The 144,179-nt window shown below is 48.1% G+C and overlaps 1 protein-coding gene across 3 annotated transcripts; it reads left to right on the top strand.

Annotated features, from left to right (window-relative positions):
• Positions 1-33,193: 33,193 nt before the first annotated feature.
• Positions 33,194-91,561, top strand: UBE2D2 (ubiquitin conjugating enzyme E2 D2). Of its 3 annotated transcripts, none has more exons than XR_006581614.1 (8): positions 33,194-33,581; positions 49,244-49,307; positions 58,414-58,445; positions 58,527-58,604; positions 58,992-59,097; positions 85,941-86,034; positions 86,786-86,932; positions 88,191-91,561. XR_006581614.1 is itself a non-coding variant. In XM_045027316.1 (8 exons), the coding sequence occupies exons 1-7, from the start codon at positions 33,558-33,560 to the stop codon at positions 86,902-86,904; spliced, it is 447 nt and encodes a 148-aa protein (XP_044883251.1). In that variant the 5' UTR covers positions 33,208-33,557; the 3' UTR covers positions 86,905-86,932; positions 88,191-91,561. The 3 variants fall into 3 exon arrangements, 2 of the variants coding, with proteins under 2 accessions (XP_044883251.1, XP_044883252.1); XM_045027316.1 differs by having other exon boundaries at positions 33,208-33,581; positions 86,856-86,932; XM_045027317.1 differs by lacking the exon at positions 86,786-86,932 and having other exon boundaries at positions 33,256-33,581.
• Positions 91,562-144,179: the final 52,618 nt, after the last annotated feature.

The following is a 144,179-nucleotide window of genomic DNA, read 5'->3' as shown; positions in this document are numbered from 1 at the left end:
TTTTAAAAAAAAAAGTGTTTGTGTCTGGTTCTGCTTCGTCATAACATTTATGTTCATCCCTGTCTTCATGGACATCACCAATGAAAAAGAAGGCTAGGCAATCTGTTCAGTCTAGTTCCAAGAGCAGTTCCATCTGAAAAAATGGGACAAGATCAGATCAACAATTACCCCCCTGAGAAGGTGCCTGAGGACATTAGAATGCTCATGAAGGTGCTTATCTAGGGATGACCATGTCCTGCATAGGGATAGTGCCTTGGACAAGAATGCATATGGGACTCTCCAGAGTTTCCTGCTGTCTCTTCCCCACCATTTTCTGATTATTTTTTTTCTTTCCATACTGGATAGTGAATGTTCCATCACTTGTGTTGAGATCTCTGGTTTGGTGGATGGGTCCAGCGAAATTCCAGGGAGGGATGGCAATGGTGGAGCCAGAGAGGTCTGTTGGGAAACGTGGAGCATTTTCTGAGAAGTTGGTAGCCCAAGGAACATGGTCGTTCTCAGAATGAATTTTTTTTCTAGAGCTGAAGGCAATAAAGTATGTGTAGTGAGGAGGAGTGTCCTCTCACAGCCCCAGAGGAGGAGAGACCACTCACTGAGCCCTGGTAGGCGGAACCAGGCCACGTTCATCCCTCCCACTGGAAGTCAGTGGGTGGGACAGGAAGTATAAAAGGCGGGTCTGGGAGCTCAGTTGTGCTGCAGCTGCTGAAGGAGCCAGATGCCTCCTCCTGATCTGGGAGACTGCCGCAGCCCCTGCAGAGCTGAAGAATGGTCAAATCTGCTGGAGCCACCCGCTGACCAAGCCACAGAGGAGTTGTTGGGACTACCATGGGCCTTCTACCCTGACGACCCTCTAAGGATCTAGTTACACCCAGAGGGGGAGGTAGGAAGTAGCCCAGGGAAACTAGACACCCCACCTGTGGGGTGGCAGTACTCTCCCTCCTTAGGGCAGGAGGCCTGCATCAGCCTACAATCTGCCAAGCTAGGACACTAGGCTCTGTGAATCCTGCCTGAGCCTCCTTGACTGTATCTGGGTGCTCCACCCCTGCCTGAGGACTTGTTGCCCGCCCTGACAAAGGGCTTTGGCTCCAAACTGTTTGTTGCTCGACCCTAAATACAGGCCCTGAGCTAGAGACTTGTTACCCTGCCCCACTAAGGGCTTGGACTCCTAATGGTGTTTGCTACTCTGCCCTGACTGCAGGCCAGAGCCCCAGGCTGTGTGTTGCCATGCTAATTCCCCAACAGTGGGCCACACATAAGGTGGAGTGGCCACCCATGGACCATGGGCAGCGGGGACCACCACCACCAACCCACTATAGTATGCTAGCCAACAACTGGCCCCAGCATTGCCAAAATGGTTATGTTCTGATAATGACAGACAATACGTTGGCAATGACGTATGTAAACCTTTGGGATGGAAGGGAGGAGGAGGTTAAGGGATCTTAAAAAAAAAAAAAAGGAAGCAACATGTCTCCATCCACTACAATTTAGGGCCTGGCATATCAAGGGTACTGGCAATGCAAAGGCCAACTGTCTGAGCAAAAAAAAGTAAAAAAAAAAAAAAAAAATCAGGTGGAATGGACTCTTCAGGATGCATCCTTCCGAATGATCATCAAAAGTTTTGGAGCTCCAATTCTAGATCTTTTTGCATCCAAGGCAAACCTGGAAGATTCACGAATACTTTACAAGAAAAAGGGATCTGGGAGCCCTAGGCATAGATGCCCTATTGCTCAAGTGGCCAGAGGGCTTACTTTATGCTTTTCCTCCAATGCTCATCACCACCGGGATAATACAGAAGATCAGAAAGGAGGTCTGCCAAACTCATGAGCATGTCAGTGGATCCACTATTGTTCCCAAATCCAATGCCAGGTTTTTTATCCCAGTGGCTAGTTCTTCACAAAGATCCAAGCAAGTTAAATTTAGCAGCTTGGCATTTGAAAGGAGGTTTCTAGAATGAAAGGGTTACTCTTCTGGTCTCATTGAAATTTTGTTAGCATCTAGGAAAGAACAACAAAACAGGACTTACTCAAGGATCTGGTCTAAATTCAAAGTCTGGTGTCCAGACAGACACATTTAGCATCATGTAGCCAATATATCTCATGTTCTGGAGTTTACAAGATTGTTCGATATCAGGTTGCAGGCCAATACCTTCAAAGTTCACATTTCTGCATTGTTTTCAGTTTTGAGTATATGCAGAAAATCTTCCATTTCCTACCAAAAGGGCATATGTTGCTTCCTTAGAGCAGTTCAGCTATTCCGCCATTCTAACGGTACATAGAGCTTGGTTTTGGGATTTGAACGTTGTGCTCAATGCCTTCATGCACATGCCCTTTGAACCCATGAAATCAGTTTCATTGTATTACCTGACTATCCAAGTAATCTTGTTGAGTGCTATTAGTCTGGCAAAAAGGGTGTCAGAGTTGGAAGCTTTGTCAGTTGATCCATCCTACTGCATCTTTCACAAAGAAAAGGTGGTTTTGAGAATGGATTGCACCTTTATTCCCAAAAGTAAATTCAGTTTTTCGCTGAGCACGAGAGCTCATTGCCTTCTTTTTGTCTGCATCCTCCTCACCCAAAGCAGAAACCAGGGCATTTGTGGGGAGCAAGAAAAGCCTGAATGCTTTATTTGAAAGGAACAGAGCATGAGCAAAACAGCCTTCCTGATCTTATTTCATCTGAGGGACAAAAGAGGTTCTAAAGGCATCTATAGCATCAGTCTCACAGTGGATATGCTGGCGCATTGCTGAGGTGTATAGAGCAAAAAGGACTCAATCCTCCAGTGGGCACCAGAGCTCACTCAGTACAAGTGGCAGCAGCATCCTGGGCTGAGAATGGGCAGGGCCCTTATGATATCTGTAAAGCTGCAACTTGGTCATCCCTGAGTACATTTTCCAAGTTTCACAAGATAGTCTTTGGCTAATGCAAGCTTTGGCAGGCGGGTCCTGCATGCTGTGGTAGTGCCTTCAACTAAGGGAATCCTTTCTCTCTGGGTACATATAATGGTGTGGCACCCACTTCTCACAAGCGCTCCTTCTAGCCAGGTGTGTCTGCAGTCTTTAAACAGTCCCAGTATTGGGCCATACCCCCAAGGCTCTCTCCCTGAAGGCAATGGTTTCGCCTTCTCTGTGCCTCGCTCATCAGGAATGGCACTATGCGAGCCACCCAAGTCAACTCTTCCCATCCTGATGCCTTTGCCAACCGCTCAAAGGTCTGGAGGAAAGCCTTAGGTCATCATGTGGTCTGGCCTTTGCCAGGCCCAGAGGCAACCAACCACCAGTTCCAACACCAACTTAGTTCCCGGGTGTGGCATGAACCAACCACTCTGTATCCACACTGAGGATTTGTGGACCTAGCCCTGAGAGAGAATGGGAGAATTTGTGATCGTTTACCTGATTTTTTTCTCGTCTTTGAAGGGTTAATTCCATAGATCTGGCCCTACCTGAAACAGGGAGATCTGTTCAATTTATGGCTGAAGTCCTGAGGTAGTTAAATTTTTTTCTTGTTGCTCAGAATTTCTCTTGAGTATTTTTGCAGCATGAGGACACGAGATTTGGTTTTTCTTTCACAGTCTAGAGGGGCTAGCTTTGGAAGCATCTCAAAACAGACGGGATCTCCAGATGGTGGAGACTAGTCCCTTGTCAGCCATGCAATCAACTTTGATTATGCCAGTACAGGGGTGGCACTCACCTCTTGGGACCTCTCCTTGGTGGAGTGTGTATGTGGCCTTTCTCTCCCTGTAGCCTCCTTGGGCTCAGGTCCTTAATTAGTCCCGTAGTCTTCATATGGTCTCAGCCAGGGCCGGCTCCAGACCCCAGCGCGCCAAGCAGGCGCGTGGGGCGGCCCTTTCCCGGGGGGGCGGCATTTGGCTCCGGCGGACCTCCCGCAGTCATGCCTGCGGCGGGTGCGCTGGTCCCGCGGCTCGGACGGAGCTCCCGCAGTCATGCCTGCGGAAGCTCCACCGGAGCCGGGACCAGCGCACCCACCGCAGTCCCGGCTGCGGGACCGGGGAAGGGCGGCGAAGCGCGCCGCCCTGCTTGGGGCGCTCTAATTTATAGAGCCGCCCCTGGTCTCAGCCCTGGTATTGAGCCATACTCCAGGGTGCCCTCTCTGGAGGCAATGTCCTCACCCTCTCTAGGCCTTTCTGGTCCCAGCTCTCCTACTGGGCCACTAAAGAGTTCAGTTCCCCTTCTGGGGTGTATTAAAATCCTGGTCACTTCCCCAGTGGCGGTACCCAGGCTAACCCACTACTCTGGGTCCCAGCCCAGGGACCCTATAGATAGCAGCTGTCCACCATATCTCTTTATTTACACTGCTTCACTGCTATGAATCTCTAGGCCACTCCCCACAGCTCCAGCACATTCTTACCTCAGGGCCTTGTCCTGGTTGAATCCCAGCAGCCAGCCCAGAGTGCATTCTTGCTCCCAACAGTCTCTACCAGCACTGCTCTGTCTGAGGTCCTGCAGCTCCTTCAGCCAGCCAGGCACCCCATCCATGCTCCTCCAGCTCCAGCAAGGAACTAAACTTGTTCTGGCCCTGCAGCTCTTTTTATACTAGCCTGCTGGGCCCTGATAGGCTGCAGGGGAGGCAGCCACTCTAGGTCACTTGGAGGACTCCACTCTGTCTTTTTCTAGGACGGGGTGTGGTAAGACTGCCAAGCCCTCTGGAGGGCCTCAAAGGGTCTGGTACAGTCCATCACACTGTGCTATAGTAAAAACAGCTGAAATTGGACATGCAGGGGTATTTGAATTAGTACATTGAATATGCTCAGTAAAAATGTTGCTAAGTTGTAAGATGCATAACTCAGGAGAGAAATTTCTTACAGAATTTCAGTGCATGTGCATGTAATGACCTCTCCTTCTCCCATGGGTTATCATCAGCATTTGAACTCAGAGCATTCAGCACTAAAAAACAGATTTTTAAAGGTATTTAATCTTTTAATTGACTTTGAATGGGACTTAGGCTCCTACAAGTGGGATTCACAACAGAGACTTAGGCTGAGCATTGTAGCATCTCACTTTTGGTGCCCTACCACCCAATGAAATTCACAACTCCAACTTAGGTGACAAGGATTGGTGTACAATGCATTGAGAGAGTTAGGCACCTAATATACTGGCTTCTGTGAAGCCCTGTTTTAAGTGTGGAAGCTAGCCAATAGGAAATGCCAAAGAGAGGGGCGAGGCCTAAGCCCCACCCTTCAAAGGGGGTATTAAATATTTACTGGGCCAGAGAAAGATTGACTGACTTTATAGCCCAGTGGTTAGGGCCTGAAGCTGGGATGAGGGAGACCAAAGTTCCTACTCTACAGACAATTTAAGTACAGTATACTATACAAAATGGAACAGCTTCAACAAGAGAGAATGAGCGAGACCCATCCTACAGCTGGGAGACCAGAGTTCAAATCCTCTTTTCTTTTTTTTTCTTTACACACACACAGATTTGAACTCAGGTTTTCCAGATCCTTGATGATACCTCTAATCACTGGGCTATTGGGTATCATCCATTGGCTGTGTTTTGTGCACAGCCAGATCTGGTAGATATGCCCCAAGACAACCTCTGCGCACATCTACTGGATTAGTCCTTGCAGGAGAGAGAGGCAGGGAAATGCCTACTTTGTGAATCCCACTGGAGATAGGTGCCAAACAGCTGGGTGGTGTCAGGACCAAGGGGATGTGCACATCCCCACCAGCACAAAGGTAGGCACCAAGGGGACTTTACCAGTGGAAACTTAGGCCTTACTGAGTTTAGGTGCCTACAGCATTAGGCAGTAGCTGAGCACAGGATTTGAGGATTTGAATTTAGACGCCGTATGTGGAAATTAGGTGCCTATGTCCCTCTTGTGAATGACACCCCCTAAACACCTAAATCACTTCTGAATATGGGACTTAATGGTCTAAGTCACTTAGGGGCTGCATTGCCTAAATACTTTTTAAAAATATAGGCCCAGGGCCTCAATTCAACAAGGTACTTAAGCATGGGTCTAACTTGAAGCACATGACTGATCCCTCCCAGTGAAGTTACCAGGACTTGCTTAAAACTAGACATATGCTAAGCACCTTGCTGAACCAGGACCTACAAACATGGGTCTTGACCACTTGAGCTACAGGAATCACAGCTTTGGAGCTATGCTCCGGCTCTGCTCCAGCTCCAGGCAAAAACCTGCAGCTCCGCTGCTCCGGAGCTGCTCCGCAACAAAGCCCTGTCAGGAATAACTCCTCTAGCAGTTATCTTGCCATCTTATGTGGACCAACCACTAGAGGGGGATATGAAACACACTAAGTCAGTGTGTTAAATGTGCACTACGTGTGAATTACGCAGTTGAAGATGTGCTTAAGGTGACTTGCAAAAGAAATAAGAAATGAGTGTACGCCCCTTTTCCTTCATTTTGATTTGGAAAGAAGCTCTGAAGCTTTTATTTTTTTTGGCATGTTTTTACATCAGAAATTGAAATTTAATAATTAAAGATATACCAATCTCCTAAAACTGGAAGGGACCTTGAAAGGTCACCAAGTCCTGCCCCCTGCCTTCACTAGCAGAACCAATTTCTGCCCCAGATCCCCAAGTGGCCCCCTCAAGGATTGAACTCACAACCCTGGATTTAGCAGACCAATATTCAAACCACTGAACTATCCCTTGTCAATTTTGTCAAGCCTTTTTTTTTCTGGAAGACTCTAATCAAACTGGGCAACTAGCGGTTTTATGACAGAACAGATGCCAAGCAAGTGAAATGTAATGAAGTGAGAGATGAAATGATCAAGTCACTTGCTGAGCACCCCGGGGGTGCTCAGTACCTTTGAAAATCAAGCACTAAACCTCTTGTGCCTCACTCTCCTACCTGTGAAATGTAGATCACACTTCCCACAGCGGTGTTGTGGTGATACTTTTATTAATGTCTGAGAGTCACTCAGATACTATGAAGATGGGGGCCATATGATGACCGAGACAGAGGGTGATCTAGAGCAGTGGTTCTCAAACTAGGGCCACCGCTTGTTCAGGGAAAGCCCCTGCCGGGCCGGGCCGGTTTGTTTACCTGCCACATCCGCAGGTTCGGCTGATCGCAGCTCCTGAACAAGCGGCAGCCCTAGTTTGAGAACCACTGATCTAGAGACAGGGGAGTTGTCAAAAAATCCTGCCTCCTGAGATTTTGGGGCTGTGATTAGCCTTTGGCTCTGTCCATCAAGGAGATTCTAGGAGATAGTTGGGCACCTCAAAACATTATCTCCCCCTGCCTAGCTGCTACCCCCAGTCCTTCCCCACAGGGACTTTAATGGCTCCCCCTGTCTGGCTGCTTCTAGCAACTTCCCCCGCAGCTTGTGCCTTCTCTTCTCCCCGTTCTTCAGTCCTGGTAAGGAGAAGTTCACAAGCACTTTTCCACCAGGCAGGATCAGGTTGCAGCCACCACTGTGGGGCTGGCTGGGCAACCAATGAGAATGAGCTCTCCACAAAATGAGCACTTGAGACATTGGTGGTGGGTATAATAGGCTAGGGAAGGCTTGGCCTCCCCTGGTGCAGCCACCACCAGATGCCTGGGCCATGGTGGCCCTGCCTGCACTCTGCATCTTTCTGTCCCCGCTCTCAGGGCCGGCTCCAGAGCCCAGCGTGGCAAGCCCCTGCCTGGGGCGGCCCTTTCCCGGCGGGGCGGCAGGCTGGGCCGGCGGACCTGCCGCAGTCATGCCTGCGGGAGGTCCACCGGAGCCCCGGGAGCAGCGGACCTGCCGCAGGCATGACTGCGGAGGGGACGCTCGGCCAGCGGCTCCGGTGGACCTCCCGCAGGCCCGACTGCGGACGGTTCGCTGGTCCCGCGGCTCGGCTAGACCTCCCGCAGGCATGACTGCGGCAGCTCAACTGGAGCCGCCGGATCTGCGAACCGCCCGCAGCTGCGGGAGGTCCAGCCGAGCCGCGCGACCAGTGGACCCTCTGCAGTCATGCCCGCGGGAGGTCCGCTGCTCCCGCGGCTCGGGGGCGCCTCCCGGGCATGACTGCTTGGGGCGGCCAAAAACCTAGAGCCACCCCTGCCCGCTCTGCCTCTTCCTTGAGGCCCCCACGGGCACCTGGCTGAGTCCCTCCTCTCCTCCATTCCATCCCCCTTCTGCGGAGGTCCCCGCTGCTCACCACGTCCCTCCTCTGTGAGGTGCCCCCCACTTGCTACATGCTTGTGGGCCTCGCGGGGGAAGGGGGTATGGAGAAGAGAAGGGATGTGGTGGGCAGCAGCAAGTGGGGCTAGGGCTGAGGTAGAGCAGGGGTGGGGCCGCGGGTGGAAGAGGCGGGACAGGAAGCTAGCCTCTCCCAGGGGAAGCTTCACCTGCTGCCTATGACTTGAGAGTTCTTCCTCTGATGTGCCAGGGGTGGGATTAGCCTTTGGTTCGGTTCTGAACATCATGCCCTCCCCTCAGGGGACAGCTGAGACTCCTACCTGGCACTTGTGAACTTTCCCAGCTCCTGAACTCCTCCTTCTTGGAACAATGGAGAGCAGGGAGCATCAGGGAAGGAGAGCAGATACTCATGCCATCCCATGGGGCTGCAAGCTAGGGATGTGTGTGATACACGGAGAAGTCTGAGTGAGGCTGTCGTCTTCCTCTTTTGCAGGGAATAGGGTCCGTTCCTTAATGGCAACGTGAAGAGGAGGAAAAGGCTAGAGAACGGGGTGAAAAGATAGCAGCAAATAGCCATAAACTGAATCAGAGTAGCAGAAACATCCCAGGAAAGGGAAAAAAACCTTTTTTATGAGGTGGTGGGTTTTTTTGTTTTAAATCAAGTATCAGGGAAGTAAGGGAAGGCAAAACAGGGAATGAGAACAGGGTTTCCATAGGGAGAACCCAAATGCAGAACAAAAGCACAGGAATTAATTGGAAATTCACTCTAAACTTGACCATCTGAGAAGAATTTCTAGAACATTATTGTAGGAAGGATGGGACTTGAAGGCAGCAAGAGAACAGCTGACTACTACAGTTCAGCATTCAGCTCAGGTGACAGTTACCAAGCCCCAGTATTAGTTTAGCCACTACCTCCACCAGGACTAGCAGCTCCTTCTGTCACATTGGTGACAAGTGCTGTTAGAACATTACTTCACATTCTGAACTTGATAACCAGAAAAGCTGGGTGAGAAAAAAGTGATCTATTGTTTTGGGAAGGAAAAACATGATTTTATCTCTGAAGGCACCATGCCTGCAATATTATGGAGCTTACTGCCTTTACCAATTCCAATAGATGGGGCCAAATTCATCCCCAAATAACTCCATTGATTCCAGGAATTCATCTGGTCTGTTGTGTTAATTAACAGAATTTTAAAGGTGAAGTGTTGCAGAGGTTAATGGTATAAACTGATTAATTTTACAACTACATTGTTAGCAAACTCTCATTGCACAAATCCTAGGTTATATGCAATTCTAGAGCCTGTGTTTGGGGGTTAAAGTTAACAGTGGGTGCTTATTGTTTTAAAATTCAAATTTCCCTTCTCCAGTTTGGAGGGTCTTTTCTGGTTCCTGGCTTCTCCAAAGTGAGATAGTGATTGGGGTGCTTATAGCTGGGGCAAAGTTGGTTGGGGAGCTACCCTAGAAGCTGGGAAATCTGGGTTCAATTCCCTATGCTGTCACAGACTTCCTCAGTGATTTTAATTGATTTCAATGGTAGTTAGGTGCCTAAATACCTTTGAGCATCTGGACCTTCGTGTCTCTGTTTTCCATCTGTAATTTTTTCCATCTGCAAATTGGGGATAATAGCACTTGCTACCTCAAGGGTCATTGCGAGGAAAAATATATTAAAGGTTGTGAGGTGCTGAGATACTATGGTAATGGGGGGCCATATAAGTAAATTAGCATGCTTTATTCCTCTTAACATTTCCCATCTTCTCCACAATTCCAATCAAACTAAGTGAAAGCCCATGCTGTCGTACTGCTGTAATTTATAAAGTGTAAAAAAGCAGAAGATGGCTGAGAACTTAAAAATTGGATGGTGAGAGACTGCGAATCCCAGGGATGATCCCTGATGATATTCTTAACAAAAAGACCCCTCAACCATGCCTGTAGTTGTTTCCATCACTTCACAATGACTCAACAGACATTCTAGGCTTCAGAATGACACACAGACCGAATGACAACACTGGAATCTTATTAGATAGTGTGGCAAACCCAGGCCAAATGGCTACCAAGGGGGGGGTAGGAATTAGTCCCAGGGGGATTAAAAGGCTTCTCCCTATCCATTGAGGAGAGACAGCTGTGAGAAATTAGGTTCAGCTGGAACAGGGGTTATCAGGGAACTAATTTGGTTCAGCTGGTCACCTTTTTAAACCCTCCCTGGCAGGGAAACAGGTGGGGGGGGGGGGGGAGTGAGAGAAGCAGCCAGCAAATAGGTGCAGCAAGGCTCTGCTCTCTTCCAGCAAGGAAGACTGCACTCTGTCCCCAGAAGGGGAGTAAAACAGCAAGGGGCTGACTGAGAGGAGGATCAGCCAGACCCTGCGTGACTGGGAAAGCTTTTACTTTGCCCAAGCCTGTGTCTCCAAGGAAAAAAGGGACTGAGCCAGCTGAGAAGAAGCAGGTACTTTGCCACATGTGGTGTCAGGGGTGGGATGTGATAGCGAGTGTGGCTCTGTGGCAAGCCACCTCAGGGCAAGGTAAATCACACCAAAAAAAAAAAAAAAAGGAGGACGTAGTGAAGGCGCTGTTACAGGCCACTGCAGCCCAGCAAGAGGCTACCAGGGTACAGGCAGTGGCCCAGTACGTGTCCAACAGGAGACCAACCAGCTGCTGATGAAGCAGGTGGCCCAAGATCGAGCCACCCTGAATGAAGTAGTGAACCAGCTGAAAGCCCTGGCCACGCTGACGCACGGGGCCCAGGGGACCTGGCTGCTATGGGCTAGCAACTATTTACAGAAGATGACTACAGATGACGATATAGAGGCATATCTCCTCGCATTCGAGAGGACGGCACTGCGGGAGGCCTGGCCCCAAGACCAGTGGGCAGGCCTCCTGGCCCCATTCCTGTGTGGGGAGGCCCAGAAGGCCTACTTTGACTTGACCGCAGACGCAGCTATGGATTACCCCCAGCTGAAGGCGGAAATCCTGGCGAGGACAGGCGTGACGCCGGCCATAAGGGCCCAGCGCTTCCATGAGTGGAAATACCGGGATGACAAAGCACCAAGGTCCCAGCTATTTGACTTGATACACCTCGCCCGGAAGTGGCTTCACCCTGAGACCCATGGGCCAGAGAAGGTAGTGGAAATCCTGGTATTGGACAGGTACATGAGGGGGTTGCCGCCAGACATACGAGGGTGGGTCTGCCAAAATGATCCCTCCTCTTGTGATGAACTAGTTGCTCTCGTAGAGAGACACTTGGCAGCCCAAGAACTTTCTTGGACCACCGAGGAAGGGAGGCACCAGAACCGGAGACCAGTCTCTGCGCCGAGGCCCCAGTTTGCCCTAACGCCAGGCCGGACAATGGAGAGGAGGAAGGAGGCGGGAGAGCAGCCGGCAGTCCCGGAGGGGCTGGAGGACTGGGGGAGAAAGACTCGGGGGATAAATCCCAGCAGCCCGAAAAATAGGGGGCTGCCCCAAGCGGGGTACCGATGCTATGCCTGTGGCGAATTGGGGCATATTGCTGCCCAATGCCCAAATCTAGGAGAGCCTATGCAATGTGAACTGGGAGATATAGGGGGACTATGTGATCTAATAAGTCTGGTTGGGATTGTGATGGTCCCGCATAGATACACTAGACCCGTTAAGATGAACGGTGTAGAGACCACGGCATTAATTGACTCGGGAAGTGCAGTCACATTAGTCTCGGGGAAGCTGGTCAGGCAGGACCAACTATCCCGGGCCAAACGCTCAGGAATATCCTGTGTGCATGGGGATGTCAACTATTATCCAACCATCCCCGTAAGCATAGAAGTTCTCAGAAACCCCACTAAGTTGACGGTGGGAGTAGTTCTGAAACTCCCTTACCCTGTCCTTATCGGATGAGATTTCCCGGGGTTTGATGGCCTACTCCCCGGGGACGAGGTAGAAGAAAATAATGACCCTGGGACCCAAGGTGTAGTCCAGATAGATGACCCTTCCCCAGCCTTCCATGAGTTTAGCCAGGATTTGTTCTCCCCGCCGGGGAAGCCCAGGAAGACTCGGAGGGAACGGAGGGCGGATAAAAGGAGGGGGACAAGGATCCTGACCCAATACCAGAAGTCTACGCTGGCCGGGGAAAGAAGGGGCTCGGCTGACAGCGGGACTGGGTCGGCCATCAACAACCCTATCGTTGGGCCTGGTTCCCCAGGGGCTGTCCCCGAAGGGGAGACAGAGGTAGACCCCCCAGAATTTGGTCAAATGGGGACCGCACGTGGGAATTTTGGTCAGGATCAGGCCAATGATCCCATATACCACAATATTCATAAGGAAGTAGTCGAGGTAAATGGGGTCCCAGTGGAGGGGAGAGTTAAGGGCCCCGGGCCATATTATGTGATTAAAAAAGATCTGCTATATAGAGTAGTCCGGGTCCAAGAGCAAGTTATAGAACAACTCTTGGTCCCCCGAAAGCATCAGAGGGCGGTAATGGATCTGGCCCACAGTCATCTGTTTGGGGCCCATCTAGGGGTAGATAAGACCCTTGATCGGATCCTACAGAGGTTTTTTTGGCCTGGCATTTATGCGGCCGTCCGGCGATATTGTACCTCCTGTCCGGAATGCCAAATACATGGGCCCCGACCATACTTAAGGGCCCCTCTGGTACCTCTGCCAATTATCGAGGTTCCATTTGAGCGAATAGCTATGTACATTGTAGGGCCATTGGAGAAGTCAGCCCGGGGCCATCAGTACATTCTGGTAGTGCTAGATTATGCCACCCGGTACCCCGAGGCCGTACCCCTACGGAATACCATGTCCAAGACCATAGCCAAAGAATTGGTCCAAATTTTTTCCAGAGTAGGAATACCTAAGGAGATCCTGATGGACCAAGGGACCCCCTTTGTGTCTAAACTGATGAAGGACCTATGTACCATGCTCCATATACAAACCCTTAGAACATAGGTCTATCATCCCCAGACCGACGGCCTTGTTGAATGTTTTAATAGGACATTGAAAAACATGTTACGGAAAGTGATTAGTCGTGACGGGAAAGACTGGGACGCCCTGCTGCCTTATGTACTGTTTGCTGTACGGGAGGTTCCTCAGGCTTCCACTGGATTCTCCCTCTTCGAGCTGTTATATGGTCGCCACCCCAGGGGCATACTGGACCTGGCTAAAGAAGACTAGGAAGAACAGCCGAACCCGGGGAGAAACGTTGTGGAACATGTGCTGGAGATGAAAGACAGAATAGCCCGAGTCACTCCCCTTGTGCGCGAACACATGGAGAAGGCCCAAGGGGCACAACGGACGTACTACAATCGTCAAGCGAGGACCCGGAAGTTCCAGGTAGGGGACCAGGTGATGGTGCTCAGACCCACAGCAGAGAGCAAGCTCCTGGCCAGGTGGCAGGGGCCATATGAGGTAATAGAAGCTATAGGAGAAGTCGACTATAAGGTCCGACAGCCAGGTCGCCGGAAGCTGGAGCAGATCTACCATGTAAATCTGTTGAAACCGTGGAAGGATAGAGAAGCTCCGGTGGTTGCGCTGGGGACACCATCCCCTACAAGCAACCAGCCCGACCTGGTGGGAATATCCTTGGAGTTAACTCCGGAACAACAGTCAGAAGTGATCAGCCTGATAGAACGCAACCAGGACGTGTTCTTGGAAAAACCAGGCAGGATGACTGAGGTTCACCATCACATCTTCACAGAGCCCAGAGTGAAGGTGAACATCAAGCCATACCGGATCCCAGAGGCCAAAAGAGAAGAGATTAGGAGAGGTCAGGAAGATGCTGGCCTTAGGAGTCATTGAAGAATCTCATAGTCAATGGTCCAGTCCCGTGGTTTTAGTGCCTAAGCCAGACGGCAGTACGAGGTTCTGCAATGACTTCCGCAAGCTGAATGAGGTGTCCCGATTCGATGCATACCCTATACCCAAGATAGATGAGCTGATTGACCGATTGGGAAAGGCACGGTTTATGTCTACCCTTGACCTTACCAAGGGCTATTGGCAGATCCCCCTGGCCAAGGCCGACAAGGAGAAGACGGCCTTTGCAACTCCAGAAGGACTATATCAGTACACTGTTCTCCCCTTTGGGTTGCATGGGGCTCCCGCTACCTTCCAACGGCTAATGGACAAACTGTTACGACCCCATGGAAAGTACGCGGCAGCCTATCTCGACGACGTCATTATCTATAGCCCCGACTGGGAGACGCACGTGGAGAAGGTAGAAGCAGTCCTGGACACCCTAAGGAAGGCAGGACTGACTGCAAATCCGTCCAAATGTTCAATCGGGTTAGCTGAGGCCAAGTACCTTGGGTATATAGTGGGGAGGGGCGTAGTGAAGCCCCAACTCAACAAGTTAGAAGCTATACAGGAGTGGCCCCGACCACTCCAGAAAAAACAGGTCAGAGCATTCCTGGGACTAGTGGGGTACTATAGACGGTTCATTCCCCACTTCGCCACCAGGGCATGCCCATTAACAGACCTAACCAAAGCTCGGGGCCCAGACATAGTAAAATGGTCTGCTGCAGCAGAAGCCGCTTTTGCCGATCTGAGGACGGCCCTTTGCACAGACCCCGTACTAGTAGCCCCGGACTGGGGGAAGGAGTTTATCCTACAAACGGATGCCTCTGAAGTAGGGCTGGGGGCGGTGCTTTCACAAATGGTTGGAGATGACGAACACCCCATCCTCTTCCTCAGTAGGAAGCTCCTACCTAGGGAACGGAAATACGCCATAGTGGAGAAGGAATGCCTGGCAATAAAGTGGGCCATAGAAAGCCTCCGCTACTATCTACTTGGGCGGTGGTTTACCCTGGTGACGGACCATGCCCCTTTGCAGTGGATGCACCAAAACAAGGACAAAAATGCGAGGGTAACAAGATGGTTTCTGTCGCTTCAACCCTTCCACTTCAAAGTACGACATAGGTCTGGAACCCAACATGGCAATGCAGATGGCCTGTCGAGGGTGCACTGCTTTCCGACCCAAGTAGCCCAACCCCATAGTGTTGAGAGGGAGGGGGATATGTGGCAAACCCAGGCCAAATGGCTACAAAGGGGGGGGGGTAGGAATTAGTCCCAGGGGGATTAAAAGGCTTCTCCCTATCCATTGAGGAGAGACAGCTGTGAGAAATTAGGTTCAGCTGGAACAGGGGTTATCAGGGGGCCAGCTGAACCAAATTAGTTCCAATTGCTGGTGACCTTTTAAAACCCTCCCTGGCAGGGAAACAGGGGTGGGAGTGAGAGAAGCAGCCAGCAAATAGGTGCAGCAAGGCTCTGCCCTCTTCCAGCAAGGAAGACTGCACTCTGTCCCCAGAAGGGGAGTAAAACAGCAAGGGGCTGACTGAGAGGAGGATCAGCCAGACCCTGCGTGACTGGGAAGGCTTTTACTTTGCCCAAGCCTGTGTCTCCAAGGAAAAAAGGGACTGAGCCAGCTGAGGAGAAGCAGGTACTTTGCCACAATAGATAGGGGTGTATGGAGAGAGAGAGAGAGAGAGAGAGAGAGATGTGTATGGGGATTGTGATGGGGTGCTTCCAGCAGCACCCTGATCACTGACATTGCCTGCAGGCTCAGCTGAGGGCAGTTACACACTTTCTGGTGGGGGATTGTGAGTATCTGGGTGACAACCACCGGGCTAACAAGGATTGGGGAGAATTTCGGGGGAGATGGTTGGGAGAGGTCCAGGTACTCTCCACGCCAAATTTATACATTGGGAGTGAGAACAACAGGACAACAACAGATATAGACAGAGGGGGACGGTTAGGTATAAGGAAGAGGGGGGGGGGACAGATACTAGACCGACAGGTCATACTGGTAGTACTGTGTCCCTACCAAGTTGGGTGAAAAGGGTGAGAGGAGCCAATCAGCAAAAATTAGGATGTTTGTTCACCAATGCAAGAAGCTTAGGTAACAAAATGGAGGAACTGGAGCTCCTGGTCCAAGAATTGAAACCTGATATCGTAGGAATAACCGAAACATGGTGGAACGGTAGCCATGACTGGAGTACAGGTATGGAAGGGTATGTGCTGTTTAGGAAAGACCGATGCAAAGGTAAAGGTGGGGGAGTAGCATTGTATATCAATAATGAGGTGAAATGTAACGAAATAACTAGCAATGCAATGGATAATACGGAGTCTGTTTGGGCAATGGTGACATTGGGGAAGAAAACTACTAGAGCCTCCCCTGGGATAGTGATTGGGGTGTGCTATAGACCGCCGGGATCTAGCCTGGATATGGATAGAGAGTTCTTTAATGTTTTTAAGGAGGTAAATTCTAATAGGAACTGTTTGATCATGGGGGACTTTAACTTCCCGGATATAGATTGGGAAGCAAATGCTAGTAATAATAATAGGGCTCAGCTTTTCCTAGACGTGATAGCTGATGAATTCCTTCATCAAGTAGTTGCTGAACCGACGAGGGGCGATGCCATTTTAGATCTGATTTTGGTGAGTAACGAGGACCTTGTGGAGGAAATAGTTGTAGGGGACAACCTTGGCTCGAGTGATCATGAGCTAATTCGTTTCATAATAAATGGGAGGATAATCAAAATTGCATCTGAGATTAAGGTATACGATTTCAAAAGGGCTAACTTTACTAAATTAAGGCGACTAGTTAGGGAAGTGGATTGGACTAACATATTTAGGGATTTAAAGGCAGATGACGCCTGGGGTTACTTCAGGTTGAAGTTGCAGGAGTTGTCAGTGGCATGTATCCCGAGAAAGGGAAAACAGCTCGTAGGTAGCAGTTTTAGACCGAGCTGGATGAGCAAGCGTCTTAGAGGGGTGATTAAGAAAAAACAGAAAGCGTACAAGGAGTGGAAAATGGGAGGGATCAGCAAAGAAACCTACCTTATTGAGGTCAGAGGGTGTAGGGAAGCAGTGAGAAAGGCAAAGAGCCGGGTGGAGATGGACCTAGCGAAGGGGATTAAAACCAATAGCAAAAGGTTTTTTAGCCATATAAATAGGAAGAAAACCAAGAAGGAAGAAGTGGGACCGCTTAAAACTTTAAACGGAGTGGAGATTAGGGATAATCTTGGAATGGCACAATATCTGAACGAATATTTTGCCTCGGTCTTTAATGAGGCTAATGAAGAGCTAAGGAATAGTGGTAGAGGGACTGATGGGAATGAAGATATGGGGGTAGACATATCTTGGTATCTGAGGTAGAAGCCAAACTTGAACAGCTAAACAGAAGTAAATCGGGGGGCCCGGATAATCTTCATCCTAGAATATTAAGGGAATTGGCGAGTGAAATTGCAAGCCCGTTAGCGATGATTTTTAATAAATCTCTAAACTCGGGGGTTGTACCATTTGACTGGAGAATAGCTAATATAGTTCCTATATTCAAGAAGGGGAAAAAAAGTGACCCAGGTAACTACAGGCCTGTTAGTTTAACATCTGTAGTATGCAAAGTCATGGAAAAAATTTTAAAGGAGAGAGTGGTTACGGACCTTGAGGCCGATGGCAACTGGGACAAATTACAGCATGGTTTTACGAAAGGTAGATCGTGCCAAACCAACCTGATCTCCTTCTTTGAGAAAGTAACAGCTTTTTTAGACAAGGGAAATGCGGTGGATCTAATATATCTTGATTTCAGTAAGGCGTTTGATATGGTACCGCATGAGGAATTATTGGTTAAATTGGAAAAGATGGGGATCAAAATGAAAATCCAGAGGTGGATAAGGAGCTGGTTAAAGGGGAGATTGCAGAGGGTCGTATTGAAGGGTGAACTGTCGGGTTGGAGGGGGGTTACCAGTGGAGTTCCTCAAGGTTCGGTTTTGGGTCCGATTTTATTCAATCTATTTATCGCTGACCTCGGAACCAAAAGTAGGAGTGGGCTGATAAAGTTTGCAGATGACACGAAGTTGGGAGGTATTGCCAATTTGGAAAAGGATCAGGATATCCTTCAGGGAGATTTGGATGACCTTGTAAACTGGAGTATTAGTAACAGAATGAAATTCAATAGTGAGAAGTGTAAGGTTATGCATTTAGGGATGACTAACAAGAACTTTAGTTATAGGCTGGGGACGCACCAGTTGGAAGTAACGGAGGAGGAGAAGGACCTAGGAGTCCTGGTTGATCGTAGGATGACTATGAGTAGGCAATGTGATGTGGCCGTTAAAAAAGCTAATGCGGTCTTGGGATGCATTAGGCGAGGTATTTCTAGTAGAGATAAGGAGGTGCTAGTCCCGTTATATAAGGCGTTGGTGAGACCTCATTTGGAGTATTGTGTGCAGTTTTGGTCTCCCATGTTTAAGAAGGATGAACTCAAACTGGAACGGGTACAAAGAAGGGCCACTAGAATGATCCGAGGAATGGAAAGCCTGTCGTATGAAAGGAGACTTGAGGAGCTCAGTTTGTTTTCCTTAACCAAAAGAAGGATAAGAGGAGATATGATTGCACTCTTTAAATATATCAGAGGGATAAATACCAGGGAAGGAGAGGAATTACTTCAGCTCAGTGCTAATGTGGACACGAGGACAAACGGATACAAATTGTCAGTCAGGAAATTTAGGCTTGAAATTAGACGAAGGTTTCTAACCATCAGAGGAGTGCAATTCTGGAACAGCCTACCGAGGGATACAGTGGGGGCGAAGGACCTCCATGACTTTAAGATTAAGCTGGATAAGTTTATGGAGGAGATGGTATGATAGGATAACGGGCTTAGTCAATAGGTCAATTAAGTGCCACACTGGTAATTAGTACAATGGGTCAATGATAGGATATTGTTAGCCTTTTTCTAGAGGGTATAGCTGGAGAGTCTTGCCCGCATGCTCGGGGTTCAGCTGACCGCCATATTTGGGGTCGGGAAGGAATTTTCCTCCAGGGTAGATTGGCAGTGGCCCTGGAGGTTTTTCGCCTTCCTCCGAAGCATGGGGCAGGGGTCGCTTGCTTAAGGAGTGGGTGGATCGGCTTATGTGGCCTGCATCTTGCAGGAGGTCAGACTAGATGATCGTAATGGTCCCTTCTGATCTTGAATTCTATGATTCTATGATAAGGGGAGGAAACAGGAAGCAAGGCATAGCTCAGAAGGAGGCTCACAGGGTGAACCTGGGCTGGGGAGCGAGTGTTGCAGGGAAGCCTACCATAGGTGCTGGAACTAGAGGTGCAGGGGGTGTGGCAGCACCCTGTCATCTGAAGTGGTTTCCATCATATACAGGGTTTACAGTTTTGTTCAATGCTTTTCAGCACCCCCACTATAAAAATTGTTTCTAGTACCTATGAAGCCTATCCTTGGTGTACGCCTGTATTGCCTGGTATTCCTATGTAAGAGGGGAATAAATATACACCTTGGTGAAAGATAAACAGCCTGCGGTACATTTGTGACTGAAACCATCTGAACTAGTCAGGCACTGTGGATCACCAGGTGGTGATGGAGATGCCCTGTGATAGGGATGGATAGATAGCTGTGTTGGCTGCTTTTTGGTGTCTGCATGGAATTTAATATGTTGGTTTTCACCTATAAAGCCCTTACTGACTTGAGACTGGTCTTCTTGAGGGACCAACTTTCCCTCCGAGCCCTACTGCCACAGTTATAAGCAGAGATGCTAGAGCCCCCTTGGACTAAATAAGAGAGAATGATGCTGTCTAGGAGTTCTCTGTGAAGGGCCTTCAACATAGAATCTACTTCTGGTCTAAACTAGCCTTCATGGCCATCTGCAAGGAACATCTCTTTGCCCAGGCCTTTGGAGGAAAGAGATCATAATAAAGGCTCTTGTTTGTATGGGGATGGACAGTACTGTCAGGCTTGATTTTGCTGTGGTTGGTTATTTTTGGCTTGGGAGCAGACAGCAGCTGTGGTTCTGCTTTTGTTGATTGCATTCTTAAATATTGGCAGAAGCACCTAGAGCGTAGGATAGGTGCTTGTTTGAACATATATTGCTTTAAATCAAAATAAATTAAAAATGAATGGGCAGAATGTGATGCTGAACATCAGTAAACAGGACTGAGATGTTCTTTCCATTCAGTTGGCTAGACCCTCTAATCATGACTATGCTTAACGTTAAGTCCCACTGACTTCAAGTTAAGCACATGCAATTGGGACCTTCACTTCTTGCTCACAGGATCTTTTATTTTCTTTAGAACTGTTTATAGTTACAATGCCACTCATGCTTGACCTCCCATGCACACATGTAATGGAACAGACACAGATATCTTCTTTGGAGGGCTTAAGAGTTACAAAAATTAATATGAAACATTTTCAGCATTCAGAAAACAAAAGAATAATAGCTAAAAATTGAAAAACCTGCCTGCAGGGCTGGAAGCCCAACCACAACAGCATAAGAACCCAAAAGAAAATCTAACAGTGAGTTGCAACTGAACGGTCTCATTCCACAGTGCCAAGATGACCGAGGAGAAAGAAATATTATAAACAGTGAAAATGTTAGATTATTATAACTGAGAGATTTAAAAATGTCTATTTTAGTAACTCAGAGATTCAAGGAGAAGCATAGAGATTTGTAAGATTTAGAGGTTTTTAAGAGACTATAGACATGACTGTTTAAGGATTTTGTTTTTAATGTACTACTTATCTAGTCAGTGTCCATGTCACTATTTCTAGCCCTGGCTCTCTCTGTTTCTAGTTAGTCCAGCATAGGCTGCTCTTTTGTTTCTGATCTCACTCATGATGATCATCCATTCATGCCTTGATGTTGTAGCTATGCAACTAGGAAGAGATTATATGGCTCAGAAGATTGGTAGAAAGACAGCTCATGGTTACTGGTTTGACTCCATCCCTGAGTGGTAGGGATCAAAAGTTACTATCTGACTCTTTGATGAGAGCCTACATGAAATCAAACGCACAGGTGTCATGTGTATATCACTCACAACTACCACTAATCTTCACTGTTATTGGTGCTCTTGATGGAGAGGCCAACAAGTGAATGGAACTTTCCTTTCAGTGCTAAAAGTGGTAATCTTCAGGGTACAGTTGAGGAGCACTGGCAGGACACTCTAGGAGAATCTTGCATTACTGCTATATGCTGTAACTGCTCTGTGTATAGAAAACTTCATTCTCCAGGCCTCTCAAACAGACTAGTGCTTTTCACAAGCATTAAATTTGCTTAAATAATTTAATGATTGGTTTTCCTTACTACAACAATGCTTTATTGACAAGTTCAATAAGCTTGAGGCTTGACACATTAGGATTTTTTTAATACTGTAGGTAAAATATGGCTTGCTTGATATCTTTATAATAGCTGTAAAATGATCTGCTGGGTATGCTTTCATCTAAAACTAGTCACTTTGTGGTTAAAAAATGCAAGTCTACTATGAGTCACAGAATTTTGCCTCTTGAGCCTTGAAAGGCATAATTTAGCCCGTTAGAGCCATTTTAGCAGTTAAAACGAGTGGCCAGAAATATTTTTCCTGTCGTTTGACACACTTCTGGGGTATTTCCATTTTCTGTTATGGGCTGCTCTCACCGCTTTCTTGCAAAGTTCCATATCATCTCCACTCCCCACCATTTCTGAGTGTTGATGAATAAGGGCTTGACCCTGCTCTCATTGAAGTCAATGGCAGAACTCCCAATGAGTTCAGTGGTGAAGGATCAGCCCCCTAAATCCCTTGACAGGGCAGCTGTGTATTTGCACAGCTTAAAAATCCACCTGTCCACTCCAATGCCTATTTTTAGGTGTGCAGGTAGAACCCAATGTAAAAACTCTGGATCTATGTTCATATTCACACAAAAAGTAACTAATCAGCACTCAAGAACAACCCTATAACAAGAAGTTATAGTGCAGGTATAATAGAGAGTTAAAAACAGCAAAGGGCATTTGTTTCAAGCTACCAGGGTTTATAGACTGACTTTAACATCATGCTCATCTAGTCTAACCTCCTGCTCATTTATAATACAACAGTGATCATAACACTTCAAGATTGTCCTTTCCCATGACTCATTCTTTTTTCGGTAATGCGTAAGATGTGATGCAAAGACAAAGGGATAAAGACAACACTGGGGCAGATGGGAGCAATTTCTTTTGACAGAGCTGCCCCTGCTTATACCAGCAGCAAATTCAGGTTAACGGTTGTAAACTTTTTGGGGCAGATACACTGTCTTTCTATATGTCAGTATGGCACCTAGCATATGGCCCCCACGCTAACTGAAGTCTTTAAGAGCTATACAAATAATTAGTAATTGTGGTAAGTCTAAGCGGACATCAGCAAGTCCTCCCGCTGCTAGTTTAACCTGAACCTGAGGGCAGTGATGAGCTGCCAAAATCTTAACAGGTTCCCTATAAAAAGTTCTGATTTAAGGGATGTGCTACAGTAGGTATTTTTTGTACCTTTCTCCATAAGAAGTGGCAATGCATCAGGGCCAGCTCCAGAGCCCAGCGGGTCAAGCACCCGCCTGGGGCGGCCCTTTCCCGGGGGGGCGGCAGGCTGGGCCGGCGGACCTGCCGCAGTCATGCCTGCGGGAGGTCCACCGGAGCCCCGGGAGCAGCGGACTTGCCGCAGGCATGACTGCGGAGGGGGCGCTCCTCCCGCGGCTCCAGTGGACCTCCCGCAGGCATGACTGCGGACGGTTCGCTGGTCCCGCGGCTCGGCTGGACCTCCCGCAGGCATGCCTGCGGCAGCTCAACCAGAGCCGCCGGACCAGCGAACCGCCCGCAGCTGCGGGAGGTCCAGCCGAGCCGCGCGACCAGCGGACCCTCTGCAGTCATGCCCGCGGGAGGTCCGCTGCTCCCGCGGCTCGGGGGCCCCTCCCGGGCATGACTGCTTGGGGTGGCCAAATTTGTAGAGCCGCCCCTGCAATGCATTGAGTCATTGAGAGCCATACTTAACAATAAAAAATATGTCCGTATTTTCCCAGGAATTTTAAATTTTAAAATTTCCTCCCGGACGGCGATTTAAGAACTAAAAAGCCTGACATGGCCGGGAAAATATGGATGAATGTTAACCCCACCTAAAGTTTTTTTTTAAAAAAGATGGGCCTGAACTAGAAATGAGCTCCTTTTCACATGTGTGGGTCCCTGCCATTCCCTGGGGGTGTGCTAGGGTGACCAGATGTCCTGATTTTATAGGGACAGTTCTGATTTCTGGGTCTTTGTCTTATATAGGCTCCTATTACCCCCCTCCCCATCCCGTGCCGATTTTTCACACTTGCTGTCTGGTCACCGTAGGGTGTGCACATGTGTGAGTCCCAGCTGCTCCCTGTCCCCCTCATTGAAGCAGGTGTGCAGGGTTACTGCCCTGGGAACTGCAGGGTACCAGTGGACGTGGGGCCGGCTGCAGACAGGGGCGTGGGGCAGGGCTAGCTGGAGGCAGGGGGTTCAGGGCTGGCTGCAGACAGGGCAGGGCAGGGAGTGTGGAGCTGGCTGGAGACAGGGGTGTGTGGGGCTGGCTGGCTTTGGGCAGGGCCGTAGGGGTGTGTGTCAGGGGTTGGCTGGAGACAGGGCAGGGGGTGCAGGTAGGGGCTGGCTGCAGGCAGGGCAGGGGGTGCAGCAGGGGCTGGTGCGGGCAGGGCAGGGGGTGCAGCAGGGGCTGGCTGGAGACAGGGGCTGACTGCAGGCAGGGTGGCGGGTACTCACGGGGAGAGCAGCTTGGAGCAGCCTGAGCAGCAGGACACAGCCCAGGCCCAGCAGAGCAGCCGGGGACCCACCAGGCAGCAGTGGGAGCCTCAGGGCCAGGGTCGGGGTCGCACCAGCAGCAACAGGGCCCGTGCCCAGGGCCAGGCGGCAGCCCACATGGATTCTGCAGTGCAGCGCCCCTGGTGGCCAGAGGAGGAATTACATCTCTTCCCAGCCGGAGCCCATCAAAGCTGCAGTGCCCCCTCGCAGGGAAACAGGTTAACAACCGGTTCTAAAACTGCTTCAAAATTTAACAACCAGTTCGCATGAACCGGCACGAACTGGCTCCAGCTCACCACTGCCTGAGGGGAAGGAGAAACAGCAAACATTCCAGCATGTTACCTGGCAACCTGCCACTGGATTAGAAATGGGCATTAATCACAAATGGACATGTGGGATTAAACCCTAGAGACCCAACGTAAACCCTATCCTGGGTAAATCCTTGAAGCATTGTATCTGACTCAGACAGAGATCTGAAAGTTCTGTCCTTTTTAGAAGTTTGGCAACATTTGTATGGTGTGTCATACCCAAGTGGTCTGAATTTGATTTGATTCATAGGGTGTTTGTATGCAGTGTTGTTGTAGCCATATTGGTCCTGGGATATTAGAGAAACTGGGGTTCTAACAACTTTTATTGGACAAACTTCTGTTGGAGTGAGAGGGACAAGCTTTTGATCATGTGACAAAGTGGCCAGTGTTGGTATGGGGAGGAGTCCCATCATTTTCTTGGCAGGGGGATGAGAACACCACCCCTTGCTCTGCTTTTGGGGCACCAAGGGCCAGGGCTGGCTTTAGGAAGTGCGGGGCCCAATTTGAACAGTTTTGACAGGGCCCTGGCAAGGATGACTTTAAAAAAAGTAAAAAAACACATGGGGCTTGTACTCACCGGGTGGTGCTCCGAGTCTTCGGCGGCACTTCAGCGGCAGGTTCTTCACTCACTCCGGGTCTTTGGCGGCACTGAAGGACCTATTGCTGAAGTGCGGCCGAAGACCCAGAGTGAGTGAAGGACCCACCGCCGAAGTGCCGCTGAAGACCCGGAGCGCCGCTGGGTGAGTAAAAATTAAAGGCACCTCTAGCCAGGGAAGGGATTCTCACTGGGCGCGGGGCCCGATTCGGGGGAATTGGTGGAATAGGCCTAAAGCCAGCCCTGCCAAGGACCCCCACTAGGAGCCCAGGAAGGTGGTATAGGAGGGAAGGGGTCTGGGTTTGCTCCTCACTCTGAGCCCCAGCCCCTCAACCTCTGTGGATTTCTTACCCTCTTCCCCCTTGGTAGGATTCCTCTCCCAGTGTCAAGGACTGAGAGTGAATCACCCTGCTGTGCAAGGGCAGGGTCTCCCTTCCTCCATATCTCTAGTCTTTCAATTCTCAGCAACACACCTCCAAACTCCAATCCTCTCTTTCCTCACTCTACCCTGTCTAGCTGAAGCAGGGTTTTTTATTAGGTCCCTGAGAGGGCATTAATTGGCTACAGGTGCTCCAATTAACCTGTAGTAACCTTCCCTAGACTACAGGGAACCATGCCTTAATTACCTAGGGCTTATATATCTCCCCTGGACACTCTCCCACTGCTCTATCACAATGTACAGAAAGCTCTTCTTCAGGTCTGGAAAAGGTACAGTATCACAGCTAAATAGAAGATTAAATGGACAGTTTAGCAACAGTAGTTAGCACGTAAGAATGGCCACACTGGGTCAGACAAAAGGTCCATCTAGCTCAGTATCTTGTCTTCTGACAGTGGCCAATGCCAAGTGCCCCAGAGGAAATGAACAGAACAGGTAACCATCAAGTGATCCATACCCCTGTTGCCCATTCCCAGCTTCTGGCAAACAGCAGCTAGGAGACACCATCCCTGTCCATCCTGGCTAATTGCCATTGATAGACCTTCCTCCATGGACTTATCTAGTTCTTTTTTTAACCCTGGCATAGTCTTGGCCTACACAACATCCTCTGGCAAAGAGTTCCACAGGTGGACTGTGCACTGTATGAAAAAATACTTCCTTTTTTTGTTTTAAATCTGCTGCCTATTAATTTCATTTGGTGACCACTAATTCTTGCGTTATGAGGAGTAAATAACACTTTCTTATTTACTTTCTCCACATGATTTTATAGACCTCTATCATATCTCCCCTTAGTCATCCCTTTTCCAAGCTGAAAAATCCCAATCTTATTAATCTCTCCTCATATGGCAGCCGTTCCGTACAGCTAATAATTTTTGTTTCCCTTTTCTGAACCTTTTCCAATTCCAATATATCTTTTTTGAGATATACATCTGCATGTAGTATTCAAGATGTGGGTGTACCATGGACTTATATAGAGGCAATATGATATTTTCTGTCTTACTATCTATCCCTTTCTTAATGATTCTCAACATTTTGTTCACTTTTTTGAGTGCCGCTACACATTGACTGGATGTTTTCAGAGAACTATCCACAATGACTCCAAGATCTCTTTCTTGAGTGGTAGCAGCTAAGTTAGACCCCATCGTTTTATATGTATAGTTAGGATTATGTTTTCCAATGTGCATTAGTTTGCATTTATCAACATTAAATTTCATCTGCCATTTTGTTGCCAAGTCACCCAGTTTTGAGAGATCCTTTTGTAGCTCTTTGCAGTCTGCTTTGGACTTAACTATCTTGAGTAGTTTTGTATCATCGGCAAATTTTGCCACCTCACTGTTTACCCCTTCTTCCAGATAATTTATGAATATATTGAACTGGGCCCCATACAGACCCCTGGGGGACACCACTATTTACCTCTCTCCATTCTGAAAACTGACCATTTATTCCTACCCACTGTTTCCTATCTTTTAACTAGTTAACAGTCCATAAAAGGACCTTCCCTGTTATCCCACAACAGCTTACTTTGCTTAAGAGTCTTTGGTGAGGGACCTTGTCAAAGGCTTTCTGAAAATCTAAGTACACTATATCCACTGGATCCCCCTTGTCCACATGCTTGTTGACCCCCTCAAAGAATTCTAATAGATTGGTGAGGCATGATTTCCCTTTACAAAAAACATGTTGACTTCTCCCTAACAAATTATGTTCATCTATGTGTCTGACAATTTTGTTCTTTACTGTAGTTTCAACCAGTTTGCCTGGTACTGAAGTCAGGCTTACCTGCCTGTAATTGACAGGATCACCTCTAAAGCCCTTTTTAAAAATCAGCATCACATTAGCTACCCTCCAGTCATTTGGTACAGAAGCTGATTTAAATGATAGCTAATGGGCTACAGTTAGTAGTTCTGCAATTTAACATTTGAGTTCCTTCAAAACTCTTGGGTGAATACCATCTGGTCCTGGTGACTTATTACTGTTTAGTTTATCAATTTGTTCCAAAACCTCTTCTAATGACACCTCAATCCATAGGTGCTGACTCTGTGGGTGCTCTGTGGCTGGAGAACCACAGGGAAAAACCCACTGGCAGCTCCCCACCCCAGCTCCCCACCCCTTCCCCTGAGCATGCCGTGTCCCTGCTTCTCCCCCTAGCTCCCAGTGCTTGTCACTGCGAAACAGCTGTTTTGTGGAAGCATGCGCTGGGAGGGAGGGGGGCCGGAGGGGGATCGCAGCACGCTCGGGGAAGAGGTGGGGCTGGGGTGGGGACTTTGGGGAAGGGGTTGGAATGGGGGCAGGGCAGGGGCATGAAGGGGTGCGGCAGAGGTGGAGTCGGGGCAGGGTCAGGGGGGTCAAGCACCCACCAGCACTGAGAAAAGTTGGCGCTATGCTTCAATCTGGGACAGTTCCTCAGATTTGTCACCTAAAAAGAATGGCTCAGGCTTGGAAATCTCCCTCACAGCCTCAGCTGTGAAGACCAATGCAAAGAATTAATTTAGTTTCTCTGCAATGGCCTTATTGTCCTTGAGTGCTCCTTTAGTATCTCAATCATCCAGAGGCCGCACTGGTTGGTTAGCAGGGTTCCTGCTTCTGATGTACTTAAATTTTTTTTTGCTGTTACTTTTTGAGTCTTTGGCTAGGTGTTATTCAAATTCTTTTTTTTTTGCCTTCCTAATTATATTTTTACACTTCATTTGCCAGAGTTTATGCTCTTTTCTATTTTCCTCATTAAAGGATTTAACTTCCACTTTTTACAGGATGCCTTTTTGCCTCTCACTGCTTCTTTTACATTGTTGTTTAGCTACAGTGGCACTTTTTTGGTTCTCTTGTTTTTTAATTTGGGGTATTCATTTAAGTTGAGCCTCTATTATGGGGTCTTCAAAAAATTTCCATGCAGCTTGTAGGGATTTCACTTTTTCACTGTACCTTTTTAATTTCTGTTTAACTTCCTCATTTTTGTGTAGTCCCCCTTTTTTAAATTAAATGCTAGTGTTGGGCTGCTGTGGTGTTTTCCCTGCCACAGAGATGTTAAATTTAATTATATTGTGGTCACTATTACCAAGCAGTCCAACTATATTCACCTCTTGGATCTGATCCTGTGCTCCACTTAAGACTAAATTAAGAATTGCCTCTCCTCTTCTGGGTTCCAGGACTAGTTGCTCCAAGTAGTCATTTCACGTGTCAAAGAAACAACATCTCGTTCTGAGGTGACATGTACCCAGTCAATATGGGGATACTGAAATCCCCCATTATTATTTTTTATTTTAATAGCCTCTCTAATCTCCCTGCGCATTTCATAGTCACTATCAACATCCTGGTCAGGTGGGCAGTAAAATATCCCTACTATTGTATTTTTATTATTAGAGCATGGAATTACTATCCATAGAGATTCTATGGTACTGTTTGGTTCATTTAAGATTTTTACTTCATTTGATTCTAGACTTCCTTTCACATATAGTGCCACTCCCCCACCAGCACCACCAGTTCTATCCTTCTGATATATGTTGTACCCTGGTATTACTGTGTTCCATTGATTATCCTCATTCCACCAAGTTTCTGTGATGCCTATTATATCAATATCCTCATTTAATACAAGACACTCTAGTTCACCCATCTTATTTAGACTTCTAGCATTGGTATATAAGCATTTTAAAAACTTGTCACTTTTTAGCTGTCTGCCATTACATAATTTAATTGAAGGGGACTTTTTTCATTTGACTGTTTCTCATCAGATCCTACCTCTATTTTATCATTTTCTATCCTCTCCTCCTTACTAGAACATAGAGAATCTCCATTAATAGATCCTCCCCTAAGGGATGTCTCTGTCCGAAGCATGTGCTCCTCTGCACCTGTCAGTTCCACGCCCCCCCAGCCCTTAATTTAAAAACTGCTCTATAACCTTTTTAAGTGCCAGCAACCTGGTTCCATTTTGATTTAGGTAGAGCCCATCCTTGTTCTATAGGCTCCCCCTTTTTCCAAAAGTTCCCCCAGTTCCCAATAAATCTAAACCCCTCCTCCCTACATCATCTACATACACATATTCTAAGGGACCATTCAAGGTGAAGTGGCCTAACACTCCTGTAGTTATAGGACAAAAAAGAGGGTTAGTAGGTACAGATTGTTGTAATAAACCATAAACCCAGTATCTTTATTAAGACCATGATTTTAGGTGTCTAGCAAAGTTATGAATTTAAGATCCCAGGCTCATCTTTTAAAAGTGTTGTGCAGGTTTCCTTTAAGGATGAGGACTGATAGGTCAGACACAGCGTGATCACTTTGTGATAAGTGTTCACCCACATGTAATATGGTGGGTTTTCTCTTTTATAATTTTCCTGTGTGAGTTCATTCAAGAGCATAATGATTGGTTTCACCCACATAGTTGTTATAGAGGCATTTAATGCATTGGATGAGGTACACCACATGTTGAGATTGGCATGTGTAGGACCGATGGATCTTGAAAGGTGTGTTGACAGGGGTGTTGATTGTTCTAGCAGAGTATATATATATCTACAGGTTTTGCATCTGTTCTGGCAGGGTCTGTGGGGAGCTTGCTTCTGATGAGCTTGGAGATGGGAGGGAGGGGGTGGTTTGAAGGCCAGAAGAGGGGGTTCAGGATAGGGATGTAAATATTGTTTAAAAAGTTAACCATTTAAACAATTAAAATTGAATCAGTTAACCAATATAAGAGAAGGGCTGGGGCTGGCAGGCATGGCCGGGACTACTCTCAGAGGCACGGAGCTGGGGTTGCTCTAGCCAGCTGGCGCAGGGTTGGGGCCAGTCCAGCTGGCGGCTAACAGTTAGGGTGGGTTGTAGTTGTTATACCCCATCCTGCAAGGGTGCTGAATATTTAACCTGGATTGTATTAGGCAGAATGTGACTAAGGAAGTTTCCACATTGTTTTGTCCAACCCTCCCAATTTTGTGTCAGCAAGAGTAGATTACATGACAATGATTCATCTACCAGCTCACTTGAACTAATGAGCCATTTCCTCAGCTTTAGGTCTCCAGCTGGCTTGCAATTGTTACATAGGAGGAGAATCCTTACAAGGGAAGTGTCTTCCTCAGGAAGCACCCTGATGGCTCCCTTACAGAAGCACACCACTAGAGTAAGTAGTGATAGGATTGCATGTTCCTAACCAGAAATCATACAAAATCAAGTGATAAGATCAATAAAGCATTTTTTCTTTTCCTTATGCAAATGTAGTGACTCATATGTATTATACTTCAAATGGGTAATAAGTCATGAATTCCACTGTTGTTAGTGGTGGAAGTGCTGGGATCACAGAAAATAACTGTTGCTACACAATCAGTTAAAAAAAAAAATCAGATACTTCCAGCTAGGCAGCTGGCTAAATAGCTGGAATTGCTGTTTTTATTTCCACACAGCACATGACAAAGCTGAGAAAATGCCCAGTGGTAGCTATTCTTCTCTGAAGATGCTGTTGACAAATTGTCCATGCTATAATTTAAACTATAGCAGCACTTTCTACGCGACTTTCTCTGCCTTGCGTTAATTGGCTGTTTGCTCCCTATCCCTCACTCTTCACCTCAGCTCCACTCTCCCCTCACCTATCCCATTCCCCACCTGATTCCCCTTTCATTTAGCTTATCCCCTCTTAAGTAAACCCATGCCCCTCCAAAAATCATAGAACGTGACACTTGCTGCCATCACCTTGTTCACTCTCTCTGTGTGTCCTACCCCTTCCCTTCCCTCCTCTCCTCTCCCAGTGTATCTTCTCTATTTAGATTGTTAGCTCTGCAGGGGCAGGAATTGACTACTGTGTTTGTACAATACCACCAGCCCTAAGGCACTGCTGTAATAAACAAGATGAATTACTGTTCAAAAATACAGAAGAACAATGGTTGAAAACAATTTGCCAGAAGACTGTGTGCCACATGGCTTTGTCTGTGTATTTAACAGTTCAAACTCTGCTATGAACTGGTCCCTTCAGGTACTCACTTGCATTATTTTTCCAATGTTACATGGCACACTATGAACAAGGCACCAAATGTACATCAAAGAGGGCAAGCAACGGACAGGCAGGAAAAGGAGAGGCACAGAAAACAGGAGCAACCAAAAGATGCATTCTTCCAGATACTTCCACATTTTTGCAGCTGAGTGGCAAGAAATTATGCTATGTCAAAGAAAAGGTAGCTTCTCAGCCTGGTCTGTATGATGACAGGCTGCAGGATGCCCTATTCCTGCTTCTTCCACTGCAGGGTTATCTACAACCATGGGGAATAAAGAACAAGTATTATTACATTCTTTGGCACAGAAATTTAAAAGTGAACTTCCTCCCACCCCGTTCCCAACTACGCCTCAAGTCCTTTCAGTACTGCCTGTAGAGCAGAAAGTCTAGACTTTCACAGGACCAACCTTTGTGGAGAGGCCCATTACTCCTAGAGACCTCCAACTTCTCCTTTCAGAGAAAGTCCATGAGAGGATCTATTTCCCTTGTCACTGTCGAGGCTTAGATCATGTTGTGGGTCACCAAGCAGGAAAGCAGAACCGAAGGCTTACCATTCTGAGCCCTTAAGGCAGGGGTGGGCAAAATTTTTGGCCTGAGGACCATATCTGGGTATGGAAATTATATGGCAGGCCATGAATACTCACAAAATTGGGGGTTGGGATATGGGACTCCGGCTGGGAGTGTGGGCTCTGGGGATGAAGGAGTTGGGGTGGAGGAGGGTGCTCTGGACTAGGACTGAGGGGTTTGGAGGGTTGGAGAGGGATCAGGCTCCAGGCAACGCTTACCTCAAGCAGCTCCAAGAAACAGTGGCATGTCCTCCCTCCAGCTCCTACACAGAGGTAGGGTCAGATTGCCTTGGGCACTGCCCTGTCCACAGGCACCGTCACTACAGCTCCCACTGGCTGCAGTTCCCAGCCAATAGGAGCTGCAGGGGCAGCAATTGGGATGGGGGCAGTGTGCAGAGCCCCCTGGCTGCCCCTACAAGTAGGAGGCGGAACATACCGCCACTTCCAGGGGGCCAGGATGAGTGGGACAAGACCCTGACCCCGCTCCCCAGACTCTGCTTTCCAGTGGCAGCTTGAGGCCTGGAATAAAACATCTGGAGAACCAATGTGGCCCCCAGGCTGTAGTTTGCCCATCTCTGCCTCAAGGGGTAGGCCAAAGTGCACCTGACCTTGCGCACAGGTGCCTCCGGGCACAAACCCTGGCAGGAGCTGGGGAAGGCACCCTAGTGTGTGCAGGCACTTGCTCAGGGAGCTAGAACTGGGGCATGGCCTCCAACCCAAGAGTGAGGAGCACAGGGCCCCCTGAAGAGGAGAGCGGGGGCAGCACAGGGGAGGGCACGGAAGGCGGGGTGGGCACAGGCCTAGCCTGGAGAGGAGGGGATCCCCTGGAGGGGAAAGAGAGGCGGGGGAGCAGCATGGGTGGGCATAGCCCAGAGAGAGGCAGGGGAGGGGGTCCCCTGGAGGAGGAAAGGGAGGCGGGGGGGGGTCATGGGCCCAGGCCAGAGAGAGGCAGGGGAGGGGGCCCCCTGGAGGGGGAAAGGGAGGCGGGGGGGGGGTCCTGGGCCCAGGCTGGAGAGAGGTGGGGAGGGGGTCCCCTGGAGGGGGAAAGGGAGGCGGGGGGAGTATGGGCCCAGGCCGGAGAGAGGCGGGGAGGGGGTCCCCTGGAGGGGAAAGGGAGGCGGGGGGGGCCATGGGCCCAGGCCAGAGAGAGGCGGGGAGGGGGTCCCCTGGAGGGGAAAGGGAGGCGGGGGGGGCCATGGGCCCAGGCCGGAGAGAGGCGGGGAGGGGGTCCCCTGGAGGGGAAAGGGAGGCGGGGGAACAGCGAGGGGGGGCCATGGGCCCAGGCCGGAGAGAGGCGGGGAGGGGGTCCCCTGGAGGGGAAAGGGAGGCGGGGGGGGGGCCATGGGCCCAGGCCGGAGAGAGGCGGGGAGGGGGTCCCCTGGAGGGGAAAGGGAGGCGGGGGAACAGCGGGGGGGGGGGACATGGGCCCAGGCCGGAGAGAGGCGGGGACGTGTCCCGGGCGGGAAGGAGACAGGCTCTCCCCTTCCCCTGCAGCGCCAGGTCCCGATACGCACTTCAGCCGGAGCCTTCCTGCTCTAGGCCAGGCCCCCCCCGCACTGCGCAGCCGCTCCAGGTTTCCCTGCTACTCTGCCCCTCCACCGTCCGGAACCTCTTTCTTTCTCTTCTCGCGAGAAGTTATTTCACTCCATCGTCTTCTCTCCCCGATCGTATCCTTCCGCTTCTCCGAGCCCCTTTCTGGAGAGTTCTGTGTGAAAGGAGAGTGAGGAAATAGTCCCTGTGCCCGAGCGGGCCTCATCACCAGGTGCTGCTGCCCCTCCGCCCGGCTGCCCCGCTGGTGACTATTGGGATGGTGGCGGAGTGATACGGCCTCGGAGGCAGCAGCACATAAAGGCCCCGCGGAGTGATGCGGTAGCAGCTGCGGCAGCGAGCAAGAGCCCAGTGGCTGCCGGGGAACAGTGAGGCCCTTCCGCCGCACCGATACTCCCGCCGCTCCACCTCCCCCCTCCCAAGAGCGCCGCCACCGCCGCGCCCCTCCCCCCGCGAAATAATCCCGAGCGAGCTCCCCTCCCTCCCCCACGCCGCCCGAACCGCGCGCCCCCTCCCCGCACCGAGCCCCTCACACACACAATGGCGCTGAAGAGAATCCACAAGGTAAGGGCTCGCGGGCCGGGGCGTCGCGCGCAGGGAGGGCCCGGCCGGGCGGCTTCCTCCTGTTCCCGGCCGCCACCTCGGCCTCCGTGTCCGCACCCGGCCGAGCCCAGGCCGCAGCCAGGGCTCGGGCTCGGCTGTGCTGTAGGCCCCGTGAAGGGCCTGGCCTCGCCCCCCGGGTCCCGAGTACTGGGCGGGGGGCGGCTTAGTGGTGGGGGCGGCCGGGCGGGGGCAACCCGCCCCCCCCTTACGTAACCTCGCTGGCAGGGGCTCCCCGCGCAGGAGCTGGGCCTCCCCCGCTGCGAGGCGAGCCCCGAGCGGCTGCCCGCCGGCCCGTGTGCGCTCGGCCGAGAGGGAGCCTGCTCGGGCAGGGGCTTCCCGCAGCCCCAGAGCGGGGCTCCGCGCCGGCGGCTCTCAATCCGGCCCACTCGCGTGGCCGAGGTAGAGATGCTCCTTGTCGCTGTCAGCCCCGCGAGCTCTGGCCGCCCCAGGACTGTCACTTCTCAGCCGTCGCCGGGCGAGCCGAGCTGGCCTGAAGGGACCTCGCACGGGGCGGTTTGGGGCGATTGCATCTCTTTGTTGTTCTGAGGCTCGAAAATGGCCTGGCAGGTGTCTTTCAAAGACCCAGGTAGTCTCATGCGAGAGAAATGTAGGCTGGAGAGAGAAATTAGTGACATTGTAAGAGCAGAAAGTGAAAGCTGAAAAACTGATGGTGAGGGACTGTAACCAGACTCCTCAAACCTTCTGGGTTTTTATCAACACATATTTAAGGTCAATAACTTTTCTCGGCTAAAGAAAACCATTATTAAATCTTGAACACTTTGCCTTCTGTTGGGGGGTTAGTGCTCACAATATGCACCCACAGAAGCTGAAATTTGTAATGGTAAACAAGCAGAAAAACCTCTAGATCTTGTATGAATTGAAGGACCTAAATCAACTATTTTTTTTTAAAGCTGGGTGACAAAATCTGAGGCAGAAGAGAGTCCTGGTTGCTCACTTAGTTATATGGTCTCTGCATAATCCCCAAGAGTCAAAAGTGGTAAACTCATTTTGATTATCAAAGTTAAACAAATAAGACTCTAATACAGGGAGTAAGATCCTAACAAGCTTTCTGCGCAAACCCATCCAAAGTCTCCCTCTGCTATGGAGGACAAGTAAGGTGCTGCCCAGGAGTTTTCTTTTGTGGCTGGAGGTAATTCTTTTTGTAGGAGTTGCTATCTAACCCCAGACCCTGAAACTCAGGAAGTCCTTCCCAGGTGCAAGTTTGCTTTTGTTTAACTTCAGTATTGAGTGTGGCAACATTAATAGGCATATGTACTTGCTGTATGAGCTTGTATTTTTTTCCTCAGCTGGAAAATTTACCCAGTAAGCATTTTAAACCTTCTAGTGAAAGCCTTAATTGACCTTTGTAACTGCTGTATCTAATAGATTGTTATTCTGCCCAGTTTCAGATTTAATATTTGCTAATCGGAAGCTCCACTGTATCATATTCTTGTATTTTGGTAGGTGGTAGTGCCTACTAATTTTTCCTAATCTATTCCTCCCTTTTAATCCCCTCTACTACTACTGGTTGTCTGTTAGTGGAGGGTGAAGTGACCATAGTTGTCAAACTGATTAGCTGAATACATTCAGCGAGACATAATAGTACAGTGCCATTTATTGTATGCTACTGCTCATTTACAAGTGAGCAAATGCAGATAGGAAGGGATGCTCAGAATGGCATGGAGTTGACTGGACTCCAGGTGGTTGGGGGGTGGATGAGTATGGAACTGATGGGGTGGAGGGAAGGACAGTATGGAACTGATGAATCTCTTGGGGGATCAGTGTGGAATTGATGTTTTTCAAGGTGGACGCGAGGCAGAGTGCCCCTAGTTTATGGCTTATCCTTTGGGAGCGCAGATTTTATCCAGGGAACTTCGTGTGTCTCGCCAGCTGTGGTGGGAAGTATTTCAGGGAGCCCTTAGTTCCAATTTTGGGAGCGCCTCACTTAGTCCTGTCTCAGCTTCACCCAGGTCAGCCCAATGCCTACCAGTCAGAGCCCAAACAATATCCCCCCCATCTGCCAGCGAATCCACCCTGCCAGTGCCCACCTCTGCAACTGCAGGAAGCCCCTATTTGTGCCCTCAGCAAACAATACACACTAATTAGCCACACTCAGCGCACATCACTCATGTCACCTCTGTGACCAGCCAGTCTCCAATTCATTTACAAATTTTTTTATTTTATTTTTTTATTTATTGTATGCTACTGCTCATTTACAAGTAGCTTCATCAGAACATAGTTACTTAAAACACATCTGAAGGAAAATACACCTAAAAAACTTGTTCTTGTAGGTCAGAAAAGTCTCCAGACTCCTGTTTCCTAGTCTTTTTGTAGGAGACTGTCAGTTTCTCTTGTACTCTGGAAAGCATTATAAGAAATTCTAAAGTAGTCATCCCCGTAGTATCTAATAAATATCTGAAAAGGACAGCTGTCCAAGAGTAAACTGTTGAGGAATCTTTTGCTATCCTGCTTAGTCTGCCAAACAAATGGCATACTTCTCCAAAACAAGAACCAGCCCTGAACTTTGACTTTTAAGTACAAGCCCCATGTGTGCAACCTTCCTGTGTGTTTTCAAGTGTGGATTACGTGTTTTGATTCTAACTCAAAATTTGGATAAAATAAAAATGTATAGCTTCTGGCTGATGTGGGGATCTTTGAGGCCATTTCTGTTCTGATGCGCTCAGCAATGGACTTGCACCACACATGCAGACTAATTTTTTTCTGCTGTGATTGCATGGCATTTGTAAGTGTTCAGGAAGCTTTCTTTTAATGTTTTCCATTGATCAACTTAAAGTAGCTCATGGAGTGCCAAAAAATACCACTCTGAAAAAGCTTGTAAGCTTGAGATTTGTCTACACGGGGAAATTTATTGGCATAGTTATACCAGGTTACCTATAGCAATATAATTCCCCCATGTGGACCTGTACTTATGGAGTAAGAGTGCCTTTTTCTGGTGTAGCTTATGTTACTTTGGCAAACTTTTAAGTGTCTTTAGCTAACTTTGAAAAAGGCACTCTTCTTCTGGAATTAAACCACTATAGCTAGCTGGTAATTTCCCATGGTGAAAATATCTGTGATTTTACAGATATACTAAGGGTAGCACTGGGTCTACACACATTCACCAAATTGATATGCGTGTCAAATACCATTTGGCTTACCTTTGCTTTCAGCTGGGTTAAATTCCAGTTTAGTTGGTATCATTTCACTCTGCACCAGTCTAGCACCCCTGTAGACAGCATTAAAATGACAAGTGGTTCAGACAGTTCTCTCCCAGTGGCCTTTTCAAAGTCTCCTAGAGTCCATTGCCTCTGCAGGTTTGTGCCAGGAACTGAGAAATACCCAGAGGGAGTTGTAGCCAACTGTAGAACAGCACTAGTGTGAATATCATGCAGAACACTAGTAGGCATGGTTAGCATGGACTTTACCATTTGTACTAGGCACTTGTTTCAGTGCTCAAGTCTAGCCTGAAGTGGTTAGGTCATAACATGGCTTAATCACTCAGCCTTTAATTCTTTGTGTTTTAACAATGCAAGACTTGGAAGAAATTTCAGACCTTGTAACAGATGGAAGACCGAAACTGAATAACTGTTCTTTCATCTGTTCACAAGGGTGTTGGTATGGTGGCTGCCCTTGAATGCTAGTCCCATATTCAAAGATAATGATGATTTTGCAGAAGGATGGGGCACTTTAAAATCACCGTAATCCAAATGTTGGCTGTAGACAATTTATCTCAATATTTGAAAAATGGCTGTGGCATGTGCTATAGCAACTAAAACTACATATAGCCTTTTTATTCTAACATAGGAGGCATTCCAATAGAGTGAAAGTCATATTCTAAAATGCTAACTTTAAATAGGGTGGTGGTGGTGGAGAACCACATCCCTTTGTGTGGGAAGGGCTCCTAAGACATACATTTCTATAGATTTTAAGCTTTCATTGAAAAAGTTTCTAGCCCTTTAAAATATTTTGACAGGCCATGTCTATACTGCTTTGCAGTTTGGACTATGCAGAGTAAATAGCAGTGTGCGCTAAAGTGCTGTGCAGTAACTCCTGTGTTGATGCTGCAGACACTAACTTAAAGGTTTGTACTTTGCACTGAAGTAGTCCTGGAGAAGCAGCAGAATTCTTCATGGAGGAAGACCTCCCTTAAAAAACACCTCAGAAACTGGAATAGCAAATTCTCTCTCTCAGACTTTACTAGAGGAGAAAGTTGTGAGAAGTGGCTAAGGTAGCAACAGTCCAATAGACTTTGTAGAATGGGGTAGGGAAGATGAAAGTTCCCTAACGTAGCTAGGGAAATCAGTCTCTGGCCTATAGGAAGATGTTCATTGTGGGTAAGGCACTGTAAACTGGGATTTGAGATATCAAAGTTCAGTTCCTAGTTCTGCTACAGAATTTCTGTGTGACATTGAGGAAAGTCAGTTTGTCAATTTGTCCTCCCCTTGAAGGGAGCTGGGGGCGGGGGGGCTGGGTGATTAGCTCACTAATGATATATTCTGATACTGTGGGGATGGGAGTTACAGAAGTACTTACGTTTGTGATCCAAAAGTTGAAGCTACTGATCAATTTACAGGGACAGTACCCTGGTGGGGTTATGGTCTGAGATGGCCTCTTGGGAGTCAGGTCATTTCAGAAGCAAAGCAAAGTTGTTTGAAGTCTGACTGTCAAGAGCTGTAGATGCTCCTAGAGGGTCTTGTAAGAAGTATGAAATCTGATACAGTGGCCACATCTCATTCAGCAGGTATCCACAGGAGAGAGACTTGCTTTGGAGTTCTGTATTCTCTAGTCAAAGTGCTTTGAAGAAACTTTAGTCCTAAAACTGATGAGGTCTTGGATAAATGAAAGGCTATAAGATTAAACTGTCAGATCTCTTGGGTTGTGTTAGTCTGTTCCTTGCAGAAAATTTTCCTTCAGGTTGCACAAGGGGCAATCTCAGCAGACCTTATCTGTGTGTCTGCTGACTCTCATATCTAGAAAGTTTGTGAAGCACTTTCCTGTTGGAAGAAGCAGATCTTCAGACAAATCTGAGGATATGCATGACGACCTCAAACCGGTCAGGAGATCCAGAGTCTCCTCCTTCCTCTCCACTATCTGGGGAACACTTGTCCCAACTCTTTCAGGCAGGGGAAATCATTTCGCTTGATGTCCTATTCAAAGCTATATGCCAAATTCCAGCTCATCTGCTTTTTCATGGATTCCTTATGGGAAAGGTTGAGAAAAGATCTTAGTTCTGTTGAAAACAAACTGTAGAAGTGATGCCTGAGCCTTACAAAGGGAAAAGACTTTTATTCTAGTATTTCCTTATCCCTAAGAGGATCAGTAGTCTGTGGCCTGACTCTGGATCACTGCAAACATCTGAAGAAATCAAAATCTGTAGCTTCTTTGCAGAGTATAATACCTACACCCCACCTGAAGGACAGCTTTGGGGCATCTCTGCTTTGGAGATAACTTATCAACATGTGGAAGCAAGTAAAGGCTCAAGTACCAGTTCATATTCAAAGTGGACAACAGTAATTGGCAGGTGCTACCATCAGACCTTGTCATAATCAGAGAGTTTAATTACTGGTAACTGAATGGCTTATGTTTGAGTTAGCTATGCTGAATGAATTTAAATTTTGTCCTGTGTTCCCACTGTACTCAAACACTTTCATTTGTGATATCCTGTGTGTACTTATCCCACAACTCCAGCTCTGCTCCAGAAGCAGTGCATTTTGGGAGACTTGAGAAGGCCACTGATGTATTGTGGGACAATAGTGGAAGAACTAGGTGAACCATATCATATTTGAATCCACACTGACACCAGTTTAGTCTTTACTGGTTAAGCATTAACTGGTTATTTAGACTTCAGTTTTATTAAAATTTGACACCAAAGGGAGACTATATAAAGTTCTAGGCATTCTTGACATATATTGAGACCTTTACAAGCAGGTGATAAAATTTAAAAACTGACCAAAGCAGCAGTACTCATCAAAACAGGATGCCTGTATGGAAATAATCTGTTCTTCCCACTCCTCCATTCTGGAATCCAGGTCCAAAGGCATTTGCAGGTGTAGAGTAACTTGAGACAGTGGGAGGAGGTAGGATATTTGTTATAACCTCAACCTATAGAATGTAGGGCTTGTCCTGAACATGCCCATATACTGTCAATTAATAGTCAATGTTCTGTGGTCAGGCACATGAAATATAGTTTCTGTAGAAGTAATATAGCTGGTCTTCCCAGAGAATGTTTTTCTGGAAGTTGCTCTGACCAGTTTTAAGGTACAGGCAAGTGTCATTCACTATTCTGTTTGCCATACCAGCAACTTTGCCTAAACTTCACATACATGCCTAATATTAAATCCTTAATGAGAGCTACTCTTTACTAAGGCTGTGTGGGGAACAATTTAGTTCTTTTGGCTGCATAACTTTAAACTTTTGCACCTATTATCTTCATAGACCTAGTTTAAATTCTGTTAAAGTGAACAGTAGTTTATCTGCAGGACTGAAATTCAGTGAGACAAAACTACAGATGAGGGTGAAAAGAGAAACTTGCTTTATGTCCCATGAGGGAAGTTTCATGGTGCTTATGAGCTATGACATTAGACTGTAAATCTCCTGAGGTTTTATAGTACATAATATTTTACCAGCTTTGCCAGCAAAACTTTAGAATTTGAAAGTACACTGAGAAGTAGACAGGGTGGATTTGATTTAAATCACTAGTCAGGAAGGCTCGATTTAATCATGGTTTTCTAGATAAAAGTGTATTCTTGTTGGTTGTTATAACCTTAATACATATTCTTCACAACTCAGCAATAGATGCAGGTTTCATTTTTAGATGGTACACACTATACATTTTTAAACAGTGATTTAGTTTGAAAACTTTTCAGATTTAGTTTTGCAGCTATATTAGAAAATGAATGATCGGTTATTTCATTTACCAAAGGTAATTGAAACAGATATTTATGAAATTGGGAGGTGAACAATCTCCAATTCAACAGGTCAGTCATTAATATTTGGAGGATTTTGTTGCCATGCTGTATTAGGAGGAGAACATCACCAGACAGACATTAAAATTTTTAACTAAAACAACGTTAAGTATTCTGGATTTTTTTCTTCAATGGCAAACGTATAGTATTTTAACAAAACACGCTACTCACATTTATCTTCCAGACTTCTTCTCCTTGTCTTGATCTATTCTGCCCCCAGCACTCTTCTATTCATTGAACTTCTTGAAACTTTGTACTTTTAGGGCATGGCTACACTTGCAGATGTAGAGTGCTTTAAGTTAAACCAGCCTTCATAGAGCGCAGTAGGGAAAGCGCTGCAATCTGTCCACATTGACAGCTTCAAGCACATAGGCATGGCCACATTTGCGGCACTTGCAACTGCATTGGGAGTGGTGCATTATGGGCAGCTATCCCAGCATGCAAGTGACTGCAATGTGCTTTGGAAATGGGAGGGGTGGAGTGCGACAGGGAGTGTATTCTGTGTATGTGGGGGGGGGGAGTGGGTTTTTGGGGGGCTGAGAGCATGTCAGCATGCTGTCTTGTAAATTCAGACAGCAGCAGACCTCCCCTTTCCCCTGCCTCTCTCTCTCACCGCATTCCACAGTAACGACTTGCATGCCGACTCAGAAACGGAGCTTTGAAAGGGCATTTCCGCATTCCTACAGGAGTTCAAAACAGTGATGAGTGGCCACTTGACTTAAAGTGATTATAGGACACTTCCGGAGGCTGATCAGAGCACAGTAATGCAACACCTCATTCCCACTGATGCCCGGGTGTTGTAGCCAAGGCGCAGCAAACGTTATTCCTCTTGCCGAGGTGGAGTACCAGCCGTGCTGTAGCTGCGGAGTCAGCACGCGCTATGAGCCTTGCCAGTGTGGACAGGTAGTGAGCTAGTGCTGTAAGTCACAAGTGTAGCCAAGCCCTTAGAGAGAGGTAAAGGATTGACTCTGTGTACACAAATTTGCAGAGGGACAATAGAGCTGAGGTCTGTTGTTTCTCACCTCTCTATATTTATTTAATATTTTTGCTGTTAACAAGCATGTTACCCCTGGAGACACAAATCTACAGTTTGAGAACTGCAAAATGAAGCATCTCTGATGGTATCTTCTAGACCAGGGATTGGCACATGGCCCGTCAGGGTAAGCCCCTGGCAGGCCGGGATGGCTTGTTTGCCTGCAGCGCCTGCAGGTTTGGCCCATCACAGCTCCCACTGGCTGCGGTTCGCTGTCCCAGGCTAATGAGGGCTGTGGAAAGCGGCAGCCAGCACATCCCTCGGCCCGCGCCGCTTCCCGCAGCTCCCATTGGCCTGGAATGGTGAACTGCGGCCAGTGGGAGCTGCGATCAGATGAACCTGTGGACACTGCAGGTAAACAAGCAGTCCCGGCCCACCAGGGGCTTACCCTGATGGGCCGCGTGCCAAAGGTTGCCGATCCCTGTTCTAGACTGAACACTGAGTCCCATTGGGTAAATAAAAAGATTAATCCTAATATATACAGAAGGCTGTGGAACCCCGTAAGGTTGGGTCCCTAGTCTATGAACTATTGGAACTCATTTACAAAACTTTTCTTAAACATTACATGAATATATTGTCTCCTACTATAGAATTAGAATTTATAATCCCTATTCCATGATGAGATACATTATAGCTCAAAGATATCTTAATTAAAACCATCTTTAGATAGGTGTGTTTTCCTCAACAGCATTTCATTTAAAAAAAAAAAACCTGATTTTTTTTTAAATTGATTTTTCTCCACCCTGGAAGTAGATATGATTAACCACTGCTAGGCACATGCAGAGCTTATAACTGCTGTGAGAAATAAATGTGGTTCATAACTCTTACAAATAATATGCTGGCAAAGCCAAGAAGCTCATATCTCCAGCCGATGGCATATGTCGTTTTAGCAGCAAAACTGGTAGACCCTGGGACTTGCATAAAAATGGCCATATTGGGTCAGAATAAAGGTCTATATAGGCCAGTATCCTATCTTCTGACAGTGGCCAATGCCAGGTGCCCCAGAGGGAATGAACAAAACAGGTATCAAGTGATCCATTCCCTGTCGCTCATTCCCAGCTTCTGGCAAACAGAGGCTAGGGACACCATCCCTGCCCATCCTGGTTAATAGCCATTGATGGACCTATCCTCCATGAATCTATCTAGTTCTTCTTTGAACCTTGTTATAGTTGTGGCCTTCACAACATTCTCTGGCCAAGAGTTCCATAGGTTGACTGTGTATTGTTTTTAAACCTGCTGCCTATTAATTACATTTGGTGACCCCTAGTTCTTGTATTATGAGAAGGAGTAAATAACACTTCCTTATTTACTTTCTCCACACCAGTCATGATTTTATAGACCTCAATCATATCCCTCCTTAGTCATCTCTTTTCCAAGCTGAAAGGTCCAAGTTTTATTAATCTCTCCTCATATGGAAGCCGTTCCATACCCCTAATAATTTTTGTTGCCCTTTTCTGAATCTTTTCCAATTCCAGTATATCACTTTTGAGATAGGGCGACCACATCTGCATGCAGTATTCAAGATGTGGGCATATTGTGGATTAATATAGAGGCAATATATTATTTTCTGGCTTACTATCTATCCCTTTCTTAATGAGTCCCAACATTTTGTTCGCTTTCTTGACTGCCACTGTACATTGAGTGGATGTTTTCAGAGAACTAGCCACAATGACTCCAAGATCTTTCTTGAGTAGTAACAGCTAATTTAGACCTCATCATTTTATATGTATAGTTGGGATTGTTTTCCAATGTGCATTACTTTGCATTTATCAACATTGGGCAACAAAATGGCAGATGAAATTCAGTCACTTAGTTTTGAGAGATCCTTTTGTAGCTGTTTGCAGTCTGCCTGGGACTTAACCATCTTGAGTAGTTTTGTATCATCTCCAAATTTTGCCACCTCACTGTTTACCTCTTTTTTTTTTTTCCAGATCATTTATGAATATGTTGAATAGGACTGGGCCCCGTACAGATCCCTGGGAGACACCACTATTTATCTCTCTCTGTTCTGAAAACTAACCATTTATTCCTAACCTTTGTTTCCTATCCTTTAACCAGTTACCAATCCACGAGAGGACCGTCCCTCGTATCCCATGACTGCTTACTTTGCTTAAGAGCCTTTGGTGAGGGACCGTATCACCTTAGTTTGAGGAGGAACATCACTGTTCTATTTTTGGGGCTTGGGATAGGACTGTACGACGGTGGGTTAAGTTGCAGAATACATCTAGTCTTTTTACATTCATTCTAGATATAGACATTAACCTTGATCATGCTCTTGATGTTTTGCAGAAGCTATGAGGATTTAATTTAGGACTAGTGATTCATGGAATCTCTTGTAGGTGAGCTGGAGGCTCCTCCTGGAGCCTATAGGGTTCTTAAAAGGTGTTATAAAGATGAACTTGATCTCCATCAGCCCTTCATCTGAGGGTTTATTACACATAGTGCAGGTAAACTGGTAGAGCTAAAACAACGAGGTGTCCAGTGGCACCTTAAAGACTAACAGATTTATTTGGGCATAAGCTTCCGTGGGTAAAAAAACACTTCTTCACAAAAGCTTATGCTCAAATAAATCTTGTTAGTCTGTATCCACAAAAACAAGGAGTCTGGTGGCACCTTAAAGACTAACACAGCTACCACTCCGGTAGAGCTAGTAACCCTCAGGAATTAGTTTTAAAAGCAGTGTCAGCAAGATGGCAGACTTAATTATTCATTCATCTTGGATCAAGGAGCTTAGAAACTGCTGGAGGCTTTAGTGGATCTTATCTCATGGAAGTCTCTGGCATACATGGTGACAATTTTTGTACCAACTAAGTACTTTGTGCATCTCAAGACCATGTTTTCAAAAGGCAGACAACCGCTTGGTGGGTGCACATATTTTTGGCACACACTTAAGAAATGAGTCTGCCCCAATACTGGTTTCATGTGCAATTGTAACTGCATGGGGAAATGATTAGTGGAAATCAAACTGCCAGCATGCTAGTACAAACACAGGGGCACATAAAGATTACTAGTGCCTCTGCTTTGCCAGCAGATCTTGTAATCTTAGTCTCGTCAGGATTCAAAGTCAATCATTTGCTTACTGAAGTTACTATGACCAGAGCTCTAAAGAGAATGTTTTGTGGACGATAATTCCTCATATTTGTCATTCTAAAGCTTCAAGAAGTGTGATGCTACTTCTTGCTGAAACAATGTCTGAAATAAAGGACTTGGGTTACTTACAGCTACCAGTTTCAGTGAATTTATGCATCAGATTCCACTCAACTGCCATCTTGTTGACACGGATTTTAAAACTAATTCCTGACAAATGATTCTTGAGGGTTACTAGCTCTACCAGTTTACCTGCACTGTGTGTAATAAACCCTCAGATGAAGGGCTGATGGAGATCAAGTTCATCTTTATAAAACCAAACCTGAATTTGCAGCTTAGAGTAGGAGTTGCATCATTAACATGACTACATACATATGACTTGATCTGATGAATCGTGGCTTTCCTAGGGAAACTACTATGCACAACTTCATTAATTGTGAGATTAATTAGAGGCAAGAGGAAATAGCATCATTGTGGTAATAGCTCAGTTTCTAATGACAGCCATTACTCTACCCTGTATTCTCATCTACCATAGTAGCAGACTCTCTTATATATGGTGTCTAATGAGTTCTGTAGTGAAACTCATGACAGCAGCACTGCAAGATGATATAACATAGTTTGGAAAAGTAATGTGGCACCTCTATATATAATGCATTGGGTGAATTGGCTTTATGCTAAAACTACAGTTTGTATGTGGAACTTATTGCCTCCGCTTTATAGTGAAGAGGCTGTACAATGGGTTCTTAGGCCTATAGTAGGGTGGTGGACTGGAAGTTTGTCCTGTATGTGAAAACTCAAAGCATTGTAGCTTGTGAGGGAGGTGTAGTAGTCTTGATCCCGAGTGTAGTAGTGGTCCAACTATACAAGTATATAGCTAAGATGGAGTGGGTGGGTTGAAGAGTGGTAAGAGGGAGGTCTAGGCTGGGGGGCTTGAATTTTGAGTACTATCAGTCCTAGATTGGTTTAGTTACCTCACTCAAATAGTGACACCATCGTGATATAGATCCCCTGTCATTTTAAAGGTATCTCAGTCTTTATTTAGTCTTTGGAGTTAATATCTATTTCAAAGTGAGATAGTCAGTATTGTATTGACCCCTAGGGTCCTCTCTGGGACTGGGATCATGGGGTATCATCACATACAGCCTGAGTGGTGTGGACAGAGCCCAGTGCTTGCATCAGAGCAGTCTGCAGTGCAGGAGGCCTGGGTGGCTCAGACACTCAGCTAACCACTTGAAACTTTGAGGGCTGCTGCTATAGTTAAAGTGGCTGGGGCAGAGTTGGGTGACACTGCTTCTGTTAGGGTGGCAGGGGCATGCAGCCACTAATGCTTATAGGGTTTGATTTGAGGGCTGTCAACACTATATCATTCAAGCATTGATTCTTCTGCTGTAGTGGTGCATAAAGGGGGCCTCTCTTGCACAGGACAACAGGCAGTGGGTTTTCCACCACTTGTCTTCAGGCTGGTTGGAGCCCTTGCTGCTCCCTGTTCAGTCCAGTCAAGGAGATAGAGGGGCAGGGAAGGGACCTCAGCCCCATGAGGTGTGCAAGTCCTTTTGCTGGGGTGGACTGGGGCTGAAGCATTGCTCTTCCTGAATGGGCACAAGTTCACTTGATGAGCAGCACATCTTGGAGACCCCTCAGCCTGGCATGAGGAGTGGTTGTAGGCACCCCAGCAGATGGTAAAGATCGTCTTTGCAAGCTACCACTGCCCCAAGCACAAGTGGAGCCATGGGGCTTCCTGTGTAGGGATGTACATACAGCCTAGGATTGTCTTAATTCAATTTTGGAAGCACTTAAACTGCGGAATACTTGAGAACAAAATCTGATCTAAAAGCCTTTAGTTGTCCATTTTGTCTAGCTCAAGACGATATCCTTGTGGTGAAAAGTCACAGTACAGAAATGAAACAGCAAGTAAATCTAAATAAAACTTCACTTCCTTTTGTTAAGGAGTATATTTGACCCTTAATTAGATGTACATTGCAAACTTTCCTCCCATAACAGCTAACTATCTTGATCCTTGCTCTTCAATACCACTGTTTCCCCATAAGCCTCAAACACTGTCAGTGATCTAACTATAGATATTCAAATGTGGGTTAGTCCTACTAAGAACCAGAATGGCTCCGCTAAAACTTTCACTTTTGATTCAAGGCCTCTTTTTAAGGCTTGTGTATTAACCCTAGCATGCTGTGCTATGGGAGGTAGAAGTTAAGTCATAAAGGATTTATTTTAGAGACCTATTCTAATGACATTTACAGAGAAAACGTGCATAAACAGGTTACTGTAATTAAATCTGAGACTGTTTAATGCAAATATTTATTAATTTATTAGATGACTGGTTTCAGTTCATTTGTAGCTAAACATTTAATCCAGTGTCAAAATATGGATTAGATTAAAAACCCAAAATGCTTATAGATTTGCCAGAAACTTGCAAACAGTAGAAGGCTCTTAGAGCTGAGATTCCATGTGAATGCTCCCTGGGTGTTGCTTCTTTCCCACTCATTCTTGGGTGTTACAACCTGAACAATACTTCAGCAAAAGATTATTTATATTCTGTAAATTTCATGGAAAATTGTAAGCAGTAGAGGTATAACTGAACTGGTGGGGGAGGCATAAAAACCTGAATGTGAGGAGGAAAGGAAGCGCTGTCCCTCTCCCCAAATTTGTTGATCAGCCAGAAAGCAATATGAGAGTCAGATGCTGCATTTTTCTCAGCAGTAGGGGCTTGGACGCTCTGAATTTTCCAGACTTGGGTACAAGAAGGAGCAGAAGTTTCAAGTGTGGTAGATGTTCCAAATGGAAAATAACTTCATGATGTTCATGTAGCATTCTAGGCAATGAATCATTGCTGCCAAAAGTTAACTAAAGCACAATACCCTAACCTAAAATTCTCAAACCCACCTTAATGCTTTCATCAAAACAGCTAATTTATAACACCTTGAAAGTAAGGAGTTCAATAAATGCAGGGAAACTCATAACAAGAACTCCTGTTGGCACTAAACCTCTCCAGTCTACCTAACACTTAACTCATAGCACCTTTCTTCAGTGGATCTGAGTGCTTGACAAAGGCAGTCAGTATCTATCCCCATTTCACAGGTGGGGAAGCTGAGTCACAGAGGCAGCATGAGTGGCCCAAGGTCACCTAGCATGTCAGTGGCAGAGTCAGAAATCGAACCCACATCTGAGTTCCAGTCAGTAGCTCTATCTACTGGGCAACACTGCTTCCTGCTTAAATCCCCAGTACCCTGAACTGTAAGAGAAAGTGTCTCAAACACAGTAAGATGTCTGGGAAAAACTAGTGGGACCAACTTGTTAACATTTGGATTATCAGGGATAATCTATTACTTACATAAAATATAAATCTCTAATAGTCATTTTTGGAAATCTTCATGAAGCTTGTAGGATTTTTGTGTGTGTGTGTGTTCTGGACTGAAGTTCAAAATTCTGTGGCTACTTAAAACTGGATTGAAATTTCCTCAGAAATGTTCTGAACCATGAAACACTGACTCCAGTGCCCATAGGAGTATGAGACTTCCAAAATGAGATTCTTCAGTCTAACTTGACCATTGGTTGGGCACTTAGTACACACTCTCTACTTTCTTTTAGTTTGAGTGCTACATGCTCCTCAGCAACTCCATGCATAACAAGTTCAAATTCTGATAACATTCTTTCCCTAGTCTGTGGGAGTGGAGGAGGATAGGCCAGCAAAAAGGTGGTATAGAATATTCAAGGTTGGAAGGGACCTCAGGAGGTCTAGTCCAACCCCTGCTCAAAGCAGGACCAGTTCCCAAATTGCCCCCTCAAGGATTGAACTCACAACCTTGAGTTTAGCAGGCCAATGCTACTTTCTACACTGAACTAATAGCTGCTGGTCACTGCAGCAGAAGCATGCAGGTAACTTGCATTTCCCTATTCATAGGCCATTTTTACCTTTGGGTAAAGGACTGATTTTTGGGAGTTCTGGTATGGATTAAGGCTATATTCCTAACTTCATCTTTGTTACATGGCCCAGGCTTAAAAAGTGGGATTTAATGTCACTTATCTTAATTTTGTGAACATTTAATAATGCCTTACTATAAAAGCACAAATAGCTAAATGGAAATAACTTGAAGCAGGATAATAGACTTTTCAGACCTGATTAGTTTCTCTGTTGTCTGAGATCCTATCCCTAATTTATTAATATGGTCGAGAACAGTCTAAAGGGAAGTAACTGAAGATGCAAGTGCAAGGAATTTAAGGCTAAGATGGAACATGGGGTTTTCTGGGTATGTTGGCTGAAAGCGAAGCTAGTTCAGCACTGCTTACAGGGGGCAAAAGATTGATGTCATAAGTGCAGGTTTTGATTAAACTTCAAAACTAACTTCACATAGTAAGAAATGATCCTCACCAGATAAATGAAGTTCCATTTGAGATTTAGGAATACACCACTGAGGGAAAAGTGCCGCTGAAGTACTACTGTCAGTCTTTTGTGAGAGAGGCAAAATGTGATTTGATTTTTGGATTAAGTGAAACATCAACTGTCTGTCCATTCTTTCTTTTAGGAGTTGAATGACCTGGCACGTGATCCCCCAGCGCAGTGTTCAGCAGGGCCTGTTGGAGATGACAGTAAGTACTGCCTGAGTAATAAGGCATCTAGCATTCACATTCATAGGCAATACTGGCACTGGCCTCCACTTTCTTATCTCTAAAATGGGAATACCTAACTCACAGGAGTCTCCAGCTTCAGGAAATACTTGTAAAGTCTTATCTGAATGGAAGATCCTAAATAAGTGCTAGATGTTACTCCATGTACATAAGAACATAAGAAAGGCCGTACCGGGTCAGACCAAAGGTCCATCTAGCCCAGTATCTGTCTACCGACAGTGGCCAATGCCAGGTGCCCCTGAGGGAGTGAACCTAACAGGCAATGATCAAGTGATCTCTCTCCTGCCATCCATCTCCATCCTCTGACGAACAGAGGCTAGGGACACCATTCTTACCCATCCTGGCTAATAGCCATTTATGGACTTAGCCACCATGAATTTATCCAGTCCCCTTTTAAACATTGTTATAGTCCTAGCCTTCACAACCTCCTCAGGTAAGGAGTTCTACAAGTTGACTGTGCGCTGCGTGAAGAAGAACTTCCTTTTATTTGTTTTAAACCTGCTGCCTATTAATTTCATTTGGTGACCCCTAGTTCTTGTATTATGGGAATAAGTAAATAACTTTTCCTTATCCACTTTCTCAACATCACTCATGATTTTATATACCTCTATCATGTCCCCCCTTAGTCTTCTCTTTTCCAAACTGAAGAGTCCTAGCCTCTTTAATCTTTCCTCATATGGGACCCTCTCTAAACCCCTAATCATTTTAGTTGCTCTTTTCTGAACCTTTTCTAGTGCTAGAATATCTTTTTTGAGGTGAGGAGACCACATCTGTACACAGTATTCGAGATGTGGGCGTACCATGGATTTATATAATGGCAATAATATATTCTCAGTCTTATTCTCTATACCCTTTTTAATGATTCCTAACATCCTGTTTGCTTTTTTGACCGCCTCTGCACACTGCGTGGACATCTTCAGAGAACTATCCACGATAACTCCAAGATCTTTTTCCTGACTCGTTGTAGCTAAATTAGCCCCCATCATGTTGTATGTATAGTTGGGGTTATTTTTTCCAATGTGCATTACTTTACATTTATCCACATTAAATTTCATTTGCCATTTTGTTGCCCAATCACTTAGTTTTGTGAGATCTTTTTGAAGTTCTTCACAATCTGCTTTGGTCTTAACTATCTTGAGTAGTTTAGTATCATCTGCAAACTTTGCCACCTCACTGTTTACCCCTTTCTCCAGATCATTTATGAATAAATTGAATAGGATTGGTCCTAGGACTGACCCTTGGGGAACACCACTAGTTACCCCTCTCCATTCTGAGAATTTACCATTAATTCCTACCCTTTGTTCCCTGTCCATTAACCAGTTCTCAATCCATGAAAGGACCTTTCCTTTTATCCCAATGTACACTTCCAGATGCTACCCCAACACCTTAATATTTTCCTCCTGGTAGTGGAGATCTTCCAGTCACTCTCAATTATTGCAGACATCTTAAACTCTCTTTACCTTCTGTTACATATTCATATTCTCTTGTATGAACAATGGTACACATGGCTTGCTGCTACAACAGCAGGTAAAATGCTGGGGTGTAACTGTCAGAGTTCCTGTCTAAACCAGCAAGATACCTAGGCTTAACATATCTTGTGATTCATTATCTGCCTTTATACAGAGGATGCCATCAGGACTACAGTGCATACAGGAGCAGGTTTGAAATAAGGTTGTCACATTAAATATAACCCTTACATAAAATAATATACCCTTTGCACAAAAGGTACATAAAAACCCCTAAAGCATTAATAACAGAAATTAATTGTTGTAGTCTGATATAAACTGCACAATCCAATTATTTCTACTTTAGCCTTGAAGAGGGCTCCATATCATCCTCTCTTAGGAAGAATATGGGGGCACATTCTTACTATGCTTACACAATTTAGACACCGAAAGAATCTCTATCCTCAATCTCAGCATCAGTATGGTTGTATTAAGGGGAGATCTGGGTCATACTTGTGGGTCTTTGTTTTTAAAGTAGGGAAGAAAAATTGGGGATCCACCATATGTATCAAAACAGGGTGTTAACATCTAGGAGTCTTACTTCTTCTAGGGCAGTGGTTCTCAACTAGGGGTATGTGTACCCCTGGTGGGATGCAGAGGTCTTCCAAGGTCAACTCATCTAGTTATTTGCCTACTTTTACAACAGGCTACAGAAAAAGCACTAGCAGTCAGTACAAACTAAAATTTCATATAGACAATGACTTGTTTATACTACTCTATATACTGAGGGTCTTCTGCGCCAAAAAAATTAAAATTCTGCACACTACTTTAAAATTCAGCAAATTTTATTGGTTGGTAAATAAATGTGGAGGCTCCAGCATGGCAGTGGGGAGCACAGGCCACTGACTGCACACAGGTAGATCACCCTGTGTGCTGGGGCACTGCCCTCCTCCCCTGCCAACATGGGCTCAACAGTAAAGTTGCACTCGACTCTGACACAGTGCAAGGACCAGGACTGTCCCAGAAACACCCCGAGGTCCTGCCCCTCTGTGCCAAGCACACTAGATATAGGCAGGCAGGCTCAGCCCAGCAGGATCCAAGTATGGAGGGGGTTAGTGAAGGGAGATCCAGGTGTGGGGTGATAGGGTTCTGTGTGGGGAGCTTGGTGATGGTGGGGATCTGGGTGTGAGGGAGATCTGGATGAACAGGGGCTTGCGGGGGGAGCGGTCTGAGTGCAGACACAAAGGGGCGCTGCGGGAGGGTCCAGGTGAAGGTGGTTGGGGCTCGTTGGGGGGTGGTGTCTGGGTGTGGAGGGCTCAGCTGGGGGGGTCCAGGCGCTGGCTTGCTCTGGGTGCTGGCTTGGTGTGGTTCAGTGGGGTGGGAGTCTGCGTGTGGGGAGCTAGTCATAGTGGTCCAGGTGCATGTGGGATGGGACTTGTTGGAGTGGGGGTTTAAGTGCAGAGTGAAGTCCAGATGCAGGAAGGTGGGGATTGGGGGCTCCAGATGCAGAGGATGAGGCTTGTTGCGGTGAGAGTTTGTCAGTGGTGGTTCTGGGTGCAGGGCTTGAGGCTTGGCAGCGCAATCTGGGTATGAGGTGGGTCCAGATGCACAGGGGTTGGGTGGATGGGGGAGCAGCGCCCCATATAGTGACTCCTCTCATCCCGCTCTGGCAGAGGAGCAATGGGGGCAGGACAGACTCCTGGACATATTCCTTTCCACACAAATGTACACATTCATAGGAAGGTAGGATATCGGACTAGTGGTGGTCTAGTCCAGTGTCCTGTCTTGAACTCTGACTAACATCAGATCTTGCAGAGGAAGCAAGAAACCCCAAAGTGAATATTTTATTAAATCTCCTGTGTAGGAGAAACTTCTTCCTAACCCCACAAAGTTTTTTGCCTGTCCTGCAGCATGAGGTCTTATATTCCTTATATAGCAGGGTTTCTCAATCTGAGGCACCAGAATGCATCAAAGGGTCTCAGAACCAGCTGGTCTCCCTACTCTGAGCATTGTGACCTGTTGCATGTAGTTGCAGCAGTGCTCGGGTTTGGCCAAGCTGCCTCTCTGGCTCTGCATCATTATGACAATCAGGCCAAGTTTGTGTGAGTGGTGCTCTGACCCCCTTTGCCAGGTCACAATGCCACTCACCAATCCAGGCCTGGCCAGCTCTTGTCAGGGGGTCTGGGCCAAACCTGAGTGGCGCTGTGATCTCAAAGGTTGTGATACCTGAAGCAGGGAGCTGAGCCCACCCAGACCCATTGGACAAGAGGAAGGAGAGGGCGGTTGGGAAATAGTGGCCCCCAATGTAACCCCTGCCCTGCAACCCAGGCCGTCTTCCATACTTTCTTCCTGCCCCCATCCCAAGTCCCTGAGGTGGTTCTCCCTCCTAGTTGGATGATTCTTTCTGTCGTACCACCCCTTTACCCTCTTCCCTCCATGGGCCTTATGTGGGGGCTGTATTTTTTGGGGAGCTATTGACTCGCCACCTCTTTGCCCCCAGTTCCTTCCTCAAACCCACAACTCCTTCCACACTATACCACAATCTCCCCACTTTACCTCCAGGTCCCCAAGTCTCACCTGCCCCATAATGCCATTTGCCTCCCTGGGCTATGGGGGAGAGGCTGTTTTGGGGGTATCTCAGCTTGCCACTCCCAGTTGCCACTGTATGAGGTCCTCAGCTGTTCACATCTGGCCAGAGCATCTGGAATCTTAGCTCTGAGCACCCTGATGGACCCCTGTGTGGAGGGGGGGAGGGCAGTCAGGTCTGGGGAAGCATGGGCAGGGGAGAAATCTCTGGGTTGTGACAAGCCATTAAGGTTTACCAATGTATTTTGAGCCCAAAGATTGAGACTTGCTGACTTTTTAGCACTCTTTTATCCTGGGTAATTCTAGACCAAGGGTTGGCAACCTTTCAGCAGTGAAGTACCAAGTCTTCATTTATACACTCTAATTTAAGGCTTCACGTGCCAGTAATACATTTTAATGTTTTTTAGAAGGTCTCTCTATAGGTCTGTAATATATAACCAAACTACTGTTATATGTAAAGTAAACAAGGTTTTCAAAATGTTTCGGAAGCTTTATTTAAAATTAAATTAAAATGCAGATCTTATCAGTTTAGTGTGATCCTTGCCCTTGCTTTTCCTTGCTGAGTTTTCCAATGTCTGGCACGTATTTGGATACTTTCAGCTGCACACAGGCTTCTGAGTGATCACTTGTTAACTGGCTCCGAAAGGGACAGAGGACAGATTTCATGTGTGAAAATGCCTGTTCACACAGGTATGTGGATCCAAATGCTGAAAGCATTGCAAACGCAGTTTTCTCCAAACAGTTAAATTTCACTGGCAGGGATGTCCAGCAGGTCAGAATAGAGGCCCCATGATCTCTCTCAGTAGCTCAAGTGCGCTCCGCAGATCCACAAACTTTGATGTCCACAATTCTGAGCTTTTTAACTGAATGAGTTGCATTTTGAAATTTTCAACACCCATCCACTGAAATACAGATAAATCCAAGTCACTTCCGTTGAACTTTTCAGGTTTAATTAGAAAAGAAAGCATTGGGCCAAATTGCTGGAAATCTTGAAATCGGCCAGAAAATTCTGATTCCAGTTCTTGCATGTATTTTCCAATCTCATCGACATTGACAGTGCAATGTGTCAATAGCTCTTTTATGAGTTGGAAGTAGCGGAAGGTAGAAGTTTGAATATCCCTGGAAAAAACTGCTAGTTTCACAACAAATGCTTTCCAGGGCTTCATAAAGATCCAGAACTGTTTTCCCTGCACCCTGGAGACAGAGGTTGAGTTGGTTTAGGTGAGCGGTGATATCAGTTAGAAACATGAGCTTACACAGCCATGTGTCATCATCCAGTTCGGGATAGCTTTGTTTTTTTTCCGACAAAAAGGCCTTGATTGCATCAAAACAGTTTACAAAGCGCACTAAAACCTTGCCACGACTTAGCCACCGAATGTTGCTTGAAGTGGGATGTCGTTATAAGCACTGTCCATCTCCTCTAGCAGTGCTTGAAATTGTCTGAGAGTCAAAGCAGATCGAGCAACAAGGAAATTCACAATTCGCACCACTGTATTCATCACATTATTAAGCTCTGAATTAGAAATTTTAGCACACAGGTTTTCTCGATGGATGATACGGTGAAATTTGACTGTCGGATGGCCAATTTGATCGTCAAATAACTTTACAAATCCCTTCTGTTTTCCGACCATGGCAGGAGCACCATCTGTTGTCACACAAAATATTTTTCTTATGTCAACTCCTCGTTCTTCAAAATGGTTTACAAAACTTTCCACTATATCTTCCCCTTTTGTTGTGCCATGCAACAAAGTTCCTCTTGGATTTCATCGGAAGCACAATATCTTGCGACAACTGCCAAACGTGGAACGTCGTTTATATCCACACTCTCATCAACTGCAACACTAAACACTGCTGTGTCTTTTAGTGCAGTCGTCTGCTTTTCCTTAATGTTTTCTGCCATTTCACTTATGCGTCTCTCAACTGTTCTGGCAGAGATGGGCAGTCCTAACAATCATATCTAGAATGAATCTTTATATGGCAAATCATTGAACAAAATCTCCGAACTGCTGAGAAAAACTTTTTATATATTCCTCATCTGTAAATGGCTTTCCGTTTTTTGCAATGCACTATGCAGTCTTGTAACTTCCTTCTATAGCTTGATTTTTACTTACACTTAAGCTTTTAAAAACACTGCTTTGCTTCTCATAGGCTGCTACTGCCTTTTTGATTGATTCAGTCTTATCTGCTTCGTCAAGAAAAGTTTTTCCTCAGGCTTCGTTTCAAAATGTCATCTAACACTTGATGTGCGACAAACAACACTTTCATAACAGAAAGCACAGATAGCATAGTCCTTCTTTTCAATAAATCCAAATGAGTCTGTCCAAGCAGGCTGAAATGATTGGACATCTAGCTTCGCTTTCTTAGGAGCTGCCATTTTGTCAAATATTCCCCTCAACTCTCAGTGGGGGAAAAAGTGGCAATAGAAGGCAGGCACAAGGTCAAATGTGGTGTGGTCTGATATAAGCAATTTTAAGATGGAGGTGCTGAGCTGCACCCCCTCTTGCCTTGTGTGCAACCCTCACTGTCCCAGGCTGGGGACAGGGGGCCACAGCGGGGTGGCTGCAGAGCAGTGATCCAAGGCCAGGAGCAGAGCCCAGGGTGGCCTGCTGGGACTCCAGGCCAGAAAGCAGGTTGAGCAAGGCTAGAGATCCAGACCCTGGCTGGCAGGAGGTCAGTGGCTGGAACCCCAGATCGGCAGCGGAGGTGAGTGGAGGTGGCGGATGGTAGGGCTGAGCAGGGCTGGAGGCCTGGACCCTGTCTGGCAAGGGGCCTGCACAAGGTGAGTGGGGCTGCGGCCAGGGGGACCAGCAGCTGGAACCCCAGAGCAGCTCAGCCTGCCGCACTCTGGGGTTTCGGACGCTGGCTCCTGCCAGCTGGGGTCTCAGCCCCATTCCAGCCTGGGGTTCCTTCCCCCAGGCCAGCAGCGGGTGCTGAGTGGGGCTGCAGCAGGGGGTACCCCAGCTGGCAAGGGGCCAGCAGCGGGAACCCCAGAGTGGCAGCGGGCTGAGCGGCTCAGCCCGCCCCGCGTGCCATCAAAAATCAGCTCGCATGTCACCTTTGGCACGCGTGCCGTAGGTTGCCGACCCTTGCTTTAGACCAGGGGTTCTCAAACTGGGGGTCGGGACCCCTCAGGTGGTCACGAGCTTGTCAACCTCCATCCCAAACCCCGCTTTGCCTTCAGCATTTATAATGGTGTTATACATTAAAAACACTTTATATATTTAAGGGGAGGTTGCACTCGGAGGCTTGCTGTGTAAAAGGGGTCACCAGTACAAAAGTCTGAGAACCCCTGCTCTAGACACTACATACTGTACAGCCAGTTTGTCAAGTGCATAACCGTAACTATATACATTATTTGATCTACAGCCAACTTACAATTTCTCTGAAATATCACTCTTCATGTTTGTGGCCATTGTCTTAAAACTAAACATAAACCTAGATCTTGCAAATAGACCCATGCAGGCAGACCCTTATGCCTGCATGGACTCCCATGGCTGCTGTGCAGGTAGTGTGTTCCCACATTCCTCCCTACACATCAAGAATTGGTCTAGTTTTACAATTAGGGCCTTATTTGCTTCATATTAAATATATATTTTGTTTCTCCTCTCCTAGTTTAAAGCAGACATTTATGAAAGTCAGAATTCTTCTAAAAATCCAAGTATGTCAAAGTAGGAATTAGAGAGGTAGTACATATCACAATTACATCTGTCTAAATCTTGTATTCTAAGTTGTTACTTGTACTTATACTGTGGTACTAGAATTAATACCTCAGTATCACTATAACTGAAAAGCTAGCAAAAAGCACTAACTTTTAACTTTGTGCAGTTGATAACTTGTATAGTCAGTTTCACTCTTTGCCTGTATACTTGGTCAGGCTTTTTTCTTGCTCAAATGTTTCCTTAGATTTTTTTTTAAAGATTATAAACTCTTGTAGCTTACAAGAAGTTTTTAAAAACTAGTTTAAAAAAATCTGTCAACTGTCCCTATGTAGTTGAGTATTTGTGGCAGTGTAGATTTGTACTGTAGCATAATGTACTGTATGGTATCTTATAGGATGGGAGTATGGATAGATGGTATGTGAATGGTTTGATTTAGGCTTCTAGGGATAGTGGTGTTGGTGTGGTACTACGTATTTCAGATCATGTAAGTGTGGAGTCTTGGGCCTTCATGTAAGAGTTTCCTGGCTCACTACACTCTACCCTGGGGTGGGCAAACTACGGCCCATGGGACATTTTAAGCCGGCTCTCAAGCTTCCACTGGGGAGCGGGGTCTGGCACTTGCCCTGCTCCAGCGCTCTGCTGCTCCAGCGAGGGAGCAGGGTCTGGGGCCATCCCACGCCACTCCCGGAAGTAGCGGCATGGCCCTGTTCCAGCTCCTATGTGTAGGTGCAGCCAGGGGGCTCCACTCTGCACGCTGTCCCCGCCGCAAGTGTTGCCCCCCCAGCTCCCATTTGCCGGGAACTGCGGGGAAGTGTGCAGAGCTGCCTGGCCACGGCTCCACGTAGGAGCCGGAGTGGGGACATGCCTTGAGCAGCTCCTGGAAGCAGCGGCCAAGTGCTTCCTGGAGCCTGCACCTCTGAGCTTCTCCCCGTGCCCCAACTCCCCTACCCCAGCCATGTTTCCCTTCCAAACCCCTTGGTACCAGCCCTGAGCACCCTCCTGAACTCCAAACGCCTCATCCCCAACCCCACCCAGGACCTGCACCCCCGCTGGAATCCTCCCCCTACACTCTATTCTCGAGCCCCCTCCCGCATCCTGAACTCCTCATTTCTGACCCCTCCCTGGAACCTGCGCCCATACCCCCTCCTACACCCCGACCCCAATTTTGTGAGCATTCATGGCCCACCATACAACTTCTATTCCCAGATGTGGCCCTGGGGCCAAAAAGTTTGCCCACCCCTGCTCTACCCCTTCTTCAAAGGGTTGTTTTACGTATGTATACAGTTTACTGACCAGTGCTTTGGTGATAACTGCAAATACTTTTGGACTTTTCAGATTGGAAATTATAGTAAGTAACTTGTGTTTTCCTCTTTTCAGTGTTCCATTGGCAAGCTACAATAATGGGACCAGTAAGTATATGAATTTCACATCTCCGTGTAAAGAACCCTTGAAGTTGATTCTCTTCTAATAATGATTCTTTATGTTAACAGAATGACAGTCCCTATCAGGGTGGAGTATTTTTCCTGACAATTCACTTCCCAACAGATTACCCCTTCAAACCACCTAAGGTGAGTGGCTTGTATAAATGTATATAGTGTTGTGTTGTATAACCTACATCAGAGGTTGGCAACCTTTCAGAAGTGGTGTGCCAAGTCTTCATTTATTCACTCTGATTTAAGGTTTTGCATGCCAGTAATACATTTTAATCTTTTTAGAAGGTCTCTTTCTATAAGTCTATAATATATAACTAAACTGTTGTTGTATGTAAAGTAAAAAAGGTTTTTAAAACGTTTAAGAAGCTTCATTTAAAATTAAATTAAAATGCAGAGCCCCCTGGACCGGTGGCCAGGACCCGGGCAGTGTGAGTGCCACTGAAAATCAGCTTTTGTGCCGCAGGTTGCCTACCCCTGGCCTACCTTGATGAGCCTAAACTGAAATTTTCCCCTCTTCTGCAGGTTGCATTTACAACAAGAATCTATCATCCAAATATTAACAGTAATGGCAGCATTTGTCTTGATATTCTACGGTCACAGTGGTCTCCAGCACTAACTATTTCAAAAGGTAACTAAATGAGCATTGGAGGTAATCAATAATTTAACAAAAGAAAGATTTGGATTTATTAATGTGAAAAACTGTTGCCTGCCTATTACTGATTACTCAGTACAGTGGTCAAAACTTCTAGCTCAATGTCTAATTCCATGAGTGCTGCATATATTTTTCATCTAGAATCTTAAACGCTGTCCCTATGGTCCAGTTATACCAATGTGTCCTTGCTTTATTCCAGTGACATAAGCAGAGGTAACTCCTATCTCATTACCCAGTCTTGCTGGTCTCTACCTTCGTTCAAATGCATTTGAACAATGAACTTACATTTAGGAGTTTAAGAACATGGGGTAGGAAAGTGCCTGTAGTGATGAATTTTCATACCACACTCATGACTGTAGTAAAGCACTTTCCAGTAGTGTGCTTAGCAGTGTGACTATGCATCAGGCATGTGACTTTTATTCTCATCTTTTCTCCATGGGGAGATGCATGTGCATTGGAGAGTCTTGTTTTGGTAGGTTTTGTACTTGGAAGGGAATAATTCATGGTGTATAGGTGCTATTCTAGAATAATAACAAAACAAGCTGTTAAAATCAGACTAAGTCAATTTACACAAGTAAAACATCTTAAAGCAGACTTCCTTTATTCAGAGGAAAATAGTCATAGGGACAAACTCATATATCTTTTTGTGGGACTGAATGATAAAACCATGGAGGCATGGATTTGCTAAGATCACATTGTTCCAAAACAAATTGTCTTGCAATATCCTCAACTACTGCACTACATGCCCTGAAAAATCAACTTGGTATGTCCTGTTTTTATGACTAATTCTATGCCATTGTGTGGGATACATTTTACTTTTTCTCAAACTAGAGGATCATAATTTGGGAAGTATTGGACAAGCAATATATCCCATGTGTAGTGGGGCAGCTGCCCCACTCCTTGAGAGTGTAGGCTGCGGCAGGCCAGTGGGCCTGCATAGACCAATAGCCAATAAGAAAAGGGCTTACAGGGGGCCAGTCGAAGCCAAGATTGGAGACAGCCAATCAGGGCTCAGCTTGGCCCTATATAAAGGCTGCCCAGGCCTGGGACAGACCTACTGCTCCCTTTCTTCGACAGGGGAAGGTCTGTCTCCAGAGCTGGGAGACTAGCACCATGGACAATGTAGGGCTGGCCAGGCTCGGGAAGCAGAAGGGAGCTCTAGCCTGTAGCCTGCCAGGCTGCAGGCCCTGAAGGGAAGGGCCTAGCGGGTGCAAGGGGCCGTAGGGGAAGCGGACCAGGGAAGTGGACAAACAAGGCGAGAGAAGGACAGCGAGGCTGCTGCCAGAGGGTCCCTGTGCCAGGACCCAGAGTAGAGGGAAGGACGAATGAAGACCTCTTATTTTGGACAAATTTAATGCAACTTATTCTTTCCCTGGACCCCCCCCCCCCTCTACCCTTGCAGTACACCCAGCCATCAGCCGTGGGGAGTGGCCATCATAGACTATGCCAGATGATAAGAGGGATTAGACTTCGGGGATGTGGTTGAACATGGTGGCTGGGGCGTAGGAAGACTGCTGATCACACGCCCCCCTCCACACACACACACACACACACACACACACACACCCCGGAAGGGGGTGTGGATGGACTAAGGGGCACTGCCGAAGGGCAGTGGTCCTGAAGAGGACGCCACGAGCTGCAGAGTGATATGGGCTCAGATGCCAACCAAGGGCGAGACTGTGGGTGGGACATCATGAGGAGAGGGCACTCCATTGGACTGAGCTAATTCCCAGAGACAACCAGTAGGAGGTGCTATGGTGGTGAGTCCCAACCGTGTCTCACCATGTTAAAGGGCCATTCATGTCCAATTTGACATAATCTTTCTTTCCCATGCCACTACATGGGTTTCCAGGTTTATTCTTCCCTTCTCACTAGATGTTCACCTAATGCTGGTGGTTTTCCACGAAGGCAGCTCCTGCTACCTCCTCTCTTGTGTACTAAAGCTCCTAATGGGGGCAGTTAGGCTGGCTCACTTCCAGATACTCTATAATCCTTGTATGACCATTTGGGGAATCTGTGTAAATTTATGAATTCCAGTTTGGGAGGATGAGCTCTTTATCAAACAACTCAATTTTGACTGTGAGGCTGAATGTTTTGTTGTATTTTTACTTCCATGCTAGGCTGAATTTCCAAGGGATAGTGACAGGGCTAACAAGGGAGGGCCACTAAACATTGATGACCTCTAGTCACATGGAAGGCCTCTTGGACCAAAAAAAAAAAAAGGCTACTACTCAGCAAACCCCAGTTTAAGTCCAGACTCCAGGAGAACATAACTAAACAATGGATCCGGGGGCGGGGAAACAGACTCATGAGACTGATCAGGAATCCTCTGACAAAGGGGACTGGAAGTTATCAAAGAAAGGATCTCACTGGCAATATTGGAAGGAGATGGAAAAGAGACCAGAGAAATTCCATGTTCCAGAGAAGAAGCCATCTACAGGAGGGCAGGGGTGTAGATTTCAATTACAATAGAACCTTAGTTACGAGAATCTTGGGAATGGAGGTTAGTAACTCTGAAATGTTCGTGATTCTTAACAAACATGGTTCTTTCAAAAGTTTGACTCAATACAGCTCTTAAACTTTACTATGCAGAAGAAAAATGCTGCTTTTAACCATTTTAATTTTAGTGAAACAAGCATGGAAAGTTTCCTTGTCAAATATATTTTTTTAAACTTTCCCTTTACACAGTTTACATTTAACACAGTGCTGTATTGCATTTGCCTTTTTGTCTCTGCTGATGCCTGATTGCATACTTCTGGTTTCGTGTGTGTGTGTGGTTGACCTGTCAGTTCGTAGCTTTGGTGTTCGTAACTGTGAGGTTCTACTGTATAAGTGAACCCCTATGGTGAAAGGAATTGCTAATAAGAAATGATATAAGGGAAGGATGAATGAAGACCTCTTATTTTGGACAAATTTAATGCAACTTATTCTTTCCACACTTCTGGATTGTGGCTTTTGCTTGCATGTGGTATGTGCAATGACTTCACTTGCAAAATTACATATAGATTACATTCTTTTAATATATGGGTTTTTTATTAAGGCAAATGTCAGTGAATGTTGCCCATGCGATCTTAATTCAGTCCCCTTGTGCGTATGTATTATGCTAGTCTTTAACTACCATGATCACGTACTGTCCCACAGGACCCTTGCCTAATGCAGTGCACAGTGTGGACTATGCCCACTGAATGGGTAGCTATTCAATATTTCTCTTTAACCTCATTCAGTGTGGCTCTGCACATTACTTCACACCATTTAAAACCTGCACTGAATACTAAGTTCTGCGTCTTAGTATCTTAATGAATTATCTTCACACAACCCATGTGAAGTGAGACAGCCTCATTTTACAACATGGGGAACTGAGGCATGAAGATGAAAGCCAAAATTATTAATGCCCACTAGTTTTGGGTGCTCCATTTGAGAAACCTAGGATTTTCAGAATATTTGACATTTTATGGTTTTACTAATAGTTGAAAGCCTGTGCTGTGTCACAGGTATAATTTGTAAATTTAAAATGTCTGAGAATTTAAAAATTGGATGGTAACAGATCGTGAATCCCACTGATTGAACCTGGAAACAAAGAGCTTTCAGCCATGCTTGTAGCTCAGTGGTTCTCAGTTTTGTACTGGTGACCCCTTTCACGTAGCAAGCCACTGAGTGTGACATCCCCCGCCCCCAATAAATTAAAAACACTTTTTGTTATATATTTAGAACTGTTATAAATGTTGGAAGCAAAGTTGGGCTTGGGGTGGAGGCTGACAGCTTGCAACTCTCATGTAATAACCTCATGACCCCCCCCAGGGGTCCCGACCCCCAGTTTGAGAACCCCTGTTGTAGCTGTTTCCATTGCTTCGTGCTGACTCACCAGTCAGTCTAGGCTTCAGAGTGACGATCCTGGAATTTTTATATATAGATATGTTCATAGCTTCCATTGATGCCAATGGGAGTTGCAATTGAGTGCTCACTCAGCACTTTTGCAATTCAAATCTCAGATTGGGCACCCAAAAAATGAACACACAATTATTGGCCACCTGTAAAGCACCAAAACTTTCTCTTGCCCAGCATCACAAGACCTCTGTGGCAGATTCAGGAATAGAAACCAATTCCTCAAGGTAACATTCAACTGCCTTAACCAGGAGATCATCCTCTCTGCCTTCAATATCCTGCCAAATTCACTACACATTTTCCAGTTTCTTCATCAAAAGAATGAGGGGGTCCTACAGTCTCCTTCACTACACAACCCTGATTCATTCCCAGAGGACAGTGCCTGTGCACTGAATTAGGCAGGGGTCATGGGGAGAGATACTTTGTGATCATGTAATAAAGACTCTAGCATAATGCATATGTGCAAGGGGGCTGAACTAAGATTGCATGGGCAACTTTAAAACTCTGGCATTTCTTAATTTTTGAGTTGCTTGATTAGCAACCTTAATGGTTTCATTGTAATTTTTGTGTGTAATTTCCTAAGTATGAAACTTAACTTGAAAAGAAAATTGATTTTCTTTAACTGCGTAGAATCTTATTGACCTCTCCTTTACATGAGTAATCATTGGTGTTGGGATCTTTATTTCTTCAGCACAGCATTCTACCATTTGAGCTAATTAAAGTAACTGATAGCAAGAGAAAACTGTCTTCTGCATTGAGCCTGTGCGTGTGCGTGCTCTCGCTTCGCCAGTGGGTTTCACAGCTATTTGCTTGATAGCAGCAGAGGAATGTTTAAACTGGGAAGTGATGGGTTTGGTTGCAAATTCTGGAAGGGAGTGGGCTCTCGTGGGATGTAGAGTCCCTTCTGCCCCAATCCTCCTCTGTATTAGAGTCAGGTGCTGCCTGTGTACCAGCAGGCATGGGAAGCATTGAAAGCATTGCACATTCTTGTGCACAGTGCCCCTAGTGGTTTGGAGGAGCAGTTGTGGGGAGTATCCCATCCCTGGGCTGAAGCATAATCAATTATTCTAGGACAGTGGTTTTTGAACTTTTTTTTCCTGGGGACCCAGTTGAAGAAAATTGTTGATGCCTGCGACCCAGTGGAGCTGGGGATGAGGGGTTTGGGATGTGGGATGGGCTCAGGGCTGGGGCGAGGGTTGTGGTGCAGGGGTGAGGGCTGCAGGGTGGGGCCGGTAATAAGGGGTTCGGGGTGTGGGAGGGTGCTCATGGCTGGGGCAGGGGGTTGGGGTGCAGGAGGGGGTCAGGGCTCTTGGCTGGGGATGCATGCTCTGGGGTGGGGCTGGGGAAGAGGGGTTTGGGGTGCAGGAGGGGCTCCAGGTTTGGGGGAGGGGGTTCATGGCTGGGGCAGGGGCCTGGAGTGTGGGAGGGGGTGCAGGCTCTGGGGTGGGGATGGGGATGGGGGGGCTCTGCATTGGGGTGTGGGAGGAGGTCAAGGCTCTGGGCTGGGGATGCAGGCTTTGGGGGGATGGGTTTGGGGTGCAGGAAGGGGATTGGGGGGGCTCAGGGCTGAGGCAGGAGATTGGGGCGCAGGGTTGGGGTACAGACTTACCTCTGGCAGTGCAGCTGGGGTACAGGTTTCCCACCAGTCCTGGCCCCACGCTGCACCGGAAGCAGCCAGCAGCAGGTCCAGCTCCTAGGCGGAGGCATGCAAGCAGCTCTGCGTGGCTCTCACCCACAGATACTCTTCCCCCTCCCCCCCCACAGTTCCCATTGGTCGGGAACCGGAATGTGGTGCTCAGGCTGGGTGCAGTGCACAGAGCCCTGTGGCCCCCCTGCCTAGAAGTCGAACCTGCTGCTGACCGCTTCCGGGGTGCAGCGCGATGTCAGAACAGGTAGGTACCTAGCCTGCCTTAGCTGGGCAGCACTGCCAATGGGACTTTTAACGTCCCGGTCGATGGTGCTGACCAGAACAACCCGGTGCCTTATATGCTGTGACCCAGTACTGGGTCGTGACCCGAACTTTGAAAAAGCTGATCTAGGGAATGTGCATGCTCACTGAAGATAAATCTTTGAAGAATTTAGTTGCCATACTCATAACAAGTTTCTACTGAGCATGTGTGAGCTGAGGTTTTTCAGAGGCTTATAATTCAGCCAAATTTGGGAAGATTTTTATAGGAATGGTGAAAGGTGTTTCTCTGACATTACAGTGACCCCTTGCCAAATTTCAGTATGGAGACACTGGCAGTTCTCAGTGAGGTAGCTGTAATGTTTTTAAGCACAGGCAAAACTTCCCCTAATCTCATTCTCATAAATAGCTGAACTGTTAGCTGGAGATCTCACATTCTCACTGAAAATACGTTCAGATCTTGAGGCAGATACCTGTCATGGAAAAACTTCAGCCTAAATGGTTGGTTTAACAAACTTAAGACCCTGTTTTCCATTTCTGATACTGAAAGTGCTGGGCAACCTTTACTATAGGCATTACTATCTGCGCCACCTATAACAGAATTTCAGTAATGATCTAAGCTTTTATTCACTTTTTCTTTGGCTTGAGTTATCGGGGGCATTAATTCATGAGGGTTTTTTTTGTTTTGTTTCATCATTCTGTTACGAATTTGGCTAAGGCTCTCAATTAGAGTTCCGTGAAGTTGAGGGCCTTCAGGAAAACGCTCTCACTATCTCCTGAAACTTTCACCCTTGTACCCTGATTGCTACAGCATTTGCAGTGGGTGCAGCTGTCACAGTAGGGAATGAATGTAACGGTGGTCTGACATTGAAATTCAGAGCCCACTGAGGCCCTCAAGAATAGGATCTAGTTTTTTTAATTATATCAAGAAACTAATGGGAAGCCTCTGGGGGAGGTGGGAGGTATGGAGCACTTGTAAGATAATCTTAGCAGCTCTCCTCTAAAGTGGAAAAAGCTGCTGCATTGTACAAACTGGAGCTTGTATGTTGTCTTTTAGCCCCAGGCAGAGTGTATTACAATAGTCTAACTGGGGGCTTGATGGACACACACTTAAGAGGCTAGATACTCACCTTAGACAAATGGCATAGTATGCCAGCAACCATAAAAAACCTATTCCCCTTAAATTCCAAGACCCTGAATCCAGGATTGTTATCTTTGATTGCAAGTCCTTTTAATTCATACCATGGTCGGTAAACCTGTTCACTTTCAGAATGTAACTTGGAGATGGCCAGAATGGCACAAATGTATCTTAACTGGGTGTGGGAGTATTTGGAAATATAGCTAAAAATCTAATTGCAAGGGAAGCCTTTATATCATGCAACCGTTTGGCTGGGATGTGGGGATGGAATCTGTAAGCTTATAACTGATATTGGAGGTTGAACAAATGGTGAGAGACCATAGCCAGATTCAAGAGGACTTGGATGTTTTTAAGTGACTGTTGTGATAGACCCAGGCCAGTTGAGTACAGCAGAATAGCAGAAGGTGGATATACTGGCCACTGGATTAACAGTTTTCTGTTCCCTGACTGACCAGAGCAGGGGCTGCTCCAGGCTAATGAGAACACTTGACTCTAATTAACCTGTAAAGAGTCAGGTGAGGCCATTCAGTTAATGTGACCATCTGACTCTAAGGCCCTGCTGATACTATACAAAGGGCTCACTCCAGTCAGGCGGGGGAGTCAGGGAGCCAGAGGAGAGGAAGTGTGGCTGAAGGGCTGGTTACTGAAGACACCCTCAAACCATCGTTAAAGGAGCCCTAGGGTAAGGGTGAAGAAGGGAGAAGCAGGAGAGCTGTAGGGAAGTGGCCCAGGGAAATGTAGCAACTCTGGCAGTGAAAGGTTGGCTGCCAACAACTGCTACCATTAGGGTCCTGGGCTGGAACCCGGAGTAGAGGGCGGGCCCGGGTTCCCCCCAACCCACCACTACAGGAACATCTCCTGGAAGGGGAAGTCAGGTCCCTGTCAGGACAGGAGGCTGAACAGAGACTGTGGGAGTTCTCTCACCAACCTCCTTGCAGGCCTATGATGAAAAGGGCTCAGTAGACTGTAACCCTGGCCCTAGAGAGAGAAGGGCTATGTGGAGGGTCACAGTGAGCCACTGAGGCTAGCATAAACCACCTAGAAGCGCAGGACCCACGGGAGCAAGGTCAGAGCTCTGCCACACTGTCAATAGCAGGCAAGTGTAATTCTGTGTAGACAGAATAAAAATAGCTTGTCCTGAGAAGAGCTGATGAATGTAATAGAGTGCTCTGCTACGTTATCACCATACTTCTCTGTATTGGGGAAACTTGTTTCCAGTCTCTCTAGCGGACAGCAGCAGGAAAAGGGCTTTAATAGGATGGGTGATGGCAGCTTTAAAAACCCCTTTAGACAATTTGAGACTCATCTGTTTTTTAAACTGATACAGCAGAACCTCAGAGTTCACCAGAGTTACAAACTGACCGGTCAACCACACACTTCATTTAGAACCAGAAGTATGCAATCATGCATCAGAGACAAACAACAAGGAGCAAATACTGTACAGTATTGTGTTAAATGTAAACTACTAAAAAAGGGGGGAAGTTTTTAAAACAAAAATTGACAAGGTAAGGAAACTTTCTGTGCTTGTTTAATTTAAATTTAGATGGTTAAAAGCAGCATTTTTCTTCTGTATAGTAAGCTTTCAAAGCTGTATTAAGTAAATGTTCAGTTGTAAACTTTTTAAAGAACAATCATAATGTTTTGTCAGAGTTATAGCCAGCCTCCATTCCTGAGTGTTAGTAACTCTGAGGTTCTACTGTATGTTAAATGAGGGAGAAGGCACATGGATCTCCTCACCAAGGGGGGCTTTGGAGCCTGTAGGGGTACTGCAGAAACACTTTGCCCCTTGAAAACTTCTTAGGTTCCTCAGGGAGGCTAAAGCTTCCAATCTGTTCAGGGAAGTCCTCTTTCCTAGCTCCGGGAAACAAAAAGTACCAAAAAAACTGAATGTTTGGAAAAGGCTAGTCAGTTCAGTTTATAAGGTCAAAGCTGTCAGGCCTCTTTTCCTGGCCAAACTGTCTTGGACAGGTGATAGTCCAAAAAATACAGGATATTAATCCTAGTAATCATGAAGGAAGGCCAAGAGGTATCAAGACACTTCTTAGGATGTCTATGATACAGATGTCAGAATGGCTAGACTAGCATTGGTAAAACATTCTTGGATATGGAACTCTGGATTGGCAAGCAGCAGTTCAATTTTAGGTGGTTGTTCTGCTGTTTTGAGGAGTAATTTCTTCAGGAGCTGGAAATAGTTCTCATCTATGCTAAAGGTATCTGCTTTGGCACCTGTTCCTACAAAAGTGTGACCTGGAAAATTCATTGGAGGACCTCAGATCATTTGGTTATCACTCCATTTTTTTCCTGGCATAAATTTATCTCCAGTTTGATGGATCTTGATGTGGTTACACCGTGCAGTTTGTTATGCCAAAACTCATTATCCCCACTTTGCTAACCTTCAGAAAAGTTTCTACACAGGAAGTCAGTGCTCCGATATGGATTATAGAATGAGTGGCAGTACCTTGCAGGGGAAGATTTTGCTTAATTTCTTGTACCTTCCTAGTCCAGTTAAGAAATTAGCGTCCAATTCCAGAACTTCCAGAGCAGTTAAAAGTATCCAAAAAGTTCTGTAGTTTCTCTGGAGGACAGATTGTATCCTTAAACTCTTCGGATTGGTTTGAGCACTCATTGAAATGTTAAGTATCAGAGGGGTAGCCGTGTTAGTCTGGATCTGTAAAAGCAGCAAAGAATCCTGTGGCACCTTATAGACTAACAGACGTTTTGGAACGTGAGCTTTCGTGGGTGAATACCCACTTCGTCGGATGAAATGTTGATGGCCTAGCCCCAAGAATAAGCAAACACATTGTGGAAATTCCTCTGGCTCAGAGTGGGAAACAATCACTCCGTATACTACCACCATTGGGAGTTGCTAGCAACTTTGTCTATACCATATAATTGGCAGAGACTGTTCCACCTTCCTTGTCTAAATACACCTACAGTTATTAGCAAGGCATGAAACTCTAAAAATAGGGCTTGAGCCAAGGTGACTTGCTACTTGGTCTGCTTCCGAATAAAAGTCTAAATTAAAGCCCGTGCCAATTTAGACAACTAGGGTTGTCTTCAGATTCCAGGAGGGTGTCTTCTGTGAATTCAAACTCTCCGGGAGTCTCGTCAATCGGAAAGGAAGGTCAGTGTTGCAAGGTGGAAGTGCTGAATTGGGACTTGAAAGGTCTGTGTTCATTTCCTACTTCTGTCAGACTTGTTACTATGGTCACATGACTTAATCTCTGCTGGAGTTTGTCTGGTAAAATGTGGCTAATACTCCCTTCGTTTTTTCTGTTTGGCCTAACAGCTCTTTGGGGGCAAGGACTGCTACTTCTATGTGTTTATACAGTGCCTGGTGTGACTTAAGGGGGAAATATTGATTGAGGTTTCTGTGCCACCAGAATAGAAATAAACACACACAGGACTGGAAGGGACCTCAAGAGGTCATCTAGTCCAGTCCTCTGCACTCATGGCAGGACTAAGTATTATCTAGACCATTCCTGAGAAGTATTTGTCTAACCTGCTCTTAAAAATCTCCAATGATGAAGATTCCGCAATCTCTCTGGGCAATTTATTCCAGTGCTTAACTACCCTGACAGTTAGGAAGTTTTTCCTAATGTCCAACCTAAACCTCTCTTGCTGCAATTTAAGCCCATTGCTTCTTGTCCTGTCCTCAGAGGTTAAGAAAAACAATTCTTTTCCCTCCTCCTTGTAACAACTTTCTATATACTTGAAAACTGTTGTCATGTTCCCTCTGTCTTCTCTTCTCCAGACTAAACAAACCCATTTTTTTAATCTTACCTCATTGGTCATGGTTTTATAGACCTTTAATCATTTTTGTCACTTTTCTCTGGACTTTCTCTAATTTGTCCGCATCGTTCCTGAAATGTGGCGCCCAGGACTGGACACAGTACTCCAGTTGAGGCCTCCTCAGCGTGGAGTAGAGCGGAAGAATTACTTCTCGTGTCTTGTTTACAGCACTCCTGCTAATACATCTTAGAATGATGTTCGCTTTTTTACAGCAACATTACACTGTTGACACTCACTTAGCTTGTGATCTACTATGACCCCTAGATCTCTTTCCATGGTGCTCCTTCCTATGCAGTCATTTCCCATTTTGTACGTGTGCAACTGATTGTTCCTTCCTAAATGGAGTACTTTGCATTTGTCCTTATTGAATTTCATCCTGTTTACTTCAGACCATTTTTCCAGTTTGTCCAGATCATTTTGAATTTTAATCCTATCCTCCAAAGCACTTGCAACCCCTTCCAGCTTAGTATCATCTGTAAATGTTATAAGTGTACTCTCTATGCCATTATCTAAATCATTGATGAAGCTATTGAACAGAACCAGATGCAGAACTGATCCCTGTGGGACGTCACTCCTTATGCTCTTCCAGCATGACTGTAAAGCACTGATAACTACTCTCTGGGAACCGTTTTTCAACCGGTTTTGCACCCACCTTATAGTAGCTCCGTCTAGGTTGCATTTTTCTAGTTTGTTTATGAGACTGTCATGTGAGACAGTATCAAAAGCTTTACTAAAGTCAAGATATACCATGTCCCCCCTAACCTTCGACAGGGCAACAAGCCTTGTGGATATCAGGTTGGTTTGGCACAATTTATTCTTGACCAATGCATGCTGACTGTTACTTATCACCTTATTATTTTCTAGATGTTTGTTTGCAAATTGATTTCTTAATTATTTGCTCCATTATCTTTCCGGGTACAGAAGTTAAGCTGACTGGTCTGTAATTCCCTGGGTTGTCCTTATTTCTCTTTTTATAGATTGGCAGTATATTTGCCCTTTTCTAGTCTTCTGGAATCTCTCCCGTCTTCCATGACTTTTCAAAGATGATCGCTAATGGCTCAGATATCTCCTCAGTCAGCTCCTTGAGTATTCTAGGAGGCATTTAATAAGGCCCTGGTGATTAGAAGACATCTAACTTGTCTAAGTAATTTTTTAACTTGTTCTTTCCCTATTTTAGCCTCTGGTCCTACCTCATTTTCCCTGGCATTCACTGTTAGATGTCCAATCGCCACCAACCTTCTTCGTGAAAACCAAAACGAAGTTATTAAGCACTTCTGCCATTTCCACATTCTCTGTTTGTTTTCTCTACACACACATACACACCTTGAGTAAAGGGCCTACCCTGTCCTTGGTTTTCCTCTTGCTTCTAATGTATTTGTATATTGTTTCTTGTTACCCTTTATATCTCTAGCTAGTTTGATCTTGTTTTGTGCCTTGGCCTTTCTAATTTTGTCCCTATGTACTTGTGATATTTGTTTATATTCATCCTTTGTAATTTGACCTAGTTTCCACTTTTTGTAAGACTCTTTTTTTATTTTTAGATCATTGAAGATCTCCTGGTTAAGCCAGGGTGATCTCTTGCCGTACTTCCTATCTTTCCTATGCATTGGGATAGTTTGCTCTTGTGCCCTTAATGTCTCTTTGAAAAACTGTCTTCAATTTGTTTTTCCCCTTAGACTTGCTTCCCATGGGATCTTACCTACCAAAACCCTGAGTTTGCTAAAGTCTGCCTTCTTGAAATACATAGTCTTTATTTTGCTGTTCTCCCTCCAACCATTCCTTAGAATCATGAACTCTATCATTTCATGATCACTTTCACCTAATCTGCCTTCCACTTTCAAATTCTCAAACAGTTCCTCCCTGTTTGTCAAAATCAAGTCTTGGACAGCCTCTCCTTTAGTAGCTTTCTCCACCTTCTGAAATAAAAAATTGTCTCCAGTACATCCCAAGAACTTGTTGGATAATCTGTGCCCTGCTGTGTTATTTTCCAAACAGATGTCTGAGTAGTTGAAGTTCCCCATCACCATAGATCGATTGCTATGGTGCTGAAGGATTCTCTTCCTTGAACAGGTTGTCATGGCCAAGAAATAGGACCTTCTTAACAAAGTATTTCCTGTACTTTAAATGGAAGCACTTTCACTTTGAGCTGAAAGAATTTATCTTGAATCATATCCATGTGGGTTTCATTTTATTCCTCATCACAGTGCAGAAATACAACCCTAGTTGACGGTGATTTCATCTTGCCATATTCCATTTCAGAGGGCTTCTTGTTAATCTCCTCATGAAATTGTTCCTGAAATGGTTAAATTTGAAAGCCTGAATATTTTCAGACTCAAATTTGGTGCTTGTGGAAGGTTGTCTTGAATCTCGGTTTTTCCTGGTGACTGTAGCAGCTCCAAAATCCTTCTGGATGATACAAGCTCTTGCCTCTTCTTTTTCCTTATGAAAACAATAGTAAAATATCATTAGACTTGTTTTGTGTATCATCCCTATACATGAGAACTCAATTGATGGTAGCTTGCTCTCAGTAAGCATAGCTAAAATATCTGGATTCATCTATAGGTTGAGCCTACTATACTCTTCCCCTAGCTTTTTTTTTTTAAACAAATTTAAAGTAGACTACATTCCAATTTAAATATTAGGTTTTGTAGGCTGCCAGTTTCTAATGTGACTCTTGAAAGTTTCAAGTCAGAAAATTAAGTTGTCCTCACAACTGAGCTGATTCCCTCAAAATAAGAAACTGCAACTTTTAACACTCAATCTCTTTGCTGTGCTCAACTAGGCCTTGTTTAAAAAAAAAATCATTTATATTGAACTGAATTCTGCCAGGTGCATCAAGAATACCTCTTTAACTGATGGTGGGAGTATAGGTAGCTTGTCATTGTCTTAGCCTACATCCAGTATATAGTGAAGTTGGTCTGATAGGAACCCGTTATCTTTCTGAATGAACCTGAACCATTGTTTTAGACTTCAGAAAATTAGGCAGTATTCCCCATTCTCACTTTTTTAGAACAAAAAGAGCCTGTTGATTACAGTGTAGCCTAAAAATTGGAGGCATAAACAAGAGTTCTGCACATTAGCTAAGGAAAATAAAGACACTTAATCACCCCATTGTTGGGCACTGTCCTGTATTTGTGGCATGACAGTTGGGATATGTAGTATCTTCTAGGAGTAAAAGTTCTGTCCCTTAGGCCATGGCTACACTTGCAGATTTGCAGCGCTGCAGCAAGGTGTGAAAAAACACCCCCTCCAGCGCTGCAAGTTGCGGCGCTGCAAAGCGCCAGTGTGATCAGAGCCCCAGTGCTGGGAGCACGACTCCCAGCGCTGTACGTTAATCCCCATAGGGAGGTGGAGTACGGACAGCGCTGGGAGAGCTCTCTCCCAGCGCTGGCGCTCCGACCACACTCGCGCTTCAAAGCGCTGCTGCGAGAGCGCTCCCGCGGCAGCGCTGTGCAGCGCTAAGTGTAGCCATAGCCTTAGGCTATATACAGTGTATAGGCTTATCTCTTACGAAAGTTAGTCTCCTTAGTGCATGAGCCTTGAAACTTTGCAAGTCATAGTTCAGTGCCCATTAGAGTAAGAAGACAAGCTGGAAAATACAAAGAGTCTTTAAGAACCTGTGATGGCTTCAGTGGGGGATGGAGTGGTATGCCCATGATGTCAGGCTGAAAGCTCTACTTAGAATACATTCATGACTTAGTAAATAGCAGCCTATTTTTAGCATATTGAGTATCCTAACTGTGTATAGCCAAACTCAAATTGTAACAGGACAGGGGATGTAGATAAGAGTTGATTGGCCTTTTCATGAAGGGAGATGAGAGCTAGGGCCCAACATAAAATCCATGTAAAGTTTTACCTTTGTATTTTTAACTCAGGTACTGCGTGGCTTGATTATTAGGTCTGGTACAGCTGTGCTTGAGGCAGAACTGGAAGGGTGAAGGGAAGAGGTAACTTTGTGTGCCTACCCCAGACCCAGGGGCCATTTTGGCTTCAGGAGTGTGCTGTCTCAAAGCTGCCAACAGCCCCAAGGGTGAAGTCTGCTAGCCAGGTTGCTGGGGCACTTCAAGCACTTATTACTCCTGCGGACTTCCCCATGCTGAAGGACCCTCAACTGACCAGTTAGGCTACAGAATGATGCAGTGGGATCAACTGACCAGTTAGGCTACAGAATGGTGCAGTGGGATCTTGCTGGAGCCAAGACTCTTATCCCAATTTCATCAACTACTTGAAGGTGCAGTTCTAAAGGAGTTGGCTGATGTGAGTGCAGACACATTGGCGATTATCTTTGAAAACTCATGGCGATCGGGGGAGGTCCCGGCTGACTGAAAAAAGGCTAATATAGTGCCCATCTTTTAAAAAAAAAAAAAAAAAAAGTGGAGGAGGTGAATCCGGGGAACTACAGGCCGGTCAGCCTCACCTCAGTCCCTGGAAAAATCATGAAGCAGGTCCTCAAGGAATCAATTTTGAAGCACTTAGAGGAAAGAAAAGTGATCAGGAACAGTCAGCATGGATTCACCAAGGGCAAGTCATGCCTGACTAACCTAATTACCTTCTGTGATGAGATAACTGGCTCTGTGGATGAGGGGAAAGCAGTGAATGTTATTCCTTGACTTTAGCAAAGCTTTTGAAACAGTCTCCCACAGTATTTTTGCCAGCAAGTTATAGTAGTATGGGCTGGATGAATGGACTAGAAAGCTGGCTAGATCATCTGACTCAGTGGGTAGTGATCAATGGCTTTATGTCTAGTTGGCAGCTGGTATCAAGTGGAGTGCCCCAAAGGTCGGTCCTGGGGTCGGTTTTGTTCAATATCTTCATTAATGATCTGGAGGATGGCGTGGATTGCATCCTCAGCAAGTTTGCAGATGACACTAAACTGGGCAGAGTGGTAGATTTGCTGGAGGGTAGGGATAGGATACAGAGGGACCTAGACAAATTAGAGGATTGGGCCAAAAGAAATCTGATGAGGTTCAACAAGGACAAGTGCAGAGTCCTGCACTTAGGATGGAAGAATCCCATGCAGTGCTACAGACTAGGGATTGAGTGGCTAGGCAGCAGTTCTGCAGAAAAGGACCTAGGGGTTACAGTGGATGAGAAGCTGTATATGAGTCGACAGTGTGCCCTCGTTGCCAAGAAGGCTAACGGCATTTTGGGCTGTATAAGTAGGAGCATTGCCAACAGATCGAGGGACATGATCATTCCCCTCTATTTGGCATTGGTGAGGCCTCATCTGGAGTACTGTGTCCAGTTTTGGGCCCCACACTACAAGAAGAATGTGGAAAAATTGGAAAGAGTCCAGCGGAGGGCAACAAAAATGATTAGGGGGCTGGAGCACATGACTTGTGAGGAGAGGCTGAGGGAACTGGGATTGTTTAGTCTGCAGAAGAGAAGAATGCGGGGGGATTTGATAGCTGCTTTCAACTACCTGAAAGGGGGTTCCAAAGAGGATGGATATAGACAGTTGACAGAACAAGGAGTAATGGTCTCAAGTTGCAGTGGGGGGAGGTTTAGGTTGGATATTAGGAAAACCTTTTTCACTAGGAGGGTAGTGAAGCAGTGGAATGGGTTACCTAGGGAGATAGTAGAATCTCTTTCCTTAGAGGTTTTTAAGGCTCAGCTTGACACAGCCCTGGCTGGGATGATTTAGTGGGGGATTGGTCCTGCTTTGAGCAGGGGACTAGATGACCTCCTGAGTTCCCTTCCGACCCTGATATTCTATGATTCTGTGCTCATTAAAGTAGTGCTAAACAGTACGGTGGAGTTCATATTTCTATAATGGATTTCCGTATCAAATTTGCGCCTTCCTGAAAACACAATCTGAGATGTACGCAAGATAGAAGGAATTGGATTCTCATTATTAGTAAAATTGCAGTCACCCTTAATTCTGTGGCTGATATTCAAGACAGCACTGCGGAGATGATAAATCTGAGAGCTGGATTCTATTTCAACAGTAAAATAAACTCTGAAATTGTAACTAGAATGACTAAGTACATAGGGAAGTGTGACGGGGAAGCACCGCCCCACACCAGCCCCAGCAGCGTCAGGCCGGTAACACTGACCACGAAAGTCCTGCCCCATCAGAACTGGGTATGCTCCAAGTGCTCTGGGAGTATAAAAGAAGGGAGCCCAGGTCAGTCTGGGCTAGCGGCCGCAGGGCAAGGCCCTGACGGGACGCTCCTGTGGAAGACCAGCCACCGCCCACAGAGGTGCAGGGGACTGAAGCCTCTCCAGGTTGTCTCGAAGCCCTACTACGGGAGGAACCCGGACAGGCGACTGACCCGGAGGCCTGCAGGGAACCTAGACGCTCATGGGAGACCTCAATGCTCAAGCCGGTAGGAGGTGACCGAGGGGGTAGGGCTGGGCGGGGGGTGGACAGACTGGTACCTTGCCCCTGGCAAGCCTCAGTGTGTTTCAGTAGGACACCACCCCTGCTGAGCCAGAGGCAAGGTCCTATGCCATGGATAGGGCCGGAGGATGGGGCCCAGTGGAGTGGGATAGATCCTGGCCATTAGGCTGTACTGCCCTGTAACCCGGGGTAACTCTACAGACTCTGGCCATTAGACCGCACTGCCTTGTATCTAGGGGCACAAACCCTCACATGTGCTGGAGAATGCGGGCAACGATTCAGGCCTGTTGAAAGGTTCGGGGAAGGGAGTTAAACCATGGAAACCCCATCAACCTCCATGATGGAGATGGAGAAGCTCCTAAAGTGGATGCTGGAACGGCAGCAAGAGCAGGCGGCCCAACAGCAGCAGGTGCAGATGATGCAACAGATGGCAAGCCAGCAGCAGCTACTGATAACCCAGCATCAAGACCACCAGCAGCGGCTCCTCCAGGAATTGCGGTCCAGCAAGAGGTGCAACAAGAATGCCTGGTCCAGCAGATGGCCACTCTATTCTGCCTGGCGGGAGCCGCAGCCGCCATACCTGTTGGGGCCAGACCTAGGGAGAACTTGGGGGAACTACTGCTATGCTTCACTAAGATGGGGCCAGAAGACGAGCCGGAGGAGTTTCTAGTGATGTTCGAATGGGTGGCGACCACAAGGTAGCCCCCGGAGCATTGGGCCACCCTGCTAGCCCCCTATCTGACAGGACAGGCCCAGGCCACCTACCATAGTCTCAATCCCCGGGAGGCCCTGGAATATCCCCGGATGAAGGTGGCCATACTGGACCATACCGGCATTAGCCAGGAGACCTATCATCAGTGCCTCCGCAAAGAATAGTATCCCCTGGGGTCCTGACCCCGGGCAGTGGCCCAACTGATACAGGACCACTATTGCAAGTGGTTGAACCCAGAGGGCTTGACCGGGACCCCAGGTAGTGGAGATGATGGCGCTGGAGCAGTTCACCCAGATCCTGCCCCCGGGAGGAAGGGCCTGGTTACGCCGACATCGCCCGGCGACCTTGTCAGCGGTGGTGGCCTTGGTGGAGGACTACTTGTCTGCCGAGGGGGCCAAGGCGTCACCCCGGACAGCAGGGAGTTCCAGCCGAAGGGGCGGGCCAGGCAAAGGAAATCCCAAGGGGGCAGGGGCTTAGGAGCCCTCGTCCGGCAGCCGCCCCGTACCGCTGAAGCCCCCTAGCCCCGAGTCCAGACACAGGGCTGCGGTACCGACCCAAAGGGACCAACACCCACTGGGGGAGAGGGAGCCCACTGGGTGGAGGCCCTGGACCCGCTGAGGCCCGAGAGGGGTGCTGGGAGTGCGGACAAGAAGGGCATTTTTGGCGGGATTGCCCATTTATGGACTGCAATTACAGAGAAGCCTGGGTCCCCAGACGAAGGGCCTGGAAGAGAGGACTGGGAAAGCTCATGATCCCTGTCTGGATCGAGGGGATCCTTGTGGACTCAGGGTGCAGTCCAACCCTCATACAGGAGGGGTTGGTCCCAGACCTTAAACTCTCTTGGCACCCGGATCCACTTACAATGTGTACATGGGGACATCCACCCCTACCCCATGGCCTGAGTGAGGATAGAAGTCGGCCATCGAGGGGGGGCTCCGCATGGGTGTGGCCCCCAGGTTAGCCTACCCGGTAGTATTAGGACGAGAGTGGCCAGGCTTTGGGGAGACCCTCCGGAGGTAACAACCGGCCGACTCACAGACAGAAGGGACTAGGCTACCGCGAGTAGGGCTGCTCAGACGCACACTGCTGGTCGACCCGGGGAGGGAGGATCGGCACAGGGGGAGGCCTCTGTGACCCCCCCCACCACCTCGTAAGGTCCCTTTCGGTGGAGGACACACAAACGGGCCTGGAACAGGACATGGACTTTGTGCAAGAACAGAGGGAAGACCCGACCCTAAGTAGGGCTTGGAAACAGGCCACCAGCCCTGGCTTTGACGAAGGCCCGACCCTGAGGCCTCCATAGGGGCCCCACTTTGAGATATGGCAGGATTGTCTATATCGGGTAGTGCAGGAACTAGAGATGCAGGAGATGTTCTGTCAGCTATTGGTCCCCCAGAGGCTGCGACGAAGCCTCCACCAACTATCCCATGCAAACCCCTGGGCTGGGCACCTGGGATGGGAAAAGACCCTCTACAGGATAACTCGCCAGTTCTTCTGGCCTGGCATACACTGGGAGGTTCGGGACTACTGCGCATCTTGCCCGGAATGCCAGCTGGCAGGACTGAAAGGGGTATCCCAGGCACCCCTGATTCCTATGCCAGTCGTTGGCGTACCCTTTGAATGGATTGGGATGGACCTACTTGGCCCCTTTGAAAGAAGCAAGATGGGGAACTGATTCATCCTAGTGGTCGTTGATTACATGACATGTTACCCTGAAGCCGTCCCCCTGCAGACAGCGACAGCACCGGCGATCGCTACCGAACTGGTGAAGATTTTTGCTAGGGTTGGGATACCGGCAGAAATCCTGACTGACCAGGGCACGAGTGGGTCCTCTAAATTGATAGCTGAACTGTGCCGCCTCCTCCATATATGAATGCTCCGGACATCAGTTTACCATCCCCAGACAGACGGCCTAGTGGAACGTGTCAATGGCACCCTAAAGGCCATGTTATGGAAGTTCATGGAGGAGGACCCCACGCATTGGGATACTTTGTTGCCAGCCCTGCTGTTCGCCATCAGGGAAGGTACCCCAGGCATTGACAGGGTTCGCACCCTTTGAGCTCTTGTATGGCAGGCAGCCCAGGGGGATCCTGGACCTCCTGAAGGAGGAGTGGGAAGCCCAGAAGACATGAGTCCTCATGTCCACACAGTATGTGTTGTAGCTCTGGGAACGGCTCCGGACACTAAGTGCGTTCTTCCAGGAGAGCCTGACCCAGGCCCAAGCGAACCAAGAATGCCTCTATAACCGAGGAGCTAAGGGGCCGAGTTTTGCCCCAGGGCATCGGATGTTGCTTTTGTTGCCTTCGGTTGAATCAAAACTTCTGGCCAGATGGCAGAGACCCTATGAGGTAATCCAACGGGTTGGGCCAGTAGACTACGAGGTTCGACTACCGGGGCAACGGAGGGAGATGCATGTCTATGATGTGAACCTTCTTCTGAAGGCCTGGAAGACCAGGGAAGCCCTGCTCATTGGCCTGTTGACTCTGGAATTGGAACTTGGGCCCCTAGTGGGGGGGACCCCCAGACCCAAGGCCAGTGGCATTTTGGGGTGGGGGGGGCTCAACCCTGTACAGCGAGAGCAACTACAACAATTGATAAAGGATTTCCCTGACGTCCTTTCCGCCCACCCAGGGCGGACTGCCCGGATGAGCCATCACATCACAACCACCCCCAAACAGAGGGTAAGAGACCACCACCGACCCTTGCCCCAGAAAATGTGGGACATGGTCTGACGGGAGCTGGAGACAATGCTGGAGATGGGAGTTGTGGAGGAATCGAGTGAGTGGCGCAGCCCCATCGTCCTAGTCTCGAAGCCTGATGGGAGTACTTGCTGTTGTATCGACTTTTGAAAGGTCAGTGCCATTTCCCGCTTTGAAAATGCCACGGGTGGACGAACTGCTAGAACAGCTCGGGGGAGCGAGGTACTTGTCAACCATAGACCTAACCAAGGGATACTGGCAGATCCCCCTTACCCCCAACTCCCAGGAGAAGATGGCCTTCTCAACGCCTTTCGGCTTCTTCCAGTTTATAACCATGCCATTCGGGCTACATGGAGCCACCACTACATTCCCAGCGGCTGATGAATAAGGTCTTACAAGCCCACGAACAGTATGCAGCGGCGTATAAAGATGACATCGTGGTCTACAGCTACAACTGGGAGAACCACCTACGCCACCTGGCTGGGGTGTTGCAGGCCCTCAGGACAGCCAGCCTCACAGCTAACTCGGCAAAGTGCCACCTCGGGCAAGAAGAGGTAACCTATCTTGGATATATGGTGTGGGGAGGGGGGGAGGAACTGATGCCTCATATCAGCTAGGTGCAAGCCCTCATAGACGTATCTGTCCCCAAGACGAAGAAGCAGGTGCACCAGTTTTTGGGCCTAGCTGGATAGTATCGCCACTTCGTGCAGATGTCGCATCTATCGCTGCCCCCCCATCAGAGCTGTCAAAGAACTCGCAGCCTCGACAAGTGCAGTGGTTGGAACAGTACAAGGAAGCCTTCGAAACCCTAAAAGAACGACTCATGCAAGAACCAGTCCTGCAACACCCAGACTTCTCAAAGGAATTTATACTTCAAACCGATGCCTCTGAGGTAGGCTTAGGGGCCGTACCATCCCAGGAATTAGACGGGGAAGAGCATCAAATACTGTATCTAAGTCATAAACTGTTCCCCCCCAAGAACAACATTATTCCACAATAGAGAGAAAAACCCTAGCGGTGAGATGGGCCATTGACGCCCTACATTATTATCTGCTGGGGAATAACTTGAGGTTGATCACAGACCATGCCCCCTTACGGTGGATGCATAGTATGAAGGACACAACCCCCCAGATTATGTGATGGTACTTCTCCCTCCAACCCTATGACTTCCGTGTGTTTCTTTGCCCGGGTAAGGCCCATGCTAATGCAGATTTCTTCTCTAAACAGAGGGGGATGAGGAGGCAGACCAACCCGGAGGATCCTTCTTAAGGGGGAGGGTGTGTGGTGGGGCAGTACCACACTAGCCCCAGCAGCGTCAGGCCAGTAGCACTGATGGCGGAAGTCACGCCCCGTCCGTACTGGGCATGCTCCAAGTGCTCTGGGAGTATAAAAGCAGGGAGCCCAGCTCAGTCTGGGCTGCTGGACTCAGGGGAAGGACCTGACCGGGAAGCTCCCGTGGAGGACCAGCCACCGCCTGCGGAGGCGCAGGGAACTGAAGCCTCTCCAGGCCAGCTCGAAGCCCTGCTATGGGAGGAACCCGGAGAGGCGACTGACTCGGAGGCCCGCAGGGAACCTAGAGACTCATGGGAGACCTCAACACTCAAGCTGGTAGGAAGCAACCTCGGGGCTGTGTGTGCCCCAGCAAGCCTCAGCATGTTTTGGTAGGACACCCCCACCCCCGCTGAGCTAGTGGCAAGGTCCTACACCACGGTTAGGGCCGGAGGATGGGGCCCAGTGGAGTGGGATAGACCCCAGCCATTAGGCCCTATTGCCTGGCAACCCGGGGCGACCATACAGACTCTGGCCATTAGGCCGTACTGCCCTGTATCCAGGGCCACAAACCCTCCCAGGAAGCATCTCTCTTAAGGTTCTCTAATTTCTAACCATTACACTTTAGAGGGAGAAGGGTCTTTGACCTCTTTACACTGTTGCCATGAAAGTTAAGGCTAAAGTCCAGGTGAACTAGAATGCCTGCCAATGGAAGAGGATCTTGAAATTGGTATCCCACCATATTTCACCACTGCCTAACATTTGGGGAGGGGAGAAGGGGGTACATTAACACCTGGTCATAAACTCAACTGGACAGATCAGGCTGTAAAGGTGAGGAGTAGTACTATATCTAAAGAGTCCATAAAATCTAGTGAGAGAAATTCTGAATGGAAAAACCAGATGACTTTTATAGATAGAAATTCAAAGCTGTCAGAATACAAATTTACTTAAGGTTACACTGGTGGCCTTCTAATTAGAAAAAAGTGAGTGCACAATACTGAGATTAAATAGGCAGCAGTCTAAAATGGTAGTAATGGAGGACTTCACCTACTTGCATATAAGCTGGTCAAATGGGACATGGTATAGAGAAGCAATGTTATGACACCTTAAATGATTTTTTAGAACAGCTAGTTCCAGAGTATGAGGAGAAGCTGCTCCTTAGTCCAAAGTAATACACAAGAATTGGTTCAGGAAGTAACTAGAGTTGAGCATTAGGTAATAATGACTGCAGCATAATTAAGTTCCTCTTTAGCAAAGAAAATGACAGAAACTAGCATGGTAAACGTTAGAAAGGGGGAGCGAGGGGGATTAAAAAAGTTTAATTCCCTCCAAACAAAAAGTAGGGAAAACCCTTATCCTTGAAACTGATATGGTTCATTTAAGAAATCTCCATAAGTGTCATAAAAGATGCATACACTTAACAAAAAGAAGGAAGGGAAGTGGAAAGCCACATAGCTATTTATCCATATTTGTTTACTATGTTCAAGAGGTTACTTGAGCAAAACTGTTTTTTTCAGAAAATGAAAGCCAAGCCTAGTGAAGACGAGAACACTTACCTTCAGTAGGCAAAGCACATAGGAAGGAAGTTAAGAAAGCTAAAATGGACTATGAAGAGCAAATAGCTAAATGTAAAAACTCCTAACAAGAATGTACTAGCAGCAGGAAGTTTACAAGAGAACTAGGAGGTAGCCTGGATCACCAGAGATTAAACTTAACAATTGAATGATAAGGATATGGTAGAGAAGCCAAATGACTTGTTTGCATCAGTCTTCACCACCAAGTAGGGTTGCCAGTTTTGGCTGGTTGCATTCCTGGAAGTTGCATCACATGTCATAATCTTTAATTTCTGGAGACTCCAGGACAATCCTAGAGGGTTGGCAACCATACCACTGTGGTTTCGGGGATATCTGCTCATCTCAGATATTGAGGTGCTGTCAAGGACTGAAGTGTCTGCACCAACTTGATTAAAGTAGAGCACAAATCACCAGGACTGGTTTGTCTACATCCAAGAGTTCTGAAAGCACTTAAGAATGGCAGTGGCTGAGTTGCTAGCAAACCAGATGTCCTCACTAAAACAGCTACTCTGCTGAAGGATTGGAGCATGGCAGATGTGTAGGTTTGCCTTTTCTTTAAAAGGCCTACAGGCGATATTGGGATTGAGACCAGCAAAAAGTTAACAAGGGTGTCCTAAGGTTCTATGCAAAGACAAATGTCTGTAGTAACGAATGATCTACAAAATCAAGACAAAGAATAAGGGAGAAAAACTTGCAAATATCTTTGTGAAAGACCTAACCAACCGATGTGAACGGACTGCATAATGGCAGATGAAAGTCTTAACAAATGCACAGTGGTGCAAAATGGAAAAACTGTTCATGAACCTTGCTGGGTTCTAAATTGTCTAACAACTTAGGTATTTAGGGGGAAATCTGAACATCATTGTGGACAGCTCAAATCAAACCTTTGCTGTTGTGTGGATTAAAAGATAATGTTAAAATCCTTAGGGGAAAGGGATGGACAACACTGAAAATAAAGCTACTATATAAGTCCAATGAGATGATCTCACCTGGAATACTATGTTCTATTCAGGTCACACTTTAAAAAAAAAAAGGGGGGGAGCTGGGGAAGTGGAATATGTTGAGAGACAGGGACTGACTACAGCCAAGCAGAAACTTCATATGAAGAGATTGAAAAGACAAACTACTTCAGAAAAGAGGTGACTAAAGGGCTTGATATTCAGAACAATGGCATAGAGAAGATGGGACTGGCACTGCTTTTCACCATCTTAGAATAGCAGAATAAGGGAACATTGAATGAAATTGAATAATTGATAAAAGGAAATTCTTTCACATAATGCACATTTAGTCTATGGAACTACAAGGTATTGAAGCCAAAGAGTTTAGCAGATTTCTGAAAGGACTGGATGTTTTAAGCATAACATCCAAATCTTACAATAATAGGGATGTTAAGTTGTTTTTTTGGAAAGGATAAACTATGTCACATCAAGCTAACCTCTGACAAGTATTAGTCTGCTTGTATGGGAAGTATTTTTCCTATTCCATAACTACCTGCTACAGAATTTTTTTGTACCTTCCTCCAAACATCTAGTACTGACTGGGCTGTCAGGATATTGGACCACTGGGACTACTAGTTTGAAACAGTGTGACCATTCCTGAACTTTTAAAGTTCTCTAAAATTGTGTGTACAGATACTGATGGAGGGTGCAGAAATTCTGTTAACGCAGAATACCGTTTTGTCATACTTTTTCTCACTGACAACTATTTTAAGGATTTTGTTTCCTGAACGTAGTCTGTCCAATGAAAATTCAACTATCTGTTGGAATATCACAGGAATTATAACCTTTAGTAGACTAGTAACATGGTGTTGGAGGAAAAGAGGCACTAATCTAACCCAGAACAAGAAATAGGTTGACCTTTTCAGAGACCTCACATCTGCAGGAATTTATCCAATGCAGAACCTGAATTTTACACCAATCAGTATTTTTGTTCTTCCCTAAAATAGTTCTAGAAACCTGGAACTATAGTTTGACACTAATATACCCCACTAGTAAAGTGTCTACTGTAATACAGTGAAAACTGCATTAACTCAAGCATCTGTGATCACTTCTTGTTCTCTCATCCCCAATACAACTTAGCTAGTGAAAGCACCTGGCCCAAGTACCTGGTATCATTTCTTTTTTCACTCTAGTTCTGAAGTTCTTTTTAGCATGACAAATTAAAGATGAATGTGAGAAATCCATCCTACTCTTGCATTCAGCATATGGGACAACAGTACGTCCTGTCTTGTAGAAGACCCTTTTGTACAAGGAGTTTCCAAAACCATCATAGAGCAAACATCAAATAGTATGATTAGACAAATATTTAATTTAATTTTGAATCCGAGCTGCTAGTGTAGATACATTTAAGATTTCCCAGCACTCTAATATCATGTATATAAACTTGCCCAGAGCAGGCCTTGTGTGTGCTAAGACTCCTTCTGTTGCGCCCATGAATGGAGCTGAGCTGGTGGTAGGAATTATGGGACACCTGGGAGGCAGGGAGAGCCCTTGTCAATACTACCGTGGCAGCATCAAAGGATAAGCTGGACACGGTCACAGCAAGATGTAAAGATGCGTATTTTTAAAGATGTGCTTAGTGTTGCTCCTCTGTATTAAGATCAAGATTGTTTTTTCCCCCCTTATTTTTAAACCTCAGAAATATCGGAATGTCAACTCTGTTCTTTCCTGGCTTTGCTGGAGGGCCTATTGAATGTCTCAGGCTATGTCTAATCTTGGAAGACTGGTCATATTTAAAAATACTTAGCAAAAGTTTTAACATGGCTAAGTACGGCTTTACACTTAGTTAAAACAGAGAAGGTTGTGTTACCTTCTGAATATGACTTTCCCTGTTTACACTAGATGCAGAGCAGTGTTTTAAAACTGTTTAAAACATGTTGGCAAATGTGATCTCTCTTCCTGTTCTAGACATGGCCTCAGTTGTCTAATCTTAACTTTAAATGAGTAGTAATATGGACAAAGAATATTAAAGCATTAAAATGAAGCTGTGAACAGCTGATCGTAAAATCTCTTCCCCTTCTCAGTTGCTCTTTCACTCTTTGACTATGTCATAACATTAGTTCTCCAGTTATCTTCCAGGCAAGTCAGGACCTAAATTTCTATTAACATTTAAAAAAAAAAATCTTGTCTTAAAACCCTTCAGGCAATTGTATACATAATACTTGATATTTTTTTAATTGCATGACACCTTTTTAAAGGTGATTCCAACTTGTAATTGAACAGTTCTGTCCCGCTGTCTCCATACTGGCATGGTGTACTCAAAATAAGTGTTATGGTCCTGTAAAGCCTTAATTCAGCTGTGAAATGGTAATTACTTTAGGATATAAAGTCATTTGGCTAAATTTCTGGAATTTACTATTCATTAGTGTTAATGTTTTCTGTTTTGTTTTGGTCACCACAGCTTGTCTCCAGACATCAAGGGTTAAAATAGCAACGAGTAGGTTTATTTCCTGCAGGTGTTTTCAGCAGCACTTAAATTCTAATGCAATGTTTTTTTTCTCTCTAGTACTTTTGTCCATCTGTTCTCTGTTGTGTGATCCCAATCCAGATGATCCCTTAGTGCCTGAGATTGCACGGATCTACAAAACAGATAGAGAAAAGTGAGTATGGAAGCCAAAAACCTGTTAAATGCTTCAGTTAATGTGAAAACAGCAGAATCTGTACTCAGAACCAGAGGTAAAAAGAAAATGGGATTACTTTATAAAAAACTAATCTCTGAATTTGTTAAATTTGTCTTCATCAGTTGGGAACCTTGGTCTTCTAAAGACATTGCTTAGAAGAAGCACTGTAGATACAGTGCACACTGACACTAGTCTTCATATAGTAGTACCTAATGGCATTGCTATAGGGAAGTCTGTATTGAGGGACTATTAAGTAAGCCTTACCTCCCCCACCTCCTCCCGCTCCCAAATCCATGAACCAAGTTCTCAGTCTATAAGCAAATCTATATCTGTTTAGTTGCTTTAACTACAGGTTTGCCTTCATGATCGATACCCTGATAAACCTGAGAAAATCTCACAAATGTAATCTGTACTAAGAACCATATTTTATACAGATTTTGCAGCATCAGTTTGAGTTACACACTTTAAAAACCCTTCACTGTCTGTGCTTCAATCTATATAGTCAGCAGAAGAACAAATTAAACTCTATTACAGGGAGTGCTAATGTTCTAAATGGGGGGCATGAACATGGAGGTAACCAATACCTCTGATTCAGCTTCATTGACCACATACTTAGGGTGCAAGGGAAGGATAAGAGTGGTAGAGATGTGGGGAAGACTTATAAGCTTTTAGGGAGCATATTGCAAAAATCAGAAAAACTTTTGAATTAATGTAACTCAAACTGCTTCAGTTTAAAAGGGAACTTCTTTTCTGAGCAATTGCTTGATGATGATGATTGTAAACTAATTCCCCACCTTGAGCTGTTCCCACTCCAGAACTGATCAGCAGTTCCCTTACACGACCATCTAATGAAGTCAAGACAGCACTTCAGCAACCTGTGAGTAGGGAGGGAGGTGAAATTAAGCAAGTTTCTGGATAATATGTTTGGTAATTCAGAAGCAGATACTGGGGAAAGTCAGTGCATCTTGTCTGCCATCAGAGCTGCATGATTAGTATTCAGCAGTTCGGCACGAGGTACAACTGTAAAATTGTCAAATCCACAGAGTTTATATATTCAGTTCTCGTATATTCTGGAAAGGAGTATGCAAATATATTAGTCTTGTGCTATCAACACATTTGAACTTGGCTTTTGAAGAGTTTAAACAATGTTGAAGTTAATGGGTTGTCTAAGTAAAACCTGTTATGTTGCAAAGAACCATTCTTAGGTTAAGTTGACTAGATAGCTTTATTGGAACAAAGATCCAGTTGGAATTCTGTATAATAAGGTGGCCAAGTATCCTCTAGCTAATAGAATGTACTCTCCAGAGTGAAGTGTTTGCAAAAGAAATGTATCTCACTTTTTTGTGACAGGTGGAAGGGAGATGTCCCAAATATCAGTACTGCATCAAACATTATGGTGGTATTGCAGTTTTTACTTGAGAGACTAGCCAAAATGTCCTGTGTGCACAATTCCTGACCCCACTGGGTGCAAAAAGACTGTAGCTTGGGTCTGTAAGGAGCAGGTTGCTCCTTAGAAGTTGAAAAGTTGTCATGGCCCAGATTTCATCCCTCTTTTTTGCTCTGTCAAAATAGTCAACCATAATAGCTGGAGCCAAAATAAACAAATGCTGTAACACTATTCTAAATCTGGCAATATCTTGCAGCTCAGCATCTATGGGAAACTGTTATTACTTTTTCCTTACAACTGATGATGACTGAAGAGAAAGCAGAAGCAAAACCTTGCCAAATAGTTATTGCATCATACAGAGCTTTCAGACTATTATGAAGATAAAATTTACAACAGTAACACACTGTTGCCCAAAGATAGTGGTTAGAAAACATGTAAATTTAAGTCTTCATGTCAAAACACTAGCTTTTATGTAATTCTGCCCCAAAGACTTTGTTTTGCTGCTGTTTGCTGAAATAATTATAAACACAGCAAAGATTACTCTCCCTGCCCTGATAAAGGGTTAAGTTGTGTCACTTATTTGCATGAAACTTTATTTTGCTCTTCAAATTACCTGACTGAAAGTTCTGATGTTGCTGAAGAGAATTTAGCTTAAAGGCATGTGTAGAACATTCCACTGGAGTTAAAAATATCTCTTGCATTTGAGTGGATGATATATGTTAAACAAATCCTCTTTTTATACATACAGGTACAACAGAATAGCTCGGGAATGGACTCAGAAGTATGCGATGTAATTAAAGAAATTATTGGATAACCTCTACAAATAAAGATAGGGGAACTCTGAAAGAGAAAGTCCTTTTGATTTCCATTTGACTGCTTTCTATGAGCCCACGCCTCATCTTCCCCTGTGCACATGTTTACCTGATACAGCAGTGCTGCGTGTTGTACATACTTGGAACAACAAAATAGAAATACTGTATTCCCCGTACCAACATTGACTCCTAGCAAAGAAGTGTGTGTGTGAAAAGCCAGTTCTTCAGTCATAACTTAGTTGTGAGCCTAAAAGCATTCCTTATTGATTTAAATTGGGTAATAAAATGAGGGGGGAGGAGTGGTGGGTTTCATCGTTTTCTGGAGACAGTTCACTGACTTGTGGGAGGATTTTTTTAAAATGGAATCCTTTTAAACTCATAACAGTTATGGAAAGCCAAGGTGAGGAACTCAAAGCTGTTTCTGTATTCATTTTATTCTGAAGGATCTACATCTTAGGTAAAAGTTACAACCAACAAGATTAACCCGTACCCACATCCTGTGTTTAAGGTCTAAGTTTAAATGGTCAACATTTAAATGGATTGGAGCTATTAGTGCATCAAGTGACGTTGATTTATTTCAACTCTTCTCTCCCCTCCCTCATACCTTTTTGGTTTGTATGTGGTTTCTCAGTTAATACATAGCTAATAGCTCTTATTTTTCTTAAGTTTTTTAACTGCTTAGGTCTTTCTGGATGTAAGGGTAAAAATTCATTTGACAGAAAACTCGTGTATATTTAAAGACCCAACTGCTCCCCTGGGGCTTGTACGTTCAAGAATGATTAATCTGTGTAATAAACTGATTACTACAGTCATTACATATAACTTTGTGTGAATAGGCTTTTAATTTTAAAACCAGTTTGTTACAGGCTAAAATTAATGGTGGCTTGTCCTTAAATGTCTGCATTCACAAACAGTTGCATTTCAGAATCATGAAGCAATTCAGTTTGCATCAGAAAAGGCTATGAGCCTGGACAAGACAAACGTAAGGTTAAAGCACTTACATGAACTCAAGATATGTCGTGTGCCAGCAACTTGACTGTTAAACCAAAAAAGTAGTTTACTTAATGAGGATCTGAGCAACAAAATTTTACAAAGCCTAGTGGTATTATTCCCACTTGCATGGGACTTAACACAAGGCATATGTAGGTAAGTGAAACCTTATGTAACTAAAGTAATGGATGTAAAAGGGTAAAAATTATCACACACATCAGCACAAACGTTCATAAAATGTAGGTTTTACATGCTTACTTTGCACTAAACATTTGCAAATGTTCATATGGTTTTAAATTGTACTTGTATGTGTCTTTTATTTGAACAAAGTCTTCACTTGAATTCAGTAAAAATGTAGTTTGAAATTTTACTTTGTAAACAAGTGTATTTGCCAGCAACATTCATGTGAAGTAGGTGAGTCTACAATTTTATCTCCTTTAGTATAACTGTAAACCAAGCCATCAAAATGAAGGAGAGGCTATAGTCTCCAGCCACAGGGGTCTGTCCCATCCATTTTCAAATGCATCTTTACACTCTTGCACAAATGAGGAATAAATGTCCACTGCTTTTGGTCTAAATTTGTTCCAGTTGTCTCATCTCTCAATGTCCTTGGTTATGCATCTCTGCATGTAAATGTTAGCAGCCTCGAGTTTTCTGTGCAGCGGGCTATAGGAAAAACTTGCATATACAAATGAGTCTTGATAGCAGACACATGGTAACTGCTATGGTTTACACTTGGAGGTTTTTATACTTATTGCATGAGGGAAAAGCAAAGTTTTCTGATTAAAATGGCTCTGAAACGGAGCAGAGCTTCACTTGCAAAGAACTATAGAATGTATGGCCATATATTGAACAGGTGATGTGCTAAGAATATAGAATGCTTCTTGGAAAAAGTACAGTTATGTGAAGTAACTTGTACTGGAAGGACAAATGAACTTGGGAAAGGCTTGCATTATTGAAGCATTCTCTAAGAGCATAATTGTATTTGCCTATGTTCATATAATATTATGGCCATAGAAAAATGAGCCGTAATGGGGGCCTACAGACTGGTTTGATTCACCTACCATGCATATTGTTACCAGTAATAAGATATAGCTGCATAGTACAGGAATTTAATAACTTGTACCTAAATTTGCAGCTGTAGTTTAGTAGGAACTTCTGTGCAGTCTATTTGAACTTCTAACAGTTATGATCAGGCCTTATATTTAATAGTAATTAAAAAAAGCTCCAGTGTTAAATGCACTGGTACCCTACTGTGGCACTTGGGGAAAGTACAGGGTACTGTGAAGTCACCAGTGCAACTTCCTATGCCATGTTTGATCTTCCTTGCCACCTTCAATGATAAGCATAACTAAACGATTACTTGCCTTTAACTGCACATCTGTTTTGAGTATTGTGTAAAAGTCTCCATAGTCTGCTGTAAGTGCCAGAGAGTGGAATATATAATCTAAATTAATCTGTTTTTTATGAAGTCATGAAGTAAATTACCATACTCATAAGGCCCAAAGTGTGTGTGGTGGGGGAGAGATTGAGAGGCAAGGGTAGAGGGGAGTGTTATAAGAAGAGATGGAGAAACAAAAGGAGCCTGTTTCAAAGCTGTGGATCAGGCTCTTGCATGGTCAGTTGCGATAGAAAGGGTGTCAGAAGTCTGTTCTAGGTAAGAATAGATAAGATCTAAGCTAAAAGCTAATGCAAAATGACGGGGGTGTTCCATCTTCTGCATAATTCCAGCTTACACATGGCTGTCATCGCTTGTAGTAAAGTGACTTCTACCCTCTGTAGGTGAAGTGAAGGCTTTAAATTTATTCGGACCGGAGTTCATGCAACAGCAGGTGTGAATAGTACCTTGTGTAGATGTGTGCATACTAGTTGTATTCTAGCTAACTCATTAAAAATAAAATAGTGAGGATGCTATGGCACAGGGCTTAGCAGTTACATATGTACTTGTGGAGGCAGGCAGGCTTGTGCAGCCTGTACTAAGCCCATTCCATGATGTACACTTAAAGTAGCTTGCTGCAATTGGAATACAGATAACCAAGAATGTCTGTCTATATGGCCTTGCATTCACATCCCTGACTACAATGTAGACATATCCTGAAGCATTACATGTTGCAAGAAGCTTTAGTTTCTGGGTTCTTTGCACAGGTGTTAATGTTACCCAACCAAGCAGCTAACAGAGAGCTTGTCTTAACTTTACAGTTTATTTCAGTTAACTAGTTCACTTTAACTGTTACTACTGTGACTTACAGGGTTGTACCTTCATCAGCACTCTGCATCTAATAGTTCCCATTTTCCTGGGTGCTAATTATGTCTACTTGCCGCATTGTGGGTGTCTGAGCCTTCTTGAAAACTCTGGCTGTAAAGATATCTGATGTTAGAGCTAATCGCTTCAATGTTTTTATGAAGACTAGGATATACTGCAGTAAGGCAGATGGAAGGATAAATGGTTTCAGATTGTGAACTGTCACTAAAATGTCATCCAGCTATCTTAATTCCAGCAGCCTCATGAAATTATCTGCCAATGCTCTACCTGTATTTTTAACAATGTTATGTTCTATAATTGTAGCTCCTGAGAATTCAGTCAAATTGGTGCTTTATTCTGTCACTTCTGTATAAACCTAAATCATACACTCCTGGATGTTGGACTGTGAAAACTCGTCTTACGGAAGAACTCCACTCACTTGGTCTGTTGTATTAAATGGCTATAATTGTCTGAATTTCAATTTGGAAAACTTTGTCTTTAAATGAATCTTGATGGTTTTTATTAGGGTTTTTGGGGGTGGGATAGCTTAAAGCAATCCTGATTCTTAAACCTCTTCACACTGGGATTTGCTTTTAAAGGATTATGTTTAATAACCAAAGCCCAGATTTTTAAAGGTATCTAGGCACTGCTAAATTTAGCATTGCAACACTTAACTGATTTAGGAGCCTACAATCATTTAAAAAAGGGGGCTTGGGCACTTTAGTGAGATATAGTCCTAAATTCTTTTGGAAATGAGATGTAGGCATCTAAATCAGGTGTAGCTGTTGCAGTGCCTAAATAACTTACAAATTTTAGCCTAAATCTCTTCAAATCTTCCTTGTTACATTCAAATCCTATCCTCTCAAGTTAAGTAACAGGATGAAATAGTCTCTAGATAGATATTGTAGGGTAGGTTCCAAACTTTAACACAGGTAATGTGTCCGGTATATCTTCCGTGTTCCTGAATTGGGGGACACTGCTGCACTTCTTACCAAGCAGTAACTAAAGGATAATCTGCTCTAGCACTTACAACTGAAACTCTTCAGTAACTGGGCTGATATTCTAAAAGGAGCTGCATGCTTGAGTGTGTGTTTAGAGACTTTCTGTTAAAGTATTGTCTGCGCTAGTCAAGTAATGTACCATAAAATGTCTTCGTCAGTGTCCATCTAGGTTCTTTCCTCATATCCACCACTGTATTAGCCTAGGTGTTAAGCAAATGGCGGTCTCTCCCTTGCTACTTCAGCAGCCAATCACAGACACGTGTTCTGCCCTGCTTGCCTTCTCTTGATGATCCGAACCATCTTCCTGCTATTTAGAGAAGTTAAGCAGCTCCAGTGATGCCCTGCTGACATGGCGTTTTGATGACGTGGAGAACGGATCATAGGCCTCTTTGTCCAGTTGCTATTCCCTGACACGCACTTGTGGGAGCAGCACTAGCTTCCTGCTCTGGCACCTGGGCATGTGGGAGGTGCAGTCAGGGCCGGCTCTAGGCACCAGCACTCCAAGCATGTGCCTGGGGCAGGACTCCAGCTTTTTGTTTTGTTTGGGGCACAAGAAGCTGGGAGCTGGCCCTGCTGGAGGTGAGCTGCGGCACGGAGGGCCGCAGGAAGTAACCCTGGGGGGTGGGGCGTGCAGAGGAACCGCCCCCCCCAGCTCACCTCCACCTGTTCTACTGAGCATGCTGCTGCTCTGCTTATCCCCCTCCCTCCCAGGCTTGCCGCAAAACAGCTGATTCACGTGGCAAGCCTGGGAGGGAGTGGGGAGAAGTGGAGTGGCGGCAGCGCGCTTAGGGGAGCAGGCAGAGCGGAGGTGAGCTGCGGTGGTGGGGGGTTTGGGGAGGGCCACAGGAAGTAACCCTGGAGGGGCAGAGGAACCACTCCTCCCCCCCAGCTCACCTCCGCCTCCTCCTGAGTGCGCCATTGCTCCACTTCTCCCCCCTCCCAGGCTCCGGGGCCAGGGATTTGGGGAAGGGGTTGGAATGGGCAGAGTTGGGGCAGGGCCAGGGGGGCATGGGAAAACGTTTTTGCTTGGGGAGGCAAAAAACTTGGAGCCGGCCCTAGGTGCGGTGGAAAAGTCTGAATCTTTGCTCAGAGCAGTTAAGAATCTGTCAAAATGTCGCTTTGCTGTAGAGAGTTTGAAGGACATGACACAAGCTTCGCTGCTGCTGACAGTGAACGTAATTACACTGCAGCTAGCAGAGGCCTGTGATGTAGGCCTTGGAGCCTGTGGGTGACGTCTTATCCTAGCAGAAGGATGGCGACTTATCTTCACTAACATCCTGGTTCCATAATTTTTAAACACTGTCTTCTTCTCCTTTTCCCCTGCTCTGGTTAGTTACTCTGAAGCTCTCAAATTCCCTTATTCTATAGATCCCTACCTCATACATTGCCCCTGTCTTTAATACTTTTAACCAAATTTGATTCTTCTCCCCCTCCATCCCTTTTGTGAGTTCTGAGCACTTTTCACTGTTGGGGTTGTAGATGGAAGTTGTTCCAGGTGACAGCTTCCGCCAAAGCTACAAGAAGGAGCAAGAAATGTTTTTTTGAAGGATCTAAGGTTATTCTTGTGGGAATTTTGAAGAGAGAACCTGGCATTTATAGTACAATCTTGAGCATTCTGGAGGTGCAAATGCCAAACTGGGCATGAATAATAGCAGCCACAGAGGGAAATTGGAGGGGGGGGGGGAGAGAATCCCTACTGCCACTGCCCCTCTGAGTCAGAGAGTATGTTCATAAATCTGCATGTTATTGTAATGTCTTGCAACGCCTCTCCATTAAATAATTACATTAAATTTACTGTGGCTTGACTGCTTCTTTTGCTTAACTTTGGTGTTTTTCCTTTTTTAAATGGGTCTTTAATTTCTTCTGTCTGACTAGATTGTTCTACCTAATCCATTCACTTATATCTAATCACAAGCCCCTTCCTTCCTTTCATCCATCATCGGTGGTGTTGCCCTCTCCATCAGTCCTAATCTTGTTCCACTTGCTCCCCCAATCTAGGCTGTCCTTCAAAGACAAACAGTGCTTCCAGGGCTGAATTCAGTAGCACTAGATAGCTGCCTCTAAATCTAGTTTCTGCCTGCTCCCAGTGCTGTGGGGAATTACTATAGGCATTCCCCTCCAGTTCTGTGCTCTCCTTCCCCCTGGGAAGGGGGTGGAGTTGAGAGCAGCATCACCCCCTAGTACCACCCCTCAATTTCCAGAGAGCAACAGGGCGGCCAAAGCTGATTGCTGAAAGGAGAAGGCAGCTTAAGGCAATGTTTACAGGCTCACTCGCTGCAGTAAGTTCATGCCTAGGAGCACAGCTATCTGTGGCATCGCTAATGCCCGCAGCAGACCTCATGATGCCCCCAACCACAGTTTGACTTCTTGCCTGAAGGTTCCCATTCTTCCTCAAAGAAAAGTTTGCTGTCAGTTTGCTGGCCTCAGGCTGAGATTTAGCATGAGCGTAATAGATAATTCCATAGCCTGATAGTTAATTTAGCATGTCTCTCCCTTGCTTAAGTTAGACTGTGTCTTTTTGACTGTCCATGCCCACCCCTGGGGGAGATCTGTTTCTTTTGGGGCCAGTGGGCATTCTTAATGGGTCAAGGTTGCTTTATAGAACTCATTTACGTGATGCACACTTCTCTTCACCCCTAGAATACTGGTGTCCCAAATCCCTTCATCTGTGGTGGGGGGAAAAAGCTATCATTTAGTCTTCTGGAAATTAGAGCAATGAGTGAATCTCAAATTCTTGAGGATGTGTTCCAGTGCTACTTAGTCCCCATGAAATGTGCAGGGTCTCTCCAAATGGAATCTTTGGATGCAGACTTTGTGCCACCATCTGAAGTATCAGGCTGGGAAAGGTGATCTTTTTGTATCTACATAGAAGGATCCCTACTTTCATACCCCCATTTTGCAGTCTCAAACTAAGTCTTTAGTTCTCTCTGGGCCACTTGAATTTCCTGTATCATTTGTTCCCATTTGGCCTTGTGTCAGCTGCAAGAACCTTCAGAGGGCTGGCAATAGTCACATTGCTCTTGGCGAAATGGTCTCTGCATTTCCCATTGGGTAGTTGGGCCATTAAGAGCCACACTTAGGGAACTCTCTCCGTATAAGTCATAAGGAGGTGACTTCGCCTCTAAGGATAGACCAAGAAGCAATGGGCTTAAACTGCAGCAAGGGAGGTTTAGGTTGGACATTAGGAAAAAGTTCCTAACTGTCAGGGTGGTTAAACATTGGAATAAACTGCCTAGGGAGGTTATGGAATCTCCATCTCTGGAGATATTTAAGAGTAGGTTAGATAAATGTCTATCAGGGATGGTCTAGACAGTATTTGGTCCTGCCATGAGGGCAGGGGACTGGACTCGATGACCGCTCGAGGTCCCTTCCAGTCCTAGAATCTATGAGCCATCAGCTGAAAGGCTTTCCTCCTTTGTATTGAAGGTGAAGTATGGAGAAACAGTTTAACCCAAAAGATAGACCAAGGCTAGTTATCCATTCCCTGCTTGGTGGGGGAGCATACTGATTTCCCTTTTAGACCTGCTTCTTTTGGGCCCATATCATGAATGGGTTTAAGCATTTTATGTTGCCATCTCTGAGACATTGAGGAAAATCTAGTCCTTAGAGTTCAGACCAGAAAGGAACTTGGACTTCATTCATGTGGTGCTGAACCCCATGACCTTCAGTAAGCCCTCACCATGATTTAAACTGCCTCAGGGGCTGGTCTGTCAGGGTTGGGGCATGTCACACTGTATAGGGTTGTCACTCAAACCTGCAGCTGCACGCTGTTATACTGCTGGTGCTTGTCCTAAAGGATCTCTGCTTAAAAGTTAGACATTGTGGTGAGATTGGCCAACATGATAGTTGTTTATCAGTTGACACTGGGGCATGAGGCAGGAATTTAATGAAGTAAACAGGTCTGCTGTTTAGGTTAGCAGAGGCCAAACTCAAATACCTTGAGGCTCTCTGGGTCCTGGAAAGTTCAGTCTTCAGAAGCAGAGTTTTTTTGAAAGCAATGGGCAGAGGACTCCAGCCCCAATAGACCATCAATGGGCATCTCCTGTGGCTTCTCTATTTTTGCATCTGAGAGCAATGCAAAGGTTCACCAATAAACTTAATCAGGATACATTCTCCATATTCTGGTATTAGCATACACCTTTCTTCCCCTTTCTTTGATTTGAGAAGATATTGTACAATTAATTTCCCTTCTTAACTGTATATTTGGTCTCTGGGTGCTGCCCAGATGGTTACAGGCACTCCTGCCCCTGAAATCAGCTGAAGGATGACTCACAAGACTAATTAAAGATTGTTAGCAGCCTGATCATTGTTAGGGTGATTGGGTGTGGTGCTGTGGGCTCTCTCAGCTGTACAGAATCCAGCTGGGCTGATGAGAAACAGAAAAGAAGTGAGCTAGGGTTGGGAGAGTGGTATAGAGGCTTTTGTGACTGGCTGCTTAACCAGGGAAAGTGGCAATACTATGGTCTGTTCTGTCTTAAACACAGCAAGCAAACTAGCATGTAAAAGGGATCCAATATGCCTCAGATTCTTTAGAGTATAGTAATTTTTGAGAAAATAGTCTGAAGCAATGCTGTTCATAGCTGTGGAGAGTACTAATGCTCTTTCCCTTGGGCAAGAGCGAAATGAGTATGAGGTGCTTGTTATAAATAAAACTGGGATGTCTGTAACCGGACAGGTTGGTTGGTTTGAAAATTCCACAGTAGCTCTGTAGTATAGGGTGTTAGATTTCCATTAACGTGGCTTAAAATCATATTGTATCAAAGCGTGCCTATAGCTTGGGGATTCCCCCATTTGAATCTTTGCTAACACCCTGCCTACACTACAACTTTTAACAGCATTTGGAGCAGCTAGTGTTGTGATCAGCTTTAAATGTGGCAACATGCAATGTGGATAATACTCAGAGGCCTCAGACTTGCAAAGAGTTCTGCACCTGCTTTATTTTATACATTTGAATAGTTCCATTGAGTGCAACAGAACTATGGAGTGACTAAAGCATGTAGATAACTTTGTAGGGGCCTTTGTAATCATGGCAGCTCATAGTTTTGTCCTCCTGGGCAGCTTGGTTATCTTACAGGTTGTCTCACTGATTTGCAGTGTAGATAGGCATCGTTCAAGGAGTGAGGGTCTATGTAACCATATTGGCTGGTCCCCCATCCACCCAGCTGCCTATGAAGAAGGGCATCCAGAATGTGTGACCTGATATGCTACTGGTGCTACTTTGTGTGCATTCTCCCACTAGCCTGCAGGCACTTTTTCCTGGGCTGAGGCACTGTAGGATAGCTTAGATTTTCCCAAGATGCGTGCACACAGTTGAGCAGAGTGGCTGGTGTAGATGCACAAGCACAGGTGACACTACTGTATAGTGGTGTGTGTGTGGTTTTTGCAACCTAAACCTGTGGCATGGACACAGCTCAACTGTACACAGGCAGGCGAGAGTCAATCTGGTTATGAGGATAAGGTGGTGGTTTTTAACATAGATGGTTCTACTTTTCTAATAAGTTCTGGTAGCTTTTGACTATAAATGTAACTTTAATTTCATAGTATCAGTTACTAGCATTGTTGATCTATAAACATTATGTAAAGCCTCTGAGTTCGGTTGCCAAATCAAGACTGAGTGCCTTTCTGGAAGATATGCTTTAGCCAGAGAGGTCCTGATCCATCACTAAGGCTGTTAGGACTACAGCTATACTGATACTGGGATCTGTAGGTAATAGTGAAATTTTAATAGCCTGTGACGTCAGACATGATCTGATCCCTTCTGGCCTTAAATTCTGAATCTGTGGAGCCTTCACCTATGTTAATCTTGTGATATTCAAATATCTCACTCCATATAATGGGTGTACAATTGGCTTTTATGAACACCCATAATAGAACTCTCTCTCTGCACAGTAAGCAGGTCAGGAACAAACCCCTGCTCCCACGTACAAACACTCCAAATCCTCTAGAGAAGAGAGGGGCTTTGCAGTGTCTGAAAGGCTGACAAATATGAGCTCTGATGAGCAAGCAATGAGTGAAGTCCAGAGTCCTTGCATTGACACCTCGCAGAGCAGCTCCATCCCATGCCTACGATGCATCTCCAGCACCAGTGCTAATGGCAATTGACCCATTATGTCATGAAAGGATTCCAGGGGTAAGTTGGGTAATGTGGAATTCCCTGGATGGACCTGATCCAGTGCTTAATGAGAATCTTTCCTTTGATTTCAGTGGGCTGTCGTTGGACCCCTATTCACTGTTCCCAACCCACGTTTGACCGGGCTCTTTGTGATGTGAAGTTCTCTGCTTTAGGAGTGTCTTAAAAAAATTAAGTCAAGATCCACTTTCAGATTTCAGTGCATTTAGTCCAACTCTTCCTTTTTTGCTGCAGTATCTTTTTCTTATAGACTAACAGATGTATTGGAGTGTAAGCATCTGACGAAGTGGGTATTCACCCACGAAAGCTTATACTCCAATACATCTGTTAGTCTATAAGGTGCCACAGGACTCTTTGTTGCTTTTTACAGATCCAGACTAACATGGCTACCCCTCTGATACTATCTTTTTCTTTTAAACTGGCTTTTTGTTGTTCCTTATCAGTAGTAACATACTTTGGTAGACGTCATTCAGCTAGCTTACAAGCTATGCTCAAAGTCCCATATTCTCGTTGGCAAAATAAACCCAGCTCCTACCGCAGAGCCCCGGGCTCCCATTGCACTTGGGGGCAGCAGATTAAAAATTGTGACAGATTTAGGAAAACAAACTCAAGGTAATAGTTGACTCCAGCATGAAAACTGGACGGTGCCATTGGTACATAAAATTTGTAAGTGTAGCAGAATTTTATATTGACAATGTACAACTGTATTGTGGAAGTTTGGGAATGGTAGAAGCTGGGTGGGGAACAGTAAAGTTGTATGTGGAATTTAAGGTGGAAGGGACCACCAGATCATCTAATCTGACCTCCTGTAGATCACAGGCCACCAAACCCCAACTGGCCACCCTCCACACCAAGCCCCAAAGCCAGAATTAGACTAAAGTATTTTAGTCCTCTAGAGAGTAAACTATTGTGTATTTTAGACCGAGAACAGGGAGGACAAAAGGTGCACCAGAGCCTGAGGCACCTGCAGTGGCAGAAGGCACCTGGGAAGGTTGTCTGGTTTTTGGTACCCAGGAATCATTTGAAGCTTTTGGTTCTAAGGAGGGGATGCATCTCCTTGTTCACTCTACCTTGTAGTCCAGGGCAGAGGTGACTTTAAGGTTCCTCTTTTCAGACAAGAGTGTAGGAGTCCTCTTCCCCACTCCAGCAACCAGTTGTTTCCCATCCCAGTAGGTCACAGTATCCAGCAGCAATGAGTAAGGACGGTCCCTGGCCAGTGGTACTAAAATGAACAGCCATGCAATAGTTAACAATGGTGAGCTATTTAAATAGAGCCATAAGGCCCTTCTGAGTGTGGAAGTAGTGGGATAGGGTTGTATGCCATTGGTGTGCTGAGGGAGAGAAGGCGGAAGGAGCCTATTTATGCACAGCTTGCAATACCATCATTAGATGGTTCATTAATTGTATATATTTGCATGGTTGTTATGCAACATATGCAATATACTTCCACTCTGAAAAGTAGTTCTTAATCAAATGCTGAAGAGTCATTGCAGAGAAAATCTGTTTATAATTTTCCTCCTAATTTGGAGATATCGGTCCTTTTCTGTTTTATAATCTTCTTGTTTCTGTTGTTAGGATTTCTTGTATTATTTGGACCCCCTTCCATCCCACCACTCTGTATCCAATTGGATATCTACCGCCCTTGAGTTGCTTTCTAAATCTCAGCCTGAATTTAGAACAGCGAACATCTCTCAGGTTTTGGCTTTAACTCTAGCAAAGGAGTTTGAAATGGCTCAAGGATCATGCCGTTGCAACTTGGCATTTGGGAGCATTTTAAAGCTCTATTTTCCTCTTCCAGCTGCTCACTATTCCAGCCCTGTCACCTGTCGCTTCAGCCCCATCCTCACTGGGTGCTGCCTGAGATATTACAAGTGAGAATATTTGTTTTTTTCAGCCGTGCCCTGTCACTGACTCCATGCTCTTGCCAATGGAAATTCCAAATGCCATTTGTGGGAAATTAATCTACCCTGTTAACACACACTTGCTTAAAAACTGAACAATTTAGTCTGTTCCTTCAGTGTTACTTTGTGTCTCCAGTATTGCAAGAGGAGAAAATGAGTGGATGCTAATGACCAAATGAGAAGTGCCCTCATGGAAACCAGAAGCAGCTAAATGGTTAATTGTTTAATTCATTAATGCAGAGGGAAGTATTTTTCCTTTTTAAAAAATCTGTGGCCTTATTCCTCCCTCCCTCATTAAATATAATGCCTCAGACTCAAGAAACCCTATTCAGGGTAGCTTTTAAACACATGCGAAAGTGCTATCCTGAATTGTTGGGAATAAGTGTAGGAATATGAGGGCTTGTCTGCACTGGCAGTTTACGGCGTTGCAACTTTCTCACTCAAGGGTGTGAAAAAAAACCCTGAGCGCAGCAAGTTTCAGCGCTGTAAGATGCCAGTGTAGACCGTGCACCAGTGCTGGTAGCTACGCCCCTCGTGGAGGTGGGTTTTTTTTATAAGAGCGCTGGGAGAGCTCTCTCCTAACACTCTGCCACGACCACCAAGCCACGTTAAAGTACTGCTATGGTAGCGCTTTTGTGTTACCAGTGTAGACTAGCCCTTGTATGTTTTGAGCCACAAGGTCCTACCTTTACACTGCTGTGAGTTGGTGCATGACGTGACATCGTTCAAAAGGCCCAGCCAGTCAAATCAGAATGTAGCTTTAGACAATCAGCACCCCTAGCCATGCTCTGATTAGATTTGCTGGGAGGTGGAAGGGCAGTTTATATCTCTCAGAACTATTGTTTCAAGCTGTCTATAGCCGCAGGCAGAAGCGTTATAGTGGTTTATATTCGTTACATTTTGAAGTTTTCCTCCTCTGTGTGCTTATCCAGATTCCATTGCTGTCTGAGTTCAGATTCTTTTGGCCAGTGCTGTCCATTGGGCCTGGGCCTGCACCCCAACTGTTCGTGTGCCCCTAGCCAAGGCCATAAATGGTGGGGCAACCCCAACTGCCCCTCAGTTCCTTCTTGCCACCCATGGCTGTGAGTTGGAACTTGCAGTGTCTGAGTCTCTTGGCTCACCGTGTGTTTTACCCATTGTTCTGTAGAAGCTTATCCTTGAGACTGTCCGTAGTGTTAGATTTTCTGATAGCCTTTCTTTTCTTCCTTTTAAAAGGAAACTTGTTTGTTTTACCTGCAAGTTTGCCCCAGTACTGAGACCAAACACTACAACTGAGCTCAAATCTCCAGGTTTTAAAAATTGCCTTTTGTGCGAGGCAGTAATGCCTCCCAACGATGGGCATGCCAGATGGTTACTGTAGATAGCTGTGCCATGTGTAAATCCTTTCCCTAAGAGAATGCAGAGAGCTAGGGAATCTCTTACAGATGTTCCTGCTGGAGATGTTAATGCATCTCTCTTCAGACCCAGAGATGCCTGGGGCAGAAACTCCTGAGCATGTATAAGAAAGTGCTCCTGCTGGCTCCTCAGGTCTTGGGGTTGTGATTGTGGCTCCTAAAGACCCGTCCTCCTTTAGGAAACTTCAGGGGACAGGGAGAAAAGAGCCCTGAGCCCACAAAGGGAAGAGAAACAGGTCTCCTTCACCAGGTTCTTGCTCTAGGAGCCACAAATCCTATCCAATCTCATCTGAAAAGGGTAGCACAAGGCCCCCAAAGGGTCCCTCTAGTTCCCATTCAGGGACCAGTTTCTGTGCCACTAAACTGTTGTCCTAGGTGCTACAAAACTTGCCTGGCACCCACCTCTCAGCACCGAGGCCCCCAGTACTGACAATCCTGGTACCAGTGTCACTAACCGCCTGACTACAGCATCAACTTACACTGTGCCGGAAGCCTACACGCCATCTAAAGATCTGTCTCTTTGTTATCAGACTTCCTGCTGTTGGCAATAGTAAAGGTACTGTCTCCAGAACCAGCCTTCACTGCTCCTACGTCAGTACTGACCACATCAGTGATACCAATCCGAGCACACTCTGTGGCACTCCAGCTAAATCGGCTCCCCCTCTCCAAGAGGAGTAGTCATTCCCATCCTGCAGCTCTGACAGTAGGGAGGTATCACTGATTGATTCCCTGGGGCCAGGATACTCGGAGCCAATGTACAGAGGGGAGCTGAGGGCTAATCTCTATTACCTCAGATACAGGAGCCCGAACAGGGAGGCTGCTCCCTATTATCGTCCCCCTTATCCACCTGCCCCTTATGCTTACAACACCCTTGGCCTTACAGGGCTGCATCAGGCTAGAAGGCCATTGTCTGCACCCCAATCTACAGCTAGATCCCCTGCTCCACAACCTCACGAGGGGGCTTTACAACCAGCCCAATCTGCTGCACTGCCTGCTGAGCAGATTGGTCAAGGCTCACAGGAGGAATTGCAGGCAGTACCAAGTGCCTTCCCAGCGCTTCGAGCAATTCTATATGCACCCTTCACTGAAATCGTTCATTGTCACTGTGGCTAACGAGAGACCCAGAGACAGTCAGCAGAAAGGAACACCTCAAGACAAGGGGTCCAAGAAATTAGGTTCTGTCTAGAAAAAGTATTCTACATCGAGTCTCCAAACAAGAATGGCCAACGACCTGTTGAATAGATAGGCTTCCTCAAGAAAGCAGAAATTAATTTAAACCCTTAATCTCTGAAGGGGGGAGTGGAGTATACATTCCTTCAGGGCAGTCCTTGATTCTGTGGCCATAGCTTCCAGATCTATGGCTGCCTCAATTGCCATGAGGGGACCCTCTCGGCTTCAGTCACAAGGGATCTGTAAGGAAGTACAAGGTACAATGGGGGATCTTCCATTTGAGGGCTGTGAACTTTCACAATGAGAAAACAGATGAAGCTTTATACTCTGAGGGTGGGGACTGTAGCTGACACTGAGGTCCTTGGGAGTCTATTCTCCTGCATCAAAGCAGAAGCACTGCAAGCCTCGACCCCAGCAGAGGCCATCATTCTGTACACAATATAGGCACTATGAACCATCTCTACAAAGTGCCAAAAATTCCAGAGGAGGAAGTCATCTGCATGCATCCACCACATCCCCTCATCAGACCTCGTCACCAGCAAGGTAGCAGACGTGACTCCTGGCTAGAAGCAGTGTACAACTTTTTTTGGGAAACATTTAATTCTGTACATAAAGATTTTTGATCCAATTCATCCCTGGACTGTGACTTTCATTCTGGCTCTGGCAGCATAAAGAAGCCATAAAACCAGGGGATCTGGTTGCTAGGGAATTCCCTGCACCAGTGGGGGCTTTTCTGACTTGTACAGGAAGGATGAATCACTATGTGAAGATAAAACACCGATGAGTCCTTATGGCATCTTAGAGACTAACAAATTTATTTGGGCATAAGCTTTCGTGGGCTAAAACCCACTTCATCAGATGCATGGAGTGAAAAATACAGTAAGTAGTGTGTGTGTGTATGTGTATATATATATATATATATATATATATATATATAATATATATATATATATATATATATATATATATAAACAGCACATGGAAAGATGGGAGTTGCCTTACCAAGTGGGGGGCCAGTGCTAACGAGGCCAATGCAGTCAAGGTGGATATCAGCCTTTTCTAATAGTTGACAAGAAGGTGTGAGTATCAGCAGAAGGAAAATTACTTTTTGTAGTGACCCATCTATTCCCAGTCTTTATTCAGGCCTAATTTGATGGTGTCCAGTTTGCAAATTAATTCTAGTTCTGCAATTTCTTCAAGTCAGCGACACTGCTATGGGTACCCGCATGGCCCCACAATATGCCAACATTTTTATGACTGACTTAGAATAATGCTTCCTCAGCTCTTGCCCCCTAGGACCTCTACTCTACTTGCGCTACATTGATGACATCTTCATCATCTGGATCCACAGAAAGGGGGCCTTTGAGGAATTCCACCAGGATTTCAACAATTTCCACCCCACCATCAACCTCAGCCTGGACAAGTCCACACAAGAGATCCACTTCCTGGACACTACAGTGCAAATAAGCGATGGTCACATAAACACCACTCTATACAGGAAATCTACTGACCGCTACCTACATGCCTCCAGCTTCCATCCAGACCACATCACACAATCCATTGTCTACAGCCAAGATCTAAGATACAACCACATTTGTTGTAGAGACAAACACCTACAGGATCTCTATCAAGCATTCTTAAAACTACATGACCCTCCTGGTGAAGTGAAGAAACAGACTGACAGAGCCAGAAGGGTACCCAGAAGTCACCTACTACAGGACAGGCCCAACAAAGAAAGTAACAGAACACCACTAGCCATCACCTTCAGCCCCCAACTAAAACCTCTGCAGTGCATCATCAAGGATCTACAACCTATCCTGAAGGATGATCCCTCACTCTCTCAGACCTTGGGAGACAGGCCAGTCCTCGCTTACAGACAGCCCCTCAACCTGAAGCAAGTCTCATCAGCAACTACACACCACACAACAAAAACACTAACCCAGGAACCAATTCCTGCAACAAACCCTGTTGCCAACTCTGTCCACATATCTATTCAAGGGACACCATCATAGGACCTACCACATCAGCCACACCATCAGGGGCTCGTTCATCTGCACATCTACCAATGTGATATATGCCATCATGTGCCAGCAATGCTCTGCCATGTACATTGGCCAGACTGGATGGTCTGTATGCAAAAGAATAAATGGACACAAATCAGACATCAAGAATTGTAAGATTCAAAAACCAGTAGGAGAGTACTTCAATCTCCTTGGACACTCAATAACAGACTTAAAAGTGGCAGTTCTTCAACAAAAAAAAACTTCAAAAACAGACTTCAATGAGAAACTGCGGAACTAGAATTAATTTGCAAACTGGACACTATCAAATTAGGTCTGAATAAAGCCTGGGAGTGGATGGGTCACTACAAAGAGTAATTTTCCCTCTGCTGCTACTCTCACCACCTTGTCAACTGTTGAGACTAGGCCACTTCCACCTTAATTGAATTGGCCTCATTAGCACTGACACCCCCCCCCACCACTTGGTAAGGCAACTCCCATCTTTTCGTGTGTGTGATGTGATATATATATAAATATTGCTTTTTGTATTTTTCACTCCATGCATCTGATGAAGTGGGTTTTAGCCCACGAAAGCTTATGCCCAAATAGATTTGTTAGTCCCTAAGGTGCCATGAGGACTCGTTGTTTTTGCTGATATAGACTAACACGGCTACCACTCTGAAATATGTGAAGATGAGTGTCCCAGGGGTTGAGAGCTGCACACCAGTCATGTAGATAGAAGATTGGAACTGCTGAGGTCAGTTACTATCCCAATGCTCTCTTGTAATAATCAGCATTGACTATTTAATATCCCAAAGCATAACATGTACATAGGTAGTGTGATAGAACTGGGCATTGCTTCTAAATACATGCATCTTCACAACAGAAGGGGAAAAGTCACTTCTTCCTTTACCTACCTACCAAGACCCAAGTTCAGGGCTTGTCTTGCTTCAATTGAGACACTGTTTAAGTAGCCACCCATTGTCATGTGACTAGCTGGGAGTTAACTCACCTGAGGTTGCTGAGGAGTTCGCAGTGTTGTAGCTGTGTTAGTCCCTGGATATCAGAGAGACACAAGGTGGGTGAGGTAATATCTCTTATTGGACCAACTGCTGTTGGTGAAAAGAGACAAGCTCTTGAGCTTACACCGCTGCTCTTCAGGGAGAACACAGCACCTGCCTTCATCTCAGGGAGATCCTAGAAGGCTGGTTCCCCTAGACTTTGGTGTGCAATATTCACTGGGTCTGATCTTGCCACCCCTTCCTGCCCAATATATAGGTAAGGTTATGGGGATGTATGAGGCATTGTAATGGGAAAATGTTTCACCAAACCCATAGGCTGTGGTCTCTATGCTTTCCTAGTGACATGACTGGGCACTGGGAGCACAGCATCATGATAGGTGCCCAGCCTAGAGGAGATGGAAGTGATGCTACTTGTTTGGGGGAGTAGCTAGAGGGATGAGCAAGAGCTGGATCTGCACTGGCTTTGGGGGTTGTATAGCTTCCCTTTTTGGTATAGCTCTCAGCCATAGGACTCTGTATTGACAGTGTCAAGGTGCCTACTTTCTCTCTAGGGGTAGCTAGGAGGCAGTGCTCCTTCCTCTCTGCTGCAGTTACCCATGTCTGTTACCCCTGCAGCTGGGTCACTGCACTGTGCTCCGCCTCTGGCTACCACTGAAGTGTCAGGAATGCAGATGGGCAAACTATATCTGCTTGCCTTTGGGGCAGAGTGAGCTAGAAGCAGCACATAATGCCAGGGCTCCAGGCACTGCATGTCAGGGTGTGATGCAAGGTATTGGCCAGAGCCTGTGAGCCCCTACCTACTCTGAGCCCTGGTAACAGACAGCACTTCTCTTCCTCCCTCCATCCCAAGAATGGATGCTTGCTGGAGGGCCACGTTCATGCCTGGAGTTGCACTACCCAGTGCTTGGACAGTCCACCTGTGCCCTCATGGCTACATTCAGGATGCAGCCTCAGGCTCTCCTACTCACTCTGTCTTCAGTATCACAGCTAGCACTGGCCTGAGTTCACTCTGTGTTTGAATGGGAGTTGCCCAGGTGCTGGGGCAAAAGACACCCTCCTATCTGCTAAGTATAAATGTACAGGACATGTCTTTACATTTAAATGGGGACACTGTTCTTTCTACATGAGTGCCCCCAACTTCTCCCTGGGCTGAGGAGTGCTGCTTCCTGTCCTGATTTAGGGTTTAGCGGGAGCAACACCAGCATGGAGAGCTCAGGCTTGGCAGATGAATTGCTGTAGTAGGGTTAGGTAGGAGTAGAAGCCAGCATGGGGCCATTTGTTCCCTGAGCAGTTGGGGGCCAGCTCTCCCTGCTGTAAAAGTCTAAACTTAAACTGTGTGGAAGGGGAGGAACAAATCCCTCAGCTGGCTGGGGAGAGAAGTATCTTACATTTAGGAGGGTAAGTGTCTCAAATCCTCACATCTTCCCTGGGAAATACCAAGAGGGGGATGTGAAAGAGATTTGATTAATGCTCATTTCAGCTGAACCTTAAATAGAAGAGCAGCAACTAGCCTCACTGGAGTTGTACTGGCTCAGGAATGGGCCCAAGGAGAAACTGACAAGATCTCAAACAGCTTTGAAAGACAGGGCTATTAAGAGCACAGCCCTAGGATTCACACCATCATCTATTGTTAAATAAGGCCCCAATTCAGCAAATAGACTTAAACATCTGCTGAACTCCAAGCACAAGTCCCACTGAAAACTACTCACATGCTTAAATTTAGGCACATACTTAAGTATCTTATTCACAGGTATGGCCAGAAGGGACCATTGTGATTGTCTAATCTGACCTGCATAATATAGGCCTTCCGTGAATTGATTCCTGTTTGAACTAGAGCAGATATTTCAGAAAAGTATCCCATCTTCATTTAAAATTTGCCAGTGATGGAGAATCCACAAAGACCTGTGGTAAACTGTTCCCGTAGTTAATTACCAGCACTGTTTAGAAATAACACATTTTTTTGGTCTGTATTTGTCTAGCTTCAACTTCCAGTCATTGGATCCTACCAGACCTTTAAAAAGCCCCTTATCAATTTTCTCTTCCACATGCAGGTGCTTCTAGACTGTGATCAAGTCACCCTTCAACCCTTTCATGCTGAATTGAAGCCTAAAGCTCTGTCTTCTGCTGTTCCCAGGCTATTTCAAGTAGAGCAGCGAGGACCTTTCTGTAACGGAACCCAGAGAGGGAGTGCGTGTGTACACTCACACATTCATGTGCTTTGCTGGCTTGTGGTTTTCAGTGGAAAGCAAAAGGAAATTCTGCAGTTTTTTGTGCTTTGAGATTCGGGTTCAAAATTTTGAACCTTACATTCCAAAGCAAAAAATGATGCATCCAGCTACAGGCAAAGAGAAATACAGCTCTAGAATTAAGCCATCAGTTGTCCAGCAGGTGACCTGCTAAGGAGCAAAATCTGCTTGTGCCTTCCTCACCTCCTCCCCCCCCCCACCCCCGTTTCATGAATATCTGAAATTTTATTTTGGTATTTATTCCTAAGATCAGGAATACTATGTCTGTTCTTTCCTGTTCTTGCTGGAAGATTCCTTTTAGAGGAATTGAAGTGGGAGCTCCCTTAGCCCTTGCTGAGTCTTCCACAGAGAGCTTTTCTCCTCTCTGTGTGTATCTGATTGTTTTCTTTGTTTTCATTAACCACTTTCAATGAGTTTTAAGCAGTATGACTAAAAATCCCTTCTCTTAAATTTTCAATCTCTTGTGATGTCATAATCTCACACTTGGCTCCCACAGACTCCAGAAAAGATTGGAAAATTGACTTGATTTTTCAAACATTAAAAACCAAGCAGTAAAAGAATGAAACCTGGGGGATGGGAGGGTGTAAAGAAGGAAGGGGAATGCCAAACTTGCAGTCCTCCTTCATACATCAAAACCAAGAGTGTGTGTGTACACAGCACAGACACTTTCCTGCCTTTTCAGGTCACCTTAAAGCAATGGGATTTGTAACCACCAGCAGGGGGAGCTGAAACACCTGCACACCCTCTTGGCTGTGGTAGTATGATCAATGAGCAGCAGGAAAGGAATGCTTTTTAGGGTCTGGATCTCATGGAGTTTTTCTGCTAGGATGAGTCATTGCTAGGAAGGAGAAGGAGTTTACCCCGCAGGTGGGCTAACGCCCAGAGTTCGCAGACAAGCAGGAGTGGCAGACAGCTCAACGTTTTTGCTGTACATGTACCACTCTATTGCTCTCATTGGTTGCTGGTGTGAGTGGGAGTTAGAGCCCCTGGCAGCTCCGGGGCTCTCCAGACCGTATGATCGCCAACACCTGGCCATTCCATTGTCTAAGGGTGTGCCCAGACATAAGGCATTTCTGGGTAACTAAGTCTCTACTTTCACGTAGCTTGGCCTCAAGCATCTGTGGACTTCAGCTACTGGGACTCATAAGCACAACAAGCAAGAGGTCACTGCCGCACAAGTAAATACTAGTGGATATGTATATAACATTTCACATCTAAGGTCCCCCAAGTGATTTACAGTTAAAGCTCAGAAGAACCTCATGTAATCCATGTTAGCCACACGTTATAGAGGGGAAAGGGGAGACACAGAAGACATGTTTTCAAAAGTGCCCACACAGCCTGGGTGCCCACCTTATACCACCCAGCAGCTGGTTTCTAGAGGTGCAGAGCAGTAGCTCCAGAGGAAGTCAATGGGAGCTGGGAGCGCTCAGCAGCTCTGAATGAATAGGCCAAGGGGCAGTGTTGCTAACGTTTGTGATTTTTATTGCAAGTCTTGTGATATTTGATGTTTTTCTTGAAGTCCCAGCTCCCAGGGGGCTGTGCTTAGGTGAGAATCATGACTTTCGCTATTAAAGGAAATTGATTGTGGAGAAAAGCTTGAAACTGCAGCCAGTGTGTGCCCTAAAAGCTCAACCACCTGAAGGTGAACTCATGCTATATTATTTAAGTCTTGTGATTTTTAAGAGGGCCTGCCTCCCAGTTTTTGAGTGTTGGGGTCTTCAGCTGGGCACCCAGGCCATGTGGGCACTTTTGAAAACAGCTCAGTTGGATAGCTATGGGTGATCACCTTCCATCTACTTTAATGCCCCAACAGCATCAGCTGCCTGTAGTGTTTGCTGGGGGCGAGCCAACTTGACCAGGGTGCATGGAATGCACTTGGGCTCAGTGCAATATTTGTAAACCAGTTACTTGCAGAGACCAGCCACGAAAGCGAGATTTGACTGCACGCACTAGGCCAAGTGCATTCCATGCTCCCTGGTCAAGTTGGCTCGCCCCCAGTGAACACTACAAGCAGCTGATGCTGTTGGGGCATTAAAGTAGATGGAAGGTGATCACCCATAGCTATCCAACTGGGCTGTGACCAGGAGACTGGTGCTACCTGGGTGCTGTAGTGATGCAAATAACAATCATATCATCCACACGCTTGCATGATGGTATTTTAAATGCTCATAAATAGGGCTGTAGATTAATCTTGCAGTTAACTCGTGATTAATTCTCAAATTGATCTCAATTAAAAAAATTGCGATTAATCACACTGCTAAACAATAGAATACCAATTGAAGTTTATTAAATATTTTTGGATGTTTTTCTACATTTTCAAATATATTGATTTCAATTACATACAAAGTGTATACTGCTTGCCTTATTTTTTATTACAAATATTTGCACTGTAAAAATGATAAAAGAAATAATATTTTTCAACTCACTTCATACAAGTACTGTAGTGCAATATCTTTATCATGAAAGTGTAATTTACAAATGTAGATTTTTTTTATTACATAACTGCATTAAAAAACAATACAGTGTAAAACTTTAGAGCCTACAAGTTCATTCAGTCCTGCTTCAAGTTTGTTTACATTTAGGGGAGACAATACTGCCCGTTTATTTATAATGTCACCTGAAAGTGAGAACAGGCATTTGCATGGCACTTTTGTAGCTGGCATTGCAAGGTATTTACATGCCAGATGTGCTGAACATTCATATGCCCCTTCATGCTTTGGCCACCATTCCAGGGGACATGCATCCATGCTGATGATGCTTGTTTAAAAAAAAAAAAAAGCGTTAATTAAATTTGTGACTGAACTCCTTGGGGGAGAATTGTATATCTCCTGCAGTTTTACCCGCATTCTGCCATATACTTCATGTTATAGCAGTTTTGGATGATAACCCAGCACATGTTGTTCGTTTTAAGAACACTTTCACTGTAGATCTGACAAAACACAAAGAAGGTACCAATGTGAGATTTCTAAAGATAGCTACAGCACTCGACCGAAGGTTTAAGAATCTGAAATGCTGTCCAAAATCTGAGAGGGACGAGGTGTGAAACATGCTTTTAGAAGAGTTAAAAGAGCAACACTCTGCTGTGCAAACTACAGAACCCGAACCACCAAAAAAGGAAATCAATCTGCTGGTAGCATGACTCAGATGATGAAAATGAACATTCATTGGTTTGCACTGCTTTGGATAGTTATCCAAAGAAAGAGAGAGAGAGAGAACTCCAGCTATTGGGGGTCCTTGTGGTTTAGGCTCAGGAATCTGCCCCGGAGATAGGGAGGGGGAACAGGAGCCCAGGGCTGGCCTTACCATGAGATGAACTGAGGCGGCCGCCTCAGGTGCCAGATGGTGGGGGCGCCACTAGGACCCAGAGTGTAGAAAATTGTCTGCTGCTGGTGCATATGCATTCTCTCTGCTCTAGATGCACAGAGATGGTGGAGTGCTGTGCTGGAGGAAGCAGCACACAAGAGACATAACAGGCAGGCAGGAGAAAAGGGGAGAGAGAATAACAGAAAGCAGCAGGAGCTGCAGGGAGAGAGAAGAGGAGGAGCCTCTTATGTACCTCTCTAGCACCCCAAGAGCCTGGACTGATTAACACCAGCTTCTCAGGGAGCTTCCTGTTTCCTGCTGCTTCCCTGAACCCAATTGAGGAGAACAGGCAGTCAACTGAAGTAGTAGGGGCCAGTTAGGCCCTTAAGACATGGATATCTTCCCTCTCTCAGGCCCTGCTACCAGCCTGCTTATTTGTCCCCTTCAACTGAGTGTTGAGAGCCACTCTAACTGGCACAGAACAGCAGTCATGAGTGAAAGAAGAAAACTTCCCTCTAGGGCAGCATTCAGAAAAAGAAAGAAAGCAAAGGAAGCTTTTCTATCTAAGCAGGAAGGAGCTCTCCTGAGATACATAGACACAAATGTTCACAGTGAGCCTTCCGGCCCCAGTGAGGATGGGAGTGGTGAGGAGATGCCTGATCTTCCAGTTAGTCAGAGTGCAGCATCCATATTTCCATCTCAAATGGATGTAACCATGCACATTCCTGAAGAAAAGTGTAGCTCAGAGAAGAGTGTGGTGGAGGGGCAAGAAACAGCTGCTGCTGAGTTTAGTTCCTTAAGTCTAGATCATCTAGGACTGTGGACCCACTTGAGCAGTAGCCTGAGGGACTTCTTTGTACTGCATGGGCCACAGCAAGTGAAAAACTTCATGTTCCCCAAAGACAATGAAAATAGAAGTTTCCATCCAACACATTACTGGCGTGAAATCCCCAATGGTGACAAAGTGGAGAGGCCATGGCTTATGTGTATTCAAAACCCCAGAATGCTGCATACTGTTTTTGTTCCAGTCTAATGTTCCAGCCACATTGGGCTCTACAGGAACAGGGGACTGGAAAAATCTGGCTAGAAATCTGGCATGCCATGAGAAGGCAGCAAATCACCACAGAGCATTCCATAGATGGAAAGAGCTTGAGATGAGACTAAGGTTAAAGGCCACCATAGATGATCAGCATCAAGATTGCATCAGAGTCTCTTTACTGGCAAAATGTTCTGAAAAGGCTCATTGCCATTGTGAGAATGCTTGCTACCCAAAACCTAGCACTGCATGGCACTTCAGATCAGCCGTATGTGCCAAACAATGGAAACTTCCTTAAAATTTTGGAGCTGATGGCTGACTTTGATGCTGTACTCCAGGAGCCATCTAAGAAGAGTCACCACTCAAGAAATGTACACACAACACTACCTTGGAAAAACAATTCAAAATGAGATCATACAGTTACTGGCAACAAAAGTCAAACAGAAGATTGTGGCATATCTGAAGTCAGAAAGATATTACTCTGTTATTCTGGACTGCACACCTGACATCAGCCATATGGAACAAATGATTTTAATGGTGCATTTTGTAACAACAACAGAACCTAGTGAAAATGTCCCTGCAATGGTGACTGTCGGAGAACATTTTCTAGAATTTATTGACACTGATGATACTACAGGAGCTGATATGACAAATGTGCTTCTTAAAAAGCTGGAAGATATGGGAATTGTGATAGCTAACATGAGAGGTGAGGGCTACGATAATGGTGCTAACATGAGAGGAAAGAACAGAGGAGTGCAGACACGGATCCGGGAGTTAAACCCTTGAGCTTTTTTTGTCCCATGCAGTTCTCATTCACTGAATTTGGTGGTCAGTGATGCAGCATCAGCTTCTAGTGAGGCTGCTGAATTTTTTAATGTAATTCAAAGCATCTACGTATTTTTCTCTGCATCAAGTCATCGATGGCAAATGGGAAAGTCGAGTGGAGGTGATAAAGCCTATCAAACACCAAATTGGGAAGATAGATGATGCCATAGTTGCCTTATGGAGGATAATGCTATGACAGGAACTGTTTGTGGGAGAACAGTGGAAGAGGGAAATGGAATCACCAGAAACATCTATAACTTCAAATTTCTGTGTGGCTTAGTGTTTGTGGCATTACATACTGTTTGAAATAAATGTTGCAATCAAGAGACTCCAAGGTGTTGACCTTGATATATCTGGAGCAATGGAACATCTGGACAAAGCAAAGTCAACCTACAGTCTTACCGGTCAGATGAGGGATTTCAAAACGTTCGGAAGAGTGCATGGAAGTTGACAGAGGAACTTCACACTGAAGCTATTTTCCCACCCATTCAAGAATACAAGAGTCACTGAAGAAGAAGACATTTTGATTACAAGGCACGGGATAATCCCATAAGAGACCCCAAACAACAATTCAAAGTTGAATTCTTTAACCAGGTGCTAGATTGTGCAATACAGTCAGTTGAAGAACATTTCACGCAGCTCAAGGAACACAGAAGTATATTTGGGATGTTGTATGATATTCCAAAACTCCTCACTATACCTGAAGAAGACCTACACCAGCAATGCAGAGCACTAGAGACAGTGTTGACACATGATGACATGTGCGATATTGATGCGAGTGATTTAGGAGATGAACCGAAAGCCCTTTCAAGTTACATTTCAGCAGGATCAACTCCAAAGGCTGTTCTGGAATATATGTGCACAAATAAGATGACCACCCTCTTTCCAAATGCTTTTGTTGCTCTGCGCATACTTCTAACACTTCTTCTAACAGTTGCCAGTGGAGAATGCAGCTTCTCCAAGCTGAAGTTAATAAAAACATATCTACGCTCCACAATGACACAGGAGAGGCTGGTTGGCCTTGCAGCCATCTCAATAGAGCATGAGCTGGTCCCAACTGTAGACCTTCAGGAAGCAGTTCAAATCTTTGCAACCAAGAAGGCACGGAAAACACCACTTTGATTATTCAAACAGATAAAAATGCCAGTGTTTACTATGCAGACAAAAGTTTCATTTGCTGTTCAGGTGTTTGAAAGTTAAGTGTTACTTAAAATTTTTGAACAAGGCATTTTAAGTTGTTAGTTCTCCTTCATTGGGGTAGGTAGCAGAGCAGTACCATGAGAGGAGTAGAACAGGAAGAAGGCAAAATTGAGACCTTTCAGAGTTTTGGCCTAAGCCATGGGGCCTGAGGGCGTCATTTGAGCTGCCCACCTCAGGTGCCAAAATGTTGTGGGCTGGCCCTGCAGGAGCCAATAACTTGGAATCAGTTTTGTACTCACCGCCACACATCGGCTGACTTCTTGGCTCTCTTGATTCATACCCGGCTCTCCCCTCCAGGCAGTGGAAGCCAGCCCATCTCCCCGAGTGCAGGCAGGCTGACTTGCACTAAAAAAAGACATGATTCAAAAATTGTATCTGGTGGTGTAGCTGTCCTAGGCTGTGAGAGAAACTGGGTGGGTGAGGTAATAGCTTTTATGGGAGCAATTTCTGTTGTGAGGAGCTGTGAAGCCACACAGGGCTCTTCTCCAGGCCTGAGGAACTTCCTCAGTGTCACAGCTCCATACACTAATAAATAATAGAGGCAATGGCTCTACGGCTTCCTACAACAATGTATAACACTAACAGGCCCCTAGCTGCTTCCCCTCCCCCCCCCTTTCTTCCCTACACCTGGATGCATACTAATGGACTACTTCACCTTGGATGGTCCCTGCTTATGCTAACCATCCGGTTCCACCTTGTATTTAGCTGGGACACTCTGAGGAAATGGTAGAGCTCTGTATAAGCTTGAAGACTTGTCTCTCTCAACACCAGAAGCTGGTCCACCTCACCCACCTTGTGTCTCTGATTCAACCACTTATTGAAAGTGGGCCCGATGCCCCTGCCAGCAAGCCGGGCTGCTCCATGTGCTCCCTCCGCCTCCCCCTGCTGGGTTAGTGGCATGCTCTGATTAGCCTCTGTCCTAGGGTTGCCAGGCGTCCTGTTTTCAACCAGAATGCCAGGTTGAAAAGGGACCCTGGAGGCTCCAGTCAGGACCGCTGACCAGACTGCTAAAATTCCAGTTAGTGGGGCTAAAGCAGGCTCCCTGTGGCTCCCGGAAGCAGCTGGCATGTCAGGCTCCTAGGCACAAGGGCAGCCATGGGGACTCCATGTGCTACCCTCATCCTGAGTGCTGGCTCCACAGCTTCCATTGGCTGGGAACAGCAACCAAGGGGAGCTGCAGGGGTGGTGCCTGTGAGCAAGGGTTGCGCACGGAGCCTCCCTGGCTGCCCCTGTGCCTAGGAGTCACAGTCCGCAATCCCCAGCCAGAGCCCTCACCCCCTCCTGCACCCCCACCCCAATTTGGTGCAAATGAGTGAGTGCGTGAGGGTGGAGGAGAGTAAGCGATGGAGGGAGAGGGATGAAGTGAGTGTAGGTGGGGCCTCAGAAGGGGTGGGGCTTCAGGGAAGGGGTGTGGCACTGGGTTTTCTGCAATGAGAAAGTTGGCATCCCTTCTTTATTCCCCTGCCATCAGCAGCCATAACACCACCGAGTACCTGGAGGGCCTCATGCTGCCAGGGTGTGTTTCAGCCCTTCTGCGTAGGGGCTCTCTAGTTCCAGCAAGGACAGTTTTGCCCTGGTTTTGCCCATGCCTAGGATTGGGCCCCCTGGGGAAAGAAGCACCCACCTAGCTATGAATGCAGAGAAGCCTTTTCCCTCTTTGGCAGGATGGGGAGCAGTGATGCAGGGGGGGACTCCAGATCTGTGTGGGAATGGGGGAGAGAGCTGATGGCTCCTAGCCGAAGGGAGGGGGCTTAAAGGGCGGGTGGAGGGGACCGGCTCACAAGCCATGAGAGTGATGGGGGTAGCGAGGAGAGGCCTTGCCTCCGAGCTCAGGCTGACAGGCGTTGCTGGCCTCAGCTGTTCTTCTTCGAGTGATTGCTCCTATGCATTCCAGTTAGGTGTGCGCGCTGTGCGTGCACGGCACCTCAGAACTTTTTACCCTAGCAACTCCGGCGGGCCGGCTGGGTGCCCCCTGGAGTGGCGCCGCTATGGCGCTAAATATATACCCCAGCCGGCCCGTCCGCTCCTCAGTTCCTTCTTACCGCCCGTGACGGCCAGTTGGAACTGTGGAGTGCTCTTCGTTCTCCACGACCCTAGCTTTCGCTTCTGATTTGTATATAGTTAGTTTGGTAGTTAGTTTGATAGTTTCTTAGTTAGTTAGTTAGTGTAAATAGATAAGGTAAAAGGGGGGTTTTTTCCCCTTTTACCTCACCCGGTGCGGGCTCATGCCCAAGGCACCGGGCTTTAAGCCCTGCGCGGCGTGCCAGAAGCCTATGCCCATCGGAGACCCGCACGAAGCCTGTCTCCGTTGCCTGGGCGAAGGCCACAGAACAGACAAGTGTGCGATCTGTTCGACTTTTAAACCGCGGACCCGAAAAGAGCGGGATATCCGCCTGAAGCAGATTTTGATGGAGGCGTCGCTTCAGCCACCGGCACCGTCTGCGCCGGCACCGCGAACTGCCTCGGTGCAAAGCACACCGGCGGCACCGAGCCGCTCCACCTCCGCGGCACCGCCGACGCAGAAAGCGGTTAAGAAGTCTCGGCACCGCTCGCTTTCGCCCGCGAAGAAGCAGAGGCTAGCGAAGGCTCTGGCTCAGGCTCGCGCCGAAGACTCGGCGAAAGCGGCGGCACTCCTGGCCCTGCCGCCGGAGGTCCAATATACTCTCCAGGACCTGCCCTTCGATACAAAGGGGCTGTTCTCGGAAAAGACGGATTCTCGAATCCAGACTCTCAAGGATGGCCGTATCGCGATACGTACTCTAACATACGCCAGCGACGCAGCGCAGGCCATTCCGTCCACAGCCCTCCCGACCGGCCTATCAGTCTCGGTATCGACCTTACAATAGCCGACGACCGGCCCAAAATCGCCGTCGCCCGTCCGGCAACCGCCGCAACCAGGGCCAGGCCGCTTCCAAGACCCCTCAAGGGGCCAAGCAGGCCTTTTGATGGGACGCTCGAGGACGGCCCATCACTCTCCCTACCGGATCCTTCCCTGTTCTTTTACAACCGCCTCTCCCATTTCTTTTCGGCGTGGTCCCAATTAACAACGGACAACTGGGTGCTCCAAACAGTCCAGTCGGGATACCGCCTGCAATTTGTTTCGCCCCCTCCTTCCCACCCACCTTCCCTGTCCCTCTTCAGGGACCCCTCTCACGAGCAATTCCTCTTACAAGAGGTCCAGACTCTGTTGAGCGTGGGTGCCATAGAAGCAGTGCCTCAAGACAGGCGGGGCAGGGGATTCTATTCCCGTTATTTTCTCATCCCCAAGGCGAAAGGCGGGCTACGTCCTATCCTGGACCTTCGCGAGCTGAACAAGTACCTGCTCAAGCCCAAGTTTCGCATGGTCACTCTGGGGACCATCAATCCCTCTCTGGATCCGGGAGACTGGTTTGCCGCCCTCGACATGAAGGACGCCTACTTCCATGTCGCGATCTATCCTCCCCATCGTCGTTACCTTCGGTTTGTGGTCAACGACACCCACTACCAGTTCGCAGTGTTGCCGTTCGGACTTTCCACCGCCCCGAGGGTGTTTACCAAATGCATGGCGGTAGTCGCCGCAGCCCTCCGACGTCGTCAGATGCACGTTTACCCGTATCTCGACGACTGGCTGGTTCGAGGTCAGTCCCGGCAGCTTGTGATGGACCACATGGCAGAAATCCTGTCTCTCTTTCAGAGGCTCGGTCTTCTCATCAACACCGAGAAGTCCACTTTGATTCCGACGCAGTGGGTGGAGTTCATCGGAGCGGTCCTCGACTCCACGATGGCCAGAGCCTGCCTCCCTCGCGCTCGGCACCAGACGATGGTCTCCATCATCCGGGACCTCGTCGCCTTCCCTACCACGACGGTGCGCTCCTGCCTCCGCCTCCTGGGCCACATGGCCTCGTGCACGTATGTCACCGCGTACGCGCGGCTCCACCTTCGTCCGTTCCAGTCGTGGCTCGCGTCGGTGTACCGGCCACACCGAGACCCCATCGACATGGTGGTCACGGTCACCAGGACGACCCTCGAGTCTCTCAACTGGTGGCTCGACCCGGAGGTTGTGTGTGCCGGAGTTCCGTTCCACCCTCCTCGCCCGTCCGTCACTCTGACCACGGATGCCTCAGCACTCGGTTGGGGGGCCCACCTGGGCGATCTCCACACGCAGGGCCTGTGGTCGGTCCAGGAGCTCGCCCTACACATCAACGTTCGCGAGCTACGCGCCATCTGCCTGGCCTGTCGCACCTTCTGCACCCGCCTGCAAGGCCGTTGTGTGACAGTATTCACGGACAACACCACCGCGATGTTCTATGTGAACAAGCAAGGCGGAGCCCGCTCCTCCCCCCTCTGCAAGGAAGCGATGCTCCTGTGGGACTTCTGCGTGACCCACTCAATTCACCTGGAAGCATCCTTTCTTCCGGGAGTGCAGAACACGCTGGCCGACCATCTCAGCAGGTCGTTCCTCTCCCACGAGTGGTCCCTCCGTCCAGATGTCGTCCACACAATCTTCCGGAGGTGGGGGTTTCCCCAAGTAGACCTCTTCGCCTCCAAAGAGAACAGGAAGTGCCACCGGTTTTGCTCGTTCCAGGGTCGCTCGCCAGGCTCCCGGTCGGACGCCTTCCTTTATCTCTGGACGGATCGCCTCCTCTACGCCTTCCCTCCCTTCCCGCTCGTGCACTGAGTGCTCCTAAAGCTTCGGAGGGACAGGGCCCACGTCATTCTAGTAGCGCCGGCCTGGCCGAGGCAGCACTGGTACACCCTGCTGCTCGAGCTCTCCGTTCGGGAGCCCATCCCCCTTCCGTTGTGGCCGGACCTCATCACCCAGGATTTCGGCAGACTCCACCATCCGAACCTGCAGTCCCTCCATCTTACAGCTTGGTACCTGAGTGGCTGACCCACGCGGAGAGGGGCTGTTCTGCAGCGGTTCAACAGGTCCTGCTCGAGAGCAGAAAGCCTTCCACTCGCTCCACTTACCTGGCGAAGTGGAAGAGGTTTGCACTCTGGTGTGATCACCGAGGTCTTAATCCTTTCCTGGTACCGGTCCCTACCATCCTGGACTACCTCTGGAACCTTAAGGAGCAAGGTCTGGCGGTCTCCTCCTTGAGAGTTCATCTGGCAGCGGTATCCGCCTTTCGTCCCTCCGTGGAAGGTCGGTCCATCTTCTCGAACCAGATGGTTTCCCGTTTCCTCAAGGGCCTGGACCGCTTGTACCTGCCGGTGCGGCGCCCTGCCCCGACTTGGGACTTGAACCTCGTATTGGCCAAGCTGATGGGTCCTCCGTTCGAGCCCTTGGCCACGTGCTCCCTGCTCTACCTCTCGTGGAAGACAGCCTTCCTCGTTGCCATTACTTCAGCGAGGCGAGTTTCTGAGCTTCGCGCTCTAACGGTTGATCCGCCATACACGGTCTTCCATGGGGACAAGGTGCAGCTGCGTCCTCATCCGGCCTTTCTCCCGAAGGTAGTGTCAGCATTCCATCTCAATCAGGAGATCTTCCTCCCGGTGTTCTTCCCGAAGCCGCATGCCTCGCCTCGGGAACAGCAGCTGCATACCCTCGACGTCCGTAGAGCGCTCGCTTTCTACATCGAGCGGACTAAGCCCTTCCGGCGTTCGCCCCAGCTCTTCGTAGCGGTAGCTGACCGCATGAAGGGAGATCTGATATCCTCCCAGCGGATTTCCTCCTGGGTCACTGCGTGTATCTGGACCTGCTACGAGCTGGCTCGCGTACCACCAGGCCGCGTCATTGCACACTCGACGAGGGCGCACTCCTCGTCTGTTGCCTTCCTGGCCAACGTTCCAATCCAGGACATCTGTCGAGCGGCCACCTGGTCTTCGGTCCACACCTTCGCCTCCCACTACGCGTTGGTGCAGCAGTCTCGAGATGACGCAGCCTTCGGCTCTGCGGTATTACACTCCGCCACGTCTCACTCCGACCCCACCGCCTAGGTAAGGCTTGGGAATCACCTAACTGGAATGCATAGGAGCAATCACTCGAAGAAGAAAAGACGGTTACTCACCTGTAGTAACTGTTGTTCTTCGAGATGTGTTGCTCCTATCCATTCCAGACCCGCCCTCCTTCCCCACTGTCGGAGTAGCCGGCAAGAAGGAACTGAGGAGCGGACGGGCCGGCTGGGGTATATATTTAGCGCCATAGCGGCGCCACTCCAGGGGGCGCCCAGCCGGCCCGCCGGAGTTGCTAGGGTAAAAAGTTCCGAGATGCCGTGCACGCGCGGCGCGCACACCTGACTGGAATGGATAGGAGCAACACATCTCGAAGAACAACAGTTACTACAGGTGAGTAACCGTCTTTTCTCTGGGAGCCAGGACTGGCTCTAATGGGCTGGAATGCAGGGTGGGCCCAGACTGGGCCTGCAGGGTGAGCTCTGGCAGCGTCAGAGCACGGATATGCTAGAGCACGGGGGTTCTGCAAACACTTGGCTGCTGGCTCTTCCAGGTGCCCGGGCCTCAGCCCCAGCCCAGTCCTGCCTGTCAGTTTGGACCAGTGGGCGTGCAGGGAGGCCAGTATCCTGCTAGTCTCAGTTTCCTGGAGTCTGACACCACTTTGACTGCCCAGCCAGCCATGGCAAACGACAGGCCTCAGCCCATGTGTCATTCCAACGGGCCCCACATGGTGGCAGCAGAGCCCCAAATAAAAAGAGTCTCTCTATTTAAGGCTGGGAAAAGTCCCCAGCCCCGGTTCATGTTGCCTGTTTGCTGAAGATTCCCTTTTCCAGCCCGTGGTGTCAGTCACACGCAGGCAGCCCAGCTGTTGTCACATTCCGCCTCCCTGCACTTTCAGCTACACCTGCATTTTCCTTTTACCTCCTCTCACTTCCTGTGTTCCTGTCGGCTGTTATAGCTCCCCTGCGTGCCAGCTCAGAGGTGGCTGCATGGCTGCCTTCAAGCTAGGTGTGCACGTGTCCCCTGAATTGTGCACTCAGGTGGGGCTGAGTGTTTCCATTGGCCATGGGGCTACACTTTGCTCCCAGCTGTTTGACAATGTGGCCCATGACTGTGGGATCCACCAGCTGTAAGGCGAGGTCTAGGAGAGTGGGCGCATGAGCTGTACTCCAACATCCTCCAGTGGATCAGGACAATAGGACAATGAAGGTACAATCCGCCTCTTATTCGGTCCCCTTACCCAGCACATGCAACTGCAGGACTGATAGCTTCACAGGGAAAAGCTGCTTGTTTTACTCCCAGCAGAGGGATGCAAAGGCCAAGGGAGTCATAGAAAACAAGGCAAGGGGGGTGGGGAGCTGAGCTGACGTGGCCAGAACTGGAAAGGTCAGCTGACAGACTGCTCAGGAGGAGTCCACTGGCAAAATAGCAGGGAGCAATGTTTATGCAGCGCTATGAGCCCGCTGGGCTGTTAGTGGCTCTGCTATCCCAGCGGCGATTCAGAGTGACTCCACTGTGGGCGCTGGAGCTGGGCTGCGGTGTGATGGGTGTGACTTTGTTCACCAGCCCATGGGGTAAATGCAATGATGATTCAACGAGGCCTGGTGTCTCAGGGGATGCAGGGCCGCCCACCACAGCAGCAGTCCAATGGCAGGATCAGGGTCCAGCCAGCATGGGCACCGCTACTCTGATCACACAGTGGATGGGAGCTCCCACGCTAGAGCTCTCCTCCTGCCCCGCTCCACTCACACTGGGGGGCGACGTGGCCCAGGCTCTGCCTTTTCTCTTTTTGCAAAGGAGAAGAACAGGGGAGGGGGGAGAATATATTCTGCCTAGTCATAGAATCATAGATTAGGGTTGGAAGAGACCTCAGGAGGTCCTTTAGCCCAACCCCCTGCTCAAAGCAGGGCCACCCAGAGGTGGGGGGGGGGCAAGTGGGGCAATTTGCCCCAGGCCCCGCAGAGGCCCCCATGAGATTTTTCAGGGGCCCCCATGAGAGTGAAGGACCCGCTACCGAAGACCCAGAGCTTCTTCTGCTCCAGGTCTTCGGCGGCAATTCAGCAGCAGGGCTCCTTCCACTTTGGGACCTGCCGCCGAAGTGCACCGAAGACCCCAGCCTCCCTGAATCCTCTGGGCGGCCCTGGCTCAAAGTAGGACCAACCCCAACAAACAAACCCCAACCCTAACCCTATTAAACAAATGAAATGCTTGCAGCCTGCCATGGTGACCAGCGCCCTCCCTGAGCAGGCTGGGTTTGAAAGGTACCACTTGGAGTTGAATTAGTCCTGAGTGAGGAGCAGGCTGCAGCTTCGCTCCAGAGGAAACTGGTTTTGTTTGACTGAGGGATGAACCTTGGCAACTTGTGGGCTTAGCCTGCATGCTAGAGGTTCCCAATGGCCAGATCCAATGCCCACTGAAATCCAGGTCAAGATTTCCTCTGAGGTCAGTGGGCCTTGGCTTATGAAGCTTGCACCCTTGGATCCGCTGCCTGTGCAGCCCTAACTGACTTAGCTGTGCATTGAAATATCCAGGGCAGCCAGGGACACGGGCCTGCAGAAAGGTCTCCCATAGACCCTATAGGGCTTGGGGGGGCAGAAGAGAGGCAGCTGCAAGCTCTGTGCATTGTGCAGGTGGAGTCCAACTCTGGGGCACCTCAGTTGCAGCCTTAAAACTGGTAAGTTCCTGTTAAATGAGGTGCAGCATATATGCTGGAATTGAGCGCTGGAGGATAACACTCAGATGCCAGGGGGCGGAGGTAAGGTGCCATGTATGGTCCTGACTTGGGGGTGCTCCAGTTCTCCCTTTACAGCTTAAAAATGGTGACATGCACAATTGACCTACCACTGAAATGCAGCCTCCTCAGCAGTGGAACCTGGCAGCTGTTTAACAGCTCCGAGCAATGCTCCATTCAGGATACTGTGTTGTGCCTGGACTGCAGTGCACATTTAGTCAGGCTGAATCTCATTACCCAGCACAGTGGAGCAAATCCCCTGCATATGCAGTAATGACCAGGAGCTGTTTAATACCCACAGGTGGGCAGGGTCTCTGTTTTGGTCCCATTTGGAAGCAGCAGTTCCAGGCACCCAGTGTTCCTGAATGCCACCTGCATGGGGCATCTTAGTGCCAATAATGGGCCGGCTCCCATTGACATCAGTGCTGGTCTGGCTCCTGCCTCGAGGGGGTGGCAGGAGGCAAGGCAGGAAGAGAGGCTGGCGGAGGAGGAAGCTTGTGACAGATGGCATAGAATGGATCACGTGCAGCCAAGCCACAGCACACGGGCCCTCTGTAAATTGCATTTGGGATGTGCATTGCAGCCCTGGGCCTTCACTCCCCAAACCACAGCCTGTTAGCAGCCCAAGGGCCCTTACCTGCCACTCAAGGGCAAGATCACCCCCATCCAGGTAGCTCCAACAGGCAAGACACGCTGGGTATGCTGGGACGTCCTCCAAGCCCAGCTCTCATCTAATCCCACCTTCCCGGGCCAGAAACACTCCCTCCTTCCCAGAACAGCGCCCTCCTCTGGCCACTGCAGTCCTTGAGAACTGGCCAATCCCCAAACACCTGGGCACTAGCTGGTGTCCTGAGAGAGCCGGGAATGGGGCTGACAGGGCTGGGTGCAGCTTCTGAGCCATTTGGCTGGGATCTGGGAAATATTCCCCATGGGCAGGGCAGGGCTCTCTCTGCAGTTTACAACAGGCTCCTCTTTGGGGTTTGAAACCCACTAGGTTCCCTGCTGGAGTGGGCAGGTGCCCCTGGCCAGCTCACACCTCCAGGCCCTGATGGACCAGCCCGCTGGCATTCCTGCTGTGCAGCTGGCAGGTCCCTTTGCCATGTAGTGGGACTGGCTGACCCCACGGTCCAGCAGGAGGGCAAAGGGGGCTCGGGCAGTGGCAGTGTGGTTCTGTGCTGTCTGAGTTGCCTGCCTCCCAGCCTGGCTTCTGGGCGTATTTGTAGCTGCACATGCAGCATCGAAGCAGGGAATAATAATAGCTCAGCTCTCCTGCTAGGAAATGTGGCATGACTTGGCGTCATCAAGCAGGGCAACGATGCTGCTGTTCTCTCCGGAGTCAGAGGGGAGGGAACCCAAGGGCCAGAGATGCAGGAAAATGAAAAGTAACAGGCTGGGGAAATGGTAAGTGGAGATTCCTGAGCCGCAGGAATAGACTGGTTTGAGGGCAGGTACAGGTAAAACCAACCCAGCTAGGGCCAGCCCTGGGGTTTGAATGCTGGCACCTGGGAAGTCAAAGGCATGAGCCGCTACCACTCACACTATGGACAACGACCCCTCGCTGGCCTGGCCACTGGAGAGGGGGACACCCTACACTGTCCTCCCCTGGGTTACAGCAGGCCTGATTTCATGCCACCCTTGCCCAGAAGGGCAGCAAGCCAGAGCCAGCCTTGGGGAAGGTTGGGGCAGTGCTATTGATTCCCTGCCGTAGGGCTGCCAACTTCCTAATTGCACAAAACTGAGCACCCATGCTCTGCTCTGCCCCTTCCCTGAGGCCCCCCCCACCCTCACTCCAGCCTCCCTCCCTCTGTTGCTTGCTCTCCCCCACCCTCACTCACTTTCACTGGGCTGGGGCAAGGGATTGGGATGTAGGAGGGGCGAGGGCTCCAGCTGTGGGTGTGGGCCCCAGGCTGGGGCTAGAAATGAGGGGTTCAGGGTGAAGGAGGGGGCTCTGGGCTGGAGCAGAGGGTTGGTGCGGGATGGGGTGTGGAGTGCGGGCTCTGGGAGGGGGCTCAGGGCTGGAGCAGGGGGTTGGGGTGCAGAAAGAGGTTTTGCTGTGCAGGCTCTGGGAGGGCGTTCGGGGTGTGGGCTCTGGCCAGGCGGCGCTTACCTCAGGCGGCTCCTGGTCAGCAGCGCAGCAGGGCTAAGGCAGGCTCCCTGCCTGCCCTGGCTCCGCATGGCTCCCAGAAGCGGCCGGCATATCCAGACCCTAGGCGGCAGGATGGCCAGCTGGTTCTGTGCAGTATGTGCTGCTCACACCCACAGGCACTGCCCCTGAATCTGCTGCCCCCGCAGCTCCCAGTGGCTGCGGTTCCCAGCCAATGGGAGCTGCAGGGGCGGCGAGCAGAGCTTCCCTGATGGCCCCTGCACCTAGGAGCCGGATGTGCTGGCTGCTTCCAGGAGCTTCACGGTGCCACAGGAAGCAGCGGTGCTGCCTGGAGCCCCCAGGGTCCCTTTTTGTCCAGGTGTTCTGGTTGAAAACCGGACACCTGCCAACCCTTTGGGTGAAGCTCACACTCATGTTCCATAATAGTAGCAGGCCTCACCCTTGGGCTAAGAGCAAAGGCCCATTGTGCCTTCTGTGTGTGTCCAGAGCCAGGCTCGGGGTGGGCCATCAGGGAGGTCACCAGGGCACCAGCTTCCAGGGGCACCAGATCAGAATCTGGGGGTGGGGTGGGAGTCACATGCCTCAGCTGCTGTTTACTGTTTATTGGTTGGTTGGTTTTTGCTTGGCCGGCCTGCTCGGTTGGTGGGGGCCAAAAACCATTTTCCACCAGGCCATCCCTGTGGGTGTGCACGCGTCACCCTCTCCTGTTGGCACTACTGACTCTGTTGTCTCATGACATGCCTCTCTCTATGTGGCTCATGGTGCTGCCTGCTTTAATGATGACTGACGCGACCAGGCTTCCTACAACTGGCCAGCTAGCGAAAGGTTTGGCTGGTATGCTGCTTTCCCTGGCTCCTCCTCTTATGGGTGTGGCTCCGGAAAGGGCATGGACTTGAGGTGGGTGGGTGTGGCTCTGGGGCAGGGGGTGGTTTGCCCTAGAGTGGTGATAGTAGTAGGGGGAGGTTGCCATTCATTTCTGTGCCCCTCGGTCCTCCCTCCAGGCTCATCACTGGCTCTTTCCCAGTCTGTGCAGCGGGTCTATCTCTTGGTGCAGGGACGTTCCGGGCAGACAGTTCCTCTCCCACCGCCCTCACAGGCCTTTGCAGCAGGGCAGTCGCATACGTGGGCTGTGGCTTTCCTCCCTCCATGCTCTGCCAGTTTAGCTGTTTCCTTTTAGGAGGGGAGAAGGAAGAGGCAAGAGCTCACTTCCTGGAAGGAGAGTGGGGGGGCCTGCAAGCAAGGGCAATGAAACTGAGCTGTGTTAGGGCCTCTCCTGTAAGAAGGCTGCAGGGCGGCAGGCAGGGGGTGAGATTGGATTTCCTGTTTTTGGCTCAGCCTCATCTACTGACCAGAGCATCTCATTGCAGCTCCATGGAGCTGAGGACAAAAAGCATCCTCTAGGGAGAAGTAGCATGAGCGACTGGGTCTGGGAAGCCCTCTAGAGCACATCTCTGAGCCTGGCACGGCGCTGCCCATGCTCACATTCCCTCTGCCCCAGAAAGCCTGATCCTGGAGAGCAGTGACGGCTGCCTCTCCCGAACCCTGTCCTTGGGAGTCTGTCCCACCACCCACTTGCTGCCCTCTTCCTAAACTCTCTCCTGCTGGCCTGGCTAGCTCTGTGGCCTGTCATCTTCCGAGGCTGTGAATAATTCACTCCCTCTGGCCAGGCTGTTTCCTTGCAGGTATTTATAGCCTGTGATCATGTCTCCTCTGCGGCGCTCTCTTAGGTGGTGTAAATTTAGCTCCCGCAGTCTCTCACATGCCTTACTCTCTAGTTCTTGCAGCAGGGTTTTTTGTCCTTCTTTGTATTTGCCTTTGGCTTCACTGTGGCCTTCCCAGGCAGTAGGGCCGGAGGGCAAGGACAGCATTGAGTCTGGGGCTCTAGCACTGAGTAATGCGTCAGATCGGCAGCGCAGTCACAGCCCAGCCTTTGTTCACACAGTCGTGCGTTCCCTTCCCGTGCATATTCTAGTGGGCAAACGTTACTAGTGCGAATATTCACAAAAAGCTCCTTTTCAGTGTGCATGTCCCACAAATTGAGAATTTCACTCTCCACTAAGTCATTTCTGATCTCATCGGCCCAGGGCCTGCTCCAGGCACCAGCGGAGCAAGCATGTGCCTGGGGGAGCACATACTAAGGGGTGGCATTCTCTCCATTCTTGGGGCGGCAGAGTCTGGGCAGCTTTTTTTTTTTTTTTTCTGCTTTGGCAGTTCAGGCGCGGCAGTCCAAGCCACTTTTTTTTTTTTTTCTGCTTGGGGCAGGAAAAATGTTAGAGCCAGCCCTGCATCAGCCAGTCCTATACATCTCCCTATCCAGGAACATAAATAATACCAGTGACCAACGTACCTGGCCGACCGGGTGGCAGTTGTGAATATTTGCCATGAGCTGCTGGCTAACAAGGTGTGGAACAAGAATGATTCGCTGAAGAAAGTTGCCAGAGAACTTTGAACGAATCTGAGAAATTCACAATCTGTTCACAGACAATTCACCGACAGAAAGGGGGGAGGCAATTGGAAAAATAAACATATTTTCCCAGTTCTAACTGAAATGCAGCCACTTCTGGGGTGGAACAAAGCAGCTGTTTAACATTCCCAGGACAGTGTGGGACAGGAAGTGACGAATACCCAATTAAATTAATGTAGAAAGCTAGCTGGGCGAATGTAGCTACTCAGATTGAAATCCCTCTTGTGAGAAAAGTGCCAAGTGATTGTTAATGAGCCCAGTGCGCAGGCCCTTGAGGGGGTGTCCCATCCAAAAGCTATCATTACCAGCAGGGCTCAGGCCTGGTTTGCAGGGGGCAGTGTGACCAGCCTGGGTATTACAACAGCTGCCTTCCGTTCCACAGCTGCCACAGACTTGGAATGGGAGCTGCCCTGCACCGTGCCTCAGTTTCCCCACCATAAGATGGGTTAATAAAGCTGTCCCTCCCCTTTCAGACATGTTCTGGGCTCTGTGGGTGGAAAGCCCTCTCTGCACAGCACGTTTGGGGTAACGAGCGCTGGGCGGGACTTTTTCGACCAATCATTTTTTCGTTGAAATGGAACCTCTCGAATTAGGATGAAGAGCTGAGCTCTTGAAAATATTCGCAAACCAAAAAAGCCAAACAAAAACATCTGGGGTCATGACGATGTTTGAGATTTCGGCATTATGGCCTGAATTGAGAGGGGGAAAAATTGGAAACACTTGGCAACTGCTTCCCAGCTGTAACGCAAACATGTTGGAGAAAAACGTAGGTGAGTTTAGTACAAGTGAAAGGTGCCAGATTGAGAGCCGAATGCTGGCAGGCTCTGGCTGACTGACCAGACTAATGTACAGTGCCCAGCACAGGCACAGGCGTGTCCTTACTCTATCAATTCACTCAGGCCCAGATCCTCAAAGGGGGATGTAGGTGCCAACTCCCACTGATGTCAATGGGAGTTAGGTACCTCAAAACCTTGGAGGAGCTGAGCCTTAGAGGTACCATGGCTCTAGAGCTCAGCAGACCGGCTCCCGCTCAAAGTCCGCTGGGTTTTTGGCCTCTGGATGCTGCTACTGGGGGAGTTGGTTTTTATGGCGTGTCAAGAGGGTGACTGAGAGCATTGCCTCACAGGCTGGCTGACGAGCAGCCGCTAGCAGGGCTCTGTGCAGGCCAACAGGATCGGGACCTTGAGCCACAGAAATGGAAGGAGCTGCCCAAAGATGCGGTATCCACTCATCCTAGCCCCGGAGCTGAGGGGACCATGCGGCATCGATCCAGGTTGCCGTGCCACGCTCAGCACCAGGGGAGTTGCGGGCTGTGTGTGCTGTGTGGAATGGGCTGGACACTGCTCGAGGAGAGGAGCAGGACCGGGGCCGAGAGCTCAGCTGTAGTGCCCAATACTCACCATTCAAACCATACCCTGCCGTGAAGGGGCCACAACTCCTTTCTGGAGCCTGTGACTCTGTGGGATGACAACAGTACAGGCAGCATGGCCTTGGGGTTACGGCCCTGGCGTGGGGTTTAGGAGAGTTGGGTGCAATGCCGCTTGGCGTCAGATGCCCTGTGAGACCAAGACCCTCAAACCATTTATGTCAGGGGGAGTTAGGAGCCTAAATACGCTGGTGGATCTGTGCCTCCATTCTCCATCTGTGAAATGGGACAAGAACCTTTCCTCTGTCTGCTCAGACTGCCAGCACCCAGCGGGGATCTCTTGGCCTGTAGCTGCACAGCACCCAGCACAGTGAGGCCATTGGTTGGCTAGTGCTTCTAGATGTGACTGTAATAAGAGCCCCAGGTTTGTATTCAGGGAGCTCTCATGCCCAGACGAAGCCCTTGGGGCAATAAAAATGATTAGGGGTATGGAACAGCTTCCGTATGAGGAGAGATTAATAAGACTGGGATTTTTCAGCTTGGAAAAGAGATGACTAAGGGGGGATATGATTGAGGTCTATAAAATCATGACTGGTGTGGAGAAAGTAAATAAAGAAGTGATATTTACTCCTTCTCATAACACAAGCATTAGGGGTCACCAAATGAAATTAATAGACAGCAGGTTTAAAACAAACAAAAGGAAATATTTCTTCACACAATGCACAGTCAACCTGTGGAACTCTTGGCCGGAGGATGTTGTGAAGGCCAAGACTATAACAGGGTTCAAAAAAGAACTAGATAAATTCATGGAGGATAGGTCCATCAATGGGCTGGAACAAGGGCTGTACCAGGGGAAAGGATTGTGCCCAGATTAGGAAGGCGTCCAGTCTGTGAAAGAGACTTACTGAAACATCTCTGAGGGTGAGATTTTATCTGTATTCAGTTTTATTACTGTACTAGGCTTAGACTTGCATGTTTCATTTTATTTTGCTTGTTAATTCACTTTGTTGTGTCTGTTACTACTTGGAACCACTTAAATCCTACTTTCTGTATTTAATAAAATCACTTTTTACTTATTAATTAACCCAGAGTATGTATTAATACCTGGGGGGGGGGGGAACAGCTGTGCATATCTCTCTATAAGTGTTCTAGAGGGTGAAGCTTTATACAGGGTAAACCGGATTTATTTGGGGTTTGGACCCCATTGGGAGCTGGGCATCTGAGTGTCAAAGACAGGAACACTTCTTAAGTTGCTTTCAGTTAAGTCTGCAGCTTTGGGGCGCGTGGTTCAGACCCTGGGTCTGTGTTGGAGCAGACTGGTATGTCTGGCTCAACAAGACTGGATGCTGGAGTCCCAGGCTGGCAGGGAAAGCAGGGGCAGAAGTAATCTTGGCACATCAGTTGGCAGTTCCCAAGGGGGTTTCTGTGATCCAACCCATCACAATGGACCTTTGGTCCGACCCAGTATGGCCGTTCTTATAGAATAGGTACCCAGTGCACTGGTTGGGCGCCTATGCTAGCTATGTGCCCAGCCCCATTTCCATAGGGGCTGGTGCCTCGCGGTGTCTGAGGTATTTCTCCTCCCTGTGTCCCTGGGAGGCTGGGCAGGGATCTCAGCCCCTTTGTGGCTGGGCCCCAGGTCAGGTGGGAGTGTGGGGCAGAGCCAGGCACTAAACATTGGTCTTGGGCTGGTGCCCAGCAGTGTGCCCATCCTCCCTCTCCAGCTGTACCTTTAAAAACCGGTGCAAGAAATCAATGCCTTGTGCCAGGGCATGCGTGTTCCCCAGGCTGCGTGGCATTGCTGGCAGGGTTGTGCATGCAGACCCTGGGACTGGGCAGCACCACGGGCACCCCCAATATTATCCTCCATGCTGGGTACATCTGGGTACCAGGAGCCCAGAGATGCCTGCTGGGGTGAGGGCAATGGGCATGGAGTGGGAGTCCTGTCAAGCCAGACTATAGGCAGTGCTGTACAAAAGCCAGTGGCCACTTCTCATGGGTAAATGCCTTTGTGGCCTCCTGCACTGGGCTCCCCTCCCCGGCTCCAGCTGCCTGGGGGCAGCCCCAGCCATGGCAGAAGCTCCCTGTGAAGCCCATAAGGTGACCTTTGCCCTCTGAATGCCACGGGGGCTGGGCTGGGGATAGCAGTGGGGCTGGGCCTTTTGTGGGGTCAGCTAAAGAGGGGCTTACAAACTCCTAGGACACAGCCCCTGGGCTCCCCAGGCTCAGTGTGGGGTGGCCTGCCCTGCCCCCAGAGACACAGCCTTTCCTCTGCAGGGCACAGGACAGAGCATGGCACAGCAGGGCCCGTGGGAAGGAGACTGCAGGCTCCATTGCCACGCTAGAGAGGGGATCGGCTGCCTGCCCTGCACACTAGGTCTTGGCAGGCTGGGTGGGTGGCACCTCCCCTGGAAGGCAAGAGGGGCTCTGAGTTGCCGGTGCTGCGATCCTGCTGGCTGCAGGGATAGCTGGGGAAACTGGCCTGGGCCCCCTAACCTGTGAAGGCTGCAACAGGCCTTGGCTGCTTTAACTTGTCTAAAATCCCAAAGGTAACGGCTCCCTGGGGGGAGGGGAGAGGGAGGGTTGGAGAGGAAGATATCAGTTAATTAGTCTTAATAGTGTCAGGCTGGGAAGGTTGATTAGCATAATTAATCTAGCCCTGTGATTAGCCCCGAGGTGCCTCCGGGATGCATCTGGTGAAATGTGGTGAACCTGGTAATGCACTGGGGGTGGCAGCTTAGGTTTGGCTTCAGGTCAGTTCTTGTAGTTTCTCTGCCTGGAGCAGGGGAGGGCAGAGCTGCCCTGCTCCCCTCACTGTCAGACTGGTTTCAGCGAGGGGGTGCAGAAGGGCAGAGCCCGATCTCATGTGGCGGAAGGGCAGGGCTCTGCAGAGAGGTGGGTATTCCCCAGAGGCGCACAGGTGCTGGGACAAGGGGTGCTGCAGCACCCCCTGATTTGAAGTGGTTTCAATCATACGCAGCATTTACAGTTTGGTTCAATGGCTCTCAGCACCCCCACTATGCACATTATTCCAGCCCCCCTGCAGAGGGGCAGCGGGAGAACTGGGCTCTGCTCCTGGCCCGGCTGGTGACCTGGGGTGAGTCGCTTCCCCTCCCCCCTTTGGCTGGCATGTCTCTTTGCACTGTAAGCTTTTGGCACGGGGACTAGGTGTTGCTGGATGTGTGGAGCCCCTAGCTGGGGGGCTCAGATCCCAAGGGGCCCCACAGGGGCTGGGATGGGGTTCAGGTTTCACGCACCAGGGCCGTTTACCCTCATCAGCCCTGAGCCCTATGCACTCCCCGGTGCGCGACACAGCTCTGTGCCTGCAGTCCCCGGGGTGCGAGCCGTTGTGCAGACCCATCTGCACCGCAGCCGGGGGCCTGGTTCCAGGAGGGCTCTGGTCCACTGCAGAGACAGGCCCTTAGCTGCGCTCCCGCGCTGGGCTAGCCCCTCGGCTGGAGCCCCGGTCTGAGCCCCCCAAGCCGGCAGTCATGGGCCTAGGCCTGGCCCGGAGCGGCCTCCACTCCCCCGGGATCCCGGGCTGTGCCTTGCTCCACCGGGGGGAGTCACTGCTGTGAGCAGGGCTCGCGGGAAGAGGGAGGGATGCCCCTCTGTGCAGAAAGCCGGGTGCCAGGGGTGCCATTCCTGCTTCCCTGCCAGTGGACCTATGCTGCTGCTCTAGGCGGGGCTGGACAGGGCCTGAGCCAGCCCGTCCTCCCTCCCACCCATCACACAAACCTGGGGCAGGCTGCAGGGTCCTAGCACAGCCCGCCAGGGGGTGCACAGCAGGTGGGCTGGCTGGGGGGTGCCTCTCCTTAGCCTGCCACCAAAGCTCTGGTGTATGGAGCCCCCCCTCCCTGGGCGAGTGGCCCAGCGTGCAGCACCCCCTCTCCCAAGTCAGTAGCCCTCCCGTCGGCTGGGCAGCCAGCCTGCTCTCAGCCACGCAGGGAGGGGGCACGTGGGGAGGGGGCAGCCACTGTCGTCAGCACCCCAGAGCCCGGCAGGGGAATGGGACACAAAGGCCTGCGATGCCAAGCAGGAATGTCCACCCCCACCCCTCAGCTGCTGCCTCCCCCCCCGCAACTCTGCCCCCTGACACTGCACTGACAAACAGGACGTGCAGGACCAGGGCTGGCCGGGCGAGCAGCTGCTCAGGGGCCTGGCCTCTTGCTCCCTTGCAGGGGGCCCAGACGGGGAGGCACCATGCAGCCTGACCCCCACATTCGGTGACCCCCATCCACCCCTACTTGCTCTAGATGGGGCCAGGGCACCACTTTGCCCCATCTCTCTCCTCCCCACAGTGGTGCCAGAGGGCAGAGCCACTCAGGGGTCATCTCCCCCCACCTCGCCGTACGATCTGCCCCGTCCCACGGCCTGATTCCCTCCCATGGGAGCAGGCCCGGAGGGGTCCATGGGGACGCACGTGCAGTGAATCCAGTGCCTCGGGCAGGGCAGCTCTAGTTTTCTCCCCGGCGCCGGAGCCAGCCGTCAAAGGCAGCGCGTCCCTTTCCCTGCCCTCTCCCCCCACCCCCTCTCCCGCAGCATGGAGCCGTCTGCAGAGCCGTGCCCCTCCGCGCCCTTCTCCCGGGCTTCCCCGCTGCAGCTGCGAGTGCGGCGTGTCTCTCTCGCCTTCAGCAGCTGCGCGGCGGAGCTGGGGAGAGGCTCAGCTGTTTCATCACGAGGGAATTCTTTGAAATTCCTGGGCTGCCATCTGGGTTATGCAAATGCCCCAATTTGACGGCTGCGTGTGGACCTGCTTCCGGACCCGGCGACAGGAGCTGTTATTATCTTGCTCTTTCTCTTGCAGCGCCGGGCGGGGTGGGAGGCAATTTAAAGTGCCAAGCGGCATTAAAATATAAACCTCTCTCGAGGCCGCGGAGAAGTGAGGCTGCCTGGGTCGCACAGATGCTGAGGCCAGGGGACTGGCTGGTGCGGGGGTGGGGACAGGGCAGGGGACTTGCACCTCCAGGCTGCTGGTCTAAGAGCAGCTGCTATGCTCCAAATGTGGGGTCTGCACCCCCTTGAGCTCTGGAGCAGAACGTCCTGCTTCTGGTCCTGCTGCAGTTAGCGCTGAGCTGTGGAGTGGCCCATGTGCAGCGAGTTGGGGGATCTCAGCACACGTCCTGGCAGCCCAAGACCCCTCACTCTGCCAGTAGCCTTGGCGCAGAGCCCAAGGGCTGACCCAGAAGTGATGTCTCAGGGTCCGAGGGGAGGCAGGGTGGTAGAGCAGGGACAATGATCTGCAGGGCTGGCAAGCCGGCACCTTTCCGCAGCATGAAATCCTTCTTTGCACAAAGCTCCTGTTGCGAATGTATCCTCGGGGGCAGCTCCCACGGGTGGCAGGGAGAACAAGGCAAGAGGTGGTAGACACCTCCCAGGGTCCCTGCCCTCTCCTGTGTTAGTCCATATACCCCACCATATCTTTGTGCCTCCTAATAATGACCAGGGGTGGCTCGGGGATAGAGCCCACTGCCATGCCACTGATCAGGGAGATGAAGCATGAGGCTTGGCAGAGTCACAGCACCCAATCACCGGCACCTGAACCGGGACCAGCTGGTGGGGGGCTCCAGGCCATAGGTGCTGCACTGTGCAAGCTCAGGCTCCCTGCCGATGGGCCTTTGTTACCAGACCGGGGTTTGGACAGTCAGATCTGCTCATGCTGAGGTGAATGGGTGGTGACGAGCGTAGGGCAATCCAGCCACCAGCTTAATCTGGCATGTTTGCCTGGCAGGCTGGGAGCCAGAGCCCCGAGGGGTGACCTCCTGCAGGCCTAGCCCCTGTGTAGCAGAGTGCTCCTGCTCGCTCATCTGCAGATGCCAAGGATCTTTCCCTCCCATGTGCTTCTCAAAGGATGAGGGGCAGGAGGGCCATCATGTGCTGAAGGGCAAGGGGGCCAGTTGCCCCCAAGATCTTGGTGTAAAAACAAACGAAAGGAAGGACTTCTTCCCACAACGCACAGACAACCTGTGGAACTCCTTGCCTGGGGATGATGTGAAGGCCAAAAGTATAACTGAGTTCAAAAAAGAATTGTATAAGTTCCTGGAGGACAGGTCCATCAGTGGCTCTTAGCCAAGCTGGTCAGGGAGGCAACCCCATGCTCCGGGTGTCCCTAAATCTCTGACAGCCAGATGCTGGGACTGGATGACAGGGGATCACTCAATAATTACCCTGTTCTGTTCATTCCCTCTGAAGCACCTGGCATTAGCCACTGTCGGAAGACAGGATATTGGGCTAGATGGACCACTGGTCTGATCCAGCATGGCCATTCTTATGGTGCTAGACCTGGACTGGAGATGCCTGAGTCCAAACCTGCCTGACCCTCTGGGTCCAAGTTCTGTGGGCTAGCCCGAGCCACCACTGCTGTTTTCAGTGCACTAGCTCAAGCATAGCTAGCATGCATCTGTGTGCTGGGGCTGGAAGGATCCATTCAGCCGCAGTGTAGCCAGAACCTCTGTGCTGTAGTTTTACAAATGGGGTAACAGCGCTACCCTATCTCCTGGGGCAGGGAGATAAATACATTAATGAGGGTGAGGTGCACAGATACGTGAGGCCAGAGCTAGGGGTATTTTATCTTAATAGTTGGCCCCATGCCCTGCCTTATGGACAAGCCCCAAGCAACCGGCTATAAAACCTGCTAACTTTCAGCGCTCACGCACAACTTCTCCCCGTTGTGTGGCTCCACTCGCCCAGCTGGCACCAGGAGAAGTGATTCGCGCTTTCTAAAATGCTAACCTAGTGTCAAAGCTGTAATTCCCCAACCTTTTGCTCTCCGCGTGAGAAGCTGCAACCGATTAATGGGGGGAAGCGTTTCCTGGTACAAACTAGAGAATAAAATTAGCAAACAGCAAAAAAAGCTCACGGAGATTCAGTCTCCCAGAGTGGGATCCCGGGGCTGTCTGCGCTGACTGGCTCGAACACTCTCAGGAGAGCTCAGCACCTTGCAGGCTTGGGGCCTGGTTAATATTTTAGGAGCCTATTTGCCACAGGGGCTGGGCGGCTCGCACAATAGCCTTTCATCTCTACCAGGCCTTGCTTTGAATTTGGCGCAGGCTACAAACGACAGGAGCTGGTGCTCTCAGCCTAGCCCTTATCTGACATTTTTCCTCTTCACTTAACTGCGGCGCAATTAGGCGGCGGCTGCAGCAGGCGCTGCTCCGGGCGAGGCCAGGACTGGAGAAAGCACAGATGTTCCAGTCTGAAGTGTGTCGGCGAAGTGGCGTGAGGATAAAACCCAACCCTGACGAGTCTGTGGCAGTGGAATTCGCCCAGCACAGCCAGGCTTTGCGTTGCTTCTCTGCAATGCATGTTGGGCCCCCGGCCGATTGGTGACTGCACCTTGTGAGGGTGATGGGGGTGCAGAGGCAGGGCACACAGGGGACCTCTCACTGTCCAGCCCTGGGTACTCAGGGGGCAGCCCACAGGAGCCTGCAGAGGGAACATGCCCACCTCCTGGAACTGCACAGGCACAGCCTGCCACCCCTAAGCAGAGTCGGGGGGTCCCAGGGCCCCAGCTGGTTGGTTATCAGCTTTCATGTCTCCTCAGATCAGATCCAGCATCAGTGAATTGTCTCCAAGGAACCGTGTGTGTGTGTGTGTGTGTGCACAATACCGCCTGCCACATGGTGGGGAGAGTGTATCTGAATGTAATGCAGCCTGTCACACATGGGTGTATGTGAGAGAATGCGATCACCCTGTCATACAAGGATTGTGTGTGAGTGCGGTACAGCCAGCTACATAAGATAGGGAAAAATTACAGGGTTTCTAGAGAACAAAAAGTTTGCAAGAGAAGTTAATGAATGCAGAGATTCTTTATCAGCAGAGAACTCCATAAGTCCTTGTGCTGCTACCCCGGCTTATAGAACTACTGGAGAGCCTGTATGGTTCAGGGGTGTGTGTGTGTGTGTCCCTTTTGCATCCATAGAATTTGTGCACATTTGTGTGCACAATTATATTGTCTGTGCACATTTGTGTTTATATTGTCTGTTTCTCTAGCTAGCTAGCTAATCTGATGCCCATCACCGTAGTATCTGGGCACCTCCAAAGTGAACACACAGGGCCGGATCCTGCCCATGTTAAAGTCCCTTTGTATTGCTCTGCAGGTGTCATGGGGCCTTGATGCTGTCCTGAGTGGTACCCCTGTGTTCCTCATACCACTGGGGCAAGGAGTGTGCTGAGAGTGGGGCAGGGAGAGACAATGACCAGAGCACAGTGCAATCCCCCATCAATGTAATGATGCCTTAGGGACCATTACAGGCTGCTCTAAGTTACACCAGGCACCAAAGGGTCCCCCTCTGGCACACCGAGTGGGCTGTGGTGCGTCTGAGCACTGAGCCACGGAGCCTGGCTTCTCTCACCCCACAAGTGGGCGAGCGAGGATCCTGTTCAGAGCTGTGAGTGCTCTCGTGAGTGTCTGTGGAGGGCGGGTTTGTGGTGTGTGGGCGTAGCCGAGCTGCTGGGCAGGTGCCTTTGTGCTTGGTGCTGGCACTTGCTGAATGGAAGGGTCTAGAGGGGGATGAATGCTAGTGTCAGCAGTGTGCATCTGCAGTGTGTGTGTGTGTGTGTTGTGTCTGTGTGTGAGTTTCAGTGTCTGTGGTGTGTGTGTGTGTGTGTCTGAGGTGTGTGTGCGATGTGTGAGTTCTAGTGTCTGCCGGAGTGTTGTTTGTGTGTGTGATGTCTGTGTGTGAATTCTAGAGTCTGGGGAGCATGTGCATTGTTGTGTCTATGTGTATGTGAGTTCTAGTGTCTGCAGTGGGTGTCTGGGGTGTGTGCGTGTGGTATCCATATGTGTGAGGTCTGGTGTGTTGTTTGTGGTGTGTGTCTGTCTCCGTGGTGGGCGGGGGGTTGTGTCTGTGATGTGTGCACATTGTAGTGTCAATGATTGTGTCTGTGGGGTGTAGTTTGTCCTGCTGTTTGTGGTCAGCGTCACAGTGTGCTGCCTCTTCATTCACACACACATTTGCATAGCAGCTTTGCCGCTCTGCTCCCCATTGTGGTGTAGGAGGTAAAACCAGCACAATCGACTACTCTGTGGAAGCTGCCAGATCCCTGGCTCTGCTACCCACCCTTCCCAGAAAGCACTGTGAACTCTGACCCGCCACCACATGTTCGGCATTGAAACAGGAGCTGTTCTGTGACCCCTGGCCCCACGCTGGCTAGCCCTGAAACAGGAGCCGGCTGACGGGAACTATAAACAGAACATTTCCCTCCCTCTGCAGCTCAAATTGTTCCAGGAGTCGAGTGTCAAAAGTGGCTTCCTGGTCCCCAAGCCAAGATGGTCTCGCTTGGATCCTGTCGGGTCACCCCGGGCCCTGTGGCCAGGCATGAAGTGGTGTCAGGGAGCTCTGGTCGCTCTCTCGCAGCCAATGGTCTGGCCGGCATTCACTCAACCCAGGAACAGGAGGACTGGGAAGCCTTTGAGGGGCTGGGCGTGGAGCTGTTTGCTTGCTGTGGCACTTGGCACCACTGCTTAGAAAGTTGCTGGGCCCCATTTGCGAAGGCCAGGAGAGGCGCCTGCTGTTTTGACCGTGGCTTTGTCGGGGGCTGTGAGGTGCACAGGGCTGAGCGTGGGGAGGGGAGAGCAGGGAGGTGTGTTGAATGCACAGTGCGAGAGCACCGGCCCGATGACGAGCCAACCTCAGCGGATGAAGAGGAAGGTGCTGGAGGCTGAGGAACGGGGGGTGGAAGCTTGCGTGGGGAATGGAAGCTGAACTGAGGGTTGCTTGAGCACCCAGCCCTGAACTGCTCCCCTCCCCTGCTCCCCTGGTGGTGGTGGAGAAACAGGCTAGAGCGTTGGGAAGTTTGGGAGTGTGATACAACCATACAGGTGGGCTGGAAGGAGTCTGTCGTGGAGAACACTGTGGGGAGCAGATCATACACCACCCCGGGGCCCCTCCATGTCTCCAGGTGCTGTGGCATCACGCCACATGGAGCATCGCTCGTGAGCACTGGCCAGGAGTGTGTGTACTGACAAGGGGTGGGGAAGGGCCCGTGGGGGCTGCAGCAATTCCCCATAGATGGGGGATAAGGTCTGCTGTCAGCAGCTGTGTGGGGCCCAAACACAGGATGATCTGATGTCCTGGTCTCAGTCCTGTTCCCTGTGGCTGCCTGTGTGAGGGGTACTGCACTGTCCACTCCAAACACACCCACAATGCTGGGGGGGGGGTGTTACCCATGCACACCCTGCATGGCGCAGCTGGGGGCATGTCAGCAGGCAGAACTGGGTGGCTGGGTGCATGGTGTTGCCTGCAGGTACTGCACCACCCTGGACAGACAGGAAGGCAAAATGGCAGGCCTGGGAGCCTGCTATCTATCACGTAGTGTCCCTTGCAGGGGAGTGTTGGGCACAGGTTGTCAATGGGCTGTAACGTTCTGGCTCCACACCTCAGCCCCCCGCCCTGGGGCTATTCCCTCCCTGCATGTGGCATTGCGGGGCACAATGGGTTAAGTGCCCTCAGTAAGCCAGAGGACCAGCTCCTGGTTATGCTGCTGCTGAGGGGCTGGGAAGGAGCTCTCTGAAAACACTGCTGTGGATTTGGGGGGCTCTGGGCTCAGTGCCCAACCTTGAAACACAGGGGTTGTGGTGCAGGACATGCCCTGCTGAGCTGGCACGGGGACAGCTGCCTGCCACCAATGGCCACTCAGAGATGGGATGGGGATTTGCAGGCCGCGCTGCCCCAAATACCCTAAGGTGGGGTGGGACTGATGGGGGAGAGGAAGGACCTAATCTCCGTGAGGGTCACCAGACCTTCGGGAGCTCTGGGTTTGCACTGCAGCGGCCTGGTTTGGGGGTTCGATGTGGAAGGCTTGCAGGCCCAGTGGGAAGTCCCTGGAAAGCAAGGTGTCCAGGCTGGCACCCAGCTGTGGAGACCTGGGAACCCACGAGGGTAGCTATGGACGTGTCACGTCAGCACCATCTTCAGTCACGCAGTGCTGGGAACCCAATGGAGGCTGATTGCCGTACGGGTGGGAGCCATGGGGATGCCACTGTGGGACTGATCTGGGTCCCAGTCACCTGAGCTGGGGCAGCATCACGCCCTAGCCACGTGCCAGGAGTCCGGATCTTGGACGTTAGTGTCGTTTTATTTCTTATATGTGGTGTGGAAGCACCTGGGAGCCCCCGTTATGGGCCCCGTTGTGTTAGGCACTGTACAGACACCACACAGATATGGTCCCTGCCCCAAAGAGCTGGCAATCTTACAATGGGGATGTTGCCCAAACAAGCTAAGACGCCTGGAACAGCAGCTGACCAAAGCAAGGGTGATCTTCTGGGAGCCGTAAAGAGCGGAGCTGTCTGAATGGCATCCCTTGTGACCTATCACAGCAGGATGTTTTAGCTCTAGCCAGCAGAATTTGCAGGCAACAAATGCATGAGGCCCAGTTCTGAGAGATGAAGGCAGACACAACTGTTTGTCTGGCATAATAGCCGTGTTCAACACTGAGACAGCAGCATCTCCAATTCCACTTGAGTTCTTGGCTGCCGTGGCCATGTCTGCAGCAAGGCCAGTTCCTGAACTGGCTCAGTGGCATGTCTCAAGGGGCCCTGTAACACAGCATCCAGGAGAACGCACAGATCCACAGCCAGCACCCCAGTTTGTGGAGCCACGACTGGAGTTGGCTTTCCAGCTGATTGTTTTGCACAGCTCAGGAGGCTGGAGAGCCTGCAAGGTGTCTGTTCCCACAATGGCTGTGTTCCAGGGGACCTCTGCAGTCCTGGAACAAGGTCATTTCAGGAGGGGAGAGCCCTAGGCTGTGCCCATGCATGGACATCTGTATTCAGAACACGTCAGTGAAGAGCAGAACAATTTCTCTTCTATGCCAAGTTGATCAGTTCTTGGGGTCTCCATGGAAAGCCTAGACACGGGAGGTTAGAATGGCAGTGGGGAAGTGGTGCAAGATGTGACTATGGCAGCAGGAGAAGTAAAGCCTTGAGCAGAAAGAGGGCTGTGTAGAAGGCCCAGTCATGAAGGACAGACCAGAGACAGCACAGCTGAGTGCCACCTGGATGAGGTAGAAAACACCTGGAGGTGCTCAGACATCCCTATGCTGAAGGCCACGTAAGTACCTTGAGAGCTACATAGAATCCCTTGATCTGACAGGACAAGGAGCCAGGGAGCAAATAGGGGGAGTGGCTCTGAATGTTGGCATCCCACAAGGATGAAGATCCATGGAACTGTGGTTTCCTGGAGGGCTGCTACACAGTGTGGGGAGCAGAGCCTGGCCCGGGGTGCACATATGAGCACTCTGGGGATGCATCAACTTTCTCCACTGGACGACGGTGGGGGCTCCCTACCAGGGCCCCTCTACATTGGGAGTGGCGCCAGCATGCAGAGGTGGTGATGAGCCCATGTCCTGTAAAGATGGCGTGTGGTTCCTTTCTATCCCCCACGTCCTGCGTCCTGGAAGTGTGCGTCCTGCCATTGCTTCCAGGGAAGAGGCCCGCTTCCGCTCCTGTATGTCCTGTAGCCCAGACACCTGCACTATGGCAAAGCCTTCTGGGTCAGAGGCCACTTCCTGCCATCCTCTGCCTCCCGTGCCTGGGGAGCGCACATTGGGCCGTGCTGCCCAGCGCAGAGGTGACTGATCAGGTGGGAGTGCACAGGCAGAGGAAGGGTGAGGCTGGGCGAGAGGAAATGTAGTGGAGTGTCAACCACACGTACAGACGGGGAGTTGCCAGGTGACACCTCTCAGGGCACTGAGGGGTCAGACGACAGTGGATGGAAGCGTGAGCCCAAAGCTGGGGGAATTTGTGCTGCCCCCAGCACCAAGCTGTTGTTTCAGGCACATGGAGGAAAGCAAACCTAGCGTAACTCAGCCCAGACCGGCAGCTCTCAGCTTTCAAGATGGCTGCTGCGCTACCCAAACCCTCTGCAAACTGCTCCTCAGTCCCTCACCCAAACGGAGCTGGATACAGCCATTGACTGCAAGCCTCAGCACTTACAGGACATTGCAAACATTAACTAACTTAGGCCTTGTCTACACCTGCCCGGGAGTCATGATTCTCGCTATATGGCTTTGAGCAGGGCATGGCCTTGCTCTGTGCCTCAGTTTTCCCACCTGCACAAAGGGGTGTAGTGGGCAGGGCAGGCCTTGTCTACACACAAACATTGCACTGCTTTAACTGAACTAGTTTTTTAAATTCATTTAGTTAAACTAGTACCAACCCAAATGTGGACACTTTTTAACTGGTTTAAAGGTGCCCATAAAGGGATGGGCACTGGTTTAAATAAAGCAGTTTAAAAAATTGTTAAACTGGTACAACTTTTGTGTGTAGACCAGGTTTGTGCCCCGCCCCGCTGTACAGATGGGGAAACTGAGGTACACAGAGAGGAGGGGGTCTTGCTAAAAGTCACATGACAAGACTCGTGACTCACGAGATCAGGGAGTCTCTGAGGAGATTTCCATACCCTTCTTCAGTAAAGAAGCACTGTGCTAGGAGGAATTCGGTCCCAGTTAGAGCAGACTCAGCCTCCAATGCCCCCTCAGCATCTCATCTCATTGTGTGGCTTTGCTTATCATTCATGGACTTGTGGCAGTTTCGTGTATTTGCTGCTCCTAGCCCTGTGACGATGCTGCCATAATGTTCTTCATCTTTGCTCGGGGCCAGCAAGCAACGCCCGGCGCGTCTCCTGGGTGTTACAGGCTGATGATGAGACTCATTGACACTTATTGGGGCCAGATCCCCCATTGGTGTCCAGTGACCTGGCTCCGCAGATTGCAGTGGAGACACCCTGCCTTGCACCAGCTGAGAGCGGGCCCAGTGCCGTGTCTCTCATAGCCCCTTTCTTCCACAAGGGCTTCGCAAGCAGTGACAAACCCTGTACAGAAAGCGGTGTTTCCAGGTCCTGCATGAACGTGTATGGCAAGGAGGCCCTGAAAAGCTGCCATCTCCCCTCCCACCATAATGCCCCATGCCGGGGTGAAGCACAGGTGCTGCTAGGAGAACTGGCTGGCTGCAGAGAGGCACTCACAGTGCACAGCTTTAGGAGGTGTCGCGTCCCCTGTGCTCTCTGTGTACCATGCAGGGCATGACATGCATCCGACGAAGTGGGTATTCACCCACGAAAGCTCGTGCCCCAATACATCTGTTAGTGTATAAGGTGCCACAGGACTCTTTGCTGCTTTTACAGATCCAGACTAACACGGCTACCCCTCTGATACTTGACATGCAGAGCATTGTATCTTCCAGAGGCATCTTGGCTCCTGAAGCTCCCATGAGGGTGGGAAGGTGCCTCACCACCCCCAGCTCAGGAGGTAAATGGCCCAGTCCTGCCCTGTAATATGCAGGGATTGCTACATACGCCAGTGAAGTGCAGCTACCTCCTGGGTGAAATGCAGCAGCTGTTTATTGGTGCTCAGCAGAGAGCACAAAGGAGCACTGTATCCAGCTGACGCTGACTGGGGAGTTTTTGGAGGCAGAATTTACTGAAGGGGGGGACATCATTTAGGGGTTAACCCCCCATTGTCATGTGCTCTTTAATCAACTCACATGACTGGGACAGCAGTTTTTAGGGCTCCTTTGATCAACAGCCCCTGCAGCAGCACAGCGCCCCCAAGCTAGGGCTTTGATTTAGTACTAAGCTGCAGTCCAGCTGCTGCATCACTAACTCCTGGGGCATGCAGGAGGTCTCCCACCCGAGGGCTGGGCCAGCTTAGCTCCCAGAGGTTCACTTGGTCACATGCCTGCACTTTTGGAATGTTATCTTCAAAACAACCGTGCGTTTGCTCTGAGAAAGAGAGGAAGGATGAGTTCGGCATTAAAGCCCTGGGAGTCAGGAGAGCTGCGTTCAAAACCCGGCTCTGCTGTAGGCTCCTTGTGAGACTGTGAGCAAGTCGTTTCTTCTCCGCTGCCCTTGGTGTTCCATCCGTAAAGCAGGGCTGAGAAGGCTTCGTTCTAGTGTCTCATCGCTTTAGATTGTAACCTCTTTGG

This window comes from Mauremys mutica, chromosome 8, assembly GCF_020497125.1.
Source record: "Mauremys mutica isolate MM-2020 ecotype Southern chromosome 8, ASM2049712v1, whole genome shotgun sequence".
NCBI classification, from domain to species: Eukaryota; Metazoa; Chordata; order Testudines; family Geoemydidae; genus Mauremys; species Mauremys mutica.
This window is presented reverse-complemented; position numbering and strand designations above follow the sequence as displayed.

Bases quoted from the DNA above. Each gene is read 5' to 3' on its own strand.
- UBE2D2 (XM_045027316.1), top strand. From the start codon at position 33,558: ATGGCGCTGAAGAGAATCCACAAG. The intron at 33,582-49,243 runs GTAAGGGCTCGC...TCTTTCTTTTAG, and splicing joins CGCTGAAGAGAATCCACAAG to GAGTTGAATGACCTGGCACG. The intron at 58,446-58,526 runs GTAAGTATATGA...TTATGTTAACAG, and splicing joins AAGCTACAATAATGGGACCA to AATGACAGTCCCTATCAGGG.